Genomic DNA, 113,928 nt, shown 5'->3' on the forward strand with positions numbered 1-113,928 from the left:
TTGCAGGCCAGGTCCCCAGCAAGGGGTGCATGAGAGGCAACCACACATAGAGATGTTTCTCTCCCTCTCTTCCTCCTTTGCTTCCCCTCTCTCTAAAAATAAATAAGTACATCTTTAAAGAAAGAGAGAGAGAGCGAGAGAGCTGTGGCAGGGGATACTAGATGGCTAGAAGGTTACTGGAGAAGGCTTTCTGGAGGAACTGACATCTGATTAGCCCAGTCGAAAGGAGGTGGGGGAGTGTCATGGGCAGAGGGAAGAACAGTGAGGGGGCACAGGTCATGGCAGGGAGGGAAGAGTGAGAGATAAGGCTGTAAATGGCAGGAGCATCAGGTCATGCAGGACCAGGTAGCCATGAACAAAAGTTAATCTTCCATCCAGACAGTAATGGGAACTATTGAAGAGTTTTAAGCAAGAGAACAATAGATCCCATATGCAAAACTGGGAGCAGGGAGACCAGTGAGCAGGTGGTGTGACCCAGATTAGGGCTGGCATGGAGACAGAGAAGGCGGTCACATATGTGAGACATTTAGGAGGCAATGATAAAACGATGACTGAGTGGAGGTTGGTGGAAAGAGATGGCGAGAATGACTTTCAGGTGGTGCATGGTGGTGCCTTCCACCAAGGTACAGACAAGGAAGCTGGGGCCAGGGTACAAGATGTCGAGTTCCGTTTTGGACATGTCAAGTTCGAGGTGTCTGTCTGTGAGATAGCCACGTGAAATCATCCCAGAGGCAGTTGGATACACAGAGCTCAAACCAGAGAATGAGCCGGGCTGGAAATGGAGATTCAGAAGGTGTGGTTGGCTCCGTCATGGCCCCCAGAGATATCCAAGTCCTAACCCTTGGAACCTATGGATGTTATCCCATATGGCAAAAGGAATTTTGCAGATGTGATTAATTTAAGAATCTCAAGGTGGGGAGATTATCCTGGATTATCCAGGTGGACCCTACGTGTAACCACAAATGTGCTTGTAAGACTGAGGCTGAGGAAGATTTGACCACACAAAAGAAGGCAATATGATGCCTTTGCAGAAGCAAGATGCCCTTGAAGACAAAAGAAGGTGGCCACAGGCCAAAGAATGCACGGAATGCAGTTCTAGAGCTAGAAAAGGTTAAGGAAATGGATGCTCCCCTAGAACCTCTGGAAGGAGTACAGCCCTGCTGATACCTTGCTTTCAATGCAGTGAAACACATTTCAGACACACTTCTGACCTCCAGCCCCATAAGAGAATTAATGTGTTGTTTTAAGCCACCAATTTGCAGTAATTTGTTATAGCAGCAAGAGGAAACTAATACAGAAAACATCAACATTAATGGTGTAGAGGAAGCTGGTGGCGTTGGATGGTGTCCAAGCCTGTGTAGAGTGAGAAGAGCAAAGTGCCCAGCAGAGGGCTCCCAATGACTCCAGCATTTAAGATACATACAGCCCTGGCTGGTGTGGCTCAGTGGATTGAGTGCTGGCCTGCAAACCAATGGGTCACTCATTCGATTCCCAGTCAGGGCACATGCCTGGGTTGTGGGCCAGGTCCCCAGTAGGAGGTGCATGAGAGGCAACCACACATTGATGTTTCTCTCCCTCTCTTTCTCCTTCCCTTCCCCTATAAAGAAATAAATAGCAAAAAATCTTTTAAAAATACAGAGGAAGAACAAAGTCAAACAAGAGAAATGAGTGCTTGTTATACTGTATAAGAGAAGATCCTAGTTGACCTTGAGCTAATTCTGGTTAGTTGGGGTTGAAAACAGACTGGAGTGGGTTGAAAGGTGGCTGAGGGGTAAAGCAGAGTTGTCTTTCACAGCACATCTGTCCTGTCTCCTCCCCCAGATTGTACATCTTTTTTCAACTTTTAATTCTATTACACAAGTAGTGTTATGTTCCTTATAAAAAAGTTAAGATGCACAATTAACCGAAAGAAAAATAAATTACTCATAATGTGTATATCTTTTCAAGTTTTCTCTTTTTTATGCGAACTATACAATTCTCTCAATCACCTTATGGGGTAAAATACGATTGGGCCATCTTAAGAAGACATTCAGCCTTAGAGACGCAAGCAGTTTCCCTGGCTGCTCATAGCTGGTCAACAGCAGCCCCAGGATGAGAACTTCGATGTGTCACACTCCAAGGCTAATATTCTTCACCTCGGTGCTTCCCTGATAATTCACTGGAAGGAATCCTTTCAAGAGGCCTCAGGGCCCAGAACTAAATCAAAGTCGATTTCTGTTCTGACCCCATCCGTCATCCACCCAGAGATATAGGTGGTTCCCAAGAGGAAGAAGTCAGTGCATGGCTAGGAGTGACTGTCTCTAGCCTGGTAGGGACAGTGAGGGGGAGCTGAGGTGTGAAAGGCCCAGACTAGGCCCAGGAAGAAAGAAGGGAGTGGGTGAGAAGGCCAGGTAAGAAGGAGAGGGTTACCGACCACTTACTGGGTACACGCATGTGTTAGATTTTTTTCCTCGCAACATTATAACAGAATGGGCTTCAGACTTCCCATTCTGCAAAGAAGGGATGTCATTTCTCCCAAATCACACAGTTACCCCGGGGCGCCTAACTACACAGACCCCGGAGGCGGGGCACTCGGCTGGGGGCCGAGACTAAGAGAGGGTGGGCGGCCCCGACGGCGCAGGGAACTTGAGGCTGACAGCTGGTGCGTGCACCCAGAGAGAAGTGGGGCGATTCCGGGTAGAGCGGGACAAGGATGCCGGCAGGGCTTGGGGATTGGGATGGGGGTGGAGGCTTAAGGGACGTGGCCAAGGGGGATGGAAACGAAGGGAGGCGGGTGGGAAGAGAGAAGAACTTGGGAGGCCAAGGGGCGGACAGAAAGGGAACGGAGCCTGGAGGGGCCCAGAGGGCGACTCGGGGCCGGAGGAGGTTCGAAAGAAAGGGAGGGGGCGGGGCCGAAAGACAAGGGGCGTGACCGAGGAGCCCAGCAGGAGGCCGGGGCGGGGCAATGCGCCAGGGGCGGAGCTCCCGGGCAGGGAGACCAGGGGGCGGGGCTGAGGAGCCAGAGCTGGGCCTTGCGACGGTTGTTCTGGCAAAGCTGGGAGGAGAGGCTCGAAGGCGGGGGCGGGGCCGAGAAGAGGACTGGGTAGGGAAGCTCAGCCCGGGGCTCCGGGGACAGGAGAGAACTTGGCGGTGCGGCTAAGGCGGTCAGGGGCGGGGCGGCGCGAAGGGGGTGGGGCGTGCGGAGGCCCGGACGGCGCCCGCGGAGTGCTGTGAGGCCATCCGAGCTCTGAGTAGCAAGCGCGATCTGCGCCCTGCACCGCAGTCCCGCAGCCCCGGAGCCCCCACCCCGCGCCCACCATGCCGGAGCAGCTCAGCGTCGCCGAGTTCCTGGCCGTCACCGCGGAGGACCTCAGCTCCCCGGCCGGGGCCGCTGCCTTCGCCGCCAAGATGTCCCGGTGCCGGGGGGCGGCACTGGCGCGCGAGGAGGTGAGGGGACTGAGGAGGGAAAGGTCCGGGGTCCCAGCAGGGCCTCGCCTTGAAGTTCACTGGCGTGACCGGAGCTGTGTTGGCCTTTACCACTTCCCAGAAACCTGCTTCCTCCCTAGATCTGTGAGAACCTAGTGCATCTCGAACATGCGCGTCTTCACTCACCGTCGAGGCCTTGGGGAGGGCTGGAGGGACTGTTTGTGGGGGGCCTCGAGGTCACCTCGATGACAGACTGCACAGATCGGGGGACATACTCCCATGTTCTTGGTGACCTGCACCATCGCATGTGTTTGCTCAGCTCCTCACTACATCTGTTTGGATTTTCATCTTCAGAGCCCCATAAGCTTGGCTCCCAAGTTACTCCCCTTCTGGGAAGCAGGCCTTCCCGCTTCAGTCATGAACTTACTTCTCCCTGGCTGCAGGGAGGCCCCCTCCCCCTGGCTGCTGGCTCAGAGATTTGGCCGGGGTTTGTGGAATGAATGCGAATGAGAAGGCGCCAGGAGACGGGGTTCACCTTGGCCTGGCTGTTGGCAAGTTTCTAGTCTCCACCTCCCTCCCCTCTCCTCTTTGTCTTTCCCAGCAGCGAGTCCCAGGCCTTTTCTTTCACCCCTACAGGCTGCCCCACCCCATTCCCCTAATCTTTGGAGTTCATTCCTCTCCGACCTGCTGCACTTTCCGGGGCTTCCCCTGCAGGGAATATTCAAGGGCAGACACCCTGCAGCTCTGGGCCAAAGGAGAAAAGTTTGTCTTTGCAGCTCCCTTTCAGAGGATGCCCTGAATTTGGGTGATGTGTTAGACTTCAGCCATGCCTCTCACCTTCCATCCTTCACCGGAAGAGTATTGAGCACCTACTTGTGTGGGTGACGCAAAGCTCAGTAGTTCATGATACCCTGAATCAGTCTCTTGGAAAATTTCTCTTCCTCCTTTCTTCTGGCGGGCTGAACCCCCATGTCAGAGTCTGTGTCTGTCCCTTTGTCGTGGGTGACAGAGGGTTGTGGAAAGAGCACCAGCTCTGGGGGAGGCAGACTGTGTTCAAATTCTGGCTCTGCAGTTGGCCAGCTGTGTGTGCTTGGGCATGTGACCTGATTTGTTTGAGCCCTGCTTTTGGCATCTGTAAAATGGAGATAATAATATTTACCTTACAGGGCTGTGGTATTACACGAGGCAATGCATGTAAGGCATGCATCTTGGTAAATGGAATGATGATCAGGTTAACTGATGGACCTCTTTAGACAGACTGGGTCTCTTTTGTCCATTGTCTCACAGAGTCCAGCCTAGTGCTTTGCACATAGTAGGGGCACAGTTTTTAATTTAAATAAGAAGCAGCCAGTGATCTTTGGCTTCCTTCCTTGGGCAGAACCAGTAGTTTGGAGGCCACCACCTAAGAATATGAATTGTATTTTCCTGGGAGGCTAACAAGGGAAACTGCCACAGAGCCTCATCCTGAGGGGACAGCAGTCTGAGGTTTGTCTCTACAGTCTCACATTTCATGACCCGGAAGAGTTCATTGCCGGTACCATTAGGGTTGTCACAGTTCACAGTCCTCTCTGGGTTGTTCATTAAAATGTTAAATCAGAGCCAGAGTAGGAGAAGAGGCTGTACTATGAACCCTTCATCAGGGACAGAAATGGTCATTTATACCCGTGCACCTGCTCTTGCCTGGCTTGGTGCTTGTAAGTAGTTGCATGGGCCTGGAGCGGGTGGAGGAGGCCTTGGAATGGGCCTGGGGGCCAGAACAGGCCCAGGTCAGGGCTCAGCTCTGCCCCAATTCAGTCCTGACAAAACCAGGTCTCCTTTGCCTTTGGGACTTTGGTGTGGTTCCGTGCGGAAGGTTCATTTTTACAACAGCAGGCCTGTGGCGCCCAGACACAGCTTTACCCTCCGGCACTTTACTGCCCCCAAAGTTAGAATCTGACCTTTGGATTGGACTTTCCTGAGATTTCCTGTTTGGCTTTGCATTTGTGTTTATATTTACATGTCGTTTGAAGCTGGCATTTCCCTTCCCCTTTTCTGGGTATGACTAACCCAGCCCCAGGCTCGAAGGGGGGGAATTTGGCTGAATCAAAATGCAACTGATTCTTAAATCAAGTCTTCCAATCCCAGCTGGTTTCCTGGGAGTCTCCATCCTGGGACTTGCACCCCTCTTTTGCAGTCCTGCTGGGAAGGACCCTGGGCAGGTCACAGGAATCCAGAATACCAGCGCTGAGGAATCCTTTGAGATCCAGACCACCTAGGAAGGCTCTCACTTGAGATGGGGAAACTGACATGCCAAACATACAAGAAATAGTCTAAGCTCCCAGAGCTGGGTAGGAGAAGAATTGACATTTCTGCCCAAATGTTCTAACCCCTGGTCCTATTCTCTTTCCCTCTAAAGTCCTGCTGCCTGTCTTCCCTCTGTCATTTCTCTGAACCTCAGTTATTTGAACCTCAAAATGGGTTTGTTCCTCCCTCCTTCTTACCTCTCTGGGTTGTTAAAGTTTTTTGTTTTTTTTTTTAAGATTTTATTTATTTATCTTTAGAGGGGAAGGGAAGGAGAGAAGGAAAGAAAAATCAATGTATGGTTGCCTCTGGTGTGTCCCCCTCTGGGAACTGGCCTGCAACCCAGGCATGTGCCCTGACTGGGAATCGAACCGTGATACTCTGGTTTGCAGGCCTGCACTCAATCCACTGAGCTACACCAGCCAGGGCAAAGCTTTTTGTTTTTAATTGTGCAACACTGTAGACATATGAGGGCGTCTTAAGAAGACAGATCATCATTCTGTCAACCACCTTTTCCTGTCCTGGCCCCTTTACCTCCATCATCTAATTGTTGGTTATAATAACACAGGTAGAAATGGGTCCAGGGAGGGTAAGGCAGTTGCCTTGTGTCACATAGTGGGTCTGTCTGACTCTAAGGCCTGTCCATTTCTCCATGCCGTCTCTGTGCTAGGTACAAAGGACATTAAGATGCTGCTCTTTTTTGCTGGCTGGATGGGAAGATGCAGCCTATCTCAGGGAGATAAGTAGGAACCCTAGGAATCTGTCCTGAGTGCCCAGAGAAAGGTACAGTCAGTACCATAAGAGACCAATAAGCGGGGCAGGCGGAGAGCAGTGAGGATTGGTACAATCAGGGAGAGCTTCCTAGAGGAAGTGACACTTCTAGATGGGTGTTGAAGGAGGGAAGAAGTTTATTTTTTTTCAAGATTTCATTTATTTTTAGAGTGATGGGAAAGGAGGGAGAAAAACATCGGTGTGTGAGAGACACATCAACTGGTTGCTTCTCGCACACCCACAACAGGGAACCTGGCCTGCAACCCAGGCATGTGCCCTGGCTGGGAATCGAACCAGCGACCCTTTGATTCTCAGGCCGCTGCTCAATCCACTGAGCCACACCAGCCAGGGCGGGAAGAACTTTATTAAGGGAAGAACATACGTGAGTGAATTTTGAGGATGGTGGGGAAAAAGCATACTCAGGAACGAGGTAAGTCGTCTGGCCTAGTGCTGAGAATTCGCACTGTGCTGCGCATCTCGCACTGGTAGTCAACCTCTGTCTCCTAGTGGGTCTCGGCCAAGCAGTCCCATCGTAAACAGGAGGTCTTCAAAGGCTTGTGTTTTATATACGTGGAGAAAGAAAGAGAGATCTCATGAAGCTTTAATTACACAAAAGATAATAATTTTTCATTAAAAAGTTTAAAAGCATAACTGGAAAGTCTAAAGTCGCCTCTGACTGTGTTTTGCAATCCCTACGCTCTCTCCAGAGGCACTGGGTAGGGAGGTGTGCGTGCGCCCCAGTGTGTGGCCTCAGAGAGAAATATACCACCCGGGAGGGAGTGGTGGCTGGGAGGGGTATTTGCCTGAGTTGGTATCATGTCTTAAAATCCACAGGTTTCAGTTTTATTGGAGTCGAACCCATCTTTTCCTCTGTGGCTTTTGCTTTTTTTGAATGTTATTTAGAAAGGAGTGTATTCTTAATACTTCATAGTCTTGTGAATTTTACATTCTGCTTTGTCTGTATTTGTTCTACAAGAAAATAATAGAAATTACGTAATCTTAGAGACTGTGTGTACGGAACCTAGAACTCCTCTTGTTTACATGGCGGGGAAATTTGTTTTAAGGAACCAGAGGTGCTACGGGGGCTGAGGAGCCGCCAGGAACAGTAGACCTCACCAGGGCCTCACTGGAGGCCGGAAACTCCCCCGGGGCCTCAGTGGAGGCTGGGAAATCAGTCAGAAACAAAGGCAGCTGCTTCATCATTCTCTCTGTCTCTTGCCTCTATTTCTTTCTGCGCATCTGAACGGCGCTTTCAATCACTTGTCATCACACAGGCCCCAAAAGGCATAACGGAGTCTTCTGGGGAAGACAGGCATGCCACATCCAAGTTCTTGGCAGAGAGGCTAATGGCCTGGCCCAGTTCTGGACTGAGGTTCCAGAAGCCTGGTCCCCACCCTGCTTTCATCCACAGAGGTCATGGAGGAATAGATGCAAGTAGGGTAAACATGGCATTGAGATCTACACACTGTGGAGGGGTTGGAGGGGTGCATTTCTCAGAGAAGAGGGGCAGGGCCTAGAAAGATGCCCCCACATGTCCATGGCAGTTCTGCTTCATTTGGCACAATCTAGGATCCGGGGAGAGGCGCTGCATTCATCCTGTTTTGTGCTCATCCAGGTGTAGATGAACCCCAGTTTGGAAACCTCAGGTGTAAGAGAATTTTAAAAATGGATTGGAGAGCTCAGTGGATACAGCACAGCTTGGAGGGCCTTGAATGCTAATTCGGCATTTGGGCTTTTTGCTGGGCAGTAAGGGACCCGTGGACCCAATCATGTTAGAGTGGCTCAGGCTAGTCCTGCTGAGAGACACAGCAGCCAGCACAGAGTTTGGGGACTGTTTCACGCCACGCCCTGCTTTAGGCACTGGGTAACACATAGCTCATTAAAAGAGATGCTCCATTGAGCTTACAGTCATCCGGAGAAGACAGGTAGTCAACAAGTAAACAAATAAGTCAGTAATTGCATGTTATGATAAATGGCATGAAGGCTCATCCTCCTGGCCAAGGTCTCCCTTGAGGTTTGGTCCTGTGTCCACATCTCTCAGCTAGTGATGCAGAAGGGACCCCACCCCAGGCAATCTCACCCATATCCAAGGCTCTAGTCCTCTCCCACCTTTAGATGACTCAGTCATTTGTACCTCCAGCCCAGACCCTCATGCCCAACTGCTCTCATTTGGCTATTTCCTTGAGACGTCTTAACCTGTCCAAAACCACAGTCTTGACTACGTTCCCCCAGGCTGGTCCTTCCGGCGTTCCCTTCTCGTTGAGTTCTATCTCCCTCTAGTCTGTTACGCAGTCCAGAAGTCTCGCGCCCCACATGCCCGTTTCACCACAGAGGGTCATCAGTTTCACATTCTTAGCATTACTGCAGTCTACCCATTTCTCTGTACTCTGCCCTAGTCCAAGCCGCCATTGCCTCTCCCCTGAAGAACCGCGTGGCCTCCTAACTTCACTCTACGTTTACTGTAGCTCAGTTCTCCCTGAAAGCTCTGTATCTCTGTCCTTTGCAGCACACATCAGAGGTAAAGTTTATCTTTCTTCGTATAATTCCTCTCTTAAAAATCTGATTTTTTACTAGTTATTTGACTTCTGGGAGAATAGAATGTATCTCATCATGGCACCATAGTAGGTGCTCAGAACACATTGGCCGAATAAAAAGTAAATAAAAGAAGAAAACTAAAAAGGAGCATTCGTAGAGAATAATGTTGCAAGGGTGCTGCAGAGGGAGGGACCGGCGGAAGCAAAGGCCCTGAGGCAGTGAAGAGCCTACAGGGTTTGTGACCCTGGAAATGGTCCAGAGCAGCAGAAGCGTAGCGTCCGGCAAAGGGAAGGGCCGCGGCCCGGTGAGTTTGGGACTCTAAGTAGGGGCTGGATTCTGTGCAACCTTCGAAGCCCTGATAGCGACTTTGGATTTTATTTACTTGGCAGGCAAGCAATAGGATCCTGATTATATTTTAGAAAGATGTAGCAGCTGCTGTGTAGAGACTAGATTGGAGGGGTCAGGAGAGGACCCAAGGAGTCTGTGGCAGTTGTTCACGGAGGAGATGATGGTGGTGTGGGTAGGGCCATGGTTGGGGGAGAGAGCTGGGCAGGTTCTACAGGTATTTTATAGGTACAGCTGACCCTTGAACAACACGAGTTTGAGCTGTGCGCGTGCACTTCTACATGGATATTTTCCAATAAATACTGTAAATGTATTTTTCTCTTCCTTATGATTTTTCTTAATAACATTTTCTCTACTTAGTTTATTACAAGAATATAGTATGTAATACATATAACATACAAAATATGTGTGAATTGACTATGTTATCAGTTAGGCTTCCAGGCAACAGTAGGCAATTGTTAGTTAAGTTTTGGGTGATTCCAAAGTTGTATGTGGATTTTCGACCTCGCAGGGATGCGGGGGTTGGCGCCTCTAGCCCCCATGTTGTTCAAGGGTCAACTGAACAATCCCACACTGCCTAACGATGTTTCAGTCAGTGGCGGACTGTGTATGATGGAGGTCCATAAGATTACCGTGGAGCTGAAAAATTTCTCTTCCCTAGTGACATCATAGCCATTGTAGTTGTTCACAGCACAGTGGTTCACAATTGCCTACAGTATTCAGTACAGTAACACGCTACATAGGCCTGTCCCCTGGGAGCAGTGGGCTAGACCATAGAGCCTAGGTGTGTGTAAGTTCTACCATCCAGGTTTGTGTAAGTGCCCTCTATGATGTTGCACAATGGCAGAATCATCGAACAATTCAGTTCTCAGATTGCATATGTGTTGCTAAGGGATGTATGACAAATAACATCAAGGTGCGTTGATGGAGTACATGTGGGAAGTGGTCAAGAACAGTTCCCAAATTCCTAATGGGGGAGTGCCATTTTCCCTTCTCAGGAAGGGGGAATCTGGGAGAGGGACGGGTTTGGGGGAAAATCAAGAATTCAGATTATACATCCTACAGCCCGTGAGACATCCAAGGGGGGGATGTCAAGAAGGCATTGGATATATGAGTTTGGAGATCAAAGGAGTGGGTTGGAAACACACATTTGAGAGTTGTCAGCATTGAGATACTGAGTTTCAAGCTTGCATCTGTGTAAGAGTCACCTGGCATCATTCCCAGAGAGTCTAATTCACTAGCTGTATCTTACTTGGGCTTCTTATTGCAAGTAACAGAGACCATCCTGAACTGATTTAAACAAAAAAGGAGTTCATTAAAAGGGAATATTCAGCAGTTCGCAAAATTTCTGGGAGGCCAGAGACTAGGGTGGGGCATCAGGCAGGATCTCAGCCAAAATCACCTCACTGAGCCAGTCTGGTGAGGACACTGCTACTATCTACTAAATGTCATAGCTTGCACTGCCACCATGCCCTGGAGACTGGGCATCTTCAGTGCTGTTGCCACCAGTATAAGAATAGATGTTCTACTCTCTCTGCTCCTGATTCAAAGTTTCCAGTGAGTGCCTCTGATTGGCTAAGCCTAGCTCATACACCTGTACCCTAGCTGCAAGGGAGGCTGGAAAAGCAAGAATTTGGTCTTACCAGCTTTTATAGGAGGCAAGCTCTGCCAAGACTTGTGCAGTGGGTAATTTTCCAGACTAACCAAAAAAGAAAAGAAAAGAAAAAAGAAAAGGAGCCAAATATCCTGAGCAGATTTGCCAGCATGCAGGACAGTATCTGGGAATCTTCATTTTAATAAGAATGCCATGCCCTGGCTGGTGTGGCTCAGTGGATTGAGCACCGGCCTGCGAACTGAAGGGTAGCCAGTTCAATTCCCAGTCAGGACATGTGCCTGGGCTGCGGGCTAGGTCCCCAGTAGGTGGCACACAAGAGGCAACCATGCATTGATATTTCTTTCTTCTCCTTCTCCCTCCCTCCCCCTTTCTAATAAAAAGAAAAAAAAGAATGCCAGGAGATTGCTCCTGCAGGCAGTCCATTGCATTAGCTAGTGTTTAAAGCTGTGGAATGGATGAGATCACCCAGGGAGAGGAATGAAGAGGGCCCAGACACAGGCGCCGGGGAGTCCCGGTGTTGAGAGATTAGGATGGGAAGAGGAGTTAATGAAGGAGACTGAGAAGGGGCTGCCAGTGGGGAAGGAGGGAAATCAAGAGAGCACAGCACCTCAGAAGCCAGGAGAGGAATGTTTCGATGAGGGGGCTCTGTCACATGCTGCCCACATGTCCAGAAATAAAATAAGAAAATGGCAGACATGACCCCTGGCTTTAACAACGCCGAAGTCACTGATGCCCTTCAGAACCAATTTAGTGCTATTTTCCCCTCCACACCGGCCTGGACTGATTTCAGGAGACGGCAGATGAGACGTTCTCCTCCACATAGGGGAGTGGAGACCTGGACCAAGAGAATTTTCCAGGATGGACTTAGTATCCAGCTCCTCTGAGCCCAGCCCCTTCCCATACCAGCTGGCTCTGTACAAGGGCGGAGGGACTTCTCGGAGATGTCAGCCTTGTGTCCAGCCTCCCAGAGTCTCCTCCCCTCCTCAAATTCAGTCTTCTGTGCTTAATTTCTTTCCTCGTGTTCAGCTGTTTCTGGCCAATGAGGTGACATAGGCCAATTTGGGAACTTTAGGTCAGAGCAGAAGGAAAATGCTTTCCCTCAAAGGTAATTTGGTAGTAGAGGCGTACCTGGGAGATATTCCGGGTTTGCTTCCAGACCACCGCAATAGAGCAAGCCTGGGAAAAAAGTGAATTATAATCCTTTTGCTGGGGGAGGGTCTTGCCTTTAATTTGTGAAGAACGTGACATCAGCAACGCACAGTAAAGTGAAGCACAATGAAACCACGTGCGCTGGGTCAGTCCTTCGACAGAGCTAGGCGTTCCCTTTGATGGGCCCAGTGCTTGGGCCTGGAGCACAGGAGTTGGTGAGGCCCATGGAGGCACAGTGGGTTCCCCAGGACTCTGAGGCAGGGTTCCGGGCTCTGTGTGTCTGGGGAACGTTGTGACTGGGCCTCATTGTGGAGGTCTGGAAGGCTGAGATAGAATAGCTGCTAAATGTTCTCTAACTCAGCTGGGTTTGACCTTGACTGCGTTCTAAGAACTTCAGGCTCCACCCAGACCTACTGAATCAAAATCTCTGACATGTTAGGCCTGGACAAGTGAGCATTTCAGCAGTTCCCCCATGACTCTGAGGAGCAGTGTGGGTAAAGATAGTTGTGGTGAGCTGCTGCAGGCCCTCTCAAGGTTAGTAGTCCTTTAAACTCTATTTATTGAACACCCCCTCTGTACGAAGTTGGGAGCATAGTTCTCAGAGCATAGTCCTGAGAACGTCATGGGGATGGCCGGTTCTGAGAGTTGGAGATGGTAGGTTATAAGCATGTCCCAAATAGTGATTCATATAATCCCCGTCTTCATCTGGGAAGAAGGACTCAAGTCCATGAAAAAATGACTGTCAACCCCCAGTCTGTGGGCTCGTGGCTGAGGTCTGGAGAGTACAGTGACTGCAATCTGGCAGTCCTGGGTTTCAGTCCCTGCCAGTTGTGTGACCTCAGGCAAACGACTCAACCTCTCTGAATCTCAGTGTCCCCATCTGTAAATCAGGAGTGATAATAACAATCTTAGGGGGGGATTTTTGGGGATTATATATAAAATACCTACCGTATACCTGGCACATAATAGATATTTAATACATTTTTAAAATTCCCTTTTACTAAAAACACAAGTAGACCGGCACATGCGATAGTTAAAGAGATGAGGAAGCACACAGAGAAAAGGGGAGACGCTGGGGCGGGGGTGAGGTAATCACCACCAGTGAGCACTAAACTGTCCATGCAGCCGCGGCGCCAGAGCAGGAGGAGAACTCCCGTGAACCCTGGGGGTGTCCAGGAACGAGTAACTGAACCCAATTCTGGACAGGGCAGGTTGTCCAGCTCAAACTGTCCCTGCCTCTCTCTGATCCACTCATTTCTTCGTCAGACATTTGAGAGCCCACCCAGTTCTCAGTCCTGGCCGGACATTGTAATTCCCTGGGTTGTTTTTTGGTAGATTTGCAAAAACGGAGGTGAAATTCGCTCTTTCAACTGTTTTAAACATACGGCTCAGTGGTTTTGATTCGCAGTGTTGTGCAGTCACCACACTGACCCCAGAACATTTCCATCAGCCCCAAGAGGGAAACTGTGTTCCATAGCAGTTACTCCCCCCCACCCCCCAGCCTCTGGCAGCTTTCTGTCTCGGTGGATTTGCCTGTTCTGAACGTGTCATAGCAGTGGAATCCTGTGATATGTAGTCTTTTGTGTCTGGCTTCATTCAGTTAGCACGATGTTTTCAAGGTTCTTCCCTGTCCTCTGGGTTGCCTTAAAAGCAATGAACAGGGACGGCAGACACCAGGCAGTGTTATAAGCTTTTCCCATGTGTTGATGCATAAAACCCCCGTAAGGAAACAAGGGCACAGAGAGATAAAATAACAAGAGTACACAGGGTTGCCAAAATATGTACAGGATGCCCATGCAAAACTTGGGGCATACTTATACTAAAAACTTATTCATTGATCATCTGAAGTGCAACTATAGCTGTATGTCCTGTATTTATTTTTGCTGAATCTGGCAACCCTACTAGTACCAAGTGGCAGAACCAGGGTTTGGACCTGGGCCGTCCAAAGCGCTTGGGGGTGCTCCTCCTCACTCCACTGGTGATGCCTGGCTGTCCCTCGCCCTCCTCACAGTCTTTGATTTAGTAGGTCTGACATGAGACTGTGGCACTCTTGCTTGTTTAAGTATTCCAGGTGATTCCACTCAGCAGCCTGGGGATATGTGACTCAGGGCCCGGGAATACAGAGATGTCTGCTGGGCAGGATAGCTACCACGCAGCCACCCTGTGTGCCCAGCTCTGGGGTAGGTGCTTCAATGTTTGCTCACATTCGGTCTGATAAGATAGGTGCTCTTATTGTGCCATTTGACGGATGGGAAAAAGGCGGCTCAGAGAAACTAAGTCACTCACCCCAGGTCACACAACTAAAAATTGGAACCAGAATTTGGACCTCATGACAGTGTGATGTAAAAGCTGGAGTCCTTAACTCCTGCTGTCTTTTCTGTGTTTCCATAGGGCCTTACTAATGTCCATTCATTCATATACTCATTCATTCATTCCACAAGCATTTATTGTGCCAGTCCTTCTGCTGGATGCTGTGGATACAAAAGCAAATGAGCCAATCCCTGCCCTTTTGGAGTTTTCAGAACTTGGACATGTCAGGTAAACGAGAGTCATAAGCACCCTGATTAAAATGGGCACAGGGAGGCGTATAGGTGAGAGGTGAGTTCTGGGGGGGTCAGTTCTGTGTGGTAGATACGGGGGTGACCTTCAAGCTGAGTCAGGAAAGATGAAGTGTTTACTGGGCAGAATGGGGAGGCCTCTCCAGGCAGCGGGAACAGGTCTGGCAGATTGAGGAAACTGCAAAAAGTTGGACAGGGCTGGGGTTTAAGGGGTTAGTGGTGGTTATCAAGTCCAAGTGGGGTTAGGCAGGGATTCATCCAGGCCTGCAAGGTGGCCCGGAGGATGGGAAGGCATGGGACCCTTTGCTGCTCTGTCCAGGAGGGCAGGCTGGGCTCTCCCCAGAGCTGGGTGGAATTCAGGGCTTGGGGCCAGGCTGGGGTCAGACCGGAATCTTCAGACGTCTGTCTGCCGAGTTCTTGCTCTCTTAGCTCATCCCTGCTGAGCAGTCTCCTGAGGAAAGTCCCGGCCAGGAAACTTGGGGTTTGCAGAGGCCTCAGCATATGGGGAGGGTGAGGCTCCCTTCCTGCAGCCCCTCTTCCTCCCGCTTCCCACCACCCTGCAAGAGGCTGCTGGGGAGGCTGAGCTGGCAAGGCTGGACAGGTTCTCCGGCTGGGGAGAAGTCTGTGGGGGCCCCACCGAGGGGCACACGGCCAGTCACGGGCTCCAGCAGTGCAGGAAGGAAAAGAGTGGGAGGCCGAGGGGTCCTGAATTAACAAATGTCAGAGCTGGCAGGAGCCTTCCACGTCACCAACTAACCTCTTCAGTCCAGATGAAGAGTCGGGCCACGGAGGGAGGGAGACTTAGCGAGGTCGCACCAGAGGCTGGGGCTGGCCCCAGGTCCTGGCCCCCAGGCCTGCAGTATAGCCACTGCAGGGGCTGCCCCTTCCACACGGGTGTGCAAAGAGCAGCTGGGAAGAGTCCTGCTCACCTTTGGCACCTCCTGACTGGCCCAGCATGGACTCTCAGGTGCTGGGGCTGGGGGCTTCTCCAGATGAAAACCATTTGGAAACTTTTGCTCCTGCTGGTGGCTGAGGTTGGAGCAGCCTTGCAGGTACGATTAACCTTGACTTTGAGTCCCAGAGCCTTGACCTCAAAGGGTGTTTAGCGTTCATGTCTGTCAGCTCTAAATTGTACAAATGGTGAAACTGAGGCACAGGAGCAAGGAACTTGCTCAGAGGGGCTAACGGCAGGTGCAGGTCTAAAATTCAGCGCCCTCCTTCCCTCAGTGTCTCCGCATTGACTTTCAATGCCCAGCATCCACCATTGGACAAAACAGGACCCGATTCCGTCTTCACGGCAATCCTTACAGCGATAGCTGGGGCTCAGCGAGGGGGCATGTACCCTGTGCTTCACTCAAGCGTGATAGTGAGAGAGGGCTCTGGAGGCAGAGGGCTCTATGCTTCCTAGAGCCACCTCCATGACCTTGAGCCTGTTGCCTAACCTGCCCCAGTCTCTGTGAAAGGAGGAGGATAATAACTACCTCCCGGGGAAGCGGGGAGGAATAACCCAGGTGCCTGCCCCAAAGCCAGCACTCGGTAAGTGGGCGGAGGTCAGATTCCTGCTAGTAAGTGGACGCATCCTCAGAGCTTGGAATCGAGTCCTTCCTGTTGGGTGATATGCTCTGGGCCAGACTGGGCTGTGCTCCCCATCAGCCTGTCATGCCTCGTAGACAAGGCACAACCCCTTCCTCCCACCTGGACAAGAGTCTGCCGCTGAGTCTCGGCGTTGACCTTTCTGCTGCCAGATTTATCAAGTCACTCCTCTCCTGCTGAGAACCCTCCAGCAGCCTTCCATCACTTACGGGGTGACATGTAGAGGTTTGGACCAGAAGCACAGACTCTGGAGTGCGACACCCTAGGCCTGAGCCTAGGTTCCACCCTCGCTAGTCGTGTGAGCCTGGGCAAATGCTGCAGCTTCCCTGGGCCTGTTTCCTTATCTGCGAAGGCTCGGGGCGGGGTTGGGGGGTGTTGACAGGATTACATGCAATGATACAAAGTATGCCATGTACTTAGAATGAGCCTGGCACATAGTAGGGATGATATAGAAGAATCTGTGCAGCTTTCTTTATGAGCATGGTCTCCCAGCGGGTCAGTCCAGGCCCTGCTGAGCCTCGCTGCTCACCATTTCCCTTCCAGTCCTGGTAGGCACCTGCTCCAGTAAGTCCTGGCTGGTCCCCAAATGTGCCCAGCACTCCTACCAGGGACTTAGCAGAGGCGCCTCTCCTCTCTGAGTCATCTTCCCCATCCTACTTGGCTTCATCAGTGTCTCCTTTTTTTCAAGGCTCTGGTGTAGCATCACTTCATCCTAGGGTGGGTTGGGTGCTCCTCGTCCGCACCCCCACACAGGTTTCTCCCCTGCTCTGTGCTCCCCAAGGCCTCCTCCACCCTTTGCAACTGTACCGCTGTCTCCTTGTGAGCACTTTCAGGCAGTGCCCAAGCCTGACATTCCCCCAGCCCCTGCGAGTGCAGCCAGGCGCTCAGTATGTTTGAATGAGCTCCTAAGTGCCAGTGACTGTCAGAGACGTCACCCCAGCCGCTGCCCCTCTGCTGCACTGGGTGGAGAGGAGCAGGTTTGCAGACTTGGGATCCTGGAGTAGATGCTAATAAGGGAGTGGAGCTAAGCTGGGATTGCCCGGGAGCAAATACTTCTCAGCCCCACCCTTTCCCCTCCTTGCCGGCCACCCAGGAAGGGCCCTGTGGGGCTCCCTGCCTTGCTCTGGATCTGATGGTTGGGCAGGTGGATGAGAAAAAGCAGACTTAGAGCATGACATGAACAGGACAGCTCACGTCTCCGTGGGCTGCCAGTGTTCCTGACTTCAGGTGATTCGATTCGCAGTGGGAGGGGCCTGGAGCCGCAGCGACCCTCATTCCCATTTTGCAGGTTCAGATTCGCTTAGAGAGGCAGGGGCTCGCTCAGCTTCTCAGAGCTAGTAAGGAATTGGGTCTGGCATTGAACCCAGGTCTCCTCACTCTGAATCCTGTGCTCTCTCTACAGTGTGTCCTCTTTGTGAATATTTAGGCCACAGCACTTGGCGGTTACCTTAGCCAGCAGGTCAGCTAAACCCGCTCTGCCTACCCTGTAAGGACCCTCCCGCCTGGCCCTTGGCCTCCACTGGTCATGGCGAAGCCCCCAGGCTGACTTCTCCAAAACCCGCTGTTCCCCACCCCGCCCCTCTGTTGACAGCTGTGCCCGACAGCTGTCCATTGAAAGGGGCCAGATCAACACCCTAAGGTGTGAAGGAGGAGTTTCAGGTAACCGAGTGCCTTGGTCCCCAACTTTCCTGAATGTAAGAGGCTCTTTACTAACTTAGTCTTGTAGAAATGTTTAAACATACACACAAGTGGATTCACACAATTTCAACGGTTAGTACTTTGCCAATTTATCTTTTCATCTACTAGCCCTCGTTCTTCTCTGATGATGGAAAATTTAGAGTATTCAGAACAGAATGAACGGAATGATGAGCCGTCCCCCCATTTACCTGTAACCCCGTCCTGCTCTCTCCACACCCGCACCTGTTTCCCTGACTCTCATCTTATTTTGAAGCAAATTCCAAACATGTATTGTACCCTAACATGTTAACAATAATTCCTAAATTATTCATTATCCTGTTTTCAGTTGTCTCATAATCATCCTATCTTTCTTTCTCTCTCTCTCTTTCTTTTTTTCTAGAGAGAGGAGAAGGAAGGGAGAAAGAGAGAGAGAAAGAAACATGTATGAGAGAAACATCAGTCGTTGCCTCTCACACCCCCCCAACTAGGGATGTGGACCGCAACTCAGGGCTATGCCTGACTGGGAATCGAACCGGTGACCCTTTAGTTCACAGGCTGGCACTCAATCCTACCCAGCTACACCAACCAAGGCAGTTTTCTTTGCATTTTTATATATCATTTTATTAAATGTTTTAAGTCTAACTTTCAGTTTGCTCCTTAAAATATCATGTTTTAATTTTCACGTTTAACACGCACATATAACTTAATCTTTTGTGGACCTCGCAGTCCAAGGTCGAAGGAGCTGGGGTCCGGCCACCTCATGCGAGGACCCCGTCTTAATGTCAAGGTTTCATTTCCTCAGCAATTGTACTTTTAGAGCTGATTGATCAAGAAATGGAAAAGGACAAAAAGCTACCATGAATTCAAGAATGCTTTTACAAATTTCTGGGTCTTATCCATCAAAACACCTGCATACATATATGGTCATACGAATTTGGAGACTTTTTTTTTAATCTGTAGGGCGCATGGTAAGTGTGGCTTCTTAGGGCCCTGGTGGTAACTCCATGGACCTCCAGGGCCTGGGGCCCATGGACTGGAAATGAGCAAGGGAGTTACAGGCAGTTTGGGTCTCGTGTCCTTCCCCACCACTTTCTGTTTGTATGATTGACTAATGATGCCACAAACTTGGTGCCTATGCCTTATAACAGTCCAAAGGAGTGAATGTCTAATGGTGGAATTTAATCTACAGCTCCCAGGGCCTTGGCTTTAGGAGCTCTGCCCCCTTGGCAGAGTCTCCATGGTAACCACAGCTGGCTCCGAGAGATCACAGAAATGAAGAATGAGTCCTATTGATGAATCCTGACCCAGGAGGAGGCCCAGGCAGAAGGCCCTTCCAAGCAGGACAGCTGGGCATGGACCTAGTGCTGCCATCTGCAGTGCCTTTAGCTGCAGAGAGGACAAGCCAGAGAGCCGGGGCAGGTGTGTGTATGTGTATGTGTGTGTGTGTGTGTGTGTGTGTGTGAGAGAGAGAGAGATTTGGGTGGGGTGGGGCAGTGCCACCAGCCGGAATTCAGGCTTTGTCTAGGACAGGACAGGCAAGGCTATCTGAAGGCCTCCGATTGGTTTTCCAAGTCCAGACATGTCCCCGATGCTCTGTGTCCTACCTGTCTTTCTCCAGGGCCTGCACAGGCTCCTGCATAGAGCCATCAACTCAGTTTCGAGAGAAATCTAAGTGATCATCGCTAGGAACCGTGAATCCAGGGCCTGCATCACTGACTAGCATCTGAATTCCTTGAATACTTTAAGCAACAGGAAGCTCCCTCCCTCCAGGGATCCAGTATTCTTCCTTAGGAACTTCTTTCTCTGGTTGAGCTGAACTCTGATTTTATCTCCCGAACTTCTGCCTCGTGGTCCTGGGAATGCTCTCCAAGGCCCCCACTGAACAAATCTGTTTCTCTTCAGCAGGAAAGCCCTTGCAGCATTTGCGGCGGGGGCCCCACCACTGTCGTCAGCCTTGCTTTCTTTGGACGGGCCTCCTCTCCCTCTTCCTCCCTCCCCGAAGTTTGAGAAGATGGTGAGAGGATATGGCAAAGGTGGCGGAGTTGGGGCTCAGAGTCCGATCTAGTCCTAGGGTCAAAGAAGCCGCGGCCCCTAACCCCTGTGGGGCCGCTTGTTGGTGTGGAAACACTGGCCTTGGACTGGCCGGACCTCAGTTTAAATTATGACTCCGCCTTGCTTCAGCATTCTCCGATCTGGACGCACCTGGACGTGTTCTTTCTCCTGGCAGCTCTGCCTCTAGAGTGTGAAGTGCGGTTGGGAGAGTGACAAGGAACGTGCCTGGCACAGAGCCAGCACTTGTGACGTCTTTCTCTGCCCGGCGGTAGAGGTTTCACTTGGCCCCGCGGCACCTGTGGTTCCCACAGCTTGTGAGCAGGATCCTCTGGGGGCAGGGCGTCTTTCATTAGCTCAGGGAAAGTTGCAAAATTCCTAAGCCAAACTGAACTTAATTTGGAAATACATAACATTTTTAGCTTTCCAATAGTACTGTTATACGGGCTTTACCTATGTGGATTCACTTAATCTCCCCAACAACCCTATGTAGTAGGAACTGTTATCATCCTCACTTTATGAATGGGGAAACTGAGGCACAGAGCAGTCAGAGCAAGTACCCTGACAGAGCGGATATTTAAAGCCAGGTAGTTTGGGCCAGCACCGTGCTTTCAGCGATGATGAATTACTGCACCTCAGAGGGTAGAATTAGGTCCGTGACTCCCAAACTGTAGTGTGCATCGGAATCACCCAGAAGGCTTGTTTAAACACAAATTGAGCCGGGCTAGTGTGACTCGGTTGGAGTGTTGTCCCATACACCAAAAAGTTGGGGGTCCAATTCCCGCTCAGGGGACATATCTAGTTTGCAGCTTCAATGCCCAGTCAGGGTGGCTATGGGAAGCAACCAAGAGATGGTGTTTTTTTCTCTCTCTCAAATCAATAAACACGTGTAAAAAAATAAGATTTTATTTACTTATTTTTTAGAGAGGGGGAAGGGAGGGAGAAAGACAGGGAGAAAAACAGCAATGCGAGAGAGATGCGCCAGTTGATTGACTCTCGCACGTCCCCAACCAGGCACCCAGCCCACAACCCAGGTTTGTGGGACGATGCCCAGCCAACAAAGCCACACCAGCTGGGGCCATATTTAAAACTCTTTTTTAAAACCTACAAATCCGTGAGCCCCACTCCAGATTTTCTGATTCAGCCAGAGATTTTGCATTTCCGACATGTCCCCAGGTGACGGAAATGCTGCTGGTCCAGGGACCCCACTTGGAGAATGACTGACTCTTGGGGATTAAACGGAGCCACCCACCTCCAGACCTGACTTTTCCCCTGGCCTGTCCAGGCCCAGGCTCGGGAAACAAGGGTCGATCTTACACAGGGCAGAACACAAACCACAGTAAGAACCGGACGCATTTTTCCCGAAAGCCTCAAGCCTTGGTGCCTGTCTGTGATCTCATGTAAGTCTCACAGTAACTCTGTGAGTTAAGTGGAAAATGGACTTTTTTCCCCAAGTTACATTATTTTTCTCTCATTCGAAAGAGGAGGGGGTTTGGAGACATGGCTAGTGTCTCCCAGGGAGAGCGTTTGGGGGAGTCCAAGGCCAGCATTTCAGCTTGTGACTCATCACTGCTGGACGCCCCTGCGCCTTTCCCCAGATACCTTCCCATCCCCAGGCTCTGATCAGAATTTCCTCCTTAAAACTATAGTTCTGCCCTGGCTGGTTAGTTCAGTGGACTGAGTGCCGGTCTGTGAATCAAAGGGTCGTAGGTTCGATCCCCAGTCAGGGCAAATGCCTGGGTGGAAGGTTGGGTCCCCAGCTGGGGGAGCGGGGGCTTGGGAGGCCACCACACATTGATTTCTCTCCTTCTCTTTCTTTCTCTCTTCCCCTCTTTAAACATGAATAAATACAATCTTTTTAAAAAATGAAATAAATTAAAAAAAAAAAGAAAAATAGAAGCCTAAGGAAAACTATAGTTCTTTAGCTTAAATCTTTACCCATTGTATCATAGAGGGTAGGTATTATCATTTATACCCTGCTGTGAATGATTTTCAGGTATTTTCGAGACGGGATGATTAGAATTCTCCCATCTTGCGCCCCCTTCAGGACTTGTGTGTTTATATGTCTGCAAGCCTGAAAGAGGCAGCCGTAGATGCCTGTTGGAATGAATGAATGAATGAATGAATGAATGAACGAACGAACGAACAAATGAACAAGTGAACTACGTTCATCTCCTTGCCCATTCTTCCCAGAGCCCGCCTCCCTCTAGCAATCCCACCATTGCACCCACTGCTGCCCGTGCTGCCGGCCTCACAGTGCAGTCAGTCTCTTAGTTTCTTTTCTTCCTGCCCCGCCCTGGGGTTGCGTCCTGGCGGCAGGGAAGCCTTCCCTGCTCTTCCCAAGCAGGCGTGGCTCTGCTTCCCCTGGGCTCCCAGGTACTCTGTCCACCTGACATCGTGCCCTAGTCACATTACTTTACAAGGCTCTGTTTACTTGGCTCCTTCTCACCTTAGATGGAGAGGTGCTGAGAGCTGAGATTGTGTCTTTTACACAGGGTTTGGATGCACAGCAGGCGCTCAGTAACTAGTTGAATGAATGAATGAATGAATGAATGAATGAATAGCTGTGTGAACCTTGATTGTTAAGAGCAATAGGGGCAGGAACAGTATCTTTCTGGGAGGCTGTTTCCTCTATATGTCTGACAAGGCCATCAGGGGACACTTTGTGGGCGATTAGGGTGACTTACCTGTCTATACCACTTACAGCCAGGTTCAGCTCCAAGTGACAGAATACGCAATATAACGGGAGCTGGCAAGTTACCAGAAACCAGGGCAGCTCTTCCCTTCTGCCTTTCTGCGGCAGCGTGTGTCGCATGCTTCTTTCTACACACCTGCTTTACTCTTTTTTCGTGCGCATGGTGGGCAAGACGTCCCAGCCTGAGCACTTTCAATCAGTTAGCTCGCTTCCCAGAGCCCAGTTCCAAATCCTTTGGAGACAGAATCTGATTGGCCCACCGTGGGGCAGGTGTCCACCCAGGTCCAGTGAACTCTGACTAGAACAAACAAGGCAGCAAGGGTTCACCTCCAGAGGGGAGGAAGGCAGTTTCCAGAGAAGGGGCCTCATGGGCTAGGAAAATCCCCAAAAGGCATCTAGAGTATGGACTTAGTAGACCTGGGACTCTGCCGACTATCATTCATTTGGGTAAACAATTTTGAGCACTTTCTGTATGCTAGGCACACAGATTGACCTTCTAGGGAGTTTTCTAAATCTCTTTGGAATCTGTTCGTATCTTTTTTGTTCATATTGACTTTTGGAGTGAAGTCACAGCTCCTTAAGTTAATCGCCTCCTAGCTTTTCCTTTTCAAGTTTCAAGGTGGGGATCAAGGGCTTTGGCGGCCATGTCTCTGGGAGTTTTAGAGATGTCCGTGTTCTGTCCCCCTGTCTTTGTCTCTCCAGGAAGAAGTGTCTTAGTTCTTTAGCTCATTCAATTACGGCCCCTGTCCCCGATCTCCCTAAGTCCTTGACATTCTTCCTTCAGCCCTGTTCGGAACCAATGGGCTTCCCCGGGTTCCAAATGTGAAAGTATCTCAAGTTCATGCTCAAGGTGGAAAATATTGGGTTTCTCATCTATATAGGAAAAGTATCCAGAATTTGATGGACCTTTTTATCATCGGCAGCAGCTGCTGATAAAGATCACAGGTACTATTCAAGGAGGACACACTCCGCTTAGCACCACGTAAACTCTTTCTCCGCATGGTCTTGTACAAACTCATCTTCATAACGAGCCTGAGAGGGAGGCACTATTTTCCCTCCTTTCCAGATAGCTGAGCAGGAAGCGCTGAGAGAATCGGCAACTTGCCCAAGGTCACACATCATCTGGGCAGTGGAGCTGGGCTTCCAAACCAGACCCCGCCCCCAGAGGCTTCCCACAAGCCCGAGGCTCTGAGAATTCTCTCCATAGCCCGTGTTCTGCCCTGTGCACGTCCTCTGTGAGCACTGTTTTTTTTTTTTTTTAATTAAAATATTTTCTTTATTTATTTTTCGAGAGAGGGGAAGGAAAGGAGAAAGAGTGGGAGAGAAACATCAATGTGTGGTTGCCTCTCATGTGTCCCCTGCTGGGAACTGGCCTGCAACCCAGGAATGTGCCCTGACTGGGAATCGAACTGCGATACTCTGGTTCACAGGCCCGCGCTCAATCCACTGAGCTACGCCAGCCAGGGCTGTGAGCACTGTTTAGTATCTTTGGAGATACCATTCCAATGTGTTTGCTAACTCTTGTCACGGTGTAGTAACTCTTTAGAGCGGAAACTCTGATCCCATTTTAGTCACTGGACAAAACAGGTGGGGCTGGGGTCAGGGCGGGGCCGTGGATGGAGCACTGTCCTGGGCCACCCCTGGAAGCCCAGCTATGCAGCCTGCCCACCGTGTGACCCGGCACGGCCCTCCCTGCTCTTGGCCTCACATTCCTCATCTGTGGGTCTGTGGGCCCTTCGCAGCCCTAGCATTCCAACTCCACTGTGTACTTCATAAGGGTTTCATGAGATTGGCAGCTTCCACACCCCAAGGAAGATGGGTGGTTTCCATATGGGGTGAACCCACCGGGGGCCTGTGGGGCCCGCCTCCTGCCATCACAACTGGTCTTCTCTGGTCTGCTGTTTGTTCTGCCACCCCTGCACTTTGCGGCTGCCCGATGTCGTCCCACCAGTGCTTCCCAGTGGGGTGCTGAGTGTGTGCCCTCTGCCCCCTCTGATCTCACTGCCTGCCGTGGTACCCTGCCTCTGCCCCATCGTCCTCACACGGCTGCTTATTGAGCCTGGGATTTGGAGAACAAGATTGCCCCCATTTCTGTCTTTTGAGAATGTGGTGATGTCCATGTTCTCTCCCTGGTCTTTGCTAAGCAGTTTGTATGTATTCATGAAGTCATTCATTCCCTCAGCAGCTCCTTGAGTCTATAGTTTTGCAGACAGGGCATCCAAGACTCAGAGAAGTTAACAGGTTTGTCTAGGTTGACACACCGTGTAGTGCCAGAGCCGAGACCAAAGGCAGGTCTGGCATATCCCATGACGCCCATACCTCAGAATCACTGTGTTTACTCTGCCTGCATTGGACCCGGGGACAAGTCTGTGGTCCTTCCGGAGTGGTGTGACTGGTATGTGGGTTTCTTTGGGTCTGTTTATGTTTGGTGGAGGGTGCAAGGGGACCCTATGGAGGGGGTCTATTTTTTGTGTTTGGAGGGTGGGATCGTGGAGTCAGGCACCCCTCCCGGCTGGGCACCCCTGAACTTCTGTCCATGTTTGCTTCCAGATCCTGGAAGGAGACCAGGCCATCCTGCAGAGGATAAAGAAGGCCGTGCGGGCGATCCACAGCTCTGGCCTGGGTGAGTTGCAGTCTGCCTGATGCCCAGCCTGGCCAGGCAGCCCCTTCCCCAGCCCTAGACTGAAGCTAACTCTGAGCTCCCTTCCCTATCTCCACAGGCCACGTGGAGAACGAGGAGCAGTACCGAGAGGCCGTGGAATCCTTAGGCAATAGCCACCTGTCCCAAAACAGTCATGAGCTGTCTACCGGCTTCCTGAACTTGGCCGTGTTCACCCGTGAGGTGGCTGCACTCTTCAAGAACCTGGTGAGGACCCTGGTCCTTTCTTAGGAAAGGACCGGGCTCAGGGCAAATCTAGTGGGCTTAAGAACCTGGATAGGAAAGAGTTGGTTTCCACCCTTCTCCGAGGTTGTCATTGACCTCTAGTGTCCCTTGACCTCTGACCCATGACCTGAGGTCCCTTTCTAGTTCTGACCTATCTTTGCATTCTTATTCCTCTGTGACTCCTCACCGGTGTCTTCTCTGTCCTTTCTTCTTCGTCTTCTGTGGTGACTGTCCAGGAACAGAGGGGTCTCAGCAGTGGGGAGGAACCCCGCACGAGGAAGGGCTCCCTGGGGGAGGTTGGGGAGAAGAGAGTGCAGACCCCGGGGTTCCCGTTTTTATGCCACCACCTCCCTTCAACCTTCTTTGTCCTCTGTGTTCCCAACCAAATCTGCTTCGTCCTCAAAGAACCTGCCTTGTATCAACAAGCCTCTCAGCTCCCCACTGTGCCCAGTGGCCTCAGGCCTTTCCTGATACGGCCTCCTCCCCTGTCCATAAGTCCCTGCCTCAAGGCTGCCTGAGATAGAAGCTCTTCCCGGTGCAGGCCTGGTCCCAGAACCTTACACATTCGCTAACTAAATCCTGGAGCACAGCTGGGTGGGGTTGGTTTTACTATTGCCCCCACTTCATAGGCCAGGAACCCAGGGCTTGAGGTTAAGCAACTCACCTGAGGTCACACAGCTGGATCTGCACCCAGGTTGTCCGGCTCCAGCATCCGAGCACGAGCCTGGAGGTGCCCCTTCCCGGGAAGGCCCCTCTCCTTCCAGGCTTCCTGGGACTGGCTCTCAGCTCTGGTGGCTCAAGTCCCACCAGTGCCCTCCAGGGCTGGCAGAGTTGCATCATCTCCAAGGAGTGGTTTGCTCTGTGGTTAAGTATCTGGACCTTGGACTTAGACGGGGGCCTCAAATCCCCACTCTGCTGCTGACTAGGTGTGTGACCCTGAGTGAGCCATTCAATCTGCCTGAGCCCCAGACCTCTCTCTGTAAAACTGGCATAGTAAGGGGCCCCACCCTCAGAGTTGTAATGAAGACCACACAAGCTGAGTGCCCACTCCAGAGGAAGCGCCAGTGAGTGCTGGCTGACACTGCCGTCTGTCATTACATCTCTGAGTAGCAGTGCCTCGCTCACCAGTCCGCACATACAGGCCTCACGGTGTTTGACTTCAGCTGAATTAGTGACCTCCTTTGTCTCTACCTCTCTATCCCTGTGTCACTCAAGCTGGTGTTTGCTGGGCATTGTAGGGCTGGCAACACAGAGAAGCGTTAGCCTCTGCCTCAGAGAGCCGTGGTCCAGCAGGAGAGACAGGAAGTGAGGTGTAGGATGACACCCAGCAACACCAGCAGGTTGGCACAAACTCAGAAAAGGGGAGGTCAGCGTAGGCCACAAGTGTTGTGGTCAGGAAGGCTTCCTGGAGGAGGGGAGACCTGGGCTGTACCCTGAAAGGTGGGCTGAAATGTTAGACAGGCTGTCTGAGGTTGCCAAATGAGAGAAACTCGGCCCGAACTAGGTTAATTTTTAAAAGGGATATTCGTTGGCCTCTGTGACGGAAAGTCCAGGAGTGCAGCTGGCTTTAGGCTCCTTCTTTCTCTTAGTTTCTCCGTCTCTGCTCAGTGGGCAGGATGGCCCAGCAGGCCCAGTTCATATCTTACCTGGAGAAAGGCACAGTCTTTCTCCCAAGACTTGGGCAGAAAAGTCCCAGAAAGGATCTGATTGGCTGGCTCGGGTCACATGCCTGTTCTTGATCCAACCACTGCGGCCGAAGATGGGGTACTCTCTGGTCAGTTCTGACTCCTGTACTCATCCCACGTGAGCACAGGGAAAGGGCTCCCCACATTCAAAAGGAGTCAAGGAACTAGGCAGACAAAACCACACATGGGCACGACAGGGGGACTTCAGAGAGTCAGAGGGGGGCAGGAGGTGCTCCTGGCGGAAGAACAGAGATGGGGCTGACCTCGGATGTTCCTGGGGCATGAGCTGCTGAGGCTGGTCAGCCAGGGCAGGTGTAACACCTTTTACGGGAGGCTAACTCCGCCATCCCCTTCTCCCTGCACCTTCTCACCTTTCTCTCCCCGGCTTCCTTGACCCCCAGCTTCCTTGACCCCCAGCTTCCTTGACCCCCGGCAATGTCCTTTGCCCTGTGCTGTTTCCCTGTACTCGAGCCCCTTGGGGCTAGACAGATAGTCGTCCAAGGTGCAGCATGGGGGTGTCTGCTTATTCCAGGTTCAGAACTTGAACAACATTGTCTCCTTTCCACTGGACAGTCTGTTGAAGGGGCAACTGAGGGACGGGCGACAGGTGAGTTGCAATGTGAGAATGGGGGGTGGGGTGGAAGATGCCCAGAGAGTGTGGGGTGGAGCAAGCCAGGAGTGGGCAGGAAACCTTAGGGGAGGCCAGGGGAGGCTGTCACAGTGGAAGTAGTGACGCCATATTACTGACCCTCAGAGGGACAGCAGGACCTGGCTCTGGGGTGAGCCTAGGATGGCTGACCTACTGACTGCCAGGGCCCGATGCGAAGTAGCTCATGGAATTCCTACAACCCTATGGAGTGGGTTCTGTAGGTACTGTGATCCCCAGTTGAGGAAATGGAGGCCCAGGGAGTTTGGCCACCTGCTTGGGGCTTACATAGTCAGTACGAGGAGGAGCCAGTGTGGGATCCGGACTCGCAACTCCCGTGCTTGGCTGCCCTCTCTGCGCCTGGCAGCTCCTGGCTTCAGGCAGAGAGGAGCTCGGAGAAGGTGACAATAATCTGCCCGGAAAGGCTGCCCCAGAAGACCCAGGGGAGGAGCTATCCTCCCCCCAGAGGCTTCCCTCCTGACCCTTTTCTAGACACCAGATTGGGAACCACCCAAACCAGACGGGCAGCTTTTTCACCTGGCTGACTGGGGCACCGGAAGTGAGGGCTGTTCTGAGGGTGTGAGCAGCCAGGTCCAGGCAAACTAGGCCAGGGATCAGCCAGGTCACCCTGGCTCGCTGTGTGGCCTTGAGTAGATTTCTTAGCCTCTCTGTGCTTATGTTCTTCTACCTGTACCCTTCTTATTGAGAGGATGATCTAGAACTGGGGAGGAGAAATGAAGGGATAGAGCTGGAGGAAGGGGCTCTGAACTTCATCCCCCACTCCATCCTCTTCCTTGTGGTAATCTCCATCTTCTAAGAAAGCAAATTCAGGGCAGACCCCCCAAATCTCCCCACATCCTGGGCCTGGGCCCACCAAAGCCAACGGATTCTTGGCAACTGTGGGAAGAAGTCAGGTGCAGGGTTCCCCTAAAGGTAGCAAAGTGTACTGTTGATTCCACACCCCAAGTGCCCCTTTGAGCAAATTGTTCTTTTTAAACCACAGGATTCCAAAAAACAGCTGGAGAAGGCGTGGAAGGACTTCGAAGCCAAAATGTAAGTGGTTGCAGCCGGGCGATTTGTTCAGGAGAGTGACGCTCACATTGCAGCAGGAGGCTGGATTTGGGAAGAGCCTGAATGCTGCCAGGACACGACGCCCAAAGGCGCGTGACATCTTGCTCTCTGGGGGTGGGGTTCGTCGTGGTGGTGGTTTGTGACCAGGCCTAACAGGAATCTGAGGGCTGGACCACAAGACCACCAAAGGGGAGCTGTGGTGAAGTGACCTCAGAATGCTGCTAGCAGAGACTCATGTGCTGGGTGGCATCAGATGCGGCAGAGACAAGAGCCTCCCTTTACTGAACACCTCTGTGTGCTAGTCATTCAACCCTCACAATCGCCCAGCCCTGTGAGGGAGATAGTAGTGTCCCCGTTAACAGAGAAGGAACTGGAGGCCCAGAGAGGTTAAGTCACTTTCCCAAGGCCACACAGCCAGGCAGAGGCAGAGCTCGGTTTCATGTTCCTTGATCCTCTGTCTACAACTTGAGGTAGTATCTGTAAACATTTCATCAGACATAGAGGAGGAAAGGGAGTTGATGTCATACCCTGGCCTCTTTTGTGCACCACCGATGACATCACGGGGACAGAAGGAGCCTCGGGTACCTCGTGACCAACTCCCTCTGAGTGGAGACACCTCGGGCTCTGCCTTCTAGAATCTGCACAAGTCCTGGCCCAGCCCCCCGCCAGGGCCCAGCCAGGCCCGCCATACCTCAGAGCATTGTTCGCTCTTCTTTGTACATTTGTTTCTCTTACATTTTGCAAAAGCTATACATGTTCATGATGAATAACTTAGAAAATAGGAAGTACGAGAAGAAAAAAGTTTAATTATCCTGAGGAGAGGATTAGATTCATGTGGGAAGTATCTAGTACTTCTCTGTTGTTTGCATTTTTTTTACATGGTATGGGTGACACAGTAATTTGATCACTTACAAAGAGTGGGGGAAGGAGGAACTACCAAAAACTAGGAGGAAAATTCTTAATTTCCAAGGCTAAAGTATTAACATCTTTCTAGCTATTTTTCTACACATAAAGAAGGATATTTACAAAACTGACATCATAATAATTGTATAATCTTTTTTGTACTTAAAAATGCATTGTGGCCCTGGCCGGGTAAACTCAGTTGGTTGGAACCTCGTCTAGATATGATGCCAAGGTTGCAGGTTCAATCCCCAGTCGGGGCACACACAAGAGCTTAAAAAGAGAAAAAGTGCACCATGACCATCTCTCTACATCATTACCTATTCTTGTACATCCCCTGCATGATGCAAGACGTGCCAGCATCTGTATGATCCACGATGTATTTCATCCCCCTGCTACTGAGAAGCATCCTCAGAACAAAATCTTTGCTCTCGCACATGGTTATTTCTGTAGGTTCAAAGCTGAGAAGTAGATCCTGGAGCTCTCTTGTTCCTCCAGCTCCCAGAGCCACGGGGACCTCCCCCAGTATGAATGAAGGTCAGGACTTCTCCCTCCCAGCATCTCCACCTGCACGCCAGCTGTGGGAGGGGTGTGGGAGCTGTGATGGGCGTGGCCATCCGCCCTCATCAGAGGCCTAGAGAGGGGTGTGAACAACCCAGGCGTTCTCTTTACAACTTCATGTGGGTCCCGTGGCCTTCCTTAGTTGCCTGGAATAAGGCCCTGGCCTTTCAGGACGTCATGTACCAAATGGGAAGAGTAAACCCTACCCTGCTGACCTTCCCCAGCAAGCTCTGCTTTTACCAGGTTTATGGACTGAACTTGCCTACAAGGTTTCATTTAAAGAAAAGATTCCATGTGATGGATGGAGAAAGGGGCTTGGCTGAGATCATTTAGTGTGTTGTCAATGGGGCCTGATCTAGAACCCAAAGCTTCTTAGTCCAGTGTTCTTCCCACCATGCACATGGTCTCTGGGCTCCTGACACCCATGTTACATTGGTCGAGCTACAAGTCCTGGCCCAGATGTCTGTGTACGTTTTCCTTCGGGGGCACTCCAGGTCCAGCGAGGTACTGATGAGCCGTGAGTCGATGAGTGATTCCGCCTCATTCTCACCAGACCAGTCTGGGCAGCAGCCGGGAGGGCCCAGGCCCTGACAGCAGGTGCTGACACCACCAGGCATCTCATCCCTGTGTTTTCATACAGGAGGGAGGTTTCCCTCTCCACCTGGGGCTGCTGAGAAGGGCATCCCAGGCCCTGTGCAGGAGCCAAGTTTATCGAGGCTGTTCCACGTGAGGGTCTGTTGCCTCATCTGCATAATGGAGCCAGGGATTCCTTGCAGGGTTGACATGGGGATGAAATAAGCGCAGTGAATGTAAAGCACCCGGCACCAAAGTTCAGTGGGTACTTATTGGCCATCCTTCTGAGCCAGAACCGGGACCAGAACAACACGGCACGGGCTGAGAGGCAGGAGCCCAGACCTCCGCTCCCAGCATTTCCGCTGGCCAGCTCAGGATCACGGGCAGTCACCTCCCTCACCTGGGCCTCAGCTTCCTCATGTGGAAAACAGCTCCTGATGGGCAGGAGGGGTGGCACAAGTCTGAGCTCAGCGTTGGTGACCAGGGCTGTCCCCGGGGCTCTAGCACCAGACAGACATGGGTTCAAATCCTGCTCTACCACCTACAGCTGTGTGACTTGAACAAGTGACTTATCATCTCAGGTTCCTCGTCGGGAAAATGGGGCTATTGCTTGAGTGCTTAAAAATAATAACCCATAATAATACCAGCTAATCCTTATACTAAAGAGCTTCCTTTGTACCAGACACTGTGATCAGGCCTTTACATCTGTTACCAGTTCAGTCCCCTTAGCAGGGAAAGGTGCTGTTATTATCCCCAGCCTGCAGGTAACTAGTGAGGGAAAATCTGCCACAGTCCCCGCCTTGGTGTATCTGCCTGGTTTATAAGCGAGAAGAGAGGTGGCTCAGTGAACAAGGAAAGCACGAAGTGACAGTGCCAAGGGACGGTGCCAGCTCCGGGTGGTAGAAAAGGCAGGTGGTTTTGTTTGGGTGGAGGGAAGGGTGGTTGGAACAGCCATCACAGGAGAGATGGTTCAAGGTCAGGCTGGCGGGTATGTGGTCCATTGTGGTTCCTTTGCTCCCCCCTCTCCCGGAGCGCCTGTTCCCCCCTCCCCAATGTAGTTGCTGGCAACCCCCTCCCAGGTCCCAGTAACCAGCATTCCAGCACTTTTCACTCACTATTTCATTTCACTCCTGCCTGCCACTCCATTCGAAGGAAAGAAAAACCTTCCTAACGTGTGAAATATGTACACATGTTGGCGATCCTTTGAGGATAGGAAAGGAGCAGGAGCTGCTGTTTTATGGGGGGGAAGTGGAGTAAAGAGCACTTTCAGCTCTTAGTCTGCGATGTCTCGGGTCCTCTCCGGTGGCCGTGTCAGACGCCGTAGGCTAAGTCTCTAAACCCTGAGAGCCGAGGCCGAGGGGCAGAGTGCTGGCAGTTCACAAAGTCATGGATCGCACTTCCCAGCTTACCTTCACTCTGAGCTAACCAGCCCTGTCCTTTAATCCCCACTGGACCCTGTACTTAAAATACTGAATAAATCAGTAAGTGTCCTCTAGTAAAACAGTTATCCAAAGGAATCACCAGGAGTCATTATTATAATCGTCAGCATCCGCATCATTAGCAGCGGCATGGTCCTGCCACTTACTGCAGTGGACTGTACGCCGGGAGTGGCTGTAAATGTTTCCCGTGTGATCGAGTCATCTAAGAACACGGCAGTATTCATCTCATGTTTGAAATAGACAAACTGGAGTTTAGGAAGATTTAGGAAGATCAAGAAAGGGAGGGAGCTGCCATTCAGACCCAGAATCCACATTTCTAGCCACCATATGACATTGAGGCTTCCCTTCTGCCCGTTTACTCCAGAGCAGACACCTTTCCACGCCAGTATTAATAGAGCCGCCGCCTCCTTTTTAACAGCTGCATAGTATTCCTATATAGGGACACAGCATAGTTGACTTAACCCCTTCCTATTGCTAGACATTTAACTTATTTTTTATTTTTTACTGTTGAAGGAAACAGTAACAATGGATGCTTAGGAGAGTCCCCTGCCCCATCCCGGCCGCCTGCCCACTCAGTCTCCCGGCCTGCTTGGCAAGCTGCCGGGCTCACCATTGCTGACACCTTGCAGGCCCAGCCATTGCCTCTCTCTCTCCTGCTCACCTTCAGGTCCAAAAAGAAGCTTCTGCCCCAATCCTCAGGCCCATGTCACGGAACTGGCACTCACCCCAACTCCACCACCCTGCCACAAACTCCCATTTGGGATGAAAAATAACCACTTATGAGAAAATTTAAATAACATTTTGAAGGCCTGCAGAAGGTCCTCACCCAAGGGTGATATTGCGCCCCTGCCCTCACCCCAGGGGACATTTCTGGTTGTCACCTCGGGGGAGATTGGCATCTAGTGGGTGGAGGTCATGGATGCTGCTAAGCACGCTCCATCCACAGGACAGCCCCCACAACAAAGGCTCGTGTGTTCGCAATGTCTTTAGGTCCAAGGCTGAGACACTGCTTTGGGTACAGATTCTGCCTGTAAACAGGATCCCACCGGTCTGACCTCAGCAAGGCCTGGTGCTGTAGTGGCAGAGTCCATTCTAGGCCATTGCTTCCTCAGCCTACAGATGGGAGACTGAGGCATGGAGGGGCCTGTAGTAATAATAGCTGTTGTATCTTCTATGTGCTAAGGTTGTTGCACACTTTATCTCATCTGGGTACAGATAAGGGTCCCCACTTTCCAGATGAGAAGACTGAGGCTCAGAGAGGGAAAGTAATGCAGCTTGTAGTGTGACCCGCATCTGTCTTCTGTGCTCAGGGCTGGCCCCCACTTGGGCATAGGACTCTTAAGTGAGATGTCTCCTTTCTACAGGATTCGTGGTCACATGCGCCAAGATGGAAATACTCTCCTGGCTGGGAGTGGGTGGTCTGACGGGTATGGGATTTCCAGGAAACCGTGTACACACACTTCCACCCACCTCCAGAGAGAAAAAGCCAGCCCTTGCGATCTGTGGGGAGAAAGCCCAGGTTAATTTCAGTCACTAGGATAGGAAGCACTTTCTATCTTCACTTACAAAGAAAGAAAGCTTTCTAAGCTTTACATGGGAAACTCCACAGCTCAGAAGAATGAAGGTACTTAGTGGTCTTCCAACCCACGTGGTACTAAATCCCTTTCAGTAAAATCAGACAGAAGGGGCCCAGCTCCCCACCTGGCCCTTATCTGAGCCCATCACTTCCCTGCATAAAACCCTGAAGTCATTCCTGTTGCTCTTGGGATAAAGACCAAGAACCTCGACAGGGTCTGAGGTAGCCCTGCATGGTCTGGCCCCTCTTTAGCTCACCTGGAACCACCTCCCTCTCCATCTGGGCTCCTGATCCCTCCTGCCTCCGGCCGTCACATGCTCTGGTCCTCCTACCCAGCCCTAGATTCTTCCGAGACAACTTCTCAGACTTCAGATCCCAGATCAAACATCAATTCCTGAGCAGCTGGAAAAGGTTGAGTGACCATTTTATCCCTCACCGCTCTCCTCAAGGCTGTGATTTGACTCATGTCTTTTTCCCCCTTGAGCCTGTGGGTTCCCTGAATGTGCCTTTTTCACTGTGTACCCCACCCTAGCACACAGCTGGCACACAGGAGGGCCCCCTCGCTCTTGTGTGCCCATGGCAGAGAGGAGGACGTAGGGATGGTGAGATGTGAAAGGGGCCGGCAAGAGTTGTTCAGACCTCTCTTTCCTTGGGGCCTAGGACCAGGCTGGAGAAGGAAAGGGACCGGGCCAGGGTGACAGGAGGGAACCCCGGGGAGGTGGCCCAGGACACACACAGAGAGCGGCGTGTCTTCCAACTGCACATGTGTGAGGTAACAGCTGCTCCAGGGGAGGGGAGGGCGGGATGTGTCTTCCTGTCTGCCTCTCCTGAACTGCCAGGGGCCCAGTCACAGCCTCAGATCAGGTCCTGGCCAGGTGGCCCTTGGGATGTTGTCAAGCTTCACTCGTGGCCAAGAGGAGTAGCCTGGGAAGGGGACTACAGCCCCTTGTCCCAAGGACTTAGTTTCTGCTCACGTGGCACATCTTGCCCCGCCCCCTCACCCCTCCCCACCCCCAGTATCTGCTCAAAGCCGGGGAGAGCCAGATGAAGCAAGGTCCTGACTTCCTGCAGAGCCTCATCAAGTTCTTCCACGCCCAGCACAAGTAGGTTTCTTCCCACGTTCCCAGCCCTACCTCCACGCTCCTCATCCCTTTACCCATCAGGCAACACAGACCACATCCCATGCCCAGGGTCTGGCAGCCCCTCAAGGACTCCGTGTGTCTGTCTCTTGTGGGTAGTATTTGTTACAGCTCTTCTCCATTGAGCACCCTCCATGTGTCACTTGATCTCACTCAACCCCTCAGCACCCCTGTGAGCAGGGACTCTTATTATCCCCATTGTACAGATGAGAAAACTGAGGCTCAGCTTTACTAAGCTCACACACATAATTAGTGGGACCCGGACCCAGACACTCTAACTCCAGGGTGCCTGCTCCTGACCATCAGACTATGCTGCCCGGTGATCCTTAGAGCCCTCGCCCCATGCTTTGTGCTGTATCTATCATTTTCATGTCCCTCTGGTCCCTTGTTTGGCCTCGCACCTCTTAGCTTTTTCCAAGATGGCTGGAAGGCTGCTCAGAGCCTGTCCCCCTTCATCGAGAAGCTGGCAGCCTCCGTACATGCAGTAAGTCGGGCCTCACCCTTTGGCACGTGGTCGACCCCCTGTCCTTCCGGGAGAATCTGTGGGTGTGGAAGAGCTGGCCCTGGCCCAGGGAGAGAGGCCCCCGCCCTGCTGCTCTGGCTCTGGGCTGCTCACCTGGCATATCTGCTGGCTGAGGATGGGGCCCTGTCCTCCGTCCCGTAGCTGCATCAAGCCCAAGAGGAGGAGCTACAGAAGCTGACCCAACTCCGGGACTCCCTCCGAGGGATGCTGCAGCTTGAGAACAGAGAGGTCAGCCCCCGATTCTCCCAAAAGGAGTGCTTCCCCCAGGGCACACCATACTGGGGTGAGGGGGGGTGCTGCGGGGAAGAGAAGGGAGACTTCAGAGTCCCCTTAAATCTCCTTGCGGGAGACTGTGCACGGTGGGGCTCCTTCCAACCCGAGGTCACCTTTGCATGTCTGAGGAACAGGAGAATATGAGCCGGAAGAACTCGGGGTGTGGCTACAGCATCCACCAGCACCAAGGCAACAAGCAATTTGGGACGGAGAAGGTGGGCTTTCTATACAAGAAAAGTGACGGGTAAGTGACCTGGAGAGCTTAAGTAACTCGCCCAAAGCCACACAGATGGTAAATGTCAGGGTCGGAGTTGCTGACCGAAAGGACTGTTCTTATCATTTGTGTAAACCCTGAGGGTTCCAGGACCCTCCACTGGGCAATGCGCAATCATCGCAGTCCGGGCACGGGAACTTCTGAAAGTCAGTGGTTGTTCTCAACTTGAAGAAGAACAACAGCAGCAGCTAACACTTTCTGAGCATTGACTACGTCCTAGCCAGGGGTGTCCAACCTCCGGGCACCTCTGGGCCACACTGGAAGAAGAGTTGTCTTGAGCCACACATTAAATACATTGTGACACATAATCACAAAAAGAACCTCGTGATGTTATAAGTAAATTTACAATTTTGTGTTGGGCCCCATTCCTAGCCATCCGGAGCCATAGGTGGCCCAGGGGCCACGGGTTGGACACCCCTGCAACAATCTCCATAGCCTCACGCTTAACCTCCACAGTACACTGAGCATGCCCGGAAATGAAAGTGTCACCTGTGCCTTGCTCCCTGGTGTAGAAAAATCAGTCTGTGAAATGCGACGCCCTCTAGGGGATGTGTTCACGTTTCTGCTTTCTAATCGGTTTTCATCAGAGAATAGCTGTTCAGCCGATTAATATTTGCAGTGGTGTTACGCAGCTTTGGAGCATGGATTTGCCCCTCCCCTTGTGTCTCTGGGGTCCCGTATTTATCTCGCTTTGTCTTTAACCGAAATCCGTCCGTTGTGGTCAAGTGCCCAAGCCTCCGCTCAGGGGGGAGCGCCCTAAGGTGGGGGCTGTGTCTCCTCCATCAGACTAGAAGCTCTCAGAGAGTCAAGGTCACATGGTTACCTTCAGAATGAGGATTCCCAGAGAGCAAGGCTGTTTCCCCCCATCAGACTGGGAGCTACTTCTGGGCAGAACTGCGTCTTCTCCAGAAGGGGGCCCCGAAAGGGAGGGGTCTAGGAGTCGGGGGACAGAAGAGGTGAAGAGGTGAGGCTGGGGCTGGAGATCTAGTGCAGGACTCTTTTCTGACACAGAGGAATTAGGTGCAAGCCTCAGGTCGCTGTCTCTCTGTCCCTCTGGGCCCTAGAATTCGAAGAGTCTGGCAGAAAAGGAAGTGTGGAGTCAAGTATGGCTGCCTGACCATCTCACACAGCATGGTAAGGCCTGGGGGGGGAGGGTCGCAGCACCCCAGGTCCTTTCTCCTGGCGTTCTGAGCAAACGAGTGTCAAGCCCTCTCCTCTAAGACCGACCCCCATGGAGGGAAAGATGGGATCCAAAGCTCCCAGTCTCAGCCCACATTCTACAATTCTGGGGTGCTGGGAGAGGGGAGACAGGAAACGGGAACTGGATTACGCCCATTTAACAGATTGAGAAACAGAGGCCTCGGGAGTTTGGGAGGCCCAGAGGGTAACAAGTATGCCCTCCACCCCTGACTTCCCACAGATAAACCGGCCCCCCGTGAAGCTGACCCTGCTGACGTGCCAAGTGAGGCCACACCCCGAGGAGAAAAAGTGCTTTGACCTGGTGACTCGTGAGTAGTCCCTGGCCCCTCCCCACAGCAGCCCAAAGCTTCTCTAAGAGACCTGTCCGCAGCCAGGCGGCAGCGATTAGGGGCTTGTGTCCAATCCCACACCTGTTTGTCGAACAGCTGCTACGGACACTCTGTAAAGCACAGTTGGGTGGATTTGGGTAATTTGGCTTTTGGAATTATTATTCAACATGTTCACTGTTCATCCTTCGGAGCCTTTGGTGCCAGCCCTTCCGGGGGCAGGTACAGGTTGAGAACAGCCTAGGTCTCGCCCTTGGGGGAGCCCTCTCTGGCAGGGGTGTGACTGGGGGCCCGGGAGCGGGGGTGTGCAGAAGAGAGGGACAGATAGACACAGCACTGTCAAAGATGAAAGGGGGGCAAGGCCTGCGCCTGCCCTGCTGTGCCAAGTCAGGAGAGGCTGCCTGGAGGAGAGAGCATGTGACGTGAGCCTCAAAGGACTCAGGAGGCAGAGTTTGGGGAGGGTGTTTCAGGAGACAGGACTGGCATAAAACAGGAGCGTAGGTCTGGCCAGTTTGGCCAGAGTGTAGGCTTCACCTAGGAGTAGTTGGGGACGAAGCCTGGGAATGCCTCTTAAAGGTGTAGGTCTTAATTCCTGGCCGTGGGGAGCCAAGGCAGATCTTAGAGCAGGGGAGAGCTGTGGTTAGAGCAGAACCTTCGGTTGCAACAATCTGGTAGCTGGTGGTTCAGGCTGGGCAAGGGGACAAGATGAGGAGCAAAGAGCCCAGATAGGGAGCCGTGGGGCCAGGTGGGGTGGTGGCAGTGGGTTCAGAGGGGGCACTGCCTCTGAGCTGGGTAGGGTCCTGTGCCCTCCCTAGAAGACTTCCCCTGACTCTGGGACCCCACTGCACACAGTCTTGCTGGATCTACTTTGTGGATGTTTGTAGGTCACTGCTGAGACACTGCCCCCTCTGCTGGCCACTGCCATTACTGGCCCACAGGGTCTAGGGCTGCACCTGTAGCCAGTGGTTGGGTGCGGGCTCCCAGGGCCCAGGGAAGGCCGGCAGGACTTCTGCGGCCCAGACAACTCCTCGTCTCCCCACAGACAACAGGACATACCACTTCCAGGCGGAGGACGAACATGAGTGTGAGGCGTGAGTGCTTCCCCACCACCAGCCTGGGGGGTGCAGGGGGGGTGGGAGCCAGGGAGCCTGATGGGCAGGACCCCAGGGCCGTAACCTCCCCACACCACCGGACACACTCTCCGCAGGTGGGTGTCAGTGCTGCAGAACAGCAAGGACGAAGCTCTGAGCAGTGCCTTCCTCGGGGAGCCCAGCGGCAGCCCGGGGCCCTGGGGCGGCGCTGGGCTGGACGGGGAGCTCCAGGACCTCACCAGGCTGCTCATCGCGGAGGTGAAGAACAGGCCCGGGAACAGCCAGTGCTGCGACTGTGGAGCTGCAGGTCCGGGCGCGGGGCCTCGGAGGAGGGCAGCGGAAGGGGAGGGGAAGGTCCCACACCTCCAGGAACGAGCTGCCCTCCCTTGCAGACCCCACGTGGCTCAGCACCAACCTGGGAGTGCTCACCTGCATCCAGTGCTCTGGCGTCCACCGCGAGCTGGGTGTGCGATTCTCGCGCATGCAGTCCCTCACCTTGGACCTGCTGTGTCCCTCCGAATTGTTGGTGAGGGTGGGGTGGGGACAGAGGGGTTTCGGGGCGTGGCTTGATCGGGAGGCGGGCTTGGGCAGACTGGCTCAGCCAGAGCTTGTGGGGTCGAGTGGGACGTGGCTGAGGTGAGGCAGGATCCCGACCTACCAGAAAAGGGGGCAGTTGGGGAGTGGCTATCTCTGGGGGATCGTCCTCCAGGGGGCGCTGTTTTAACCACTTCGTCTTACTTTCCTGTGACTCCAGCTGGCCTTGAACATCGGAAACACGCGCTTCAATGAGGTCATGGAGGCCCAGCTGCCCTCACATGGCAGCCCTAAACCTTCAGCTGACAGTGACATGTAAGGGGATTCTCAGATGGAGGGCGTCCTGGCTGGGGATTCTGTCCCTCCAGCTCCCAAGGTCCCGGAAGCATCTTGGACCAGAAGTCTGGGGAGAGGGGAGCCTCAGATCTGTAAGGGTCCAGGACAGATTCCAGGGCAAGGAGATCCCTTGTCTGCTGTGTTATGGTTCAGGGGTCGGCTAGGCAGAAACTGCTTTCGCTCTGAGACCCTGCGCTTGTCTTTGGCAGGGGTGCCCGGAGGGACTATATCGTGGCCAAGTATGTGGAACACAGGTTTGCCCGGCGGTCCACACCCGAGCCTCAGAGACTCCGGATGGCCATTTGTAACCAGGACCTCCTGTCTGTCCTGGAGGCCTTCGCTAACGGGCAGGACTTTGGACAGCGGCTGCCGGGGCCCGAGGGGCAGGTGAGAACCCCTCCGAGGACCACTTACCCGCCCACCTCACATACTCCCCTGTCCCGGGACCAGCTATTACTCCCCACTGCCCATCTCAGACATGGGGTGGATGGGGAACGGCTCAGGTTCGGTCAGGCAGACCTGAGCCAGAGTCCGGGCTCTGTCTGCTCCTAGCTGTGCGAGCCACAGCAGGTCCCTTCTCTGAGTCTTTTCTCGTCTGTCAAACAGGGTTATGATAGCGCCCACAGCGCTGAAATGAGAATTAAGTCCTGTATGTGCAGGGCCTGGTGCACAAGGGGTGTGCAATAAATTATTAGTATCATCTTTTTCTTGGACACCCTCAGAAGGGGATAAAGGTGGGTCAGATCGGAGCAGGAAGGCCAGTGTATGGCTTTTCCAGGAACAGACATGTGAAGGGGGGTGGCAATCAGAGACACTTGAAAGATAAAATCGATAGGAGTTGCTGACTGATCGGACACCCAGCATGGGGTGGCCTGTCCGTGAGCTGTCTGGTATCTCTGTGGGGCTGTCATGGGCCCTGTGCGTGCAGCAGGAAGGTGAGGTCAGAACTCGAACAGCCTACGTGAGTGATGGCTGAGGTGAGGTGAGCTGAGGCCCTGGGTGGTGGGGAGAGGAGCAGAGAGAGGAGCCCAGACCAAGTTTGGGAAACATGTTCGACTGGGGGCAAGAGGAGCCAGAGCCACTGAAGGAAGAGATGATGGGAGGGTCTTCCACCCTCCTTTCAAACAGGAGGTCTGTCCATTCAGTCTCATCTCACACAGGTTCTGGCAGCTTCTTATCTGGAGGTGTCAGAAGGCAGCAAGGGTTCAAGCGGGTGGTATTGGGTTGGGGGCGAGTGAACTGGGGGAAACTCAGGGCTCTGGACGTGTATGCAGGCCCCCGGAGAGCTGGCCCTGCACTTGGCCGTGAGAGTCGCCACCCAGGCCTCCCTGCCCCTGGTGGATTTCATCATTCAGAATGGGTGAGGACCTCCCGCCTGTCTGTCCATGTCCTCACACTGGCCCCTTGCCTTGCTCTTCTCCCACTCTTCCTCCCTCTTCTCCTCTTCCTCTTCTTACCCTGACACTGACCCCTCCCCTCTCTATTTCCCTTCCTGCCTCCCTGACCGCACCTCCCCAGCGGTCACCTGGACGCCACAGCTGCTGATGGGAACAGTGCTCTGCACTACGCCGCTCTCTACGACCAACCCGACTGCCTCAAGCTGCTGCTGAAAGGAAGAGCTTCCTCGGGCACAGGTGGGGCCCGGAAGCCTCCTCCATCAGACCCCCACCCCGGGGCTACCCCTCGGGTGGAATCCCGCCTTTTCCCCACACACAGCACTGGTCACAAACACGTGCTTTGCGGTCAGACTTGGGTCCTAATCCTGGCTTGCCTCTGCCCACCTGTGTGACTGTGGGGTTTGCCCATTCAGCTCTTGAGCTGAATCAGCTCTTCAGCCTCCTCATCTGCAAAACAGGAATAATACCACTGATCTACTAGGCCTGCTAAGAGGGTAAAAGAAATATTGTTTCTGAAAGTACCTAACCAAATAAATTGAGCTGAACCTGAATTATAGTGAGTATAACAGCCACCATTTATTGTTTAACCTGTGCCTGGTAACATGCCCGGTGCTCGGCACCTATTCACTCATTCATTTTTCACAGCAACCTGGTCAGGCAGTTACAAGTACCATACTCATTTTTTTTAAAAGATTTTATTTATTTATTTTTAGAGAGAGGGGAAGGGAGGGAGAAAGAGAGGGCAACATCAATGTGTGGTTGCATCTCGTGTGCCTCCCACTGGGGACCTAGCCAGCAACCCAGGCATGTGCCCTGACTGGGAATCGAAACTGCAACCCCTTGGTTTGCAAGCCAGTGCTCCATCCACTGAGCCACAGCAGCCAGGGCCATCATATTCATTTTATAGATGAGAAAATTAAGGCCCAAGCTCACACAGCCAGAAAGTAGCACAACCAGGATTCAAACCCAGACAGTTTGATTCCAGAGGCCCATCTTAACCTCTAAGCTCTCAAGTGGCTTTGACCCTGACTGTGACTCCTGCCGTTACCCCTCGCAGTGAACGATGATGGAGAGACAGCTCTGGACATAGCCAGGAGGAAGCTGCACAAGGAGTGTGTGGAGCTGGTGAGGTCTAGGGAAGGAGGGTACCCTGACCTTCTCTCCTCTGAGCCCTGACCCTCTGAACTGTCAAGGCTTTGTTTTTGGCAGCTGGAACAGGCCCAGGCTGGGACCCTTGTCTTCCCTCTGCATGTGGACTACTCCTGGGGAATTTCCACGGAGCCTGCCTCTGACAGTGAGGAGGAAGAGGAAGAGAAGGTGGGTCCCAGCCCCTGCCTCTCAGGCTTCCAGACAGCAGAGGGAAAGCAGCGGATCGGGCCTGCCACTGGGGAGGGATGGGGCTGAGCTGGGAACCAGGCTGTCCTCCCTCCCACACTTCCGCCCCAGCAGGGCTGCGCTCTGAAGGCCCCGGCCCCTGTCCACTGCGCCAGTGGGAGGGTGGACATCAGCAACAAGACCTACGAGGCCATCACCAGCTTGGGATCGGCTGCCCCTCAGAGCCAGAGTGAGGATTGCCCCCCACCCTTACCGGTCAAAAACCCTTCTCGGGCCATGGTCCAAGGCCGCGCGGGACATACCAGTGGAGGTATGGTTGGCTTCCCAGAAAAATGTTCACTTTGCCGTTCATTGAGGGCCTACTGTGTGCTTGGCACTGGGCTCAGAGTACATTTGTTAGTCCATGTCACCCTCACAGGTGGGGATTATCATCTCCCCCTTACAAGTACAGGAACAGAGGTGTTAAGGGACGCACATAAGTCCCCTCTGTGGGAGTCAAACCCAAGTCTGTTTTATTCCAAACTTGTCAGTGCTCCACTTAAATAACGAGAGAAGCATTCACTGATCACCCCACTACGTCTCGAGGCCTTTGGGGGCTACTGAGACATAGTCAAGTGGGGGAGCCAAAAACCGGAATTCAGTATAAGGAACGTGAGTCCCAAGGCAGCAGGAACTTTGAGTGTTTTGTTACTCACCACTTCTCCAGCACCCAGCACGGTGCCCGGCTGCCTGGCTGTTCTCAAGAACTGTTTGTTGAATGAATGAATGAACTGGCTTGTTCTGGGATTTCAGGAGAGGGAGAGAGCATGTCCTCTTGGGATTGCAGGGTGGTTTGGGAAGGCTTCCTGGTGGTGGGGACAGCCTCCGAGCTGAGCCTGAGGGATGAGCAGGAGAGCCCAGGCCGAGGAGAATGTGTAAGCAGAGGCCATGCGGTGTCACCGTGGCCCTGGCTGTGGTGAATGAATGTCGTGGGTGGGTGAGACTGCATGTGGCGGGGAAGAGCTGAAGGAGAAGCCCCGGGGAGACAGCCGGGGAGCGGAGAGGTCCTGGAAGCCTAAGAACACTTTGACATTGAGCAGAATAAGAGATGAAGACAGGCTTTATCATTTCTGATTCCAGATCATCCTGAAATCCCCAGCCTGAGCTCAGAGCCTCCGGGGGCCCCCGAGAGCCAGGGCAGTCGGACATCCTCCTCCTCTAGCCTCGCGAGCCCTGTGGAACTTGGGGGTGGCAACCAAACCCCACCCAGCTCTGAAGAGGGCCTCTTGGAAGCCCCAAGCACCTCCCAACCCAGCCTGACCCCCGGAACCACCCCTGCGGAGATGTGCGCCCCAGTCAGGTTCAGGTTGGTGAGAGCCCAGCTGTGCGACCTGGGCAAGTGCCCTGGTGTCTCTGAGCATTCATTTACTTCCCCGACTCAGAACTGTGTCTTCATGAAGACTGGGGTATCTTCCAGCCCCGAGGCCCGTGACTAGCACCGAAATACTAGACCTTGAGCGGAGGGTGATTGGACTTCTCTCCCCTTTGCCCACTTGCTTCCGAGTCTGGCCTGGAGTGTTAAGAATCTAGGACCCAGAAAGCTGCCGCTGGAGTAGAGAAGACTGCATCCCATCTGTGCAGCTTGTCCTAGAGGCTGTCAGTGGGGTCTTCACTCTGTCTCCACCTTCAGCCCAGGATCCAGTCCTCTCCTCCTTACAAACCCTTTCAGCTTGGAGTGTGGGGAGTAGACAAGCGAAAATTTCCAGCTCTCTAGAGGTCATTTCCAGGCCTCTGGGACCTGTGATAGACCCAGTTGGGGGGGCCCCGTGGACTCTACCCACCTGTGCTAAGCCCCCCCAGCCTCATTCTGCACCCGAGCCCTTCCTCTCTGCTCTGGGGGTGGGGGAGCCCTGTGGGCATCGGGGTCACATTGGCCTTTCCCTGCTTTCCAGCTCCGAGAGCACTCGCTCCTACCGGCGGGGGGGCGCCAGAACCTGGAAGACTGCCCCCCAGCCAGGCAGCCCCTACCCAGAAGGAGCCTGCCAGTAGGTAGGAGCTCAGGACTGTGGCTTGAGGGGAGATGGCAGAGTGCCTGGGGGGGCAGAGTCGGTCAAGAGAGGGTGGATTAGGGCGGGAGACCTCTTCCCAGGATCGGGGCACACACCGGCCAAGGTGGCCACAGTTTGGCCATCCCCTGTCCTGGTGCTTCGCTTTCCCCGCTCCAGCCCGGGCTGGGTGAAGCAGGGGAGAGCCCAGGCCTTGAGGGGCGGCAGAGGTGGTGAGGCCCAAGCTCTGACACTCCCCAGGGGAGGATGGGCAAAGCTCTGTCACCCAGGCTGGTTGCTCAGAGAGAAGGAACCACGCCCCTGCAGTTGAGGCAGGATTAGGGTGGCTGTGGACCAGCCCCCGGTCTGCCTACACTCTCCCCTAGTGCAGGAGTCTCCTGCAGTCTGCTGAGCCTGCGGCTCCCAGGCAGAGAGGATGCACGTCTGTTTGGTTGAACCTGCCAATGGCAAAGGACAGAGCCAGTAGCAATGGGAAGGAAGCCCCAGTCTGTTCCTTGTTCCCCTCGGAATTCCTCAGGGGTGATGTGGGTGGTCTGTGTTAGGAGTGGGGGAAGGGAAGGGCAGGAGCTGGGTCTCCCTGGGGACTGTCATCTTCAGTCTGTCAACGTCAGGCACCAAACACAAATCGGTGTCCCCAACCAGGTATCTATTACCCAGCATTTAGCTGATACCTCTTGTTGAAGCATGTATGATAATAAGAGCTCTAGCTTTAGAGTGAGGAGGAGACTTGGGCAAGTGGCTTCACTTCTTTGAGCCTCAGTTTCGTTGTCTGTAAAATGGGGATGCTTTTCTCTACCCCCATATTATGATATAATTTCATCACCATAGGACAGTTGTGAAACTGAGTGCGATAAAGAGCTAGTATACAATAAGTGCATACAAAAATGCCCATTTTCATCCTTTTCTCCCCAGGTTGGCTTCACTGAAGGAGAAGGCTTAAGAACTGGAGTTCTCCTAGGAAGGTCTGTGCAGCTTTTGCAAGACTAGCTCCTCGCTGGCCCTTGCATGCGTGAACCACCAACTTGCTGGACCCCGACGATCAGAGCTAGGACTTGAGCCCACAAGCTGGGGAGCCGAGGTGTTCATTTCTTTGGGTCTTGCTCTCTCTGTGCCCCTGTGGCTGGCCCCCCCCCCCCCCCCGCCATGGGCCCCTGCCCCTGCCAAGGACACTACGTTAGGGTTGATGGTGGTTCTTTCCTCTCCATCCCATTAACTGCGCCCCCTCACTGGTACAGGAGGCCCTTTGGCTGGATCCGAGTGCCCCTGAGCTAGCTTCCATGCAGACCCTCAGCCCCCACAGGACCAAGGTTCTGTTTCCTCCTTCAGTCTGGGGACTTCCCAAGAATAGAGGCAGCCTGCCTTCATCATCCTCCAGACCAGTGATTCTGCCAGACAAGGGCCATCTCCTTGTCTATTCATTAGTGTTTTTTTCTTAAGTTCTGGCTCTGTGTCCGGACCTGCACCAGGCACCGCAGATGCCACATGGATAAGACAAGGGCCCTGCAGCTGCGGTCCCTCGCTGGGAAGCTGGTCTCAGGGGCTGAGCTGGGGAATGGGCAAGGCAGGTGGTTTGGGGATCGGGGCATGACACTGCCACTGTCTACAGCCCGTGTCCATTCTGACTGGTCCGTGTCCGTGCCGCCGTTACTGCCTGTTAACTAAATATTCTGACTGTCACTCCTTTTGAGGGACGTTACAGCCTTCCTGGGACCCCTACTGTATTCCCAGCCAAGAAGCAGAGCAGGACTCACCCCCATTGCCCCGTCTCCTTGATTAGCAGGACACATCCTGGGTGATGGCTTCTCACTGCTCTCCTCTTTCTCTTGGTTGACTCAGGAGGAGCCTTCCGGTCTCAGGAAGGAAAGGGTCACGAGAGGTGAAAGGGCACTGATAGGAACGGGAGGGCGGAGACTTAACAGATCTGCTTCCCACTGCCGGGAGTTCCGCCCAGGCCTTCAGCTGCATAGTAGAAAACAGACCCACGAAGCCCTCAGCAGGGTCTGACTCCCCTGCTTTATAGTGGCCTATGGGCCAGGCCACCAGGGGGAGGCCAGAGGGCGCGGTGGTCGGTGCCACAGCTGGGCCCAGAGGCCCAACTGCTCTGTGCTCCCTGGGGACAGAGCTGTCTTCTGAGCTCCCAGTGTACGAACTTGTTCTTTTACTCATCTCTAATTAAAAAAAAAAAAAAAAAAAATCTTTTCTTTTCCCTTTTTTTTTTTAGTAAATCCCAGTGTTTTATTTATGTGATCTGAAGTGCAATAGGGAAGCGGAGAGAACCTTAGGGCTTGGAAATCTTCCTCTGGACCCTGTAAGGTACACAGCCTGGGGCCTTGCGCCCCCGAGGGACACAAGGTCACTGCTCCCAATGGAATGGTGCTACTGACCTCTAGTGGCTAGAGGTCAGGGGTGCTGCTAAACAGGTGACAACACACAGGTCAGCCCCGCACAACGATGGGTTTTCTGGTCCAAAATGCTCACACTGCCACCGTGGAGAAACCCTGGCACAGTGGGGGGAGAGAGCACCGGTCCAGGAGTGAGGAGACCTGCAGTTTAGCGCCGCTCAGGTCTTGTCGCAATTTGATTTTCCCTGATGCAGGTAATTCAGGTCAAGCTGTTTATTTGCAAAGTGATCCCAGGAAGCATAACGACGGAGTAAGGAAGTGAAACAGAAGATTAAGAAGCAGTGAAGGGTGTGTTCATGATGCGCTATCCCCATGAGAATCAGGGCTTACCTTGTTGGAGACCTTTGAGAGAATGTATAGATTAGGGTATGCCTTCAGGTTGTCTCATAGAATGAAGAAATCCGTGTTTTTACCACCAACTCCGGTCTATTTATTTTTAAGATTTTATTTCTTTTTAGAGGGGGGTAAGGAAGGAAGAAAGGGAGGGAGAGAAATATCAGTGTGAGCAAGAAACCCATTGGTTGCCTCTCAGTCATCCCCCCACCCCCCCGACCCCCGACCAGGTACTAAACCTGCAGTCCAGGCCTGTGCCCCGACCAGGAATTGAACCGGGGACCCTTCACTTTGCCGACGGTGCCCAGCCACCAACTGAACCACACCTGTTAGGGCAGGTCCTTTGTTGGTTGGGAAGGTCCTTACTGGGGGTGTCAGCTCCCAAGCTCTTCCAGCGTGTCTGGAAGCCCTCGCTCAGGGAGGTGGGAAGGAGCGTGTCCAGGCGCTGCCTGCAGGTGGCCTCCCCGGAGGCCCGGGAGGCAGAGGGAGTGCGAGTGGGTGCCAGCTGTTTCCGAAACACTGGAGCAATGCCAGCCCGGGCCTCTCTGGGCCTATCTCCCTGTCAGGCCAGGAAGAGGTCCGACTCATGTTCCTGGGGTCCTGTGAGCCCTGGTGACACAGGCATCTTGCTTATTTCATTGTCACACCACTCAAAGTGGGAACTAAATGGAAATGTGAGGAAAACCAAATATGTGCATTTATTATCAAATGACCTTGAACTGACATAGTTCTGTCCGTAGCTGTTCACTAGCTGGGTGGCCCACAGCGCGTGCCACTGCGGAGGTCATCTGTGATGTCACCTGTGACGTCACGAGTGCGGCGGCCATCAGGGTGGCAGCCCACAGACTGGGCCATCCCAGGACCTCTTTGATGCTTCCAGAGGGTTCTCTAGCTAAAGATCGGTGACATGACTGTGGGGCGATGTCCACAACCTCATTGAAAGTGGTGTTTCCACTGTGCTCAATGGCGTTTTGTTTCGTTCTGTTGGTTTTTTGCTTCTTCCTGTCCTGGGCGGGTCCTGTGAGGGGGCTGAGATCAGGGCAGGGGCAGAAGGCAGGGCCGCAGTTCGGGCCTCTCTGTTCCTAAGGGCCAGTTTCACTGCGACCCTCAGACCCTCCCAGTCACCAGCGGCTTTGACGGTGAAATCACCACCATTTTTGGAGACAGGTCCAGGGGGCCGATCTTGGGGGCCAGGACAGACGGGGCACTAACTCCCCTGCCAGTGCCCCTCAGGTGTACGACTTTGATCCTATTGGGGTCAAACTTCAGTGCATGGTAGAGGCAGCTGGTGTGGATGAACCTGGATTCTGACAACCTAAGAAGGTTGCGCCTAGGCCTCCTCCAAGCCAAAAGCTGAACGCAGCTTTTTGAAAGGCAATCCTAAGTAACTGCGACAGTTGCTCCTTGGGTCTAGAGGGGCTCTCTTAGGGGTTGGTCAAGAGACTTCCCCAAACCCCAAACTGCTAGTCCAACCTCCGAGAAGTAGCCGAAGGTGCTTTGCGTGGTCGGGCCCCACCCATCTCTGATTTTCTGCCCCATTTCTCCCCGCACCCCTCTCACCTCTGGGCTGCAGCCACGCCAGTCTCTCAGTTCCTCCAACCCTGACACGCTCAGCCCCCTCCCATCCCTACGCTTTGCACATCTGAAACTCCAGGAGGACCGCGTGCTTCCTCTCTGGATGCGCAGGGCTGGATCCACCGGGCTCAGGGTAGGTGCTGGATAAATGTATGTTGAACGAGTGAATGTTTCTTCTCTTATGTAAACACTCCCTTCCTCCTCCCTCCAACTCCCACTCTGCACTTCTGCCCAAAGTTTAAGTTTTGTTTCTTCGGAGATGACACCCTCTCAAGTGTGTTCTTAAGGTGTGTGCCCTTCTCCCTGCCCCTCACCCTAGCCATGACAATACACAATGGACAGTATCCACACGTGTTGAAGGGTTTCTCTCGCCTGCAGACCCCATTCTCAAGGTTGCCGGACTGGGTCTGTCTTATTTGTTGCTACAACGCTCAACGCATTTCTGAATGAATGACAAACATCACCCCTTCCTACCTTGGTCCCAGGGCACACAGCAGCAGTCCCAAGCCAGATGACACCACAGGGCACTGTCTCTGTGAATGAGCGGGGCTGGGGTTCTCCCTGGTTCTCCCAGGAGAGTCTGAAGATGTCACCTAACACTCCAAACCACAGCTCCCACCCCCACACGCACTGGGGACCGCTTTACATGCCTCCCCCAGGTCCCTAAGCACCCTTCCCTCCAAAAGATAATCTTCTGTCAGTTAAACTCTCTTGTTTAGGAAGAGACCTGCCCGGGTCTGCCGGAGACCCTTGGGAGGTCCTTCCTCGGAAACACAGACGTGTGCACAGCTGTGTTGGCACAATTCTGTCTCCTCTCCACTCAAGACGACACCTCCAGACGCCCTCCCATTGAGGAGGCAGTGCCCTGGCCGCGAATAGAGGGTGCCCCTGCGCCTGGGTCAGTATTTCTCAGAGTTGGGCGCTGTGACCCTCCCAAGCCCTCACTACTCAAGGCCGCCCTGAAGCAGCAGCGCCGAACGTAGCTCTTCTGCAGGACCGTGTGAAACCCTGCGAAACCGAACGGCCTGGATACGCGTGCGCACAGGATATGAGTGAGCACAGGGTCCGGCAGAGTTCGGTTTAGTGATCACGCCCCTCCACTTGGGCACAGGCGCGGAGCTGGGTCCACCGCTTTGCGCTGTGACGGTGCAGACACGCGGGAGTCCCGAACTCTTGCCCGAGCTCCCGCTGCGCACTCAGGCGCCCTTCTCACCCGGCCAGCCTTTTGTGTCCCGGGACAACGGCCTCCTGACTCCGTCAGAGCGTCCCTCTCCAAACCTTCCCCAGCTCCCGGCACCGCCCCGCAAAGAAAGGGCCCGGAGGAGCCCCGTCCAGCTCGGGAGGCCCGACCGGCCGGCGCGGGCAATCTTTGCCCCAGCAAGTCCTTGAAATCTATATTTAGTGCACGCCACCCCTCCCCCACATCGGAGGCAGGCGGGCGGGGAGGGGGACCCCGCCCCCGCCCGGCGTGTGTGTCGTGTGTATTTGCGTCCCGCGCGTGTTGCACGCCCTCCGTCTCTGCGCCTCCCGCCCCCGAGGCCCAGCTGCTGCCCCAGCGCCCGTGGCCCCGCAGGGCGTCGCGGGCCAACATGGGCCAGGAAGAGGAGCTGCTAAGAATCGCCAAAAATCTGGAGAAGATGGTAGCCAGGAAGAACACGGTGAGGCTGTAGAGTTTGGGCCACAGTTTCCGACCCTGGGAGGCGCGGCGCCGACCAGCCTGAGGGTCCCGGGGGAGCGAGCTGGCCGGGCGCCCGGGAGGCGCGCGCGGGACCCAGGACCCGAGGGAAGCGCACGGGCGCGGGGCTCAGCGCCCTTTTGGGGACTGCTGGGCACCTCAGGGTGGGCGTGCGCGTGGCTGGGGCACCGGGCCCGGGGATCGTCCCCTGTGGACGTCCCTATGGACATGTAGGGTTCAGGGGTCCTGGGGTAACTTGTGCCGGGGAAGCGAGGGAAGAGATCGGAAGAGGACTTTCCGCGTCCCGGGACAGACGACTTGGGCAAAGCCAGGGAAGTGGTGGCGAGGGCGGGGTGGAGGGAACAAAATCCTGGTGGCCCCAGAAGTGTCAAAGAAACTCGAGCTGACGAGGGGCGCTGAGCCGCGTCTGCCGGGCACCGGCGAGTGGATCCAGCGGGGAGAGAAGCAAAGGGCCATAGATTCCGAGACCGCACAGTTTCGGGCGCAAGGAGCGGTTCTGTTTGCAAGTTTCCTTTTCCCTGGCCGCGGGGTGGGGCCTGCGCCAGCGGGGCCGAACAGGTGCGGGGCAGCCGCAGCCCTTGGGGCCCGCGGGGTGGGGGTCAGGGGCGGGCTGGAGGCCTGGGCTTTGCTCACCGACCCAGAGTTTGAGGGGAGTCAGGACCTGCGATCCTACCTAAGGATACGCGGAGCCCCGAGCGCAAACCGACTTGAAGTTAATGTTTGATCCTTCCCGTGATCTTTGCCTTCGGGCTGACACTGTGGGATTGCCTGGCTAGAGCAAACTTGGCCTTCGTTCAGGAAGGTTCCGGGCACACCAGCCGGGGAGAGAGTGGAGGGTAGCCCAGCAGGCACATCCCCCCATCTTGTCCTGTTTTGGGGCGGTCCTCCTCTCGCCATCCATTGCCTTGTGCTAGAGCAGGACTTGCGTTTCCAGGGCCTTCTGTGACCCTAGGAACTCGGGAAAGGAATGGACTTAAAGCAGAGAAAAGGGAAGGGTTACTGGAGCCATGGAATGTCGGGGGCCCTAGAGGAGACATGAACAGTAATGAGTTGTTGGTATAAAGGCCAGAGCCTCAGCTTCTTCATCTGCAAGAAGGAGCTGAGATTACCTACCTCCTGGGGAGGAGTGCCACTGGATTTTTGTCTCCGCTATTGGTGGTAAGGGTGGGAGAGATGGGAAATCCTTAGTAGAGCCTGGGACAGTGCTGGCTCAGAGTACAAGAGGAGACCGGTTTCTGCATAGCCAGATGAAACAGCACCCTGCGGGCAGCTTCTCACCCTTACCTCCCCGCCCCCACCCACCTCCATTCCGGAATCTTCCAAAATCAGTGAAGCTGAGCCTGGAGTCGTGGAGCCACTTCTACCCTGAAGCCACTTTTCCCCCCCGGGCAGCAGAGCCCCACCCAGATCTTCTGAGCTACATTCCACAGAAGGCAGACAGGTTATCCCAGCCCTGATCCTTACTGACTCAGCTTTAGGCCAGGAGATTCCAGGCCTTTGTGTGTGAGAAGTGGAGGGTGGGGGTCGGTTGAGGAAGCTCAGGAGACCTGAGGGAAGCAGCTTGGTTGGGAGTAGAGCTGTGGCTGAGAAGGAAGGGATTGCCCCGGCTTCCCCTCACTCCTCTATGGCCACAGGTCCTCCCTCTACTTCCCCTCTCCGTGCCTAGACTTCCCTTTCTGCAAAAAGGGAAGAGGAAATGGCATTCCCTGGAGTGCATTCCTGTGGAAGTATTCAGTGCTCTCTCCAGGAATGGCGCAAATCTGGCCACAGGGGCTCATAGTTCAGTCTGCAGCCACGTCTGTGCCTGGGTTTTCTGCAGCCTCTGAGTGGGCACAGAGCTCTGGGCATGCGATCAAGAAAGGTGGGGCTTGCTCTGGGAGCGCAAATGGGCCCCGCCAGGAGTGGTTAGCAAGAGGAGGACACACTTCCTGTTATAAGACGGATCTTCCACCCTCCACGTTGCAGCTCAGGCCCAGGGTCTACTGCCAGTTCCTGAAGGGCCAGCAACTTAGGGCTTCTGTCAGATGCTGTCGGTGTGCACACACTGGAACAGTTTCGAACCTGCAAGCGCCGCGTCGCAGCTACACACACACACACAATTGCACACCACGAATGTAGCTACACACACAACCACACACAACAACCAAACAAGCAACTGTGAACATAACTGCATATGAGACACGGCTCTGGATCCTGACGTGACAGATACGCTGACTGTTGTATTTACAGAAAGACATGCAAAGACAACTATACACCTATACATGCAGACAATAAGGAAACCCGGACATGCAAAACTACACACCTAACAGCCACACTCACACACTCAGATGTTACAGCAGAGACCTCACACCACAAAGACAAGTAAACGCACTGCACTTTGAGCTGCTTACCCACAGCTGGGCCTGGGTACCGCTGGCTGCACACCCCATACACGCACAGGGAGACACACCTGGCAGTGTAGCACTTGCACAAGCGGGGAGGGCGCGTGGCTGTTCCTCAGTATGTCCCAGCTGCTCAGTGTGACAGACCGTGACCCGTGCCTACAGATGGGATGGAGCCAGTTTAACATCGTGGTTAAACTTTCAGGAATTTTGCAAGTCTGTTGTTAATACAGCCATCATTTAAGAAAATCAGTTATATAGTTACAGTTAAGTAAATGATATAAAAGGCAAAGGTAATAGCTTTGGTGGGTGGCCTGGTGGGAGAGTCACCCCGTGCACCGAAGGGCCATGGGTTTGATCCCAGTCGGTGCACACATCTAGGTTGCAGGTTCAATCCCCAGTCAGAGCGTGTGCGGGAGGCAGCTGATCAATGTTGCTCTTGGACATCCATGTTCCTCTCTCTCTCCCTCCCTTCTTTCCTCTCTCTTTAAAATCGGTAAACATATCCTTGGGTGAGGATTGAAAAATAATAATAAAATACAATAAAAAACATTAAGGTCTTTAGAAAAAATCACAGGTGATAAATGCTCCAAAATCGTCATTTCCTAATCCTTTGACTGCATTTCACCATCATCCCTGGATTGGAGGTAATTCCCTTCTATTATGTCAGTATGGTGGGAGCACCATGAGATGGCCACGTCACTCCTCAGCACCCTCTTCAGTCAGTGACAGCGTGTTTGTGATTTAAAATTGGCCCTGGGGGCGGTATTCACAGCAGCAATCGGCAAACAGTACAAATCAGATTTTCCTTTCCCTTGAGAACCGGGTGCTGACCTTGGCCAGCACGCCACCGCGCTCGCCCGCACTGCCGGGCCACGAGTGCGTAGATCTGGACTGGTCGACGCCCATACCCGCGTGCTTGTGCCGTGGTTCAAGCCCGAAATGCCTGAGTTTGAATCCTAGCTCTGTTCCTTATAACTTTGAGCAAATTATTTAACCTCCCAGCTTCTTTGATTTCTCTTCTGTGAAAGTGGGAACATCTATAAAAATGGGGATAGTGAGATCACTACCTTATAAGGTCATCGTAAGAGTTAAAGGAGACAATGCACATAAAATACTTAACAAGAGTATCCAGCACATCATAAGGCTTTAATTCATGTTACACACAGAGGTATATGCCCACAAGTTTACATGCGCACACAAACCCACAGGTCGCACCTCTGAAAACATCCCGTGAACCCAGGCTCTGAGGGAGGCTGAGGACAGGCAGCCCTTGGGACTCGGCCCAGGAAGCCTGGCAGGGGCGTACAGCGCTCAGTCAGCTGGTGCGCCCCAGGGAACCCCACGCTGGACAGGAGGCTGGGGCTGGTTTCTAAGGAACTAGGAAGCTGGTGAGAGGAAGGAGAAAGCAGAAATGGGTCAGAGACAGCCAGCAGGTTTCCCGATCTGAGTCTCCCCTCCCAATCTCCTCTCCCGCCCTCTGCCTTCCATTTGATTCATTCACTCAGGGAGGCATGTGCTGAGCCCTGAGTTCTCAGAGATTAAAACAGTCCCCTTCACCCAAGAGGAATGAAAGTGAATGTCCACACAAAGACTTGTATGTGAATGTCCCTTGCAGCCTTATTTGTAGTAGCCCCAAACTGGAGACCAGAGAAAGTCCATCCACAGGTGAGAAAGTCCACCAACAGGTGGAAATTCACATATAAGCTGTGTTATGTACAAACAGTGGAAAACAACTCAGCTGTGAAAAGGAGCTGTCGGTATACACAGCAACGTGGATGAGTCTCAAAATAATTACGCAGAGTGAAAGAAGCCAGACCAAAGGGAGTTTATCACAGTACTTTTGGCATGCAGTCCTTAAAGTGCAAGCAAGCCTATCTATCATGACAAAAAGTGGTGGCGGGGGCATGGGATCGGTGGTGAAGGGAGGAATGGATTACCAAGTAGAACTAGGAAACTTTGGGGGTGATTGCTGTGTTCTTATCTTGACTGTTTTATGAGTGTATACATATGCCAAAACTCATCAAATCGTAGCCTGAAATATGTTCAGTTTATTGCATGTCAATTACACCTCAATAAAGCTGTAAAAAAAAAGGCCACACTTCTCACCCTGCTTAAGCTCCCAGTTGGAAAGTGAGGAGATGAGGAGGATACAGACATAAAAGCAATATACTAAGCTGTAAAGTATATTGCTATATACTAACCTTTATATATTGCTATATACTAACCTATATATATACTAACCTTTGGAGGGAGAGACGGGGAAAGGGAGAGCATACCCAGTGGAAAGGAACCAACAGTTGGGGGGCGGGGTGAGTGGTTAGGGCCCAAGCCCGGCACGGAGCGGCTTGGGCCCGGCCTGGCTAATGGGGATGAAGGGGAGCAATGATCTGGGGCAGAATCTTTTTCTTCTCTCTCCTTCCCACTGTCCCTGGCCTGCCCTTCAATCATGTGTCTGCCCGTTTCCTGGAAGTCTCCTTCCTGCTTCCGCCCCTCCTCTTTCCTACTAAGAAGACCACGTGATGATCAGAGAGGGACCTGGGGCACAACCCACGGCCCTCAGTTCTCACCTTGTGGCCTCCCACAGGAAGGGGCCCTCGACCTCCTGAAGAAGCTGAACAGCTGTCAGATGTCCATCCAGCTACTCCAGGTGGGGTGGGGATGGACAGCTCTGGGGACAGTGTTGGCTGGGGGGCGGGACCTGACACAGGGAAGACCTCCAAGAGTGGAGTCTGGGGGGAATTTTTGAGCAGAGGGCTGGGGGACCTTGAAGTGCTCTGAGGGTGAGGACTGGGTCATTTAGATGGGGACAGGGGACCTTCCAAGCACAGGGGCCTTCTGGGTCTGGGAGGAAGACTAATGTACTTTCCTTGAAAATCACTATTCCCAAGGTCCTGGGCTTGTGGGATCCAAGAGGCCAATGATCCAGGGAAAAGTCCCCCACTTTTCAGTCTGCCCTGTGTTGCCCCCAGAGCCCCCAAACATTGCCAAACACTCTTGGTCCCCCAAATTAGCACAAACCCAAGCTTTAGTAGCCAGATCTGTGTCTTAAGCTGCAACCGGGCTCAAAGATACACCTCCAGCACACCAGGGGACCGGGGATGGGGGGAGTCCTCATCCCTCATCCCTCACCCTCAGCCAGTCCCACGACCTCAGCTGTCCATCAGAGCCGCCATCACCCACAGTGCAGGGCACTAGCCCTCACTAGGGATGGCAGGTCAGGGCCTCAGTTACAGGATCACGGTTACTATCTCAGCCACAGGTCGGGCCTGGGGCTCTGGGGAAACTGAGGCTAGGGGAAGGAGGTGGATGAGCCAGGTCAGGTCTTGCCAGTTACGGCAGCCAGTCCCGCGAGTCCCTTCTCAGACCAGCCTCTCACCTTCTCGCTGGGCAGACAACCCGGATCGGAGTCGCTGTGAACGGGGTCCGGAAGCACTGCTCAGACAAGGAGGCAGTGTCCTTGGCCAAAGTCCTCATCAGAAAATGGAAGCGGCTGCTGGGTAAGGAGGGGCGAGGTTGACTCGGACTGTGTTTTTTCCCCAGCACCTGGGACAGGACTGTGCCTGGCTCATAGCAGGCACTCAGCGTGTGTTTGTTGACTGACTTAATAAATGACAGGTGGCCTCCAGTGGGGAGTGTCAGTGTTTGTCTGCTCAAGGGCAGGATTTGTAGATCTGCGAGTTTTCACGTACACGTGTCTGTGTGTGCATTTGTGTTGGCTCGTGTATTTGTACATCTGTATATACATATTTGTGTGAACATGTGCATAGGTGTGTGTGCGCGTGCCTTCCTGCCCCCACGTGTGAGTGTGGATTTGCTCACGTATGTGCATATTGTATACGCACCTGTGTACAAGTGTGTGTATGTGTTGGGGCAGTGTGCAGCTGCCCCATCCCTGCCCTTTGCCCCCCGCCAAGCCGCACTGGGTTCAACGGGGCTAGGCATGGTGAGCAGTACCGCCACCCTTTCATCTTCAGAGTCCCCTGGGTCCCCCAAAGGAGGAAAAGGAGAGGAAAGAGAAAAGGCCAAGAAGAAAGAAAAAGAACTCGCCTGTTCCAGTTGGAAGCCAGGGGCAGGCCTTTCTCCGCCAAGGAAGAAGCAAGGGGAGGAGCCCAAAGACAGGTAATTTTTTCTGGCATAGAAAAGGCATATCCCTGCCGTTTCACCCAGTGTGTCCACAATAAGGAAGTTACGCTAAGACATTAATCCGATTAAACATAAAGATGTATGTGTTGTGCGTAACATTTTTTGGCTGGCGTTTCCGACACATTTTTTTCTCTAAACCCTCTTTTCCTTAAAGATTGTATTTATTTATTTTGAGGGAGCGGGGAAGGGAGAAAGAGAGGGAGAGAAACATCTGTGTGTAAGAGAAACATCTATCGGTTGCCTCTCCCACGCCCCCAACCGGGGACCTGGTCTGTAACCCAGACACGTGCCGTGACCCGGGATGGAACAGATAAACCTTCAGTTCACAGGCTGACAGTCCATCTGCTGAGCCACACCAGCCAGGGCAAAGATACTTTTTTAACAAAAATATATGGGATTATAATTAAGAGCCTCCTATTCTATATTATACAACAAAATTTATATTCATATTGTTATTTTTTCCACAACGATCCTGTATTGCTTTTGAAATCAGAACATATAATAGCACTTAAAAAAATGAACAAGAGTGATGACAATTTGTTGTAGAAATAATGAAAAATGGGGGGGAAATCCTTCGCACTCCCTCCACCCGCAGGGGATCACTCAGTGTTTTGGTGTATGATTTCTTCTTCTCTCGGACTTGTTTTCTGCAGTTACCATTCACTTTAGAGCCTGCTTTTTAAAATGCCGCTACTGGTCACGTGGTTCTGTACCCATTTCTGTGTTCTCTTCCTTTCCTTGTTCATTTCCCGGATGTGTCCCACTCGGGGAAGTCCCAGTTGGCATTTAACTTTTCAGGCGGTGTGTTTCATTTTCCCCGAGCGGTCGGCAGGGTGGCTGGCAAGACCCTCTGACCCTCGGGGCCCAACACAGAGTGTTGTTTACTGAAAACTGCTGGGCCGGCTGCACCCGTGCAGCCCCCTGTGGACAGTCGTGCTCTGGCTGGTCCCGCCCCATCTGGGCCTCCCGTGTGGTTCTGGGCGCGGTGACAAAGGAAGGACCTGGGGCGGTGGGGGGGACGGTTCTGTGGGATGAAGTTGGAAGACCGGAGGCTGGACTGTTGGGAGAGAAGGCCAAGTGAGATGGGAGCGAAGGGCTGCAGAATAGGGCCGCGGACGTCGTGGTAGAGGTGGCAGCACTAACCCACGCGGTTCCTTTTGCTCCATCTCTGAACCCCACTGAGTGATCCATACAGGGGGTTCTTTGAAAGGCCTATAAAAGGACAACAGATATGGTCGAGGAGAAGGCTGGAAAGCAGAAAGCCAGACTCTGGCCTTAACTCGATCACGTACTCACACCCTAAAGTCTCTGAGACTCTGTATCGTGGCCTGAAAAGTGGGCACTGTTATCTCGGTTCTTTCTTCTTCAGAATAAAATGTTTTATTTGGAATATATTTTAATCACATGTATTGTTTTAACTATTTTGTATTATATTTATTGTATTATATAGGTAATGATTTGCTCATTCTAGAAAGTTTTAAAAATATTTTAGTTTTAAATATAAATAGGAAAGTTAAAAATCATTCATTATACAGAGAGAAACACACATATATGTATATATAGTCATGTACATATACTAATGTATAAAATACACATGTAGTATTTATAATCATATACATATTCTTCTAGACTTTTTAAAATTTTTTAATTGATTATGCTGTTACAGTTGTTCTATTCCCCCCTTCATTCCCCTCCACCCTACCCCCCTGTCCCCACCATTACCCCCCCTTTAGTTTATGTCCATGTGTCTCAAGTTCTTTACATTCTGTATTTCCCACGCTATTCTTGCCCCCCATCTATTTTCTATCTACTGTCTATGCTACTTATTCTCTGTACCTTCTCCCCCCTTCTCCTCCTCCCACTCCTCTGTTGCTAACCTTCCATGTGATCTTCATTTCTATGTTTCCACTCCTGATCTAGCTGTCCTTTTAGTTTGCTTTTGTTTTAGGTGTGGTTGTTAATAACTGTGAGTTTGTTGTCCTTTCACCATTCATGTTTCTTTAACTTCTTTTTCTTCGATAAGTCCCTTTAACATTTCATGTAATAAGGGCTTGGTGATGATGAACTCCTTGAATTTGATCTTATCTGAGAAGCACCTTATCTGTCCTTCCATTCTAAATGAAAGTTTTGCTGGATAGAGCAATCTTGGTTGTAGGTCTTTGGATTTCATGACTTGGAATACCTCTTTCCAGCCCCTTCTTGCCTGTAAGGTCTCTTTTGAGAAATCAGCTGACAGTCTGATGGGGACTCCTTTGTAGGTGACTGTCCCCTTAGCTCTTGCTGCTTCTAGGATTCTCTCCTTCATTTTAATTTTGGCTAATGTAATTATGATGTGCCTTGGTGTGTTCCTTCTTGGGTCCAACTTCTTTGGGACTCTCTGAGCTTCCTGGATTTCCTGGAAGTCTATTTCCTTTGCCAGATTGGGGAAATTCTCCTTTATTATTTGTTCAAATAAGTTTTCCACTGGTGGCTGTGCCTTTCCCCCTTCTGGTACCCCTATAATTCAGATGTTGGCGCGTTTAAAGATGTCCTGGAGGTTCCTAAGACTCTCCTCATTTCTTTGAATTCTTGCTTCTTGACTTTTTTCTGTTTGGCCATTATTTGCTTTCTTCTGGTCCACTCCATTGATTTGAGTCCCAGTTTCCTTTTCATTGCTATTGGTGTCCTGTGCAATTCCATTCATTTCAATTAGTTTCGCCTTCATATATTTGTCTAATTTGTGGCTATAATCAACCAGTTCTGTGAGGATCCTGATCACCAGTATTTTAAACTGTGCGTCTGAGAGTTTTGCTATTTCTTCATCGCTTAGATTTATAGGCTCTGGGGCTTTGGGATCTTCTTGAGCCATTTTTGGTCTGTTCGCGCCCTTTAAGTGTGAGGAGTGGAGCTTTGGACTACCAGGTCGCTGGGTTGTGACGCTGTATGTGGGGGCGTGGTCAGAGTGGGGAAATGGCGGCCCCCTCTGCAGTTTCGTGCCGCTGGGTGAGGAGCAGAGGCTTAGGTGGTTCACCAGGGCCGGGCAACTCAGAGTCGCTGGGTTATGACGCTGTATGTGGAGGTGGGGTCAGAGCAGGGAAATGGTGGCACCCTCCCTGCCACTCGCCTCGGGGACCCGCTGGGTCCCGGTCCAATCGCCCACTCCCTCGCTTGTCTATCCACGCACATATGCGCAACCACGGTCAACCCGCAGCCCTGCTCCCTGGCTGTTTCCCCGCGGTCGCTCCCTTGGTCACTCGCTCGGTCGCTCACTAGGTCCAACCCTGCGCCTGGATTCTGTGCGCCTGAGTCCGTCTGACCGAGTTTTCCTGTGCAATCCTGCTTCACCAGCTGCTGGCCTCGCCCCTTACCGGTCAGGCTGAAGAATTTGTTGTTAACGGACTTCCGAAAAGTTCAGTTTTCCGTGTTCTGGCTGTGTTTTCTGTTGCTAATATTTAGTTGTCTCTAAACTTGGTTGTGTGAGAAGGCACGGCACATCCACCTATGCCTCCATCTTGGCGGAAGTCTCTCTTCTAGACTTTTTAGCTATGATCACCACCCATAAAATACTTATTGTATTAGTAAAATGGAATTATGCTCTATATAGTATTTTGTAACCTTTCCACATTTATTTATTTCAACGGTAAATCATGTGTAGTATAAAACGTTTAGAAAAGCAAATATAGGAAAAGAATACTATTACTGTTAACATTTTTTAAAAGATTTTATTTATTTATCTGTAGAGGGGAAGGGAAGGAGAAAGGGAGAGAAATATCAATGTATGGTTGCCTCTCATGTGTCCCCTGCTGGGAACTGGCCTGCGACCCAGGCATGTGCCCTGACCTGACTGGGAATCAAACAGCGATCATTTGGCTCGCAAGCCCACGTTCAACCCGCTAAGCTATACCAGCCAGGGCTTAGTATTAACATTTTGATGTATACCTTTCTCATTTTTTAAGAACATCTAAATGTACATTTGTATTTTCCTAATAAAACTGGATCACACTCTACCTATGGTTTGGTAACCAGCATTTGACACCTGACCACGTTAGGAACGTTTCACGAGCAGTGGAACTGTTGACTCAGTTTCCCCATCACAGCCAGGGCGCCGGGGTTCCCAGCTGTCACTGCGGCTGAGCAGACCCTGGGCTGGTTGTCTCCCCACCTTGCTGGGTGCACCCAGTTGGCAAGGGTCCTCTTTCAGCTACATTGGTGAACTGCCTTCCTTTTTAGTTTTCTTGATGATAATTGATCATCATTATTTATTATAGAAACACCGTAACCACATTGGTGCAATTAAAATAAGGATTCAAAATCTTTGCCCACAGTGAGCCACCACCAACAAATGAAGCAGTTTCTTTTCCTCTTTTCTCCCAGCCCTGAGCTACTCACACATATAATAATTTTTCCATCCCTGTAGGTGGAGTGTACAAACTACTCTGTTCTCCTGAACTTATCTTCCTATTGTATTGCAGGCATTTTTTCATCTTCCTGAATAGTTTTCACAATGATCATTTGCAATAACTGCAGAATATTTCTGGTTTGTTCTAAAAAGAAAAGCAACGAGGAAGGGCCTGAAAATGGTGAGGCTGCAGGGTAAAGGCTCGTGTCTCCTCTCCCTTCTCTGCCTGCGAGATTCCGGCTGCTCACTCTGGTCTGCACCGTCCATCCTCGGGGGGCACTCAGGGAGGAGCCCCGCAGAGCAGCTCCAGGGCTGATGTGGGAACGGACGGGCATGTGAAGGGGGTGAAACTTCCCCTCGCCCTTCCTGCTGCCTCCCCCGTCTTCACGCTGGAGAGAAGGTGCAGGGCGGATGGCGCTGGTCCACAGGGTGAGGCTTGCCCCTGAACCTACCTTGCCCACTGTCTCCCAGACCATCTGGAGGATGAGGTGGGAGCTGGAAATCCATGCAGAAATGCTGCACAATCTGGAAAACAAGAAACCAGGTGCCTGGGACTGTGGAGCAGCAGGCCTGTCCCGTGCTGGGAACTGCTGTGGGGACATGAATGACCCAGTGTCTTCCTCCCAGATAGCCCAAGACAGAGGTTCTTTTCTTCTCATTGACAGGTGAGGGAGCCCGATGCTCAGAGCAAATGACCTGTCCCAGGGGCAGAACGGGGACTACAACTCCTGTCATCGGCTCTCTCTGTGCAGTGATGAATGTTATGTGCTGAATGTTTGCAGGTAGAAAAAGGTCTGGAAGGGAAGACATTAAACATAGTAGTCGTTCCCTGTGGGGAGGTTTGTCTTCCCCCTTTATAGTGTTTGCATTTCTGTACTGTCTGACTTACTAGCATTCGGCAACAGATATTTACAGAGCGCCTGCTCTTTGCCAGGCACTAGTCTATTTGCTGGGGATAAGTCAGTGAATGTATCAGACTGTGCTCTGCAGAACCAGACCCTGAGACTTGCATCCCAGCTCAGGGGTTTCTCTGGGAAGTGATTTCAGGAAGTGCAGGTAGAGGAGTGAAGAAGGAAGGCAGAGCCCTGGCTGGTGTAGCTCAGTGGATTGAGCGCGGGCCTGTAAACCCAAGGATCTCGGCTCGGTTCCCAGTCAGGGCACATGCCTGGGTTGCAGGCCAGTTCCCAGCAGGGGATGCACCAGAGGCAACCATACATTGATATTTCTCTCCCTCTCTCCTTCCCTTCCCCTCTAAAGATAAACAGATAAAATCTTTTAAATATATATTTTTTAAAAAAAGAAGAAGGGAGGCAGAGAAAGGGAAGAAGCCAACCCAGGGTGTGTTAGTGAGCAGGGGACTGCCGTGGGCGACCAGGGCTTAAATCCTGTTCGGAACACTGTGTGGTAGTGGAGGACACACTGGGGGGTGGCCCACGGGAGGGCCGAGGAAGGTGGGGTACAGACCCACCCAGCACTTCCGGCCCACTGGCCCGTCGTTGGTGCTGACTGGAGCGGAGAAGGTCCTCAGGCAGACGGCGCCCAGGGGAGCTGGCAGGGGGAGGTCCCTGTGTCCCATGCACTGGGGGAGTGAGCGCCCTAGGGGACATGGGCTCAGCAGGCACTGTGTCCACCACAGTGAACAGAACCCCCTGAACTCTGCTCCTGTGAGATTTACGTGGCAGGGGCCCGGCCCGTGCATATAATAGGTAAGAAAATCATAGTCCGTCCAACAGCTGACAGCTGCGCTGGGACTAGGAGAGCTGGGTGAGCTAGGGACTGGGGGGTGCGCTTACACACATTAATTTTATAAAATCAATAAAGGAGAAAAACACATCCTATATCAAAAAAGAATGTAGCTACTGGCATTTTGGAAAATGGGGGAAAACTTCACCTCTCGCCCCATCTTCCTGATGTAACCCTGGTTAGCATTTGGGTGGGTGGTCTTTCGATGGTCTGTCTTGCCAGGTGTTTTCTTGCAAGACTTTAGGCACAGAACACATCTAATTTGGCATCCTGCTTCTTCACCTGTCGTTTTAACGCCGCTCTTCAATCGCCAAGGCCCAAGAGCTTCTCCTCTCCTCCTCCTGAGGGGCCGGCAAGAGAGGCCGGAGATGGTGTCCAGTTCCTCTCGAGAACAGGCAATCCTAGCAATTCCAGTCTCTGTGGACTCCAGCCAGCCAAGGCCTGCCTGACAGCAAGGAGGAGAGGGGGCTGCTGAGACTTAGCTTTTCATAATTAGTGGAAGTCGTGCAATTAGTGACATAGCACATGCATCACATCTGGCACATACTCGGTTTCCTTCCCTTGCACTGGTTGCTTCATCTGATGAAGGGCAGGCGAAGGTGACCCGCCAGCACCGCCTGCAGCTTCCTCTCCCGGGCGGCAGTGGTCCAAGGGAGGCTCTATCGTCCTCGGCCCAGCAGGCCTGGCTTCAGCATGCTTCTCCCTGGCCTCTGACCTCTCTGCATCAGTACCGATGCTAACGCCTAGGAGAATCTCATCTTCGATTTCTCTTCTTTCAGGAGAGACTCTGTGGATTCCAAGTCTTCAGCCACCTCCTCTCCAAAGAGACCATCGATGGAAAGGTAGGGAGAGCCACGGACTTCTCTGCCCCAGAGGTTCTGTTCAACCCGTGTCCCTCTCTGTGCTTTAATGTGCAACGCCTGAGGCTGGGGAAGGAGGCAACTTTGTATGTTACGTTGCCTCCAAAATCTAGAATCCACACAGTAAGACCAAGATGGAAGGGAGAGAGGTTGGGGGCCTCGGTGAAAAAGGTGAAGAGATTAAGAAGTACAGATCAGCAGGGACAGAATAGCCATAGAGATGTAAAGTACCGCATGGGGAATAGAGTCAGTAATATTGTAATACCTACGTATGGTGCCAGGTGGGTACTGGAAATATCCCACCCGGGGGGGGGCACTCTGTAAAGTACATCATTGTCTAACCACTAAGCTGTCCACCTGAAACTAATACAAAATAATATTGAATGCAAACTGTAATTGAAATAAATAAATAAATATTTTTTTAAGACTAAGGGGGCCCCCAAATCAGAGGTGCGGCTCCCTCACTGGGGTGGCTGACCCATCACTGTTGCCCCATCCCTGTCTTGGCAACATTCTCAAGGTCAACCTGAACCCTGTGAGGACAGAAGCCTTGAGAGCCTGTACCTGGGGTGGGGCCTCTGGTTCGGGCCGAACTGGTTAAGATATCTACCTCAGAGTTGATATCCTAATCAAGTCATTCATTCATTCATCAAATATTTATTGAGGGTCTCCTATGTGCTGGGAACCATTTTGGGTACCAAGGATACAGCAGTGAACAAAAGAAACCAAAATCGCCGCAGTCGTGGGGCCTATATTCTAATAGGGGCGGTAGCAATACATGTAGTGAGTCGGGCACCAGTTGAGAAGGCGACAAGCACTAAGGAAAGTGACAGAGCAGGCTGAGGGGACCTGGGGGGGAAACGGTCATTGGGGAGGTCAGAAGAGCCCTCGCCGAGGATGTGACTTCTTTTTCTTAAAGATTTTATTTATTCATTTTTAGAGTGAGGGGAAGAGAAGGAGGGAAACATCAATGTGTGGTTGCCTCTAGTGCACCCCCTACTGGGGACCTGGCTGGCGACCCAGGATATGTGCCCTGCCTGGGAATTGAACCAGCAACCCTTTGGTTTGGAGACTGGTGCTCAATCCACTGAGCTACACCAGCCAGGACTGAGGACATGACCTTTGAGCAAAAGCTTCAAGTGCCATGCAGATAGTGGGGTCATTCCAAACCTAAGGACCAGTGAGGTGGCCAGTGGGGCCGAAGCGAATAAGTGAGGGGCAGAGTCGGAGAACTGAGTGAAGCAGGAGCACTGCAGGGCGTTAAGCCTGTAAATTGTATGATCAAACGTATCAGGATCCCTCTGGCTGCTGTGCTGAGAAAGGATTGTGGAGGAGGAAGCAGAGAGACCAGGAGACTATTGCGATAAGTCAGGCAAGATGTGACGGTGGCTCGGGGTGGCAGCAGGTGGGGAGAAGCAGTGGACTCCACTCCAGACGCATGTTGAAAGCAGAGCTGACTAGATTTCCTGACAGACTGCACGTGGGCAACAAGAGGAGAAGAGTCAGGATGACTCCAGGAGTTTTCACGTGGGCATCTATCTGCAAGGACGGCGCCGCCGGGCACAGGTGGGGCAGGGCTGTGGAACCCAGGCTGGCTGCGGCAGGAGATCCAGAGTTCCGGTGTGGATATGTTGGATTTCAGGGGTGTGCTCGTCATTTAGGTGCAGAAGTTGAATGAGCAGTTAGGTTATACCAGGCTGGAATTCAGGAAGCAAGTCTGGGCTGGAAACATACATTTCAGAGTCATTAGCTTGTAGCTGGAATTTCAAGCTGGATGAGATCACTGCAGAGAGAATGTGGGTAAAAGAGCAAGTGCGAACTGTAGTCCAGGAGGGAGGTCAGAGGTCAGAGCAGGGGAAGCAGGGCCAAGAGGGAACAGAGCAGGTCAGGGCAGGACTTGGCTTGGAGGTGGATGGAGGCAAATGACGAGGGTCCAGGGCGATATTGGATGCTGGGACAAACAGGTGGGATGGTAAGGTTGACTTCTAGGCCAATGTGAGTGGAAGATGCTAGTACACAGCTGTTCCAGGCTTCATGATACCAGTAAAACCACCACTGGAAAGAAAAGAAGAGGCACAAAAATTAGGTTGTTTAAGGCTTCATGGGGATTAAACTGGTCCGAGATGTCAATGGGGCCACTGTATTGCCCGAGTCCCACTGGCTGCTGAGTGCCAGCTTCAGCAGGTAGTGGAGGCTCTCAGAGCGCTGCTTGGAGAGGGATGGAGGCTGTGCCCTGCCTCTGGAGAAGAGACTTCTGTGGTCCGTTAGCAACGTCTGCCATGAGCAAGGCCTTGGAGACCCCACTGCCATCCTGGCCCTAAACCAGTGGTTCTCAACAGAGTGTTGTTCAGAAATTTGTGGAAGCATTTTTTGTTGTCCGTGACCTTGGGGGAGGGGTGTCTTAGCTCGTGCTGCTATAACAAAATAGCATGGACTGTGTGGCCTAAACAACAGGCATTTATTTCTCAAAGTGCCAGCTGATTCAGTTCCTGGTTGCAGGTGGCCACCTTCTTGCTTCTTGCTCTGTCTGCACCTGATTGGAGAACTATAACCCCATCACGGGGCCCAGCCTCACCTAAACCTGATTATCTCTTGAAGGCTTCACTTCCAAATACTGTCCCATTGGTGGTGAGGGCTTCAACTTATGAATTTGGGGGAACACAAACATTCTGTCTGTAGTGGGAGTGGGGGAGGAGCACTCCAGCATCTAGGAGGCAGGGCTCATCGATGCTAAACATCTTGAGGCATGAAGGGCAGCGCTGTATAGTGCAGGATTGTCCTATCCCAAAACAAAACACTTAGCTCTAATCCCGTTCTGAGTTTGATGCTATTATGTAAACATTCAGCATTTGTGGAAGGATTTGTACCTTCAGACTCCTCTCCTGCTTTTGCCTGGGGCCTCAAAGTCTCCTGGCTCCCTCCCATACTGCACTCTTCTTCTGAAGGTCAAACAGAATACATCTGACAGACAGCTGTGCCATTTTCTGCTGGTTCAGTATGGGGGATGGGCAACCCCAAGCAGGTCTTGTAAATTCACCTTATCCACCACCCAGACTGTTTCCTGTGCTCTCTGCCTCTCCAGCTCCTCTTTCTCTCCCATCCACCCATCCACCCATCCACCCATCCACCCATCCACCCATCCACCCATCCACCCATCCACCTATCTGGTGTACACATTCTTTGCAAACAACCTCCCCAGGGGTCAAGAGCATGTGCACACCGTGTGGGTGACTTTTGGGGACCATGGAAAAACGGAGAGTAGGGTGCCTGCCGGTAGGGGGCGCCCACTAGCTATCCCCAGACAGTTGTTGCTTTGTGGAAGTGCAGGCCCCGAGTGCCATGTCTTCCTGTTCTTTAGGGGAAACTGGACTCCTAGATTTTTAGATGAGGCTCCCAACTTTAAACGTTGGCAGCATACTCACCTTTTTCTAAGACACAGTAAGGCGAACACAACATATTTGTAGCCCTCCCGTTTGCAACCTCTCCGGCCAGGCCAAGGTTCAAACTCTTCATTTCTGTCTTCACAGAGCTAATCACCAGTGTAGAGGCAGACACCAAGATACTTGGTGTTTGGAGATATAACAAAGAGTGGGAACGTCGGAAGAGTGTTTCATTAGGATTTGAGAAGTCAAAGAGACTTCATGGAAGAGAGAGTGCTGAAGACTGACAGACGAATGAATAGGAGTTTGCCCAGCAGACAGGCTAAGAGAGGGCGCCCCAGGCAGAGGGAGCGGCCCATGCAAAGGTGTGGCAGTATGAGTGAGCATGGCACTCTGGGAACTGTATCTGGAGTACCAGGGTACAGACCACGTAGGGCACTACTGTGTCCGGGAAGAAGGTTGCCCTTTTTCAGGGCAGTGGGACCAAGCCAGCCATGGAAGGCAATTGAGCCCTACAGGTGCTTGGCGGTGCAGTAACCGAAGTGCCCTCGAGGTGGCGCGCACGAGTAGCAAGCCAGGCCTCCTGGTGCCTCTGCTCTGACCTGGGGCCGGAAGATTTTCTAAGCGCTTAGTGGTATCAGACAGAACACAGGCTGGTGCTGACGCGGACACAGGCGGGAAGCAGAGGGAAGCAGTGATCAATCCAACCCTCCGCCTCTACCCCATCAGTGATGCCCTTTCTGCAATTTGACTCAGTTCCCAGTTCTCTGCGTTGAAAGCAAAATGAGCGTGGCTGCCTGGAATGCCATTTAGAAACAAATTCCAGCCTACCAGTCAGCTCCTAGCCAAAAAGGGGCTCTGGGGGCCCGGGGGTGCCTGCCAGAAAGATGGGAGAAAACACAACAAGCAGCCCAGCCTCGCCCAGGTAAGGGAACTCTGGAAAACTCTGCCTTTTAGAGCCACAGCGAGATGTGTTGAAAAGAATTAGGAAGATAGGCAGACTTAGATTTGCAGTCTGATGCTTCCATTTGCTAGTTGGATGACCTTGGACAAGTTAGTTCAGCCCTCTGAGTCTCAGTCCATTGACCTTTAAAATGGGGATAATTATGACCACCTTTCGAGGTTACGGTGAGGGTCAAATGAGGTAATGAAATGTTTAGCGCTGTTCCCAACCCATGCAGGTGCTCAGTAGGTAATAGTACGCACACTTAATGCAGCAACCTGTATAAATGGCCTAGTGGTTCATTTCTAGAATTCTCGTAGATGCTTTAATTCTCTTAACAACTGTTTATGATGGGTACTATTGTTATCCCCACCTGCCATGTGAGAAAACTGAGGCACCTGGAAGGGAAGGTATTCACTCTAGGCCACGTAGCTACAACGTGGTGGTGTTAGGCCTTGAACCTGAGAACTTGGCTTTGGAGCCTGTGTTCTGAATAAATATACCACCGATTGTAGGCATTTCTTAAATGACAGGTTACTATTGTTTGCTATTATGCCTTCGTCAAGCAGCACCCTCGGGCTCCCCCTGGTGGTTCCCCACTGCTGACTCCCAGACACTGAGGATGTGGTGTGGGCCCCGCAGGACAGCGAGGGGTTAGCCCCAGGAAGAATCTGCATCTCCATCACAGTTGCAGGAGATGAGCTGGCTTAGCCTGTGGGAGGTGACAGACACCGGCTCCGAGAGAGATCCTTCTCTTAAGTCACTGGCCTTCCAAAGAGGACCTGTCCCTGACCTAGCTCATCTCTGGCTAGACCCCTGGGGTGTCCCTTGCACCTCTCTGTGGCCAGCCCCCTCAGCCCATTCTGTATTCAGTCATCAGCAAAGGTTCATCGAGTAACCACCAAGAGCACTGTTACAGCTGCTGGAAGGCAGTGGTGAACCAGCCAGTGGGGTCCCTATACCGTGGAACCTGTAATCTGCAGCGGAGGCAATGTTTACAAACACATAAACAAGTTAATTATAGACTTGGTTAAGTGCCGTGAATGCAAGAAATTAGGTCATGTGCTAGAGAGTTACAGGGCAGTCTGCTTGGCTGGCATGGCCAGGGAAGGCCTCACTGCAGAGGTGGTATTTGGGTCTGACTTGTGGGAAAGAACCAGTCGTAGGAAGATCTGGAGGAGGAAGAGCTTTCTGGGAAGAGGTGCCAGCTGTGCAAAGGCACTGTGGTGGGGGGACAGGTGTGCTCAGGGAACAGAAAGCAGGAGGGCGGTGAGGCCTCAGTAAACAGTGAGGGGGGAGTGGCAGGAGATCATGTCAAAGGCAGGCAGGGGCCAGATGTGAAGGGGCTGGGGAGCCTGGGTGAGGAATTTGACTTTATGCCGAAAATAAGTGCAAGCTGTTAGAATGTCAGAAGCAGGGGAATACTGGGACTAGGTGGGAGTTTTTGAAAGCCCTCTCACCCCTGCCAAGCTGTTGTGTGGCAAGTAGATTGTAAGGGAGGCAAGAGGATGCAGGGAGACCAGTTTCAGGACTCTTGTGGCTGTGCAGGGGAGAGCCCAGTGGCTGGGACCAGGGTGGGGTGCAGGGAGAGTCGCTGGCTGCAGGCAGCCCCTGGACTCTCCGGTTTATGCCCTTCCCAGCCTTCCCTCACCCACACCTTCCTCTCCTACTGAAATCTGACTCCAGGGAAGAGCTGGTCGGATCACAGCTCCCCCATCCCTGTGCCCCGCTGCCAGGACACCCAGTTGTCAGGCGGGGTTGGGTAGAGTCCAGGATAATTTAGTCTTAGAACAGTAAGGTTCAAACAGCAGATAGATAGATAGATAGATAGATAGATAGATAGATAGATGGAAAGAAAAGCTAGAAATCCCTTTGGAGAAAATTTTTGGGAATTCGAAATGTAAACCTTTTAAGAGCAGAACCTTCCCTCCCCAGCCTACCCCACTCCTGGGCCAGCAAAGAGACACCTTGGAGGGACCTCAAGGCTCCAGAGGACACATCAGTCCCTGTGGCCCAAGGGCATCTGTAGTGACAGAGGGGAGCCAAGGTCAGGCCAAACAGCAAGGGCTGGGAGATGAAAAGGTCACTGGTAGAATTCACAGTGAAAAGCGCTCCACGGAATGTTGGGTGGGATTTTCTTGTAATCCCAGATTTCTAACACAGGGAAGCCTGAGCTGCTCAGTCAGCCTCACTGTCAGACACAGGTCCTTGGGTCTGACTTTTCAGAAGCTCAGCATCATCTTCCTACAGGGAAGAAGTGCGTGCATCCACAGCTCCAGGGCTGCCTGGTGCAGCTGCCCCAGCTTTGCACTGTGCAACTCAAAGAGGTACCCAGGTGACCATGTGAATGGCGCCCCCTGGAGGTAGGAAACACAGCCATCCTTTGGGACCTTCCCCAAGGGTTCAGTGTGGAGACCCTGGATGGAGGGAGGAGAGGTCCTTAATTTCTTCAACTCTGATGACTCAGTGTCTCCTAGGAGGCGTGAGGGCTGGCTCGAAGATCCTGACAGGTTTCTGGAGAGCCAAGAGAATAACGCAGAGACACGTTGCCTGCCTGCCCCTCCCCAGAGTAGTGCAGACTCTGCTCTGAAAGGGAGGGAGCTGTATGGCTACCACTCCGTCCTCTTAGCTGTAAAGTGGGGCTGGTAACTGGTGACTCTCTGGCCTGCAGAGAGAAATAAAGAGCAACAGGCAGTGAATGGTGGCTTTTGTTGTGACCATCCTCAACAAGCCCAAGAGTTTGGTTGAATCCCTTCTCTCCACTTCCTTCACCCTCAAGCCCCCAGCTACCCGGAGCCCCTTGATACTGCCCGTGCATCTACGAGCTCTCCCATCACCCAAACTGAAACTCTGTACCCACTAAACCTTCACTCCCCAAACCCCCTCCCTCTGCCCCTGGCAACCACCGCTCTGCTTTCTGTCCCTATGAATTTGACTTCTAGGTACTTTATGTAAATGGAATTATGCGCTATTGGCTTGTTCCTATCTTGCTTATTTCACTTAGCATAATACCTTCAAAGGTCACCCATGCGGTAGCATGTTTCAGAATTTCATTACTTTTCATGGCTGAGTAGCCATCCACAGCAGGTAAATACCACATTTTGTTTATCCACTCACCCACCAGCGGACAGCTGGGTTCCTTCCATCTTCTGCCGACAGCTCCTTGACAGCAGGAAGACAGGAAGCCTGTTGGAGCCAGCAGCACAGTTACTGCTCATGAAAAAAGGGTTTCTCATTACAAAAGAGGATATATGTTTTTTTGTAGAAGACTTAGGAAATATGTATAAGCAAAAGAAGAAAATGAAAATGTCTTATATTGCCACCTCAGAGAGATAAGTGCTGTTAATATGGTGTTACGGTATGAATGTTATTGACCCCTCCCTCAGCCAAATCCATATGTTGAAGCCCCAATGTGACTGAATTTGGAATGAAGTCCTTTATGAAGGTAATTACGGTTAAAAGCGGTCACACGGGTGACACTTGACCCAATAGGAGCAGTGGGTCAGTGACTCAGAGGAGGAGACACCTTAGCGCTCCATCACTCTCCCCCTGCCCGTGAGGACAGGGTGAGGGGGTGGCCATCTGCGAGCCGGGAAGGGAGCCCTCACGCGAGACCAAACTGACCGACACCTGACCCGTCTCTGGAACTGCGAGAAGCACATTTCTGTTGTTGTTTTTTTTAAAGATTTTATTTATTTATTTTTAGAGAGAGGGGACTAGAGGGAGAAAGAGAGGAAGAGAAATACCAATGTGTGGCTGCCTCGTGCGCCCCTTGCTGGAGACCTGGCTTGCAACCCAGGCATGTGCCCTGACTGGGAATCAAACCAGTGACCCTTTGGTTTGCAGGCCCATGCTCAATCCACTGAGCTACACCAGCCAGGACTCATTTCAGTTGTTTAAGCCCCCCACCCCAGTCCAGTGTTTATCATGGCAACTCAGGCAGACTAAGACACACAGTTATCTTTACAATCATCTGTGCATATATGCCCATATATGTATATGTATGAATGTTTATTTGTGGCTTTGTAAGCCAAAGCCAAAATGGCACCATTCTTAGGCAGTGTATTATAGGAGTTAAGATGGTAAGGATTGGAATCAGACAGGCCTGAGTTCAAACCTCAGTGGTGTAAGTCTCCAGGTTTGCCTCCTCGTCTGCAAATGGGGCTGGTAACAGGACTTACCTCCTAGGACTGCCGGGATGGTTACATCGGAAAGGGCTCCTCCAGGGCCTGGCACAGTGCCTGGCACAGTGCCTGGCATGTGGAAGAAGCCAGCCCTCTTCAACGGTGGCACAGTCACAATTCTCTAGACTGTCAGCTCCTTGTGGGGGGCGGAGCTTTTCTGACTTGTCTGCTTTCTCCCTTGTTCTTAGCACAGTCCCTGAGAACAGGTTCCTAATAAATATTTAGTGAATGAGTGAAGGAAGGACTCAGTGAGAGCAGAGAGGGAGACAGAGCAGCTCGCACAGGGCCCAATGACTGTGGTTGTTGGTGTGGTCTCACTGTTCTGTAGCCAGTCGAGCAGCGGGGGATGCAGAGTGTGGGTCCCAGAGTCCACCTGCCTGGGCTTTAATGTGGGCTCTCCTGGTTTCCACATGTGTGACCTGTATTTAAAATGCATCTCGAAATGCATCTCTCTATAGAGTTGCACTTTAAAATGCAACTCTAAAATGGAGACAAGAATAGTGTCAACCTCTTGGGGTGGTTGTGAGGGTTAAATGAGATAATCCATCTCAAGCACCTAAAATAGTACCTATCTCATAGGGCCGCTATGAGGGTCACAGGGGATCATTGCTCAGTAAATGCTTTACTTGCTTAATGTCAGAATGTCGATTTTGGATTGTCATTCTCAGATCAAACAGCAGCAGATCGAAAGCAGAGACCTCCCCCAGGACACCCAGCAGCCCCTCGAGCCCCACCTTTGCCCCCTCCCTCTGCCTCCTGGCACCCTGCTATCTCACAGGGGACTCGGTCCGGGACAAGTGTGTGGAGATGCTCTCGGCGGCCTTGAAGGCAGATGGTGAGAGGGCCTGGGCCGGGGATGGGGGAGGGAAGGCTCCCCAAGGGCCCATGAGATGTGGTCTTTCTCAGGGCCGTGGGAGTAGCACAGGATGCCACAGTCCCCGGCACAAGCAGGCTTCACTGCCAAGGTCATGTCTGGCTGATGCCCGTGTTTCGGAATCTCTTTTAGATGATTACAAGGTCTATGGAGTCAACTGTGACAAGATGGCATCAGAAATCGAAGATCATATCCTTGAGTTTTGCCCAGGCTGTGGGTGCCTGGACTGTCCAGCAGCAGGTCTCCCAAGTGTAGGGGACCCAGGACACTGGACAGGGAGGGAAAGGGCTCTAGGGCCAGCCCCCTGCTCTGCCCCTGAACTAGAGTTCTTAATTCCAGTGAACATTTATTGTCTTGTACCTGCTGGCCTCATGCTAGGCTGTTTATGAACAGTGTACCTCACTCAGTGTTGAGAACAATCCACAAGGTAAGTTTCCTCGTTAATTTTGCTGGTGAGGTTACTGATTTTCAAAGAGATGAAGCCACTTGCCAAAGCTCAGGCGGCAAATAGTGGCATAGCCAAGACTGGAACCCAGAAAGTGTGATTCCAGATGCTGAAGGCTCAGCTGCTGTGCCAGACAGGCTGTGTCAACATACCTGTTTGTGTAGTTTGTGACATCAAGTGGTGAAGTGGACAGAGAAAACAGCATGTCTCCTGCTCAGCCTTGTCCCTCTTCCAACATGTGAAGATGGCAGCCCCCACTTTTTACTCCCTGGTGTGTACCAAGCACTGTGATGGGCAATGGACACACTTCCTCCCTCTGTTCATTCTCGTCACAACCTCTGGGAGGCCAGGACTGTTGTTCCCATGTCACAGATGAGGAAACTGAGGCTCGGGAACTGCTGGTCTCAGAGCTGGACTGAAAACCTTGGTCTTTGGATCCCACATCCTGGGCTTTTCATATTCCCCATTCTCTCGCTCTCTGAAAAGGGCCATTGTGGGAAGGGGAGGCGACCACCCGGGTGACGTGGGCCTGTTGCACCAAAAGATCCCTGGCTTGGAGTAAAAACTTCCTCAGCACTGCGCCCCACTGGGTGAACGCTGGAATTTCTTTCACCCGAGACAAGCTTTGTGTGTCAAGGCGGTGTGGAGAGAGGGGACAGAATCCCCAGGAGAGGGGCCATCTGAGTGTCATGCTGAGGTGTGAGTGACCCTTTTGAGGCCTCTTAGACTGTACCCATGGAGCTCAGCTGAGGGTGGGGTGGGGCAGGGGCCTGGTCCCATCACCCGCCCAAGGCCATGCTGATACCCTCCAGCACATCGTCTGGGATTTTCTCTCCGCCATCATTCAGTTACTAACCGGCACGTCCTGAGCTACCCAGTACCTCATCAAATACATTGTCACGATTTCTGACTAATGCAGAACACTGAGCGCCAGCTTCCTCTTCATTTTCTCTGGCACTTGTCCCTCCAAGCAGGTCCTTTCCACCTTGTAGCCCAGCCGGAAACAAAGGTGATCCAGTCCATGGTCCCGCTCCCGGCCTTCCCTCTCTGTTTTCTCCCTCCACCTAATGTCCTTCTTCCGAAGGAAAAGAAAGCAGAGCTGTGTCTACTCTTTAGCCCTTTGTTCTTAGATGGTGGGAGGTCAGGTTTGAGGGCTTGAATGTTCGTCTCCCAAAAAAGCCCTGTCCTCTTTGCAGCGACCCTGGACTCACCTGGCAGCCGTGGGGCTCACATGTGCTCCTCGGAGGGGTCAGTGACTTGCTGGCCTGCGCTCTGCCTCCCCCTCCCCCGTGATCTCAGGAAACAGAGGGAGGTATTGCCAGCCCGCCGGGCCCCATGTGAGCAGACACACACCTCCAGGAATCCCACGCACAGATTTTTAAACAAACTTCTTGGCTTTCAAATGAATGATGGCATATTCTTTCTCTTTGCATTTTTATTGTACAAACAACATTAAAACAACAAAAACAGAAATGATACCACCTTCTTCCCCCCACTTCTGGCAAGTCAGCTGTTTCCACTTGTCCACACTCCCTGCAGTCACTCTCTCGTGTGTGGTATTTCCCAGCAAAGGCTTCGTCTTCCTGGCTCCCCTTGGCTTGGGAGACGAGAAAACGGGCTGTGTTCCCCACGCTCTTCCAGAGAAGGGGGTGGGAGGCCCGTCCGGGATGCAGCATCTGGACAGAGGTCACTGTGGGCCTTGGCCCGGGGCAACTTCCTGCTGGGTGAGTGGAGAGAGCATTACCATTAGGAGGGATCTGGCTTCCAGCCCTGTCTCTGCTGGGAATTTGCCCCGTGACCTTGAGCAAACGCCTGTCCCCTTCCTAAGCCTCAGCTTCCTCATCTCTTAGAGACATGACTCTGACCGGCAATCCCCAAAGTAGGTTCCAGCGAATGGTGATGGGTTTTACCAGAGAACCGGGAGCACCAGATGCAACGAACCTCCTCAATTTCTTTATTGTGGCTCTTCTTACAGCCTCAAACATGTGGCTCCTAATCATGTGTTTCTCTGCCAGCTGAACCCACAACCTTCGGTAACTAGAGGTGATCTTCATCATCATCATCTTAACAGCCCCCAAATGCTGAGCCTTTGATGTGTCCCAGACACCATGCTAGGTGGTCACGCAGCTTAACGCACTGAATTTTAGAAATAAGGAAACGGAGGCACAAAGTGGTCATGTGGCTCACCTGAGGTCATACAGGAGGCTCAGACGAACTTGGGGTGCCCATTCCCGGAGTCCCGGACACCACAGTGCTTGCCATGGAGGCGTTTCCTGTCCCTGACACGTGACTGACCCCAAATGCCCAGCTGAAGTCCCCTCAAATGTCACAGAAGCGCCTGACCTCCCTGCTAGTCCAGGGAGAGGAAGAGTTGGCCCCGAGTCCCCTCCCTTCAGGGAGGGGCTCCCCATTCTCCTGTACCCCTCCGCGACTGGCTGGCTGGCCCTTGACCATGTCACATATCTACCAGGAGCTCAAGAGCACAGACATGAAGTACCGGAACCGCGTGCGCAGCCGAATTAGCAACCTCAAGGACCCCAGGAACCCTGGCCTGCGGCGGAACGTGCTCAGTGGGGCCATCTCCACCAGCCTCATTGCCAAGATGACAGCAGAGGTGAGGACCATCGGGATGGTGGACACGGCTAATGCATATTAGGCACCGCGCTGGCACTTTAGACACACTGGCCACTTCTGTCCTCACACCAGCTGAGATAGAAATGTTTATTCTCCCCGTCTCACAGATGAGGAGGCCAAGGCTCAGAGGAGTTCAGTGATTTGCCCGCACACACAGCTAGAAAATACTCCAGCCGGGAGGCAGGCTGTTGGGCCTCAGAGTGCCCGCTCTCTGATGCCTTGTTATCTGCCTCCCTCTGACTCATTCAGTCCTCTGTCCCATTACCCAGCGCCGGGCCCAAGCCAGAACAGGGGTCCCCATCTCCATGGAGCACAGTCCAAGGACAGGAGATGGGTGTACTTACAGATACTGTATGTGTACAACAGGTGGGGAGTGCCATAATGGGGCCACCATGGGAACGTACAGGAAGGAAGGGCTGATCCAGCTTGAAAGGGTCGGTAAGGGAAGGAAAAGGCAACAAGCCTGTTTGAGAACCTTCAAAATTTGGGGGCTGTGCCAAGCTGCCTGAGTTTGAATTCTGCCTCCGCCACTTTGCTGTGTGATCTTAGACAAGCCACTTAACCTCTCTGTGCCTCAGTTTTCTCATCTGTAAAATGGGAATAATAATAATGGATATCTCATAAGCAATGAGTGAGTTTAGAAAGTAAATACATGAAAAACCCTCCCCAGAAGTAGTATATAATAGACCCATTCACCAACCATTTCATGTAACCATTTCATGGCTTTAGAATAAAGTGGGGAACTTGCCCAAGTAGACCAGGGTTCTAGTTCTGCTTGATTTGCACTATCTGATCTTTTTAGGCAAATAGCAATATATGCTCAGAGTTACAAATTGCAACTTGGCTTTACAGTGTCTGCTCCTTTCCTGCAAGGTGGGCTGTGACTTTTATGGCAGCCCAGCCTTGTGCTTATTTCTCTCTGTGCCCCACTCTGTGACTCTGGGCCCCTCTGCTTCTCTTCCCATGAGTGTGGTGGGAATCCTGTCAAGAGACTGTCTTACAGGCAGTTCCAGAGCCATGTTGGGAAAGCAAGCCCAGCAGAACCAGGAGCAAGGTTTGGCACAGGTTTGAGCCAAACCCTGCAAGTTCCCAGAAGCTGGAGGTCAGAACAGAGCTAAGTGTCTGGATTAGAACAAAGACAGGCCCGAGAAGTCCCAGCAAAGCAACTGGCCAAGCCAGACACATGGATGAAGTCAGGCCCCACCCAAGGACTGTTCGCTGAGACAGGGCAAGAGAATTGGGCCATCAACCCAGGCCCAAAATGAGGACAGTGAGCCAGGAATCTAGCAGGCCGCAGACAAGGGACTGCCAGGGCCAGCTGCCAAGGACCCCCCTCACTGCCAGCAACCCAGACAACATGGATGCCAAGATCTTCCTCCTGGGGTCATCTTTTGCTCCAGACAGGAAGTTTCTACAAGAAATATAGGACCATTTTTGCTTCAATAAGAAAAGTAGCAGCATGAGGCTGGGCTGCTCACTGTTTGCTCTGTGGCTTAGAGGATGTCGGCTCCCATGGGGGAGAGCCTGGGACAGTGATGCTTATACAGACAGATGTCCCTCCCTGCGTCCCTGTGTCTCCCTAACTCCCTTTCGGCGTCTCTTTCCTTGTCCACGAGATTCCCTCCTCCTTTCCATCTTCCCCTCCCTACCAGACACGTCAAAGACTGGCGTAGATTCTGAGATGTCCGTGGGAACTGCCGAGGGGCGTACTGGCTGCTCACCGCTCACCCAGCACCGAGACCAGTGCCCAGCACATTATGAGTGCGCAGCAAATATTTATTGAGTTCACCTTTGGGGTCCTTCTCCTACCTTCCTTTTCCTCATTCTTCTTTCGTACTTTCTACGTTATTGTACTTACTCCATGTGTCTTGGGTGCTGCCTCCTTGTAAATGAGTCAGGGCAGAGGTAGGTAAATGGACTGGCGGGTGAGCAGACAGATTTTTTTTTTCTGTTTTTATTTCTTTTTCTTTTTTTTTTTTAAAGATTTTGTTTATTTACTTTTAGAGAGAGAAGAAGGGAGGGAGACAGAGAGGGAGAGAAACATCAGTGCGTGAGAGATACATCAACCAGTTGCCTCTTGCATGCCCCCAGCTGGGGACCTGGCCCACAACCCATGTGCCCTGACCAGGAATCAAACCGGCGACCTTTTGGTTCTCAGGCTGGTGCTCAATCCACTGAGCCACACCAGCCAGGGCTTGTTTTTATTTCTCAGGGAGCACAGAAGACTGTCTTTCCATACTGGATTCCCAGCCCTGTCTCCTATATTCCTCATCCTGAGGCCACTCCAAACGCCCTTCCGCAAACATGTCATTCTTGTCCCCTGATCTTTTGCATGGACTATTTTCTGTGTCTAGCGTATGCCACCTCCCTCCCCCAAAATCCTGCTTGTCTATCAAGACTGGGTAAGGTGTCAGCCTCTGTACTGAGCCTACTCTGTTCCCAAGCAGTTAGCGCCCACCCCAGGGTGGGCGGGTGCTTCCCAGCACTTGGTGTGCCTTTGTTTCGGCACTTCCTAAGCTCTCCTGCAAATGCATGGCGACTCCACCAGATTGGCATTTCCTGGGCACGGGAACCAAAGCTCATCCGAATCCTGAGGGCTGAGAGGCAGGGCAGCTCAGGAGGACGCCTGTGCAGCTCCTCCCAACTCTGTGTTCAGTCACATTGCATTAGTAGCTGGAAATTGGCTGTGGTGGGGATATTTACACCATGGAAACGGGTGAAGACTATACAGATCAGCCACCCCTGCAGTCGAAACTGGTTTACCAGCACACCAGTGCAGTGAAAGACATTCAATAAATCGGCCTCCAGTGGATTCTGATTGAACGGCTGCATTATGCTCTGGGGAATCTCCCCAGATTAAAGTCAGATTATAACTGCCCCAGATTATAAACCCCTTTGTTTATATCACTTTGGCTTGACTTGTTTTTCTGTATATCCCGTCATGGGTTAGGGCCTATTTGTTGTATTTAACACAGTAGGCTTTATTTGTTTTTTAAAAAGCCTCCCCTGAGGGTATGTTTGTTTAGATTTTATTTATTTATCTTTAAAGGGGAAGGGAAAGAGAAAAGGAGAGAAATATCAGTGTATGGTTGCCTCTCGCATGTCCCCTGCTGGGAATTGGCCCACAACCCAGGCATGTGCCCTGACTGGGAATTGAACCACAATCCTTTGGTTTGCAGGCCCGCCCTCAATCCACTGAGCTACACCAGTCAGGGCCCGAGGATATTTTTTATTATTGAATTTAGAGAGAGGGGAAGGGAGAGAGAAACATTGATCGGTTGCCTTCCATACACACCCTGACCAGAGATCAAACCTGCAACCTAGATATGTGGCCTGACTGGGAATCGAACCCCCAGCCTTTTGGTGTATGGGATGGTGCTCCAACCAACTGAGCCACCCAGCCAGGGCAACACAGTAGGATTTAAACATTTGTATGAACCAGAATAACTTGGGGACACTAATAAAAATGCATATTCCTGGGCCTGCTCTTTAAGTTTTGGATTCCTAGGAATCTGCATTTTGTTAAGAAGGTCAAGTGGTTCTAATACAGTGGTCAGCATTAGATTTAGCGGCCACTAAAATCATTTGCCCTTCATGCCAACTCTGTTCTCAGTTTAAAGAGTTAGGGTAACCCTGGCTGATGTGGCTCAGTGGACTGAGAGCCAGCCTGCAAACCGAAAGGTCCCTGGTTCGATTCCCAGGGCACATGCCTGGGTTGCAGGCCTGGTTCCCAGTAGGGGTGCACAAGAGGCAACCACGCATTGACATTTCCCGCCTCTCTTTCTCCCTCTATTCTCCTCTGTCTAAAAATAAATAAAGTCTTTAAAGAGTCAAGGTTAAAAGCAACAATGAAAATATTTAGGCACTACCAAATCCTCACTCATTTTAGCATTAGCCCTGCCGTCCTTCTTCCCTCAAACCAACCTTAACTAGAAGTCTCTTTGGTTTGAGTGTTCTCTCCGCCCTCCTCTGGCAGAGGTAGAGTCGGATGGGAAGGGAGATGGATAAAGAAAGGAAGGACTGGGATAATGAGGACACTTGGTGCCTGCAGTGTGTTTGACACAAGACAGGAGAGTCTGTTCTGTAGGAACTTAGAGATGTCCTGTGATGCACTGACAGGTGAGCAGTTCGTGGTGTGAACTCAGGTGCTTCAGGTGCAGGGTGGGTGGGGACAGCAGCAGCAAGTCACAGTGAGACCATGGTTCCCACAAGGCTGAATGGGCTGGACAGTGATCATAGCTCGGACAGGCTGAGGGTCATGTCCGGACTGGAAGGATAAGGAGAACATCATAGACCAGATGGTCACTAGTCAAGTCAGCTCCAGGAGGAGGGTTCAGGCAGGTGCCCAAGGCCCTGGCAGGCTGGGTGAGCACCAGCTCTGAGGAAACATAGGAAAGAGTGTTGACCCAGAACAGAAGCTGTTTGCCTTCTGCTCTCCTGTGCACACCCTTCTGCACTCGGCCCAGCCACAGCCCCCAAGGTTTGCCCTTCCGCCCAAAGGCAGAATGGAGACTCTCTGGGTACAGCCTTTTCCCATCTGGGGCAGGGCCAGGAGTCCAGGCCTCCCTCCAGCTCCTTGTACTCCGTCCAGCACATTCCCCCTCCTCTGTTCAGGCTCTCTAGAAACCACACGTGGGGCAGGACCCCTGGGACCCCCTGGCCCTGAAGGGCAGACTTGTTTCTCTCCAGGAGATGGCCAGCGATGAGCTGAGGGAGTTGAGGAATGCCATGACCCAGGAGGCCATCCGTGAGCACCAGATGGCCAAGACAGGCGGCACCACCACTGACCTCTTCCAGTGCAAGAAATGCAAGAAGAAGAACTGTACCTATAACCAGGTAAGGTGAAGAAGGGAGAGGCCCATGATGGAGGAAGCTGTAGGGGCATAGAGATGATGAGCCAGAGAGAGCTCAGGGAAGAGCCAGAGGGGGAAAGGGTTAATACTCCAGGCTGCAGAGAAAAGGGCAGGTCTTGCACACCAGTGTGGCTTCTAGAAAATGTTCTTCTGCATGTACAGTCACCCAGATTTGTATGGAGGAGGCTTGGCCAGTGTGTTCTGGCTGGGCCTGAAGCAAGCCGGGGAGGAACCAGACTCATCGGGCACAGAACTGCAGAGTCGCCGACAGCTGGGAGGGAATGTGGCTCTATACGACTCAGCTCCCTCACTTTACACACAGGGACACTGAGGCCCCAACAGGCAACAAGCTTTGCAGCTTTGTCCAAGATGGCAGAGATGGTTGGTGGCAAAGCAAGTAATAAATCTAGATCTAGACCTTTCTGCCCCCAACTCTGTGTGTAAAGCCTGAGGCATTTAGCCCTGAGCCCTAAGTGTGAAGCCCCCTGCCCCTGTGTGGGGAGCCATGTAGGCTATGGAGGCGGCTTCTCCAGTTTAAACACCAGAAAACCACCCCCTGTTGTGGGTGGCACACGTTATGACCTTGGGGCACCAATGGTCTTGGATTCTAATTGGTACCTAGTCATCCTGGACTATGGTCGATTCACTCTCCCACCTGTCAGTGAGCAAGATGTATCAAGAACACCCTGCCAGTGGGGACCTGTGGCTACAGTAGACATACAGGTGGCCTTGCCACTCAGGAATCATCCCCCAGAGAACGCCGATTCAGGAATTCGGAGATGTTTGTGTAAGCTCCTGCTCTCCTCCGAGACGCTGCCCTGTGGAGGGGCGGGCTTCCTGCGCCTGCCCTCCTGCCACAAGTGCGCTGCCCATCAACAAAGTTTTCTCTGCACAGAGGAACCCCGATGTCATCCTTCCTCAGGTGTCTTTGCTCTCCAGGGACAAGGCTGTGCTAAGTCATGTCCTTCTGGCTGTGCTCCCTCATTAGCTGGGGGGCTACCTCCCATCCCATAGACTCCCAGCTGACATCAAACACGGTTGAGCAAGCTACATGATCTCTGGGGGTGCTTCCAGCTCACCCAGTACGGCATGTGCAGAGGAGAGTCGGGGAATAATTCCTGTAGGAGATGAGTCTTGAGGCAAGAGAAGTGTGATCAGTTCAGAAAGCTCAACAAGAGTGAAAGTACAAAGGCCAGCCAGTGAGCTACTGAAAGTGAGCTGATGGACCTGCAGGAGGACAGGAAAATACACCTTAATACACGTCACAGAGTTCTCAGTGATAAGGGGGAATGCCAAAGTGGGGTGGAAATAACAGTGCTGAGCTCTGGGATTTGGACCTACTACAGACAGTGGGAGCTATGGCAGGTCCTGGGGCAGGGGAGTGACTTCATGAGTGGTCTGTCTCAGGTGCAGACACGGAGCGCTGATGAGCCCATGACTACCTTCGTCTTATGCAATGAGTGCGGCAATCGCTGGAAGGTCTGTATCTTTCTCCGTCTCCCTACCCTCAACCTTGTCATCCACAGATGCTGCCCCACATAAGGAGTAGTGTACCCACAGCCAAGAAGGGCCTTGTGCACACGGGGCTTAGCGGCCTGTGCAGAGTGGGTGTGCAGAGCTAGAGATCAGGGAGGGTTGGTGGTGGTGAGGCAGGGAGAGAGGGCACGAGCACGTTTTCATCTTGGAAGGCACCCGGCTGGGATGAGAGCAGCAGCCCATGATTTATCAGAGGATGGGCAAAACTGTCTTCTCAGTGCAGATGGAATCCGTCGTTCCCCACCCCCCACCCAGATCCACAGAGGAAAAACAATAGTGCTCTGCTGTGGACCACACCTCTTTACAAAGTGTTTTAACAGATGTCGTTTCCTCTGAACCTGGCCACCTCCAGAAATGAGGAAGGCTGAGCCCTGTCAGAGGGCCTCGCCACCCCCCACCCCTCACTCCCGAGTCATCCTCCCTTGCCGAGGCAGCCCCAGAGAAGCTCACATTACACTAGGCTGCCCCAGCTCCTGCGAAGACAGAGGTTTTGTTTCCAGACCTGGGAACCGAGCAAAACTTCTCCAGAGCGCTCCTTCCTGCCACGTGGTCATGTGATTAATGTCAGTTTCCAGGACCACGTGACTTGCTTGTGCTCTGTGTGGTGTCTGGGCCACAGGGCAGACTGCTGACACTCCAAAAGTTCAAAGGTCCTTAGCAAGGAGCCCCGGACTGAGCATGGTGCTGGGAGGCAGAAGCCCTGGCTTTGGGTCTCTAATCAGCCCTACTTGCTGTGTGACCCTGAGCATCTTACTCACCTCCCTGAGCAAAAAGGGTGATGACCATGCCTTTCTCCAAGCCCCACGTGAAGATGGTTACATATGTACTCACACGTTGCAAACAGCTGTGAGAAGTGTTCCTTTATGATACTACTCTCACTGTTGGATGAGGACATTGAGCTACCAAAATGCTTAACAAGCAGAAGGTCACACAGTCGGGAGCACTGAAAGACGAGGCTCCAAATCCTGGTCAGCTGAGTTTCTACAGCCAGGGGACTGTGTGTTTTCCCTTCATCCACTGAGCACTGAGGGACAGGGCCAGTAGAGCGGCCCAGGGGTTCAGGGCGCGGGCTTCGGCATCAGGTTCAAATCCTGGTTTTATCACTCACAGTGACTTGGCTAAGTGACCTGAGTGCTCTCGGGCTGAATTTCCTCCTCTCTAAAGTGGAGGTGTTTATATCTAGCTCCCAGAGGTGTTGTGGGGGCCAGGGAAATAATGTCCGTGAGGCATTAATAGGATCTTTGGTAGCTCGTATGCTGCCTTTGTCAAAATAGGGAAAGGTGCCCCTGCTTCCAGGCAGCCGCAGCCTTGCACCAGGGTGCAGAGCTCGGCAAACGGAGCAGAGCCTGAGTTCCGGCCCCAGCTCGCCCCTTTGCCAGGCTGTCTTGTGTGGTGAACAACCTGTATAACCATAAAAAAAGCCCCGGGCACCTACCTACGTTCCTGGCACATGGCAACCAGCACTCTTATTGTTCTGTTTGTCACCTACTAGCGTTGTGGGAGCTTCGGCAAATCACTTAACCTGAGTTGCGTCTTTACCTGTGAAAATGGGCGTGGCTGCGCCCACCTCCCAGGGCAACCGTCAGGACGAAATGAGTTAACACATGCCAACACTGCCTATTGCAGATGAGCGCTCACTAAGCGATGGCCCTTGCCATTGTCCCTGTTGGACAAAGGACAGTCTGCCTACTGCTGACTGTCCAGTTCCTCCCCCTCATCCCCATTCGCCGGAGAGGCTGGGCCCACTCAAGGTGGCAGCTACATGGCTTCTGACACCATTTTCAGACAGTGTCCATTGCCATTGGGAGGGCCTAAAGTCTAATCAAGTGATTAGTGATAATCACAGATATTTTGAGCATGAATGGAGAGCCCACCACATGTCTGGCATCAGATTTCCATTCATTCATTACTTGATACCCTTCTCCCATTGGCCGGCATTATGATCCCATTTCACGGATGAGTGATCTGTTCGAAGTCCCACAGCCAGTAATGGTGGAGCTTGGATTTGGACGCTGGTCCGCGTGGCTCCCGCCCTTCCCTACTTTTCCATGTCCTTTCCCTCTGCCCCTAGCCTCCTTGGGTAATACAGGGAAAGCTCTAAAATTGTGTTGCCTTTCTGGTTTTGTAGTTCTGCTGATAGACCTGCCAGCCAGGATTTCAGTGAACAAGTTGAGGAAGAACAAAGAGAAAGAACTAAGCCATCATAACTGGAGAAAAAATAAAAATGAAACTGAAAAAAAAAATGCTGAACTCTGAATGGGGCACTAGGGATCAGAGGGAGAATCCTTCCACAAATTAATCATCGGTTACTGATAAGACTGGCTAACAGAGGGAGCCTAATTAGGCGACCATGCTAAGAGGTGTCAAATCTTTGACGGTAGCTGGCAGACCTTTGCTTTGGGTCCCTTCCCTCACATGTGAACTTCTCAACCTTTTTTGAGTTGCAAAATGAAAGACTGACGCAAGTCTTACTGCGCCCCACCCCAGAGTCACGCACACGGAACCCTGCAGCCTCTGCACAAATCTGCACCGCACAGGGTGATTGTGCATGGTGATTTGGCTCCGGCGGACATGACTTCCATGCCATGTCGGAAGATTTTTTCCCCCTACTCTGCATCTTTATCTTTTCCCAAGCTCTGTTACTCCCTGTTCATAGCTGGCTTTGGGGCCTTTGAGTCAGGGAGCAGATTATCTTGAACTGAGTCTTTCCACCTGAAGGGTACAGTGGTGCCCTCGGTTCCCCTGGAAGGTCCTGAGCCCCACGCCCCAGACTCTGCCTTGGCCCTGGCAATGTGTCCTTCCTGCGCTATCTGGGGCCCAAGCTCCAGAAAAGGTCTGCAGGGCAAGGGTTCTTTGTCATGCTTCTGCCACGGTGACGTCGGCTTACTTTTTTAGCTGATAGGAAGGTGCTTTAGTCAAAAGTCTTCTGGGAAAGACCTGGGAGCAGGTCTGGTGGGCCTGTCTGGGGTCTCCTTCTCTCAATGCCCCTGGCCTTCTGGCAGCCCAAGCCTGAGCCTCCTGGGTGCTGTTTCCTGAAACGGCTCACGGGCAGGAGCCCATGAACTCCTGGGAGCCTGGGCAGGTCACTCGCCCTCTCTGAGCTATTTCCCTACGTGCAAAAACAGGAGTAGTGCTGGTACCTACCTCACAGGGTGACTGTGCAGAGGCTGCTGGGTCTCCATCTGTCTTGGTACAGCCCTAGGGCAGCTGCCTGGAGGAAATTCAGCCAGAGTTCTTTACATGCCCTGAGCATCACCCACTCTGAATTGGTGACCACCTTCCTCCTTCCACCCGCCTAGTACCTCCTCCTAGATGAAGCCTGTGAATAAACTGTGTACAGAAATCTGCCACCATCTTCGGTTTTTCAATAGTCAAATTTGGGGCGGGTCCTTTGGAAGGCTTGAAAATTCTCTCACAGAAGATGCAACACACGCAAGCTTTAAATGGCAGAAGCAGGACCGAAACCCAGGTCTTCTGCTTCCTGTCATTGTGCTCGATGCAAAGAGAGGTCCAGGCCCATACACAATGGTTGGTGTGTACCTTCCAGGAATTCCCGGCCTGGCGGGAAAAGAAATCACAGGCACAGACTTCCATACTGGACGGGATGTGATGTACGTCTAAGGTACGGATGTTACCTGTGGAAGTGTGGACAGGCGCTGCATGGACACCCAGGAGCTCCCCAAACTTTAATATGGCTGGGAATGCCCTGGGGGTTGTGTTAAAATGCAAAGTCTGATTCAGTGGGTCTGGGGTGGGGCCTGAGACTTCTCAGTTCCAACAAGCTTCCAGGTGATGTCCATGCTTGGCCCACACTTGAGTAATAAGGATTTAGATATCCAGATTTTTCTCTGCATCATCTAATCTTCCACCTAAATGTCTAGAAAACAAAAGCAGAACAAAACAGTAACTACTATCAATTTAATAATGTCAATACATGTCACTCTTGGGCTTTTTAAAGGGGGCAGGCTGGGGTGACATTCAGTAGTCACAGCGTAAATATTCATTGTGCTCCCCATGTCATAGGGGTTTACAGCCTGGGAACAAATACAGAACTGACCTTCCACCCTTAACCACCTTACTCTTTACAGAGGAGATGAGTCAAAATAAACAGCAAAAGAACTGGTTGGCTCCAGTCTGCCCAACTATACAGTACACATCGACACTCATAGAAAGACCCAGAAAAATATGAATAGGCCTCAGACTGTGCTCACCAGCAGGTGTCCATACCCTCCCACCCGGTCTTTCTGTGTCCCCCTGGACCCACTGCGCAGACCAGGACAGGCATTCCAAAATCGCAAATCTGGGCCGTTATAGTCCCCGACTCTACCACCCCATTTAAAACCTCCCTTGCTTTCTTTCCCTACTGCTCCTGGCAGAGTCTGCAAGGCCCCCACGTGCTGTACTCTTGCCCCACAGTCTGCACACACCATTGGTCGGAACACAGGATTTAACTCCATCTTCACCTTCCTATGTGAGAAACCGCCTCCAGCGTGTTAGACCATCCGGAAGCAGCCTGCTCTCAAAGATGACGAGGGCGTGAGCGGCCAGGGAGTCAGCACTAACTTCTGCCACCCCGGAAGGCCTTCTAGGGAGGGCAGGTGGCTGCCTTATATATGGGAGGAAAAAGACAAGGTCAGGGGAGGTGAACGTAGGGGCATCGGGGTTGGGATGGTGGAGAGGTTTCACCAGGAGTGTTACGGCCCAAAGAACTTGAAAACAAAAGTACATTCAAGATCCTATGACAAATTTAGAAGAGGTTTCAGAAGGTTACAGGAATCTGAAATAGTATATGGAATCAGAAGTCTTCCTTAGTAGTCCAGACTACCAGATCTCTAACTTTAGCCCTGAGTTTTCTTGAACTCAAGACTTAAGCTGCCAAGTGCCTATCTGAATATCTCCCCCAAGAACAGTGCCCCCCTCCCTACCCCCTCAATACAATTAATCTGAAACTAAACTCACAACTTCTTTCTTAAATCCGCTCTTCTGCCTTTTTTTCCTCTCAACTACTAGTGCATTACTTGCACCCTCTTTGACCCTTTCCCCTTGCCCTGTTACCAGTTATATAGTCTCCCACTTGTCCGACCCCTCTCTCCATTGCCATCCCCATCAACATTGTCTTTCCGGCTTGCTTTTCTCTTGGACTTTCTGCTCATCTCCCAATTCAAAGCACTCCCTACCTTACCTGCATCTTCCCTCCATGGCCTTCCCCACTCACCTTCTGTGGATTTCTACCAGCTACTGAAGAAAATTCAAACTCCTTGGTTTGCCTTTCCAAGTCCCCCTCCACCTGCCTTCTGCCTTTGGTGGCTTATCTTCCATCCCCACTGCCCATTCGCTCCAGCCTAATGGAGCTGTTGCCCTCTTCCTGAAAACCTGATGGGCCTTCCCAAATGGGACTGCCTCTAGTGATTGTCTCGCCCCTACCCTGTCCAAATCTTACCTGTTCTTCAAGGCTTATCTCAGATGTACTGCACATCTACTGCGAAGTCTCCTGGTCACAAGAGATGGTTCCTCAGAACTCCCAGAGCACTGTGAAACTCTAGTAATTACACTGCATTCTACCAAGACAATAATAATGATGATGGATTCTTTGTGTGGCAGTATCTGTCAACAATAATTTCTTAGTTCTTAAGCATTTGCTGGCTGGGTATCTTGGACACCTCGTGTACCTCCTCCATGCCTCTTCTTTTCATCTGTAAAATGGTACAAGAGCCCCGGACTCCAAGGATTGTTGTGAGGACTCATTAGAATCATGCCTGACACCAAGTACCTAGTTAGTAAATGTGAGCTCTTACAACTGTGAGTACAGGGGAGCAATTTATATTGCTCAGACAACCCTGAGATGCCCTGAACTAGATCACATTACTATACGCTTTAAAAATATATTTTTTTATTTTTAGGAAAGGGAAGGGAGGAAGAGAGGGAGACAAACATCAGTGTGTGGTTGCCTCTTGCACACCCCCAACAGGGGACCTGGCCCGCAACCCAGCCATGTGCCCTGACTGAGAATCAAATCCATGAGCCTTCAGTTCACAGGCTGGCATTCAGTCCACTGAGCCACACCAGCCATGACTATTATGCTTTTTTTTATTGTATAAGTAATATAAAATTTACCACCTTAACCATTTTTAAGGCTACATATAATTCAGTAATGTTAAGTACATTCACATGTTTGTCCAGCCATTCTCCAGAACTCTTTTCATCTTGCAAAATGAACCTCTACACCTAATTAAACAATTCCCCATTTCCCCCTTCCTCCAGCCCCTGGCAAGCAATATTATTCTATTTTCTGTCTCTATGAATTGTATTATTATACTCTTTTTACAGACTGGGAAAACCAAGGTTCAGAGAGTAATTTGGTTTCGGGAGCAGAATCTGAACTTGAACCTAGGCCCCTATTCCTGCTGTGAGCCACTCGGAAATATGGCTTCACCTCACAGAGGTGATTCATTTACTTCCCCCCTGACGGTGATGGCAACTGCGGATCCAGGCCTTCCTCTGTGCCCATGCGATTGCAGCCATTCTTGCATGTAGTCTTCACAGCAGCCGTGCAGTCATTGTGAGGGGGCGGTGTGCAATGGCAGTCCCATTTGGGAAGGCCCATCAGGTTTTCGGGAAGAGGGCAACAGCTCCATTAGGCTGGAGCAAATGGGCAGTGGGGATGGAAGATAAGCCACCAAAGGCAGAAGGCAGGTGGAGGGGGACTGGGAAAGGCAAAGCAAGGAGTCTGAATTTTCTTCAGTAGCTGGTACTGGCACAGTCTCTGGTACCGAACAGGGACACAGTAAACACGTTTGGTGAATCTGGGCCTATTTGATGCTTTTAAGTAGGCTAAACAAATGAGATAAGTTTGTTGTATCATTTTAATGCCATTGTTTACCTTTTTTTTTTTTTTTTACCATGGTGATAGTCTCAGGAGAAAACCAGCTGAAACGCATGAGGTCATAAAGAGCTTCCTAATCCTCTCCACCCCCCCTCTTCCTGCAAGGTCAGTCTGCTCTTCTCACCCCAGGCCAGTCCCCATCTGCCCCCTCATCTGCACCTCATCACCAGCTTGGCTGATCCACAGCCAAAGGCAGAGACAAATAGGCAGGCAGACAAAGGAGCGTAAGAGACTGTCCTCACTCTGCTTCCTCCCCCTGTCACTCCCTGCCCACACTCTTCCCTTTAGCTGTCCCCAATCCTGACCATTCTGGAACACGCTCTGTCCTCTCACGCCTCCATGACTTTGCACATGCTGTTCTTGTAGACCGGAATGCTGTCTGTCCCTCCCCTTGTTCTCCACCTACAAGACTCCTACAGTTTTTGCAAGCCAGCTCAGATGTCATCTCCTCTGTGAAGCCTCCTCCTGTCCCCCGGCTAGGAGTTCGCCCCTCTCCTTGGTGCACGCTAGCTAGCTCATCATCTTACACTCTAACAGCTGGACTGCAATGACTGCAAGTCGGTGTGTCCCCAGCTCCTTGGGCTGTGTTGAGGCTTCATCACTGCTCCTGGCAGGGTCAAGAGAGAAGCCCAGGTCACTTCAGTTTTTTTTTTATATTCCAGGTATAATTTGAAAATGAAGAGATGAAAAAACATCATCACAAATATGGAGGCACAGTTTTAAATGTTTAACAAATTAATACTTGTAGTACAAAAAGTTACAACATAATTGCGCAGCTCACAAGACAATGATAGGGTTTATTAAAACAACAATTTACAGTGTTCCCTAGCCAGGGTGGCCTATTAGTAAGAAACAAGCTTAAGGACATACAAGGAGGATCTTTGATCAAATTGTCAGTGGATCTGACATAACCTACAACTCTGTCTGGAGACCCTGGACAAATGGTTCTTCTGGCCCCTTTTCCCAGGGGATAGGCTGTGCTGCTGCCTCTGCACACAGTAGGTGCTCATTGTTTGCCGAATGATGGGACAAATACAGTTTTCCAAGTTGGTTATCAAAAACCCAAGTACAATAAAGTATTCCTGAGAAACAATGAAGCCCTGAACAATGAGCAGGAAGTCACCTCCTCCTCCAGTGACCTCAACCCTCAGAGTCCAGCTGAAGGCTGCAACAGGAAGCCCCTCACCCACTTTCTTTCCTCCCCCCACCTTCATCTCCCCTACCCCCAGCCCCCCACCCCGGTGCAACAAAAGCAGTCACGCTTCCCATCTTTCTCAGCCTCTCTTCTACACCCTCTGGAGGATCCCAGGTGAAGAAAGAAAAACACTTACAGGAGACTAGCAGCCAAGCTGGGTTTAGAGGGTCGCCCTGCCCCCAGCCGGGCCTAGGAATAAAAGAAACAGCCGAGGACAAAGGATTTAAAGCACTGGAGCAAGTGGGGAGAAAAGGCCTGAGAAAGTTTACAAAGCAATCTGTCAGAGAAGGGATGAAAAGCAAGCCCTGCTGAGCGGAGGGACTTGGCCACTCAGCTCTCTTCACCTTAGGCCCAGTTAGATACCCGCAATTATTAAGCCACAGTAGGAACCGATCTCCCTCCTGTTGTCCCCGAGGGTTCCCTAAGGGTGAGGCCTTAACGTGCTAGGTTCCTGGCAACTCTAAACACCTCTGCTCTACTGGGCTCAGTTCACCACACTGGTCCATCTACTAGTTCCCTCTGGATTTCCAGCAGAAACATTATGGAAGGGTAAGGTCACCAGCAGAAACTCACAGCTACCAAGCTATTCTGACATCTCAGATTTTCTGAGCCAGTGAACATGTCCACAGGCCTCTTTGGAAGTCACCCAAGGCAGGATTAATAACAACTATCATATGAGTGCTCACTTTAAAGTCATCTCGTTCGGTGCTCACCGCCACCTCAGGTGTGATCACCCCATTTTACAGAAAGGGAAATGGGCCTGGAGAGATTAAAAGACTTTCCAGAGGATACACAGCCTGGATCCCAACCCAGGTCTGTCTGATCTTGACTGCCTTCCGGGGACCCTCTGCGACTCTTTTCTTTTTTTGTGATGGTAGTGGTGGCGGTACTTCTACCAATTTTAGCTGGGGTGTAATGGTACAATCCTGTGGTATCTAAATTATTCCTACCCTCACAGTTTGGGGTGAGGAGGAGGAGGAGAGTCTGCCTCATGGCTGAAGAGAGTCCTAGTTCCTTTTAGACACTTGAGTAATTTAACCATAAATAACCGGGCACTGGGAACAGGACACTCACCAATAAAAGCATAGCCTGGAGTTATGTTCGAGAAAAGAAATTCAAGTCACTCAGTGGGTGGATGTGTCTGCAAAACAAAAGCAAAGCCCCTTTCCCAGAGCAGGCAGAGAAGTCTCCTGTACAGTTAGAGACAACAGGCTTCTGGGCACATAGCCAAGGTTCTGGGGATATTTATAACTTGAAGAGGGTGGGAGTCCCTAATAAGCTGCTATATTCTTTTTCCATCACTTCCCTCTCCAAGGCTACAGCGAGCTCAGAGCTCTTCCCCACGCAGAATGCCTGCCATTCCTAGTGCTGGGCTTCCATTGTCTAATTTTCTCATCCTGGCTGGGGAAAGGGAAGGCTGTGAGTCCTTCCGTTCGGAAGAAATCCAGCTGAATGCAGCTTAGCTGCTGGTGGTATTTCTTGGCTAGCCACTGTGGTCTCAGAGGGATCTGCCTATGAGCCTGTGGTTTCGGAGCTGCCTGAGACTCTTTGGGATCCGCCTACAATCTCTGGGCTTTGCCTGCAAGTCTACGGATTCGAGATCTACCTGCGGATCTGAAATATCCGGGATCTGCCGGTAGCTATCTCTAGAATCTTTCCTAAAGCCTGAAGTCTCAGAAGAACTCCGCCTGCGGATTCGGAATCTGTTTGGGGGCCTCCCGGATCTTGGAGCAGGGATCTCGTGGGTCTTTTACAGGCCAGGAGGTAAGTCTGTTTGTTCTCAGCTCGGGTTTTCAGCTTCTCATTTTCAGCCGATCACGGACTGCTAACATCCCGAGGGGCCACCCGGCTCAAGCCTTCAGAGTCTCAATCATTGCCAGGGGCCACCAAGAACCCTTTGGGCGGACAAACCCTCAGGATCGTAAGGTCGGCCCCTTCCAGTCTGAGGTCTGCCGGGCTTGCTCCTCCTCACGCGCCCTATCCCCCACCCTTGCTCAGGGTTTAGGCTTTTCCTCTGCTAGGCGTAACTCAGCCCACCCCTTAAGGGTCGCCCTCTTTAGAAAGACGCGGTCAGACTCCCCTATAGGGTTAACAGCGCCAGAATTTGGACACCGCCTGGCCCAGCCTAGGACCCCACTCGCTAATCCTTTGCTGGCGCGGGGCCTCTTGGGAGTTGCAGTCCCCGTAGCAGCGTGCGAACGCCGCGGGCGCTGATGGGAGATGTAGTGCGTGAGCCAAGCTCAAAGTTGTACATCTTGGATGCTGAGTCTCCCCTGGGGAGTGGGCGGCTGCCTCTTTCCTCTCTATCCCCGGCTGCCAAATGAGTACTAATTCCAGAGAAAGCTAACGCAGGCCAGCGCCTAAATTAGGCCCGACATCGCAATTAAGTTTCTACTCAAGATAAACTTCTAGGGACGTGAGGACAAGCAGGGCAATTTCCCTGCCTTAATCGGGCTTTTGTCTCCAACAGAAGAAAGCAGAAGATACTCTGTCTTGGCTAGGAGGAACGCGCTTCTTTTTTTACCCTTTTGTTCTTTTCCCTCCTTGGCTTTTGGCCCCTGACTGGCCTTTGTACGCCAGAATGGAACTCAAACTCCCGACAGGCCACAGGGGCAGGCGCAGGCGTGATAGAGGCTCCCGGTCGTGCTACAGTGGCCGGCCTAGTGTTCGGCTTCTCATTGGCAGAGCATTTTCGAGCTTCGCTCGCTGATTGGCTGAGGCAGCTGCCGGAAAGGGCCCAGCCTCAAGATGCAAGAGCGGAGGCGTTCCGTGGGCTGGGCTGGGAGCCTCCTCCCTGAGACTGCAGCAGCTTGACCCCCGGCCCGGCAGGGACATTGCCAGGGAGCTGTCCTAGCAAATTCCGGCACTGCCTCCACCCCATGGTGGCGGAGACACAGAGGGCGGGTAGCGCTCTAGGGTCAGGGAGGAGAGTGACCCTGCCCGGGCTCAGGGCCCTCCCCAGCCGCCTGGCGACCAGAACTCCAGCCCTGGGGAGTGGGCAGGGCCTGTTTTCTATGCCTCACGCCCTGCTTTTCGCCTTCTTTAGTGCTGTCTGCTAGCCGCTTTTCCTGCTCTCTCTCCTGGGAGGCGAATCCTTGAGCCCGAGATGGCAGCCACCCTGCTTATGGCTGGGTCCCAGGTAAGCCAGGGGTGGCTTCGCGGACCCTGCCTCTGCTTACCCACCTGGTCCCGGCGTTACTTTGCTCTGCAAGTACCTATGGGAATTTTCCTGGGATTAGTAATTAGCTCGTTTCCGTATTCTGCCTCCAGGGATCTAGTACCAGACCTGTTTAGCCACAGACGAGTATTTATTGAACACCTGCCTTATGCATTTAAATACCGGAGAGAGAAAAGATGGATGAAACGGGCCCTTGCTCACAATCTATAGGGAGATGGATGTATCCGGTTAACTGCGATACAACGTGATAAGAGCTCTGTTTTCTGAAGAACAAAGTGCTGTGTGGGAACGAAGGAGTGGGAGTGATTAATTCTATCCCAGGGGTCCGAGGGAGGAGGGGCACTCAAGAATAGTTGGTACCGGAACAGGGCCTGAAAGAAGAGTAGAATTTTCAGATGGTATATTTCCAAATATAAGGCCCAGCTCTTATATTTGTACCTTATTTTGCTTCATATGTTTTTTTTTTTAATTTCTTAAAACCCTTTGTCACTTACATATTTGTCAGTTTAAGGTTTTCCTCATCTAGGGTGAAAAAAAGAATAGTAGGATATCTGTAGTTTAAGAAAGATATTCCAGGAAAAGATGAAGATTGTGAGTGAAGGTATGGAGCGACAGAGGTGCTAGATGTGTTCTGAGCAAAGTACAGCTAGAGGATAAGGTTCTGATGGTGGGCAGGGATATCTGGTCATTCATCCAGAGCAATTAGCTTGCAAATTGCTCCCCTCTTTACTATATCTCTCTTTAGCTTTTCCCCCACCCCACAAAAAACCCTCGCCTCATCACCAGCCCACCCCCCCGGCACTTAACCCACCACCCATTTTTTTTCCTCTTTGGACTCTACAAAGCAGACTTAATACCTTTCACTTCCTCAGCAGTTCTAACCATGTCTGTAATTTCAAGGAGAAAAACTGGTCCTAACCTCTGAGATACCAAGTAATGAGGAAGCATTGTGTGATTTCAGGCACCCGTGACATTTGAAGATATGGCCATGTACCTCACCCGGGAAGAATGGAGACCCCTGGACCCTACACAAAGAGAGCTTTACAGGGATGTTATGCAGGAGAATTATGGAAATGTTGTCTCATTAGGTAAGTAAGGGTTCTCTTCCATTCTTCACCCCACATTTTTGAGGCTGTGTCAAAAATGGCTTAGCTCTTTCAACACAACCTACTTGTTTAATTTTTAAGGCACTAAACTGGATATTGGCTTGAGTTGAGTCCTCACAAATATTTGAGTGTGGGAACATCAGGGTCGTGTTGTCTAAAAAGAAAGAATGTTTCTGCATATTTTAAAAACATTTAGATTTCTTGTGCTCTGAGACATTTGCCTTTTTCCAGCCCGTTTGTACAAGTCACTGACCAAACAAATCTGATAAATTGGTATCCAGGATATAAATACCCCCCCATAGCCCTGGCTGATGTGGCTCAGTGGATTGAGTGCCAGCCTGCAAACCGAACTGAAAGGTGGCGGGTTCAGTTCCCAGTTAGGGCGCATGCCCAGATTGCAGGCCAGGTCCCCAGTTGCGGGTGTGTAAGGAGCAACCAGTTGCTGTATCTCTTGCACATCCATGTTTCTCTCCCTCTTTTTTGCCCTCCCTTCTCCTCTCTCTGAAAATAGATCAATACAAATTTTAAATGCCCCCATAAATATGTTTTTACTAGAAGATGGGAGGGTTCTGCCCCAGGGTCATGTGAGGACAAAAGCCACCTTTCTGTGTTCATTCTGGCTTCAGAGCGCTAGCTTTGCCTTAGGTCCTATATCTGGAGTAGGTGCTTGTCTAGAGATGTTCCAGAGTTGATCGTAGATTTGAGTATGTCAGGTGTTGTTCCAGAAAATCCTGAACTAAATGAGATTACAAATTGGTATATTAGTGAGGGAAGCTAATTTTTTTGATGATCAGCAATCCTGTCATTTCTCTTAGCTGTCCTTTGGTCCCAGTATAACCAGAACAAATAGTACGTTCTTGAGCTGAACAGCCTTTAAACTCACTTCGTCTCCTGTTTAGACTTGACAGAAACTGTGAACCATGTTAGCAACCATGTGAGCTTCACTGGGTGATCTGCCACTCATTAAAGACTAATCCTGTCTTTGAAATCTTTATTCCTATAGCCTATTCCAGGACAAAAGGCACATATGAGAGGTTTTCTTTTTAACTTGGGCTCTCTCTGATGTCCCAAGTTTCTTGGATCCGTCCTTTAGAAAAGCAACTGGAAATGAAGTTATATACCCAGATTTATTGCAATCTGTTTCCCAAATATTCCACTTAATCCAACAAAAGTAAGAAATAAGAATCTTAAAGAAATATGCATTTATATGTCTATGATTCAGTCCAAGGAGCACTTAAGGATGGAAGCATGGAAGCACCAAAAAAAAGGTTTTTGCCCAAGTAAGTTTGGGAGTGGGTTAAATGACGTTTACCAGGCTTGTTTGCATCAAGACTCTTTAGCACCTTTAACATGTTATCTGACACTGTGAGTTTCTAAGAAGATGTTGCATACATCATTTACCAAACTAATTTATCCACGAGCCCTTTTCTCCCAGCATACCTAGTAACCACTTTCTGAAGAGTGTACTAAGAAACACAGTTTGGGAAATGCAGTGTCTGGTAGAAAGTTTTTTTGTACAGAGTGGTTGTATATTTTGACTTCCATTTGAAGACTGTACTTAGTGCCAAGAGTGACCTACGCTAGGCATCTTTTTTGCTTTCTCCAACCTTCCCACCCCTGTTTTCATTAAAAGGTCACTGGAAAGTATCATTTGGCGATCAATCACTTTTTTGGTCAGTTAAAACTTGATATAGCCCCTGCTGATGTGGCTCAGTGGATTGAATGCCAGCCTGCAAACCAAAGGGTCGCCCGTTTGATTCCCAACTAGAGCACATGCCTGGGTTGTGGGCCGGGTCCACGGCAGGGAGCGCGGAGGAGGCAGCCACACATTGATGTTTCTCTCCCTCTCTTTCTCCCTCCCTTCTCTCTCTAAAAATGGATAAATGAGATCTTTTAAAAAACCTTGATATAAATAGATAAAAAAGTCATTTTTCTCTATGCTATCCCAGGAGGTTCTTAGTAAATATTATATAATAGTAATGATGAAGGCTTGATCAGTTAAAAACAAACACATATACACACATGCATTCATATATAAAGTATCTAGGCTTTTGGCTATTAGAAATTCTAATTTAGAGTCTTATAGTCTCTCTTCCTGGTTTTCTCCTTTTGAAAAATCAGGAATATATACAATTTTTACGAAGAACCATTGACATTATTGGTACAGAGCATGAACCTTTATCAGACAAACCTGAATTTGAATCCTGGCTCCACCATTTACTACATGACCTTCTGTGTTGTTGTTTTTTTTCCCAGCCACAGTCTACATTCAGTAAGTACCATTCAGATGTACAGCAAAGTGGCTAGAAAACCATGTACTCTGCAGAGTGGTCCCCCCACTGCTCCAAGCTCCCACCTAGCCCAGTACTTAGTTATCTTGACATTACTGACTCTATTTCCCATGCTGCCATCTGCACTCTTTGGCTGTTCTACAACCACCCATTTGTTCCGTTTCACCCCTTCGCCTTCTTCATCCAACTCCCAACTTCCCTCTCCACTGACACATGTCAGTCTGTTCTCTGTATCTGTGAGTATGACCTTTTGGATGTCACTTCTCTTAGTCTTGCATTTCTTATTTATAAAGTACAAATCATCATAATGCCTGACTCTCATGGCAAGTGAGGTAATTCGTGTAAAGGACTTAGCACAGTGCCTGGCACACAGTAGATAATTTTTGTGTGTTCATCAGTATTATTATTATTATTATTATTATTTACTCTTTATTACAGATTTTGAGATCAGGAGTGAGAACGAGGTGAATCCAAAGCAAGAGATTAGTGACGATGTAGAATTTGGGACTGCATCTGAAAGACCTGCTGGGAATGCTGAAGAAAATCCTGAAAGTGAAGAGGCCTTTGAGAGCAGGGATAGAGCCGAAGGACAGTGGGGAGATTTGACAGCAGAAGAGTGGGTCAGCTATCCTCTCCAGCAAGTCACGGATCTGCTTGTCCACAAAGAGGCTCACACAGGTATCCGATACCACATATGTTCTCACTGCGGAAAGGCCTTTAGTCAGATCTCAGACCTTAATCGACATCAGAAAACCCACACTGGAGATAGACCCTATAAGTGTTATGAATGCGGAAAGGGCTTCAGCCGGAGCTCGCACCTTATTCAGCATCAAAGAACACACACTGGGGAGAGACCCTACGACTGTAACGAGTGTGGGAAAAGTTTTGGAAGAAGCTCTCATCTCATCCAGCATCAGACAATCCACACTGGAGAAAAGCCCCACAAATGTAACGAGTGCGGGAAAAGTTTCTGCCGGCTGTCGCACCTAATCCAACACCAAAGGACCCACAGTGGGGAGAAGCCCTATGAGTGCGAGGAGTGTGGGAAAAGCTTCAGCCGGAGCTCGCACCTAGCTCAGCACCAGAGGACGCACACAGGCGAGAAGCCTTACGAGTGCAATGAATGTGGACGAGGCTTCAGTGAGAGGTCTGATCTCATCAAGCACTATCGGGTCCACACGGGAGAGAGGCCCTACAAGTGCGAGGAGTGTGGGAAGAACTTCAGTCAGAACTCTGACCTTGTGCGCCATCGTAGAGCCCACACGGGAGAAAAGCCGTACCACTGTAACGAATGTGGGGAGAACTTCAGCCGCATCTCACACCTGGTTCAGCACCAGAGAACCCACACCGGGGAAAAGCCGTATGAGTGTAACGCGTGTGGGAAAAGCTTCAGCCGGAGCTCTCACCTCATCACACACCAGAAAATTCACACTGGAGAGAAGCCCTATGAGTGCAACGAGTGTTGGCGAAGCTTTGGTGAAAGGTCAGATCTCATTAAGCACCAGAGAACCCACACAGGAGAGAAGCCTTATGAGTGTGTGCAGTGTGGAAAAGGTTTCACCCAGAGCTCCAACCTCATCACACATCAAAGAGTTCATACGGGGGAGAAGCCTTATGAATGTACTGAATGCGAGAAGAGTTTCAGCCGGAGCTCAGCTCTTATTAAACATAAAAGAGTTCACACTGACTGAGTCTCGTAATTGTGACTGATAAATGATTCACTTGAAGGTACAATTTTATGTGCTATTAGAGAGCTCTCTCAAGACTGAGCTGCTTATACCATACTGAATTTCCTTGTCGTAGGCCACAGTTTGAAACATCGGTGAAGACAAGCCATTTGAAGTTCTGACCCATGGCTTTGGGAATATTCTTCCCTCTTAAACATAGTGATTTTTATTCAAGCAGTATTAATGAAGTGCTTCATTGAACTCAGCCCCACAAGTAACTGGAACTCTGAAGTCTAGAGGATAAATGCTGATAAATACTCAGGCGTGGAAATAGAGTAAATTTTTAAAAGTTCTTCTTCTAGCCCTGACTCAAAAAACTGTGCTAAGGGCAATCAATGTTGAACTGTAATAGGGTGGCCACAGCTCTTTTGGAAAAGGATGAGAGACTTTGCCTGAATTGCCACACTTATTCACTTACCATAGTTGGGCACATACATCTTCCCTTTCAAAGGGCTTTTTCCTTGAATTGCTCATGCACTTGTAGCTTTCCAACTTCCTGAGAGCTGGATTCTGCACTTTGAAGGCAATGATCATATCTTTTCTTCTCATTGTTTCTAATTAGCTTTTTTAAAGCTTGCATTTTTGTGAAAGCTAACTGAGGATATGGATTGCAAGGAAAAATGAAACAGGTTCGGGGACCAAGGACTCATCAGTGATGGTGATTTTAGCAACTGACGCCCACTGTTGTTATTGCCACTAATCAGAATTTGTTAATTTCCTTTGGGGATCATTGTAGGGAACACTGCAATGAAAATAGCTTCAAGGAAAGATGGGACCATAAGCGATGGTGGAGCCTAAGGAGCAAGTGGAATTGATGACTTCAGGGAAGGAAGCAGAGTCCCTTCCCAAGGAACACAGGTCATTTCTGTGTTCTTTCCCCTTTGCCCTTTAAGATCACTTCTTCCTATACTGCTAACTCTAGGATCTGACAAGGGCCACATCCCAGTGTTTCTCTTAGCTTGCGTAAGGGCATGTGTGTGTACAGTAAAATGTGTCTTCCTGTGGTTTTTCCCATAGCAGAAACAGAATTCACACAGACGTAGCATGTGACTGGGTGATGTTGATTGTGTAGCAGAGCTACAGACATAATCCAGTGGGAGAAATGTCCTTTTCACTGTATGAAGAAAAAATTTGAGCACGAGTGCTCTAGTGTGCACTCTTTCGTAAGGTCTGCCCTTGGACAGAACTAAGCACTTGTTCATGTGTGTCAGCCCACTGTGGGATATGAGGACGGGACAGATGGGTTGATTGTCCTGTTCTGAGACTGAATATCTTCTCTTTGGGCTAGTCACAAGGAATTAATAAACGTATAGGAATGTACTTTCATCCTCTCAGCCTACAGATACAAAGTGATTACCAGTTGACTTAATCTAAGCCCAGTAGTGTCAGTTCTCCCACCTCAGCCCAACTGAGAATTAAGGAATGTCCCCAATGTTTGTGCTTATCCAAGTATTTGAGGGTGTGAGTGGAAGGGAATTAATGCCCAGGAGATGGGATTCAAGGAAGGAAAGTTTTTATTTTTGAGTGTGCCTCAAGGTATTTCTACTGTGCTTTGTTGTGAGAGTTTTAACATTTGAAACCTACTTTTGCCATAGCTCTTGGGCAGCTGGTGTTAAAAGAGCCAGTGGTCTCTCTAAAGTAGTGTGCTGTACTGAGTTACGACCCACAGCTGTGTGGGACTAACACGACCTCCAAAGTAGCAAAAAATCCCATTCCACCAACGAGCTTTTTTTCTGTTGTGACTCCTATTTAAATACAAACCCCGGGCAGGGAGCCTGTTTTTTGTTCTATATGACCTCTTGCCAACCAATACCCTCTTGCTAGGGTATTCATGTTTTAATTGTTGAATGACTTACATGTTCTTGATGACTAAACTAAAATATGCCTTGTACCATATCAGTGTTGCCGATGGTTTTAATGAATATCAAAGTTCTGTTTCGGTGAGCTCCTAGGGCTTTAGAGTGGCCATAGAAGACAGCATCTTCATGACATAACTCTATTTCACTTTCTTTTCCTTCCCGACTCTCCCGTCCCGCCCCTAACCTGTGCCTGCTGCTGCTTTGGCATCTTAAGTACCCCAGCCACCTCTCCATACATGTCCACTCCAGCTGGGAAGTTAAAAGGGCAAGGGCCAGACCAGCTCTGTCTCCTCTCTGTCTGCCAGTTGCTGCCCATTTGTTGAACTTTGTGTAGAAGTTATGCATTGGACTCTCTTTGCTAATGCTTTTTGCATGCCTTCTGCTCCCAAGACTCTGGCTGCTTCTGCACACACGCCCTGAACACTTTGTGCCTGTTTTCTATGGTTGTGGAGAGTGGATGAGTAAGTGTGTAGAGCAGTTTTCCTTGTGGTATATTGGTCACAGTTATTCTAGTGTCTCTCTATATCTGTATTATTCTAACAATATTCTATAATTAAAAGTATAATTTTTAAAATCAAAAAGCTGAGAATCATTTTAGTAATCCAGCACCAATTCATAAAATGGGTTTTCATCAGATACATTGAATTTGGGTGCAGTTATCTTTACATTCATGCATTTGTACTGATGTTCTTCTGGAAATTTGGGAGTACATTGGTGAGCCCTTGGATATTGTCATATTTTGGGAAGATGCAAAAACCTGAACAATTTCTTATGAAGATTAGGATGGTGGCAAGCAACATGGGAGTATTTGGTAGGCGTGACTCATTAGCGGGGGAAGGACATCCAAAAGGAAAGATGTAAGGAAGCCTTTTTGCTTTAAGGAGATATTTAGTCTTAAGAATACTAAAACAATGTCTACTGATCCAGTGTTGGGATTCCAGAACAGATAACTCTTAGAAACAGTCAAAGGCTCCCTATTTATGACATAATTGCACCGTCTTGCGGGTGGTGCCAGTGATTGTGATTATGGCAATGATTATGTGTTACCAGGCTGTGTCCACAATTTTTGAGTTACTTACAAGTAATTTTCTCTAATGAAATCTTTTTTAAGAAAATGAAGGGCCAGTCTAGGTAGAGGTAAGGAGTAGAAGTGCTTTAAATTGGGCAAAAATACAAACATGGAAGAAAAACTTGAGTTAATCTATAGCCAAAAGTTGGAAAAGAAATTTCATCAAAGCATTTTTTAAAAACTCTTTTGCGGTTTACATGATCAGCATTTTTAATTTCTGGAAAGGAAATTAAAAGAAAATGCCAGTTCACCTGCAGAAATTCACCTGGAGTCTTCCCTGTACGGCTATTTGATATATTAATGCTTCACCATTATTATAAAAAGAAGATTCCCTTTGTTCTCTAGGGGTTGGTTAGGCCTCTGCTTCCAGGACATTAGTTCCCCATCGAGTGCCCTGAAGTGATCATTTGTTCAATGGTTCTTTAGTGTTTCAAAAGTTAGTGTTCAAAAAGGAATTCGTGTGCCCTGGGAGAAAAGGACTCGGAAGCATTGGTTAGATACACATCTCTGCGGTGGTGTAGCTGATCTGGGCCTTGCTTCTCTACAGGAAACTTACAGGGCCATTAGTAAACAAAACCAACCAACCAACCTGAGGAGTAAAATTAATAGAAAAACTACTCTGTAGTGACCTAAAATTGTTTCGTGGTTAAAGCTACTATAGTATGTTTTCCTAAGTGCTTCATGTGCAAAGTTTGTATCGTTTTCAGCTTCTCCAAAGGTGGTTTAGTTTTTTACTGATACTACTCGGAGAGATTGAAGCTGATGACATCAAATTCTCATTTGGAATTTCATAGCAGCCCCTGTAGATGGCTACCTCATATGTATCTCCACTTGGAAATTACCCGAGCGTTCCTTAAAACCAAACCGCACACTGAACTCACCACTTTCTTCTACCACCCCCACCTGCCTCTATTTCCTGACTCACTCGTTGCCTAGTTATCCAGGCTAGAAACTTGCACGTCATACTTGACAATTCCTGCTCTTTTAGCCACCCTCCTGGTCAGTAGTATTAGTTGAATAAACTAGTCATCCAGAAGGGACCATACCACCTCTTAAATATTTTTCCAGCGCACCTACCTTGCTCCACTGCCACCACTTACCGTGTGACTTTGGTCAAGTTCCTTAGCTCTTCCGTTCCTTGGGTTTCCCATCATTAAATGGGAGGGATTCTATCTGCCTCATAGAGTTGCAAAGATTAAATGAGATAACGAAGCTCAAAATATTAGCTGCAATTATTCAGATCACTCACGGCCATGTCTTCCTAATGGAAACAACCTCCTAATGAGTCTCTCCTTTTCTATTTTCAAACCCCTTCAGTCTATTCTCCCTTGCTGCAACTAGAATGAGCTTCCTGAAGGGCAAACCCCTTCTTGCCACTCTTCCATGTACAACCTCTCCCAGATTCCCGTCACCAGCAGCAGACAGTACACTGCTGTGGTGTGATTTATGGGGAGCCATGATCCGGCCCCTGCTGGCCCCTCAGCTTCCATTCTCTGCACTTCTGCACTTGGCAACGCACTCCAAGTTGCATCTCTTCCTCTCTGCTCTTCTGGCCAACTCCTCCTCCTCCAGCTCTCACGCCAAGCTGGTAGGAAACCTTTCCTGATCGCACCAGACCGGATCCATCAGGTGTTCCTTTCAGTGTCCCCTGGATTTGTCCCGATCAAAGCACTTTCTTCCTGTTTTGTTGCCTGTTTACTTTCTCATCCCCTCCTTAGACTTGGCCGCCCTTGAAGAAGTCACTGCATCTTCCTCACCATTGTGCCTTCAACGCCTAGCAAACGTTTTACTTACAGTAGGCAGGCAACAAATATTTCTTGGGTAAACGAGAGGGAAATACGTATAAATTTCAGCCCCGCCAGCAGAGCTGGTGACTTCATTTCTAATTTGTTACAACACATGCCACTCATAAAAGAACTGTAGGAATCCTGTCATTGGATATCTACTGGGGCCTTTATGCAAAGGCCAGAAGGCTCCTAGAGGCAATGTGACCCACCTAAGACCCACCCTCGGCCCCACCCCCCTGGGTAAAGCTGGGATAAAGCCACCAGTTCCTTAGGGCTCATTGTCACCTTTGGAGGGTTATCTCAGTACAGATCTTTCTTTGTAACTTTGGGGACTTGTTACAAGGCAGGCTCTCCATACAGGGAGTTCAGGCCGGATTTCAGGCTCTCTGCTCTAGGTGTGGCCTCTGGTTAACCTCTGAATCCTCCAAGCCAAGCACATAAACGAATGGTTGTTAGTATTTCAGAGAAGATCAGATTCCTTTGAGACTCTAATGAAAGTTTTGGATCACTTGTTTTTATTGATTTTTTAAAAAAGATTTTATTTATTTTTAGTGAGATAGTCAAAGGAGGGAGAAAGAGAAACATCAGTGTATGAGAGATGCATTGACTAGTTGCCTCTTGCATGCCCTGAACTGGGGACCTGGTGCGAAACCCAGGCATGTGTCCTGACCAGGAATTGAACCCATAACCTTTTGGGTCACAGGCTGGTGATCAATCCACTGAGCCACACCAGCCAGGGTTTATTTTTGAGAGTCCTTTATATATTTTGGACATAATTCCTTTATTACATATATTATTTGCAAATATTTTCCCCAGTCTTTGGCTTGTCTTTTCATTCTCTCTCTCTCTCTCTCTCTCTTTTTTAAAGGTTTTGTTTATTTATTTTTAGAGAGTGTGGAAGGGAAAGAGAAAGAGAAGAAGAGAAACATTGATCAGTTGTCTCTCACACGTCCCCAACCCAGGACCTGGCCCACCACCCAGGCACGTCCCCAGACTGGGAATTAAACCAGTGACCCTTCAATTCGTGGGACAGTGCTCAACCCACTGAGCCACAACCATCAGGGCTTGTCTTTTCATTCTCTTAGTAGTGTCTTTGAAAGGACCAAAGTTTTAAATTTTGATTAAGCCCAGTTTTCTGATGGGATTTTTACCCAATTTTTCCTTTTCTAAATCTCTACACTGATAGCTCTTAAAGAACTTACATCTTTGGTTTTTAGAAAAGGCAGGGAAGAAGATGCTCTCTGAACTTCATGCTTGTGTAGTTACACCTACATTTTTGGAGTTTGGGTCTTAGCCCAGATAGTATGGCCATTAGGCAGCAGTAATGAGGCCTCCACCCTGAGCCCTGCTCTTTAAAAGCCTTGGACCTGACCCTCCTTCTGTTGCACTTTTCCCCACGGGGCCAAGGGGATCAGAGCTCACACCGCCTGGTCCCCTTCTAGCTCACATACTCAAGTGTCCAGGGCCTTGGAGTTCTTTGCTTAAACATCCCATAAACGAACCTCTTCCCCAGCTTTGTTCTCTTGCGGGTAGACCAAGCTGTCTGTGCATACACCTGGGCCTAGTCTGGGAGAATGGACAGAGCTTGGGCTTGCTGGTTGAGTAGCCCCCTGTGGACATGAGAGCCCTCCAGTGATGGGACAGCCAGAATAGGAAAAGAAGGGGCGAGCCTCATTTGTGTTCTTGCTCCAGTCCTGGCTCCAGGTATAACTATCAAACATTTCCATGAATGATTTAGGATGAGTCAGAACCTGTGAAATGCAGATTTCTGAGGTGAGTGATTTATTGGATGGCCAAGTATGCCATGAATGGAACCAGAACTCACAAAAAGGAGGAGTGTAGGATGTGTATAAAGATTACAAGCTGATTCAATCATGTAACAAAAATTCATTGGGCACCAGTTAATGTGCTCAATGTAAGTATAAAACTGAATGAGATGAAGGCTCTATCCTTGTTGAACTAACATTCTGGTGGGGGAGACGGGCCATAGACAAAGACAGAGTATAATGTCAGATAATAACATGTACAAGAGAAGTAAGTAAGGGAAGGGAGCTGTTACTTAGAAGGGTCAAGAAAAGCCTCTCCAAAGAAGTGACCTGAGAGCAGAATCAGTGACCTGATTCTGAAAGTCATCAGGATATTGGGGGGAAAGTGTTCTAAGTGGCTAATTTACTGAGGAGCAAATGTAAGAGTGGCGAGGCAGTGGCTGGCATCCTGGAGGGGAAACCATCAGTTGGTCGGTGTGGGTGGAGCTCACTGAGGAACGGGGCAAATGATGGGAGATAAAAAGCATCTTTAGAGACTTGTTGTTGAGTCTGAAGAATCCACTATGTCCAAACATATATTCATATACCAAGCAGGCCGTTGGAAATATGAGTCCAGAGCTCAGGACCCAGGATGGGGCTGCAGGTAAAGAAATGGGAATAGCCGAAGATGGTAATAGGGAAAACCACGCAGGTGAATGGGTGGCGCCGATAGAGCATGAGAGCAATGTCAAGGACGGCATCCTGGGAACACAGCAGATAACACTGGGAAGAGGAGAGGACCTAGGAGGATGTATTACAGAACCGAGGAAAGAATCAGGAGAGGGGAGTCACAGGGCCAAGGGCAGGGCACGCTTCAAGATGCCCAAATGTAGCCAAGATGTGAGATGTTGTATTTGAAACTCTTTATAAATGGAAAAACCATGTAAGTATATGGTATTATTGTTATTAATTAGAGCACCTCCCCTCCTTGTAATGGAAATTTTAACATAAGGGTAATGAGAATTTAGTTATATACACATAGTCTGTTTATAATCAATTCTTACTGTTTTATAGCATTTAAAAATATTTTATTTATTTATTTTTGGAGAGAAGGGAAGGAAAGGAGAAACGGAGGGAGAGAAACATCAATTGGTTGCTTTTCATACACGTCCCAACTGGAGATCGAACCTGCAACCCAGGCATGGGCGCTGGCCAGGAATCAAACCCACGGCCTTTCGCTTTGCAGAATGACACCCAACCAACTGAGCCACACTGGTCAGGGCTGTTTTATTGCATTTAAAAAACAAAACATAAGTTATGACTGAGGGAGCAGAGCTCACAACCCCTATTAAATCTTATTTGTATAACAGTGTATTTAACTTGTATATTTGAATGTGGGTAATAATACTTACTCTAGAATCCCACTTGGTTTTGGTTAAAAGTTTACAGTAACACTTCCATAAATGATTTTCAGCATGTAGCTCTTCTTCCTGCCTAGAAGCAAGCCTTAAAATAATCAGCACTCAATGGACCAGATGCTATATTCAACAGTCTCCCAGAATTTGATTTCTGGAATTCAGGCCACAGCTGCTACTGCCTATGCCCATCTCTTTAAATGGCTGCAGGGTTCAGCCCTGGCTGGTGTGGCTTGAGTGCCGACCTGCGAACCAAAAGGTCACAGGTTTGATTCCCTGTCTAGGGCACAAGCCTGGGTTGCAGGCCAGGTCCCCAGTTGGAGGTGTGCAAAAGGTCACTGATCAGTATTTCTCTCCCACTGTCTCTCCCTCTCTTACCCTCTCTCTAAAACATAAATGATAGAGCCCTGGCTGGTGTAGCTCAGTGGATTGAGCGCGGGCCGGCGAACCAAAGGGTCTCTGATTTGATTCCCAGTCCGGGCACATTCTGGGTTGCAGGCCAGTTCCCAACAGGGGACTCACAAGAGGCAACCATACATTGATGTTTCTCCCCTTCTCTCCTTCTCTTCCCTCTAAAGATAAATAAATAAAATCTTTTAAAAAATAAATAGAACGTAAATGGTAGATAAATAAATAAATAAGGCTGCAGAATTCAGTGTCTGTGGGTAGGCATGCCAAGGTCCTACTGGTGAGTCACCAAGCCCCACTGTTGCCAAGGAAGAAATGTTATGTTCAATTCTTCCACTGGACCAAGAATTCATCTTTCTTAAATTGAATTTAACAATCCTAGTTGGACTTGAAAGTTGATTCTTGCTTTCTTGATTTTGATTGGGGGCTTGGAAAATCGGAAAAGGAGAGCTCACTTTGCTATCTCTTTTTTTTACTTTCCCCATATTCCCTTCACAGAACTCAAGGAGAACAGAGAACTCATGGGAAAAAAAAAAGGGCAAAAAGAATTTCAAAAGAGAGTACCAATATCAGTTTTGCAAATATGACGGCTTAGAAGAGGAATGTCTAATGTTATTGGTTTTGACTCTTCTCTTCTGGCTGTGCAGCATAAAGATAAAGAGATTGGGATTTGGAATTATACCAAAGCTTGAGTCTGACTTGGGGCTTAGTTTCTTCATTTGCAAGAGGAAAATGTTACCTTTTGGTGCTGTGCCTCATATATTATTGTGAGCATTAAATAAGATAACATGGTAAGTCCTTAACAAGTGTTAATTAAGTTTTGGGTTGGCCACAAAGGTCATTTGTTTTTCCCATACGATGGCTCTAGTAGCGCTTAGTTGTCTTTAACTTCATTCAAAACAATTTTGTTAAATTGTACTGTGACAGCTCTCATCTCGGTGTGCATTTAAAAAATACTTGTCGAAAAAATAAAAAATAAAAAAAGTATCAAAATTGGTTGAATTTTTGTCCAGCCATTTTATTTTATTTTTTAAAATATTTTATTTATTTATTTTTAGAGAGAGGGGAAGGGAAGGAGAAAGAGTGGGAGAGAAACATCAATGTGTGGTTGCCTCTTACACGCCCCCTACTGGGGACCTGGCCTGCAACCCAGGCATGTGCCCTGACTGGGAATCGGACTGGCGACCCCTGATTCACAGGCCCGTGCTCAGTCTGCTGAGCTACACCAGCCAGGGTGCAGCCATTTTAATATTGAAGATGAAAGAAGATCTGCAGCATTTTGGGCATATGATGCTTTATTATTTCAAGGAAGGTAAAAACGCAACTGAAAAACAAAGATTCGTGCAGTGTGTGGAGAAGGTACTGTAACTGATCAAATGTTTCAAAAGTGGTGAACTTTCTTGTGCGTTTGACATTTTGGCCAAATAATTCTTTGCTGTGAGGCTGTCTTACACATTAGAAGATGTTTAGCAGTGCTCCTGGCCTCTGCCCACTAGAAGCCAACAGTGGGAGACAGCCGGCATATTCTAACTATCCAAATCAATAAAGTTATTGGTGAAAATTAAAAATTGTCTTTTATTTTACAGAAAAAAACTAAATGTACTTTTTGGCCAACCCAATAGTATTTTGAAGTCCATATAAGTAAATCTTTGAGACATTTTCTTTTCTAATAAACCTACACCAAGGACTGTTGCTCCGTAATGCTGAGATATCTTGTGAAGCCATCATTTTGTTCTTAGATACTGTCATTTCTCAGAACAAGTTCAAATTTCACTGAGAAACCACTTTGCAGGCCACATAAGGGAATATTCTCATCTTATAGTTTGCTTTGGACCCTTAATCATCAGGTTGACTATGATTATTTTTTAAAAGACTTATTTATTTACTTTTTTTTTTAGAGAGGGGAAGGGAAGGAGAAAGAGAGGGAGAGAAACATCAATGTGTGGTTGCCTCTTGTGCACTCACTACTGGGGACCTGGCCCACAACCCAGACATGTGCCCTAGACTGGGAACTGAACCTGCGACCCTTTGGTTCCCAGGCTGGTGCTCAATCCCCTGGGCCATACCAGCCAGGGCTGACTATGATGATTTTTTGACTAGTAAAAATATCTACCTTTACAAGTAAATAACTTGCCAGTGCTGAGACTTTAAACTGAAAACTAACTCAGTGAAGTAGCTTTGGAGTCACACAGACTTCAATTTGAACCTTAGTTCAGCTGTGTGGCTTTGAGCAAATGTTTTAGCCTCTCTGAGCCTTGTTTCCTCAATAAAATGGGATAATAGATTACTAATCTTTAAGGTTCATGTAAGGATCAGCAACAGTATATATAATACAATTGACACACAGTAGGAGCTCAATAAATGGTAGTGATTATTGTTTAAAACATTGTAACACTAAGATGGAAATACACTTTCTTCCCATTCAGACAGCTTTGATGCCCAGGCCCGGCGGCTCAGCTGGTAGTGGTCGGAGGGTCATCCAGTACACCAAAAGTTTGCAGGTTCTGTTCTGGGCAGTCAAGGCACATAGCTAGGTTGCAGGTTTGATCCCCAGTCAGACCGTGTATGAGAAGCAACAAATCAACGTTTCTGTCTCACACTGAGATTTCTCTCTCTCCTCCTTCTTCTCTCTCTAAAGTCAATAAAACATATCCTCAGGTAAGGATTAAAAAACAGCTTTGATGAATTTGAGAATTAGAAGGGAATTCAACAAGCTAGCCCAATGATAGCCTTCAAAAGAAAAAAAATGCTATAAAAATGGCAATAAAGCAGTGATTTAATAAGGTTTTTATTTTTTATTCCTCGCCTGAGAACAGTTGTCATTGCTTTGAGTGGGAGAGAGGGAGAAAGAGAGGAAGAAACACTGGTTGCCTTGTCACATGTACCCTGGCCCAGGATCAAACCTGCAACCTGAGTATGTGCCCTGGCCGGGAATCGAACCAGTGACCTTCCAGTCTGCAGGATTATGCTCTGGCCAACTGAACCATGCAGGCCAAAGCCCATAAGGCCTTGAGGTAAGTCGACTACAAGCTATTGCAAAGTCAGCCATATGGCACCTTTAGAAAAAAATGAAAGACAGCCTTCAGTTCCGGTCACCCTCAACTGGAGTGCCACCATTTTGGAAAATACCTTAAAATAATAAAAATTATTATGTTTTGATGAAGAAAATAAATCATTCTATTTGACAATTGGAATGATTCAAGGTGGGACTGAAGTTTTCAAGTAAAACTGAGTAGAGGACTCTTGGCACCTAATGTCAACAGGGGTAGGTTTTTGATGCCCTTTCTGCTAACATGCTACACGTGATATTTCCCCATTTTCCATTTCTCTCTCCTCTTTCTTCCTTTCTACAGTGTTTTCTTTTTTTCATTTTCCCTATTTGTGCCTTCAAACTGTGGCTGGGTGGCTTATCCTCCTTAGTGGCAAGTGAAGGCACCTGGGAGAGGCCGGATAGATGTTATCGCGTTTGGAGTCAGAGGAACAGACTGAAGTTATGGAGGGGACGAGCACAATGGAGATTCATCTGAGGACTCGGTAAGAAAGTTCAATAACTTAAAACAACTTCTGTTAACTTCGGGTTGTAACTAGTAGGAGTCAGACCTTCAATTTGAACATTCGAATGCCCTATAATTGTTTTAAGAAGCAAAAGCATGTTCACTGACATACCAACTCAGATAAAAAAATTTGGTGTGTGGCAGGGAAGCACTGTGGAATGGCCCGGCTGCACTGTATTATGTAATTTCAAAAGATTAGGGGTATAGCTGGAGTTCTTCTTATACATGTAAAAAAAGATTTTACTTATTTATTTTTAGAGAGAGAGGAACATCAATGTGTGGTTGCCTCTCACTCGGCCCCTACTGGGGACCTGGCCTAAAACCCAGGCATGTGTCCTGACTGGGAATCGAACCAGCAACCCTTTGGTTTGCAGACCTGCATTCAATCCAGCCATGGCTCTTCTTATCATTTTTTTAATAAAAGATTTTACTTATTTTTAGAGAGAAGAGAAGGGAGGGAGAAAGAGAGGGAGAGAATCACCAATGTGTGAGAGAAACACTGGTCAGTTGCTTCTCCCAGGCCCCCAACCAGGGACCTGGCCTGAAACCCAGGCACGTGCCGTCACCAGGAATCAACTGGCCACCTTTTTGTCTGCAGTACAGTCCCCAACCCACGGAGTCACACCAGTCAGGCCTGGAGCTCTTCTTAAAAACTCATCTTTTCATAATATTCATTTGTATATGTGGCCTGCCTTGTCTGCTCAAACATAAGCTCTTTAAGGACAGAGACTGGGTTTCATTCATTTATATTCCCTAACACAGTGATTTGTATGTGGAGGGTATGCAATAAATATTTGTGAAATATTGAATCTGCGAATACATACACACATACAATTTTTAATTTTGGGGGGAAGAGCAAAGCTCAGATGCCCACATTTTCCAAATAAAGAAATCAAGATGTACGGTCTGAGATGGTGGCATACGCTCATGAAGGCCAAATACTTGAAACATTGTCCCAGAAAATGTTGGGTGATAGAATCACTTCAATTACAGTATCCAGTCCAAGGGGTTCTTATCCTTGTGGCCAATGTCCTCAAATGCTGTGGACCAGCCGCAGCAGGGTCCAGGGATTCCCGAAAGGTGGGTAAGGCATTGGCGATGGGTAACAGGCAACAACACACCTCAAAGGACAGTGAAGCTCTGTTCTGTTTATTGCAAGCACAAGCAGGTTTTTATATTTTCATTTTAGGTAGTGATTAACATTTGCAGTATAGCATGATCAGTTAAGCAGAAAAAATTAATACAAAGGTAACCAGGACAAATATGAAAGTTCCCATAGATTCAGTTATAATAAACAGATTATTTTGACCAGGAGAGCTATAAATCAGATAATTAGAAATAGCTGTATGTACAGAATTTGAATGTCTTATTGTATATTAAAGTTTCTCAGAATTTGTCATGGGGCAAAAGGATATGCTAGATTGAGTAGAGGTAATAGGAAATTTATTATAAGGCTTTTGTGATGTCTAACTTAGCTACCTATCCTTTTCTGTCTAAAATGTTTCTCTGTGTAGTATAAACTCTGACTCTTTAGTAACTATTTCTATGTGTTTAGTTTGTAATAACTAGCCAGCTTTTGTTATTTCTTTGCCTGTCTAATTGATATATATTCCTATTCAAGGTAAAGGAGGGGCTGTTACTCTTAACAACTTTTAGACAAATGTATTTCATTAGAGGGGATTTTGTTCTCTGGTCAAGAAATTATTTTGTACAACTTCATTGGAATTATGCAAATCAATGAGCCTGAAATACAAGTGTCTAACAATTCCACCACCTTTTGTTCACCCAAACAAACATGTAAGGAGAGATAGACAGGCAATCCAGCCACAGTTGCCTCTACCTTGCAGATGTATCTCAACCATCCCGACCTTGTCAAGGGACAGTTGCTGGCTGGCTCCCAACACTCAAAAGAGTCTCTTGGAAAAATAACATCTTTATTTTCACTAATGTCCAATTGAAATTCAGCATTTTCCCCGTTGTGAATGTAGACAACAAACCACAGTAGAATCAGTAGTACCTTTCACCGTCAATAGTAATCCCAGACATTTTCATATTACGTTTTAATTATTATAGATTTATTGATATATATTCTAGTTGCTTTAAAATTTCAAAGCAACTTGTTATTTGACCCACTGCAAGATCTTGACATTTCATGCGTTAATAAAGAAAAACAATAAGAATACTATATCACAAATTTGTTTAAAGTATATATTTTCTAATTGTATTTCAATATAAAGTCTCCTATAATGCTATGTATTTATTTAAAATTTTTTTATTATGTTGTTTTTAATCCTTGCCGAGAAGGAGAGAGAGAGAGAGAGAGAGAGAGAGAGACAGACAGACAGACCGACATAGATGTGAAAGAAAAACATCCATGGGTCCCTCCAGTGCATACCCCCACCAGGTACTCAACCTGAAATCTAAGTTATGTACCTTTTGGGAATAGAACTGGGGCCTTTACGATTAGGGGAGGAGCTGCGACCAACCAAGCCACACTAGCCAGGGCTGTTACTATTTTTTAATTCTTACAGGAGGACATGTTCATTGATTTTTAGAGAAAGCATTAGGGGGACGGAGGTGGGAGGGAGATATATATAGAGAGAGAAACGTGGTTGAGGGAGAGAGACGTAGATGGTTGCCTCCCATATGCGCTCCCACTGGGGATGGAACCTGAAATCCAGGTATGTGCCCTGACGAGGAATGAACCCCAACATTTTCTGGTGTACAGGAGTACGTTCCAACCAACTTAGCAGCTTCTCCAGGGCTATATATTTTATTTTAAAACCTAGAAGAGATTCATACCTTTTACTAGACTTGGTCAAGTGGCACCAAATAGCTTAAGAACCCTTGAGCTAGAGGCTAATACAT

The 113,928-nt window shown here is 50.4% G+C and overlaps 3 protein-coding genes and 2 long non-coding RNA genes across 10 annotated transcripts; 3 read left to right on the forward strand and 2 right to left on the reverse strand.

Annotated features, from left to right (window-relative positions):
• The first annotated feature begins 3,179 nt into the window (after positions 1-3,179).
• On the forward strand, positions 3,180-46,654 carry ASAP3 (ArfGAP with SH3 domain, ankyrin repeat and PH domain 3). Of its 2 annotated transcripts, XM_053660557.1 has the most exons (26): positions 3,180-3,426; positions 25,223-25,295; positions 25,393-25,538; positions 27,774-27,848; positions 28,891-28,940; positions 34,260-34,418; positions 34,668-34,779; positions 35,025-35,110; positions 35,555-35,630; positions 35,811-35,897; positions 36,077-36,186; positions 37,281-37,350; positions 37,637-37,724; positions 38,785-38,833; positions 38,950-39,140; positions 39,226-39,359; positions 39,588-39,682; positions 39,913-40,090; positions 40,978-41,063; positions 41,222-41,337; positions 42,158-42,225; positions 42,310-42,417; positions 42,550-42,745; positions 43,555-43,780; positions 44,367-44,463; positions 45,393-46,654. In XM_053660557.1, exons 1-25 carry the CDS (start codon positions 3,298-3,300, stop codon positions 44,461-44,463), a joined length of 2,805 nt encoding a protein of 934 aa, XP_053516532.1. In that variant the 5' UTR covers positions 3,180-3,297; the 3' UTR covers positions 45,393-46,654. The 2 variants fall into 2 exon arrangements, with proteins under 2 accessions (XP_053516532.1, XP_053516533.1); XM_053660558.1 differs by lacking the exon at positions 34,260-34,418.
• Positions 46,655-47,855: 1,201 nt separating this feature from the next.
• On the reverse strand, positions 47,856-50,233 carry LOC128626655 (uncharacterized). Its single transcript, XR_008390666.1, has 4 exons — positions 50,004-50,233; positions 49,265-49,323; positions 48,776-48,930; positions 47,856-48,233 (listed from the first exon to the last, which is right to left on the reverse strand). It is a non-coding gene; the product is annotated as an uncharacterized LOC128626655 (long non-coding RNA).
• Positions 50,234-86,186, forward strand: TCEA3 (transcription elongation factor A3). The gene is made up of 11 exons (XM_053660281.1): positions 50,234-50,448; positions 55,455-55,517; positions 56,262-56,367; positions 56,845-56,989; positions 63,914-63,976; positions 73,170-73,336; positions 73,508-73,563; positions 76,279-76,434; positions 81,144-81,290; positions 82,715-82,786; positions 84,972-86,186. The coding sequence occupies exons 1-11, from the start codon at positions 50,380-50,382 to the stop codon at positions 84,978-84,980; spliced, it is 1,053 nt and encodes a 350-aa protein (XP_053516256.1). The 5' UTR covers positions 50,234-50,379; the 3' UTR covers positions 84,981-86,186.
• A 61-nt stretch (positions 86,187-86,247) lies between these two features.
• On the reverse strand, positions 86,248-92,618 carry LOC119042173 (uncharacterized). Of its 2 annotated transcripts, XR_008390665.1 has the most exons (5): positions 92,528-92,618; positions 91,996-92,062; positions 88,284-88,401; positions 87,271-87,449; positions 86,248-86,720 (listed from the first exon to the last, which is right to left on the reverse strand). It is a non-coding gene; the product is annotated as an uncharacterized LOC119042173 (long non-coding RNA). The 2 variants fall into 2 exon arrangements; XR_005081169.2 differs by lacking the exons at positions 86,248-86,720; positions 87,271-87,449; positions 88,284-88,401 and adding an exon at positions 89,845-90,333.
• Positions 92,095-105,088, forward strand: ZNF436 (zinc finger protein 436). 4 transcript variants are annotated; one of them, XM_053660280.1, is made up of 4 exons: positions 92,095-92,685; positions 95,061-95,187; positions 96,428-96,485; positions 97,935-105,088. In XM_053660280.1, the coding sequence occupies exons 3-4, from the start codon at positions 96,446-96,448 to the stop codon at positions 99,185-99,187; spliced, it is 1,293 nt and encodes a 430-aa protein (XP_053516255.1). In that variant the 5' UTR covers positions 92,095-92,685; positions 95,061-95,187; positions 96,428-96,445; the 3' UTR covers positions 99,188-105,088. The 4 variants fall into 4 exon arrangements, with proteins under 4 accessions (XP_053516255.1, XP_036991684.1, XP_036991687.1 ...); XM_037135789.2 differs by lacking the exon at positions 96,428-96,485 and adding an exon at positions 93,968-94,060 and having other exon boundaries at positions 92,100-92,685; positions 97,935-105,087; XM_037135792.2 differs by lacking the exon at positions 96,428-96,485 and having other exon boundaries at positions 92,100-92,685.
• The last annotated feature ends 8,840 nt before the right edge of the window (positions 105,089-113,928 follow it).

The sequence above is a fragment of the Artibeus jamaicensis genome, unplaced genomic scaffold (assembly GCF_021234435.1).
Source record: "Artibeus jamaicensis isolate MK-2021 breed Jamaican fruit bat unplaced genomic scaffold, CSHL_Jam_final scaffold_847, whole genome shotgun sequence".
In the NCBI taxonomy this organism is placed as follows: Eukaryota; Metazoa; Chordata; class Mammalia; order Chiroptera; family Phyllostomidae; genus Artibeus; species Artibeus jamaicensis.

Excerpts from the sequence above, each read along its gene's own strand:
- ASAP3 (XM_053660557.1), top strand. The coding sequence starts at position 3,298 with ATGCCGGAGCAGCTCAGCGTCGCCGAGTTCCTGGCCGTCACCGCGGAG. Across the intron at positions 40,091-40,977 it reads TGCCGGGGCCCGAGGGGCAG|GCCCCCGGAGAGCTGGCCCT; the intron begins GTGAGAACCCCT and ends ACGTGTATGCAG. Across the intron at positions 42,746-43,554 it reads CGCGGGACATACCAGTGGAG|ATCATCCTGAAATCCCCAGC; the intron begins GTATGGTTGGCT and ends TTCTGATTCCAG.
- TCEA3 (XM_053660281.1), top strand. The coding sequence starts at position 50,380 with ATGGGCCAGGAAGAGGAGCTGCTAAGAATCGCCAAAAATCTGGAGAAG. Across the intron at positions 56,990-63,913 it reads GGGGAGGAGCCCAAAGACAG|GAGAGACTCTGTGGATTCCA; the intron begins GTAATTTTTTCT and ends CTCTTCTTTCAG. Across the intron at positions 73,564-76,278 it reads TGGCATCAGAAATCGAAGAT|CATATCTACCAGGAGCTCAA; the intron begins CATATCCTTGAG and ends TTGACCATGTCA.
- ZNF436 (XM_037135789.2), top strand. The coding sequence starts at position 94,028 with ATGGCAGCCACCCTGCTTATGGCTGGGTCCCAG. Across the intron at positions 94,061-95,060 it reads TGCTTATGGCTGGGTCCCAG|GCACCCGTGACATTTGAAGA; the intron begins GTAAGCCAGGGG and ends GTGTGATTTCAG. Across the intron at positions 95,188-97,934 it reads TGGAAATGTTGTCTCATTAG|ATTTTGAGATCAGGAGTGAG; the intron begins GTAAGTAAGGGT and ends TCTTTATTACAG.